Below are 144,179 nucleotides of genomic sequence, written 5' to 3' on the forward strand. Positions count from 1 at the left end.
CTTGATGTTACCCAGGTAGAGATTCCATCAACTGGATGGCTGGTGCCATCTTTAAAAATGGCCATCCAGTGCTCCTACCATGTGACAGGGGCCGGCCAATGGCACGGATACCCTGTCACATGGTAAGGGCAAAGGGCCATCGCCGCCATTTTTATTAGTGGCAGCCGATGGCCCGAAAGCGAGAGATCGCTCCCGGCGCCCCCACTGGACCACCAGGTAATTTTAAAACTTTTTTTGGGGGGGCGGGAGGATGGGGGAGGCTAAGGGGTCAGTTTTAAAGGGTCAGAGTGGGGTTTTTTTTATCGAGCCATCGGCGCCATTTTTATTAGTGGCAGCCGACAGCCCGAGAGAGGGAGATCGTTCCCGGCGCCCCCACTGGACCACCAGGTAATTTTTAAATGTTTTTTTTTTGCGGGGGGGGGGGGGGGGGGGGGGAGGGTTGGGGAGGCTAAGGGGTCAGTTTTAAAGGGTCGGGGTGGGTTTTTTTTATTGGGCCATCGGCGCCATTTTTATTAGTGGCAGCCAACGGCCCGAGAGCGAGCGATCGGTCCCGGGGCTTGGAGGGTGGGGGAAGGTAAGGGATTAGTTTTAAAGGGCCGGGGTGGGTTTAGGGGTTGTTTTGGTGTGCCGGTTTGCCCGCCCCCCCCCCCCCCCCCAAATAACTCCAGTTAGTGGACACAAACCCGATTAACGATTTTTCACGATAAATCGGGGAAATTTCTATTGTATCGCACTCTTTAACGATTTTTGATGATTTAAAAACTATTGGACGATATTTTAAATAGTCAAAAAACGATTCACATCCCTAGTGATTCATGTCTTATGCAGATATGCTTCTGCTTGGTCCAGGGAGGACAAAAACTCTCCCTTCCTCACTGCTTCTATCAGTGTTCTTAGCAATTCCATCTGGAAATGTGGTATTCTCAAGGACTTGTTTTACCCCTTTTAAGTTTAGTGCTGGCCTGAATGTCCCTTCCTTCTTTGGAACTATGAAATAAAATTCAATATCTGCCTGTTCCTAGGTCCTGCAATGGATCTGGTAATATTGCTTCTATTTGTAGAAGTCTATCCACTGTTCTTTGAATGGCCTCCCTTTTAGCTCCATTGCACAAGGAGCTGATATTTCCTTTATTGGTTACTTTAATTTCGTGGTGTATCCTTACTAGATGAGTTTCAAAACCCTGCTCTCTTGTAATATGGGCCCACTCCTCGTAGTAGTTTTGCAGGCATCTGCCTAGTAGCAGAAGTGAGGAATGGCCCTTGGCATTGTCATTGAGACAATGTTTATCCTCTAATACTGCCATCTAAATCTCCCTATTTACTGCCACAAAAGGGCTGGGCCTTTACTGGCAGTCTAGCTTTCTGGCTATCCTCCTGGACTAAACTGCCTACTACCCTTTAGGCATGACCTGGGAAAACCTCCTCTGGCTGTATTCTTGCCTGCATCTTAAGGCAGCTTCTGGGGCTTTGATTCTATCAGATCCTTAACTTAGCTTTAGAGGCTGAGTCTGCTGCCCAGTTTCTTATCCACTTGCTTAGCCACACTAAGGGTAGCCACTCCAATACATTTGTACAGTGTGCACACTATGAAAGCTACTCCTAATTCTAGGAATGCCTTGTCTGAATTTCATAGAACCTTTGGGTCCATGGCCACCTGGCCTTGCTGCACCCAATGTAACACAGTTTTTGCCATCTATGCGCAACAAGTTGCTTCTTGCAGCAACTAGCTTGCCATATCAAATGTCTTTCAGCAAGGTCTCCCCCTTGCAGATCTGCAGATTCTTCAATGCTGAACCCTCTTCTACAGCATTGATTGTTTTCTTAGTTCTTGCTGCAATAGCGGAATCCATTTTGGCATCTTATAAACAATGCTGGTATTTTCTACTGTACAATGTACAGTCCTGTCATAATATATGCAGTTCTTTAAAGCTGCCTCAGGGGCATCCCCCTCTTCTGTAATCATATCTCAAATAGCACAGTGAACTAGGAATGCCTTCTCTGATTTCTTTATGCCAGCTAGGATTGGATCCCCTTTGGAAACTTCCTCCTTGGGCTGAGATCCCTCTAGCCTTAACAACTTGGAGCTTTAGAAATAAAGACTCTTAATTCTTGCTGCCTATAAAATCTGAACTCAACGTCATCTGAATGCAGCTCCCCGTCCTCAAGGGAGTCATCTTCCTCCCCCAGTGGAGAAGGGGATTTGTAATACTGTGGGAAAACTCCCCCTGGCTTTCACAATTCTGGCCCTCTTGCTGATGAGGGCTCCTCCCCTTGGTGTTGCCCTGGGCAGGTCTCCTGCCTTGCCCCTTTTTATCCAGATATGCCTTGTGCATCATATGTATAAACTCTACTGAAAACTCCAGGCTTTCTGCTTCCTTGGGTTCTCGGAACACAGGAGCCTCTCTGGGACCTGAAAACAGTATTCTGATGCTGTGGAGGAGTGCCAGGCCTGCTCTGCCACTGGGGAGCCCTGCTCCTACAGAACAGGGAAAAGATAAGGTGGTGAGGCCACACTGCTCCGCATGGTTTGCCTTGTAATGCAGCTATGCCAATGTCCCTTAAGAACATAAGGAATTGCCATGCTGGGTCAGACCAAGGGTCCATCAAGCCCAGCATCCTGTTTCCAACAGAAGCCAAACCAGACTACAAGAACCTGGCAAGTACCCAAACACTAAGAAGATCCCATGCTACTGATGCCAGTAATAGAGGCCATTCCCTAAGTCAACTTGATTAATAGCAGTTGATGGACTTCTCCTCCAAGAACTTATCCAATCCCTTTTTAAACACAGCTATACTAACTGCACTAACCACATCCTCTGGCAACAAATTCCAGAGTTTAATTGTGCATTGAGTGAAAAAAGAATTTTCTCTGATTAGTCTTAATCGTGCTACTTGCTAACTTCATGGAGAGCCCCCTAGTTCTTCTATGATCCGAAAGTGTAAATAACTGATTCACATCTACTTGTTCAAGACCTCTCATGATTTTAAAGACCTCTATCATATCCCCTCCTCAGCCATCTCTTCTCCAAGCTGAATAGCCCTAACCTCTTCAGCCTTTCCTCACAGGGTTGCTGTTCAATCTCCTTTATCATTTTGCTTGCCCTTTTCTGTACCTTCTCCAGTGCAACTATATCTTTTTTGAGATGTGGTGACCTGTACTGTACACAGTACTCAAGGTGCGTCTCATCATGGAGCAATACAGGTTTTACAAAACAAGTCGGCATTAGTTGCCATGTGCCTAGCTCCACACCGCCTGCACTTCCTTAGACACCATACCAAGTGCCTCCTTGGGTGGAGGGAGAGAACAAGACCAAGTCTTCTGCTGACCTTCCACTGGCTTCTGAATAGTGCAGCTTTTTTTTTTTTAAGGTGTCATGCCGCAGAGGAGTCTCCCACTCGTAATTGCCCTGGGGACAGGAAGAGCAGTCCAAAACTGGCCATCGTCCTGCTAGAGTTCCCCTGACTTGATTCAGGCTTACTTTGGGGAAACTAACCCACAGCCAGGGCTGTTGTCCCTGTGGCCCTTCCATACTTCTTTCTGCTAGTCCTGCCTACCTACCATCTGCTGGAGGCAGAGGACTACTGATGCCTTCCCTGATGCACCAGGTTATATAGAGGGACAGCATCAGGACAAAGAACATGCCATCTACCTCCATCTGTTGGCAGGAGGGTCAAACTCACTTGTCTGGACTGGTCCGCAGGATGAGGAAATCATTTTAAAGATAAGAGCAAGTTTGCTTACCTTAAATGGTGTTTTCCATAGATAGATGAATTAGCCATGCTGTCTGGGACGTCCCTCCCGTCCTGTAGGTGGCGGAGCTCTCAAAGTAAGTTTTGCTGTAGTGTGTGCCTGCTTGGCACCTCCCCTCCCCTGTGAAGGGTCTCCTCAGTCCATGATAAAGCAAGTAGATAGTGCAAGACTGTCCGGGGAGACGGGAGGGGCAGCATGGCTAATTCATCTGCTATCTAGGGGAAAACACCGTTTACAGTAAGCAAACTTGCTCTTTTCACGTAGATAAGCAGGATGAATTAGCCATCCTGTCTGGGAGACCCCAGCTAGCAACTTGAGCTTTATTGTTTGTTAAGTGTTGTATGCTTTGACTGCTCAAGTTGCAAAAGGTATAGTGCGGACAGTCCTTGTTAACAGGAAATATTTAGGAGGTGCCCACTGTTAGAATCTGTTTGCCCATGGATGCATCTGTTGCAGCAAGTTTGTCTAAACAGTAATGAGTAATGAAGGTATGAATTGATAACCAGGTCACAGCTTTGCAAATGTCTATTATGGGTACATCACATAGGTGGTGAATGGAGGCCGCTTCCGCTCTGACTTGGTGAGCTTTTGGTGAAGTTGTAAGCTGTTCTGAACGTTGCTGGTAGAAGAATTGGATGCAATTTGTGATCCAGGATGACAAAGGTCTTTTTGATACCGGTAAGCCTGGTGCGTTCGGATTGAAGGAGAGGAAGAGTTGAGAAGGTCTGGAATCAGAGGCAGTTTGTTGTTTATAGTATTCCAGCACTCGCTTGCAATCTAACGTATGTAGTCTGCGTTGGGCCTCATCAGTATGAGGACGAGGATGAAAGGTTGGTAGAGTTATGCATTGATTGAGGTGGAAAGCCGAAACCACTTTTGGTAGGAAAGTAGGATGTGAATGTAGAACCACTTTATCGTGGTAGAAAACCAGATAGGGGTGGTAGTGGACTAGAGCCTGTAGTTCGCTGATCCTTCTAGCCGAGGTCAGCGCTACCAGAAAAAATACCTTCCACGCCAGGAATCTGGGGTGACAGGTGTCAAGTGGTTCAAAGGGTGGTAGCATGAGTTGTTCAAGAACAAGGTTCAAATCCCATGGTACAGGTGGTTTTTGTACTGGCGGGCGTAGTTGCAATATACTTTTCATAAATCTGGAGATAAGCAGAGTGGAGATCAGTGCATCGTTGTGTAAAGAATGATAAGCTGAGATAGCAGAGGTGAACTCTGAGTGAAGTTGTCACTAGCCCTCTTTGGTAAAGACTGTGGAGATATGTTAGCAAGTAGAGATGTGAATCGTGTCCTCGATCGTCTTAACGATCGATTTCGGCTGGGAGGGGGAGGGAATCGTATTGTTGCCGTTTGTGTGTGTAAAGTATCGTGATAATCGTTAAAATCGTGAGCCGGCACACTAAAACCCCCTAAAACCCACCCCCGACCCTTTAAATTAAATCCCCCCCCCAATGCCTTAAATTACCTGGTGGTCCAGCGGCACACTAAAACCCCCTAAAACCCACCCCGACCCTTTAAATTAAATCCCCCCCACCCTCCCGAACCCCCCCCCCAAATGCATTAAATTACCTGGGAGTCCTCCGTAGCGGCGGTCCGTGGCTAAATCGGGGGAAGGGGGAGAGCACGAAAACCGGCACACTAAATCGTGAGGTCTTCAGCCGGCGCCATTTTTCAATATGGCCGCCGCAAAATGGCGGCGGCCATAGACGAAAACGATTCGAAGCAAGAGGTCGTTCCGGACCCCCGCTGGACTTTTGGCAAGTCTTGTGGGGGTCAGGAGGCCCCCCCAAGCTGGCCAAAAGTTCCTGGGGTCCAGCGGGGGTCAAGGAGCGATTTCTTGCCGCGAATCGTTTTCCGTACGGAAAATGGCGCCGGCAGGAGATCGACTGCAGGAGGTCGTTCAGCGAGGTCCGGACCTCTCGCGAGGGTTCCGGACCTCGCTGAACGACCTCCTGCAGTCGATCTCCTGCCGGCGCCATTTTCCGTACGGACAATGGCGCCGGCCATACGCATATGGCCGGCGCCATTGTCCGTACGGAAAACGATTCGCGGCAAGAAATCGCTCCTTGACCCCCGCTGGACCCCCAGGAACTTTTGGCCAGCTTGGGGGGGCCTCCTGACCCCCACAAGACTTGCCAAAAGTCCAGCGGGGGTCCGGAACGACCTCTTGCTTCGAATCGTTTTCGTCTATGGCCGCCGCCATTTTGCGGCGGCCATTTTGAAAAATGGCGCCGGCTGAAGACCTCACGATTTAGTGTGCCGGTTTTCGTGCTCTCCCCCTTCCCCCGATTTAGCCACGGACCGCCGCTACGGAGGACTCCCAGGTAATTTAATGCATTTGGGGGGGGGGTTCGGGAAGGTGGGGGGATTTAATTTAAAGGGTCGGGGTGGGTTTTAGGGGGTTTTAGTGTGCCGGTTTTCCTGCCCTCCCCCTTCCCCCGATTTACGATTTTTTGACAATAAATCGGGGGAATTGGTATTGTATCGTGGCCCTAACGATTTTTGACGATTTAAAATATATCGGACGATATTTTAAATCGTCAAAAAACGATTCACATCCCTATTAGCAAGTTAGTTGCTGGGCATGTGAATGGATCTATGCTAATGGTTGAGCATCAAGCTGCATAGGTCAGCCATTTTCTTTTGTAGTTCAACCTGGTGGAAGGTTTTCTAGAAGAAATCAGGATGTCTTCCAGATGAGGAGAGGTGTTCAGGTTTTGAAATAGTGTCCTTTCAATCTCCACGCTGTGAGGTTTAGAGAGGAGTGGAGTGGGTGCAGAAGAGTGCTCTTGTCCTGAGTTAGGAGGCGAGGGTTGTTTCCTAGTGGAATTGGAGCCTCCACTGAGAGGTGGAGGAGGTATGCGTACCATGGTTGTCTTGGCCACGCTGGAGCTACGAGGATAAGATCTGCTGAATCTCTTATGCATTTCTGCACTGTGCGTGAGATTAGAGGTATTGGTGGAAAGGCATATAGTAGGTCCTCCAACCAGCTTATGAGAAACACGTCTTGTGTTATTCGATGAGGAGATGGGAACAGAGAGCAGAATGTTTGAAGTTTGCGGTTCTGCTCCGTGCCGAAAAGATCGATACGAGGCCATCCCCAAGTTCGGAAGAGCTGTTTTAGTTCCTATTCGTGGAGATGAAAAATTCTGCTTAGTTTGTCCGCCCTGTTGTTGTCTATGCCTGGGAGGTAAGTGGCTTGAAGTGTAATGGAATTGCTGGTTGCCCATTCTAGGATGGATACTGCTTCCTTGCATGGAATCCAAGAACCGGACCCTCCTTCCTTGTTTATATAAAACATTGCCACATGGTTGTCTGTGTGGATCATGACTATCTTTCCCCTCAAATTGAGTTGAAAAGCTCGGAGAGCGTTCCGAATTGCTCTGAGTTCCAAGAGGTTTATCTGTTGCATACTCTCCCAGGTAGACCAGAGGCCTTGAGTTTGAAGATGAGACAGGTGGGCTCCCCATCCCTTCGTGGAGGCATCCGTGGTATGATTTGATGCAGCAGTGGATTTAGGGAAGCCCCTACTGCAAGGAGTGTTTCCAATAGCAACCAGTCTATATCTCGCTTCATGCTGTTCGTAATGGAGACAGGGGCAGAGAGAAGGTCGGAGAACTGTTTCCATTGAGCTTTCAGTCCCCACTGAAGGCACCTCATGTGTAGTCGTGTGTCGGGGACCACAAAGATCGTTGCAGCTATGTGCCCAAGAAGTTTCAACACTTGACGAGTCGGAGCTGTGGTTAAACGCTTTAGCGTTTGAGCTAGAGTTCTGAGTGATGTAGCTCTTGGCTCAGGAAGGAATGCTCTGTCCTTTAAGGTGTCGATGTGGGCTCCAATGAACTGCAATGCCTGCTTGGGGTGGAAATTCAATTTTTCGTAATTGATTAGTAGACCCAATGTGTCCAAACATTGAATAGTTGTGATGAGATTTGTCTGGAGAATAGAGGGGCTGGGTGCTACTAGATGTCAATCATCTAGATAGGGAAAAATCTGAATATTCTGGCGACGTAGGTGAGCCACCACTACTGCTAGACATTTCGTGAATACTCTGGAAGCCAAGGAGAGGCCAAATGGAAGTATCTTGTATTGAAAGTGGCGATTCATCGCTGTGAAGCAAAGGTACTGCCAGGAAGCCTTGTGCATTGGTATGTGTGAATAGGCATCCTTGAGATCTATGGAGCATATCCCATCTCTGGGTTGTATGAAGGGTAGTACGGTTTTGAGTGATGTCATCTTGAATTTCTCCGTCGTAAGGTGTTTGTTGCGTTCCCGGAGAGCCAAGATAGGATGGAACCCTCCTGATTTCTTTGGAATGAGGAAGTATGAATAATCTGTGTGATGGTGAGACACAGGTAGTTCGAGTATGCACTGTTGATTTAGGAGGTTGTTGATTTCCAAGTGCATTTGTTGGGCATGGATGTGATGTTCCCTGTTGGGCACTAAATGTGGAATAACAGGAAAGGTGGTGAAGTTTAAAGAATAACCCTCCTTTATGATCTTCAAAACCCAGAGGTCGGTGGTGATGTTTTCCCATGCAGGCAAGAAATGTAGGAGCCTGTCGCCGACTGTTGCTGGTAGCGGTGGTGTGTGATGTCCTAAAACCTTGTACAGGTTTAGGTGGATTCTGCTCCTGCAGAGGTCTAGTCTTTTGTGCTCTCTGATGTTGCCTAGAAGCTGAAGCTTGAGCCGTCTGGGGACGAGACGATAAGTCTAGAGGGAGGATAAGGCCGGAAAGGGCGGCGTTGAAATTCTGGTTTCCTGTAACCAGAATAATAGCCTCTGCCGTAGGAAAAAGGTGATGGAGTTGCGAGAGACTGAACGGCCAGTTTCTGCTCTTTTAACTGAGCAACAGTGTCCTTGAAATGATCACCAAACAAGATGTTAGGATGGCAAGGAAGGTTAGCCAATTTCTCATGCACATCCTCTCTTATTGTGCTGGCTCGCAGCGATGCCATTCACCTGGCTGCGATGGCGTTTGCTGTTGACTTGGCTGAGGTCTCGAAACCTTCGCAGATTGTCCAAATCAAATGGTGCGTCCCGGACCGGCTCGACGTTGCAGATCCGCCATGTTGCCTAAAGACCTAGGGCGCGCACGTCCACTGATTGAAGTACCAGCAAGAGGGTGAACCTCAGGGGCGTCTCCCTGAGATGACGTCATCTGCTTCCAATATTTAAAGGTCTCTATTTCATTATCTGAGTTATGGGCCGATACAGTAAAAATCACGGGAGAGCGGGTGCTTTGTGCACGCGATACAGTAAATTAATTTATTTAAATTAGGGTCCACTAGCGCGTCCCTAGCGCCTCTTTTTGGATAGGAGCAGTGGATGTCAGCGGGTTTGACAGCCGACGCTCAATTTTGCCGGCGTTGGTTCTCGAGCCTGTTGACAGCCACGGGTTCGGAAACCGGACACCGGCTAAATTGAGCGTCTGGTTTTCAACCTGCGAGCCGCGGGCCCATTTAAAATTTTAATTTTTACTTTTTTTAACTTTTGGGGCCTCTGATTTAATATCGCCATGATATTAAGTCGGAGGGTGCACAGAAAAGCAGTTTTTACTGCTTTTCTGTGCACTTCCCCGGCGCCGGCAGAAATTAACGCCTACCTTTGTGTAGGCGCTAATTTCTTAAAGTAAAATGTGCGGCTTGGCTGCACATTTTACTTACTGTATCGCCCGGGAATACCTAATAGGGCCATCAACATGCATTTGCATGTTGCAGGTGCTATTAGGTTCGGGGGGGGGGGGGGGGGGGGGGTTGGGTTGGACGCGCTATTATCCCTTACTGAATAAGGGGTAAAGCTAACGCGTCCAATTGCTGGTTAACAGTGCGCTCCAGCGGAGCGCACTGTACTGTGTCGGCCTGTTAGCAAGGAAAGGGATTGCTTCGGCTACACCTCCCAAGCTACTCTGCCTCCTCGGACTTACCAGAGGTACCCGCTCCTCGGGGGCCTCACTCTTTTTCTTTACTTTCAGATTACAGATAGGAACCGGTACTCGCTCGAGGGCCCATGTTACTGGAAACTCTGAAGATTCTCTACTGCTTGGAAGCTATCACTGCTACAAACAATTGTGAGTTACCAGGGAAAGCTCTCTCAGAGCTTTCCCTGGAACCAGGTACTCACTCCTCGAGGGCCTAAACCTTTCCAGCATCTGAGCTTCCTTGAGACCTTATGTGAGTTTTGTCATCTAGTTCTGTTCATGAATTCTGCCTACTCACTTTCTACAGTTTCTCAACAGCTCAGCCATCCTGGATCGCTGTTCCTGTACCTGAGGGACTACAGCCCTGCCGGGCATATCAGCTCACTACTGCCATCTCTGGTGGTTTCAAAAACCTGTTTAATAAAAGAACTAATGTGTGTCTATCTCCATACTCAAGCCTAGCAGGTGGTCCCTCTCGGGATACCCTTCCGGGGGCGTGGTCATCTACCACTGGCCCAGGGATCCACCCACAACTATATCAGATTGCTGACTCCTCCTTCTTTAGGAGCCAATAAGAACAGATTGCTACTCCGCAGTCTAACAGTAGATTTATTACAGATTGCCAACTCCTATCTGATTGCTCCTCCCTATCAGATAGCGGAATACATCAGGGGGTATAGGACCCTGCCGCAGCCCTCCTCAAATCCTCAATTTTAGCGGCTCTTTGATGCTGTGCCCTGGGGGACATCCATCCGCAGGTAGCACAGGTCAATTGGTTATGCTGGGGCCCAGGCATAAGTAATAAGAAAATGCCTGTCTGTGACAGGCATGATCTTTCCGCAACTGCAGAATTTAAATCCTGGACGAGGCATTTCTTTGAGAATTCGATGAAATACTTTAAGTAGTTAGTCCTAACAACTTTAACAGGCTTGTTTTTGACTCTTTTAAAGAAATTAAATTTTCCTGTGAGGAAATCACTCGAGGAGACAGAGACCTCTGCTGTTGTTAGGCTTGCGGAAAAAAAACGGACTGAGGAGACTCTTCACAGGGAAGGGGGAGGTGCCAAGCAGGCACACACTACAGCAAGACTTTAAGACTTTACTTTGAGAGCTCCGCCACCTACAGGACAGGAGGGACGTCCCAGACAGCATGAGTAATTCATCCTGCTTATCTACGGGAAAATACTGAGATACACTGCAGCTTCACCCTTCTGATAAGAACATTTGTTGGATAGAATTCATTAGCTACTAACTTTCATGTGTTTTTGTGTTGAAGGTTCTAGGCCTTTCATAATGTGTCAGGAACTTTCTTTTCTTACATCAATTAAAGTACTGTGGTTGCCATGTTAGTCCACTTGCATGCATGGAAACAAAGAACAATAAATAAATAAATTTAAGAGAATACCTTTTCTATGGAATTAATATATTTCTTCACTAGCTTTTGGGAGATAATAAAAAACCCCAAACTCAAGATTTGATCTTCCTGTTTGTAGAGGATTCTGTGAGTTGGACTCCCTGGCAAAGGATTGTGGGGGGTGGGTGGGAAGGAGGGTTCAGGAGTACTCAAGGCTACGCTTCAAAATTAATCAGCCCTGGACCAGTTTCCAATAACACTTTATTCATGGGCTGATGCAAAAAGCTGAGCATTAAAACTGCACTGAAATTCAGCACAGTTTCTTCGTGCACAAACTCCTGATGCTGGCAAGCCTCGATATTGTTAATGCAACTCCATCATTGCGCTCTGCTTCAACAGCAGTGGGAAAAGGGGAATTGGATTCAGACAACAACCAACAAGGGCCCTGACTTTTATGGTTTGGGGAACAAACATGGGGGTAACATACTGATATGGCACTTACCACCCTTAATCACTAAGCCTGATATTTTTAATGCAACTTTAACATTGCTCTCTGCTTCCACAGGCAATGATTAAGGGAAATTGGATTCAAACAGCATCCAAGGGCCTTGCAGTCTGAGAAACTGATAAGCATGGGGATAACCTGCACAGTGCAGCAGATACTGGCATAAGCTTGCTGGGTAGACTGGGTGGATTATTTAGTCTTTTTCTGCCATCATGTCTATGTTTCTGTGTAATGCAGCAAGAATTAAAAAATGTGCACAAACCAGAAAATGTGCACAAAGAAAAGGCTTAGCACACAGTAAACCTTGATCTATGTGCATAAATAATTTTATGCGCAAAAAACATTTACATAAATCATGTTTTCTGTGCATAAAATATGATTTATACACATGCAAAATGCTTTCTGCATATAAAATCATTTTATGCACGGAAAACATGCTTTTTGTGCACAAAGGATGTTTTCTACTTATAAAATACTGATTACAGGTCTTGGCACTAAACTCCAGCTTCTGTCCATACCTAAGATTAGTTCTGGAAACTTTAAGCCACTTCAGACTTGGAGTTAAGTTTCCAGAGCTTAAAAAATACACAAGGTAAGCCAAGCACACTTCTCTGTATTGGGGGTTAATAGCTAATGCCATCATTAGCATGGAATTTCCAGTGAGGATTCATTTTTTTTAAATAAATGTCTTTGCTGGATCAGCAGTAAAGTTTGTGCACACAAACAGGCTGCTGCAATAAGGTGCATCCAGCCTAGTGCACGAGTTTTACTTGTGGTTGAGTACATTTCGTGTGCACAATAATAGCAAGGAGAATAGCGTTCCTAAATCGTGGGTCCTAACAAATACATACCAGATAGCGCCCATTGCATTTAAATTCCATGTAAATGAAGATATTAGCTATTACTGCCCAATGCAGGAAAGAGTGCCCAGAGGCTAGGCAGCCAAAACACATTTTTTGTATGCCAGAAAATTAACTCTAGCTCTGGAGGTGGAGTAAAGTTTACTTACAATCATGAGAAACACAAAAAATGTGGTCATTTGTGTTGCGATAAATGTGCCCCTTCTAGGGTAGGGTTGTTTAGAGAGATTATTTATTTATTTATTTGTCATGTTTTGTATACTGTCATTCGGTTTCGCCATCAGAACGGTTTACAGAATTTGGTAAGTGTGTTAGTTAAACTAACTTTACAACATATTGTCATCATAACATAAGATTTAGTTATTTGGGGTTGGAAGAAAAAATGTAAACATGTACATAAGGATTAGTAGCACGGAACATGATGATTAGCTGAAGGACACCTTAAAAAATCATAAGCGATTCCTTTCCTTTTGGTAAGCAACAGACACTGCAAATTTCCATAACTTCATGTAAACAATGTACTTTTATTAGGAATGCACAATTTAGATGCACCTGATGCAATAAACTTTTGAGTGCCAAACATGTACATCTCCCTAGTGCGCCCTTTTCGTACAGCAGTTCAATTTCTTTCTCATTAGAAAATTGCAGAGTGCAAAGGGGATGTGGATGTGCATGCGTTAGGAAAACGGGAGCTCAATATGAGCACCCATTTTATTGCATCGGCCTATGTGCACACAACTGTTAGTCTCCTTGTTCTGGACATTGCGGGGGTCCATTTTCAGCTTCTGTCTGGCCAGCAAAAAGTTAGCCAGCTAAACTTACCAGGTTAACTTTGGCAGGATATTCAGAGGTACACAGCTGACCCATTGAATATACCTGACTAATGCTAACTTTAATATAATGTCTACATTTAAAAACAAATAATTCCTAAACTCTGGTTGGAGCAGGTTCATATTAGAAGAAGGTGCAAATAGGTCTGAACTAGAATATAAATTAACTGCAATCATGTGTACACAATCTAAAAACATCTCTACAAAATGTTCTAGTAGCATGTTCATGGTACTCAGAGATTGGTGGCATACAAAGTATCAGTCATTTTTGTGCTTTCTAGGGTGAAACAAGTTATGGGTTTGGTATTAAAAGTCTGGCAGAACAACCAGACTTTCATTAGCTTCCTGCATGGGGAGTAGTCATGTATTTTGCAGTCCTTCTGCGAGAAAGTTCCATAGGACAGGTGATACTCCCGAAAAGGATTGTCAGTTTTGATCTGCTCTGTTGATTTATTTTGTCGCTGAAATTAATATGCGTTATTGCAGAGTGGTTCATAGGTAATGTTTGCTTCTGCAGATACAAAGATCTGTAACAGGGTGGATACCTCTGAGGAATAGATAAAATGAGCTAAGCACAGAGGCTGCTTAGAAGAGTAAAAAAAAAAAAAAAATTAAGCAGATTTTCAGTATACACACCACTACCCATTCCCAACTCAAGCGTTTTCAAACCATCCCCACCGGAACAACTCTCAACCACCCCTCTCCAGAGCAACTCAGGCACATAGTTTCTGCAGTGCAGTTTCTCCCCAACTGGAGCCTCTCTTGAGATACCTAGGTAGAGCCATGGGAATTTTTTGGCCAGTAGCATAGGGAACAACAGACAGCACCATATTCTTCCATGGATTGGAGGCAGCAAGACCCACTTGCTTCTGTTGGGGCCAGCAGCAGAGTTCGTACACACTAGGCCCAACCCCAACCTGCAAACATTTATTTATTTATTAGTTGTTATATACCGACATTCGATCTCAATCGAGATATCACACCGGTTTACATTCATGCTTATTTTGCTATCCCCAGCTCTCTGTCTTCAAACTGTTATAGGGAGCTGCGCTGCCCCCGTTCCTCCTTCTTTAGCTACTGGCAGAGAGTTTAGGTTATCCCAGTGGGAGATGATCTGCCAAACTGGGAGAATTGATAGGTATGGCAAACGACTATACACTTTCTGACTATTTTTAATCAGCCCTAGCTTACTCGACCCACAGCATCCCCCGACTGTCCTATGATAATATTCACTGAATAGTAAATTATGATACCTTTGCATGCTATTTCGTAATTATTTTTTGTATAAATGCAAAATTCTGTTCCATACTATACTTGTGCATCATGCAAGTTATTGTTTTCCTTTAGTTGTTCTATCAGTCCTTTCACCCCTGTACTTTGCTCTCTACCTTTCCCTCTGTTCCCCTCTCCCCTTCCCTGTTTTTTGTATTTTCTCTCAGTTACATGTAAACCGATATGATGCACCCACGAATACCGGTATAAAAAGTTGTTAAATAAATAAATTTTCTTTGATGGAGTATTAGTTCCCAAAAGCAAGTCAGAAATATGTTTAATTAGTGAATAGAAAAGTACCTTATTTTGTCTGGCTGACCTTTATTTCTACATAAAGAAGTAAAGGAAAAAACGGAAAAACGAGGATCTATATTACAAAAACAAAACAAATTAGGTAGACTACATGTCGGACCTCGCCATCCTAATCTGCTCTGAGATAGCAGTACGATAAATGCAATAAAGGTTATGGGAAGATTGAAAGACCTAACAAATAGGTGGCATACTCGCGCCCTTCAACACACACGTTTTGGGCACAAGTCCTCAGGCCCTCTCCTATACCGTAGATCCGATAAGTAGAAGCCCTCACAGGAAGAAAACTGTCCCCCAGCTAGGTGCCCCCACTGCTCCAACTATAGGCTCACGAGAACAGCCAACTGAAAGCATAACTAACACGATTAGCACCTTTATCTCTAACAGTGTCCGTTAAAAGAAGCCCACTGCAGTTAAAATATGAGAATCTATGTAACTAGACGAGATCGTTACCCCTTAAAACGCCATTTTCTTCAATGTTATAAAACAAACAAGTCGGGAGGCAACACACCACGGCAGGCCAAGCCATTCATCCTATTGGCTAAGGTAATGCCACTCATAGTGTCCAACCCGCTTTGTAGGTATTTCCTGCTTTGATTGACTGTTACTTATGCCGCTCCCGTTAGGCTCTTTTATTTGATTGGGCCAAATCCTTGCTGGGGGGCGACATGAACGTGACGTTCGCCTTTTTTGTGTTGTTGTTGTTCCGCCTCTCTAGGTGGTGTGCCGTGTGCAAAAAAAAAAAAAAGGGGGCCAGGAAAAAACAGCCGTTAAAATGGGTGAAGGGTGGAGGGGAGAGGGAGGAGGAGGAGTGAGTCGCTAAAGAAAGAGGAGGTGATTGGTTCTGTTAGGGTTTCAAACCAGTAAGGAGGACTGGGATTGGTGGTGGGAGGCCTTGGTTTCTCGCGCTTGGGGTTTATTGTGTGCCGTCAGTGAGTGTGTAGGGATCGCGCGCGCTAGAAATTTTTTTTGGCCTCTTTTTCTCAGTATTCAGCGGTCACAGCGTTACGTGTGACAAGAAACCTTTAGTGCTCGGAACCATGGTAAGGATGCGAGGACGGGAGTCGCTTGGAGGGAGAAGTGGGGGTGGGGCTGCCCGGACTCCTGCACCCGCGTGGAGGTGGGGGCGAGAGGTTCCTCTATTAATGGTGGTAGTGAGTGTCAAGGTTTGTAGTTCCGCCTGAGTGGTATCGTGTCGGTGGTGAGTGGTGATACGGAATCTGGGGGAAGTCTTAGAAGCGTGGTTGTTTCTGTAGCTGGTATACTAGTGGGGAGGGGGTGTCAGGAGACGGTTCCATGCCGGGGTTGCTTTGGCGGGAAGTGATCTGTGGGGAGAAATTAAGTTTAGTCTCGGACTCGTGAACTAGAGGAATAAAGCAGTATATTTGTCCCAGACTACTGACTGGCAGTGCGCCCTTGCGCTTGTTATGTTTAGTTGACAGGATGTAGGCTTGTGCTGCAGGATCTCCCACCCGGAGTGATTTGGCAACTAGGAAGTTTACTCTTTCTTCACGCAGACCTGATTCTCTGACTTGGGAGTTGGGGGGGGGATGCTAAATGATTTGGGAGAGGTGTGCTGGTAATCTCTGTTCTGTGAGGCTTTTTTTTTCCATCATAAGCTAATGGCATGCTATGTTTGTTTTAATAATGACTTTATCAACTTGTTGTGATTATGATTTAATTTGTTGAACTTTCCCTAGCATGACTGTTATTGTAGGCGAAACTATTTTTAAATAAAATATCCTGTAAACTGGCTGCTTCCCCCCACCCCCCCCTGCTTTTTCCCGCTGTTTCTGCTTAAAGATGGAAGTAAACTAGACCCGAAACGGGTTCAAGCTTCTGCTTGTTGCTGCGAAATAGTTTTCTCTATCCGTGTCTCTGGTGCCAGTAATATATTCTTTCTTAAATATCGGGGGCGGGAGATGACAGTTGGTCGAGTGGCAGATCGAAGAGGTATCCGGGGAGGGGTGGTTGCTAAAGGACATGACAGTTGGTTAAGGGGGGTGGGGGGCGTGTAGAGGGCGGCAAAACTACATCCGGGTACCTCGAAGTTAAGGAGGTGGTGGCGGCGATGAAGTTACAGCAGGGTCTGTACATCCAGGCATCAGTGCTCCAGGAGGAAGTCCGGACCAGCAGTGGTCCTGGGCTGCAGACACCGTTCCAGTTCATCCCTTATTTCAAGTTAGCAAAATGAATGCAGTGGCATTAAAAAGTGCACGCGGGTATCTTCACTCTTAAGTAACATCTACAAGTGCTGTCGATCTGCACGTGGGAATAAGTGTAGTTTGATAGTGGGGAAGTATTTTTAGTACGATTTGACAAAAAAGACTCCTATGCCCAGTGTGGTAGCTTCTTTTGAAATGATAAAAGAATCGTTTTCAGCGTTTTGCATTAGAAACTCCAAAAAGAAAATGGAGGGCATAAAAACGTCCGAACTTGACCTTTTAACTACTGCTAATTATTTTTGTAGTAGTACTAGATGTATGCAGCGCTGTTGGTATTGCTAAAAACAAATAGCCTGTTAGGTTCTCTATTGTCTTTTGTATACTTCACTGGAAACACTTAGTATGACTCTTATCTATAGGAAAAATGGGTTTTAATTTTATCTGAAATAGTAGGGTACGCTAGTAGTTTTCTTCAGGAACACTGATATCTTTAGTAGGCTGTGATATCTTTTTGACTAATGAAAGAATAATCCAAAAACGAATTTGAAAACAGGACATATGACATCAAGAGCTCATTTTAGGTTTAGATATTATGTTTGGAGTCTTGTTTAATATGACATCACAGGTTACAAAAGCTAATGTAGAAGCACTGGAATAGATTTTTTTTTCCAGATTCCTGAATTATGAATTGGAATATATAATTTTATTTCACTATTGCTTTCTACCTTAGGTACTGGATTTTTAAACCATTTGTGTATGGTGTGTCTCTTGTAAGGACAACAATAAAAATAAATTCTTTATTTTGCACATTTCATTTACATAACTGTTAGTATTGGGATGGTTGCATATTAAATTGAATAATATGGTCCCTTTATACATTCAGCATTTTTAAAAAATATTTTTATTGGCAAAAAATAAACATGCACAAGCAATTTGGACACATCCCAGATGAGACAATCAGAATTTTCCCCCCATATATCCATTCCTCCAAATCCCAGCAAATAATACAGAAACAAAAAAGTTCAGTAACATGTTGCCAGAGTTAAGAGAAGAAAAGCAAGTTTGCTTACCGTAAACAGTGTTTCCGTAGATAGCAGGTTGAATTAGCCATGCTGTCATGGGATCTGTCAATCAGGTCCGGGAGGCGGAGCTTGTCAAAGCGGAGATTAGAGTTTTTGCTCTCTGCGGCTGCGCGCGTGTTCCCGCGCAGGAAAGTAACGGAACCTCCTCAGTCTGTGATTAAGCTGAAGTATAGTCGAAGACTAGGTGACTGCCAGGGAGGAGGGTGGGTCAGCATGGCTAATTCATCCTGCTATCTACGGAAACACCGTTTATGGTAAGCAAACTTGCCTTTTCCCGTCAATAGCAGGGCTGAATTAGCCATACTGTCATGGAAGTCCCAAACTCCCGATCATATTGTTTATAATATATATATTTGTATGTGATCCGTGACAATGTGGCGGTCACCTTGGATAGGATGATAGGGCAAGCAATCCTGCAATCTCTATCTTCGCATCAGTGGCTGCCTGTTGATTAAGGCAGTAGTGAGATGTAAAGGTATGAAGTGATGACCATGATTCATACAGAGACGACGCAAGACTCTGCGCCGAAGGAAAAGAAGCTGCCGGGTGAACCAAGAAAACACCATGGGGTGTATGCATCGAAGACGGCGTACGCGGCGATGACGCAACCGGCGCACGCGGCGACGGCACACGACGCAATTAAACAAGGGAGCCGACCAGACACCTACAGGTCCTTACTCCCGTAAGTCTCCGGCGGGTGCATATCGGCCATGAAGCAACACAAGAGCCGACCTCTGCCCCACAGGTGCCACACTCAAGGCCTACTCAACCACAAGGCCACCGAACTGCGGACAAGACGCAGTCCCACCCCCACAAACGAAAACACGCATCAAGGACGCTGGGGCCACTGTTCACGTCGGCTTTTTCAGCTTCTGAAGGAGAAGGGGCTCAGACACTTTCATCCCAGGCTCCATCTTCTTCAGTTAGACTATTCAGATTTATCCCTGGCCTCTCTTCGAAGATCAGAAGCCAGTCCCTTACAAGAGCCATTATCCAAAAAACGACGGTTACCAGAGGAAACCCGTACTCCTCATTCTCAGAGCAAGAGACCAGATGCGGATATCCTCTTAGCAGCAGTTCCTGTAAGGTCTCCACCCACAGGCCAAAAACCTGCTATGCCTCCACAGACGAAGGATGCTTTTGTTAACCTCTCCCTGGTGCTGTCTGGATTTTTTGAGGTTATGCAGACGTCCTTCCAGATGCCGACCTCCAACCCTCCCAGTGGGACAGCGTCACCACAACCATCTGTACACTCATCACCGTCACAACCACGGTCGCCTTCACCTCTGGCTCTGCCACCAGATCCTACTCCGGTGTCACCTCCAAAGGGGGACCCACCTCGGACTGTTCTTCAGGAGTTTCATGACACTTCCCCAGATTCCTCTATGGGATACCCATCTGACCTGGCGGAGAACCCAGCAGAGTCCTATTCTCCGCCAGAGGACCTCACATATCCAAAATTCTTGGAAAAGATCGGGAAAGTCCTCAACCTTCCCATTCAAAAAGTCCCAGACCCCAGATTGGACAATTTGGATCTCCTAAAGATCTTCGACCTCCCGGCCGAGCCTACAAGCTTGCCACCGCATGCAGATTTGGACTCAGTCCTCGAGAAATCTTGGGATACCCCATTTACACTTCCAGCAGTATCCCAGAAGATTGATCTGAAATATAAAATGCAAAAATCCCCATACTATATAAACCCTCAACTGCCACATGCGTCCTTGGTTGTGGAGTCTGCAATGGGGAAGGTGAAGAAGACTAAACTGCATTCCGCTTCGTCCCTGGGGAAAGACCTTCGTACTTTGGACGAGTTCACTAGAAGGGCCTACCAGGCATCCATGCTTGGCGCACGTATTAACCATCAGTAATTCTATTTGGCAAAATATCTCTTTGAATGCGTGCAACGCCTCAGGGAAAATCTGCATTCTCTCCAGGACTCCCACCCACTACAGGATATGGAAGAGGCCATCAGACATTTACTTTGTACCATCTATGAAGGATTTGAAACTTCCTCTAGGGTTTCAGCAAGTGCAATCGCGGCATGCAGAATGGCATGGCTCAGAGCCAGCTCCATACAGGACGGTGTCCATGATAAATTGACCAATCTCCCTTGCCGGGGAGATAATTTGTTTGGCTCCAAATTACAGGAAACGGTGTCTCAGCTCAAGCAGTCGGTGGCGGTGCAATCGCTCACTGCGCCCCATTCTTATGCTTCTTCGCGTAGGTTCTATGCCCCGTATAGACAACCTTTCCAACGGAGGGCATTCTGTCCATATGCGTCCTACCATCCACAACCATACCATCCGCCTCCTCGCCAACAACCCACTCAAAACCAGAACCAGCGTGGCCAACCTTGCCCGCAGTGCCCGAAAAACAAATCGCAACCATCCTCTAACAAACAAGTCAGTCTTTTTAGAGCTACCTATGCCACCATCACCAAAGGTATTTGCAGGGGGCATAACATCCCACCTCCAACAATGGGAATCCATCACATCAGACCAATGGGTCCTGGAAGTGGTATGCTGGGGGTACCGAATTCCGTTCCAAAGCCCCCCACCCCTCCCTCACCTACCAATCAGAGGAACCTGATCCAATCCTACCTGACTGGATGAGGAAGTGACCGACTTATTACATCAAAAAGCGATCTGCCTCCTTCCATCGTCCTTACAGAACAAGGGTTTTTATTCCCCATATTTCCTAATTCCAAAGAAATCTGGGGACCTCCGCCCAATCCTGGACCTCCGGGACCTCAACAAATTTATAATCAAGGAAAAGTTCAAGATGGTATCCCTCAAATCCATCTTGCCCCTAATCCAACACAATGCATGGATGTGCTCCATAGACCTCAAGGATGCATACACTCATATTCCAATGCACCCTTCCTCCTGGCAATACCTCTCCTTTCAAGTCAATGGCCGGCACTTTCAATACAAAGTACTTCCCTTTGGACTGTCAACAGCACCCAGAGTGTTCACCAAGTGCATGGCAGTGGTGGTGGCATCCCTTAGACAGCAGGGTATCACCCTTTTTCCCTACTTGGATGATTGGTTACTGGTAGCGTCCAACCCCACTATCCTTCAACATCTCCATGACACGATCCATTGTCTTAATTGCCTGGGTCTGATCGTCAATTACCAAAAATCTCACCTGCAACCCATACAAGTGCTCCAATTCATAGGAGCCCTACTGGATACTATGAAACAGTCTTCCACAGGACAGAAGACAAACCATGCGCCACATCTTCCGCCGCTTACATGCGACCCGTGCGCCTTCCACCCTACAAGTTCTGATTGCTCTGGGGCATGTGGCAGCCTCCATCCATGCAGTCGCATTCACGCACCTACACATGCGAACCCTGCCGTGGAACCTCAAACGACAGTGGAAGCAACATACGCAACCACTCACTTGGAAAGTCTCGCTAACAAACAGTGACATCTACTGTTTTGCTTTTATGTTTTTTGTTTTTATTTATACTGCTCTATGAGATTCGTTAGCCAATTTATTTACATTACAATGTTTATTTTGATCTAGTTTACCCTTTTCCAAGTTCCACAACCTTGTTCTATGTAATGCCTATTGGCAAAAATTTATGTTCAGTTTCAATTTAAACCGATGTGATTTGTATTTCATACAGGAACACCGGTATATAAAAATCTAAAATAAATAAATAACAAAAGCCATGACCTCAGAACTAGACTGGTGGCTGAGAGGAGCACCTTTCATATTCCTCCCGCACAATGCAGTCCTCGCCATAGACGCCTCCCGCAAGGGATGGGGGGCTCATCTCTCTCACTTTCAGACCCAAGGTCTATGGACTCAGCAGGAGCAATGCTTCCAAATCAATCTCCTAGAGTTACGGGCGATACATTACGCACTACGCACCTTTCTGCTCTACCTTCAAGGTCAGAGTCATGGTCTACACAGACAACCAGGTGGCCATGTTCTACATCAACAAACAAGGAGGCTCGGGATCCTGGACACTATGCCTAGAAGCCCTCATCTGGACCTGGGCATGCAGCCACTCCATTCACTTGCAGGCCACATATATCCCAGGGATTGCCAACACCCAAGCGGACAGATTGAGTCGTGTATTCCACCCACACGAGTGGGCTCTTCAGCCAGAAGTGGCGGAAACCATATTCAGCAAATGGGGACGAATGACAATTGACCTGTTCGCTGCCGAACACAACAGGACTCTCCCTCACAGTTCAAGAAGCAATCCTGGCATCGAAAAAACCATCTACACACCGTTAAATTGAAACGTTACGCGTCCTGGTGTGCATCCGAACGACTTGACCCACTGTCATGTCCTCAGACACGTCTCCTTGACTATCTTCATACCTTATACCAGTGAGGACTGGCCACGGCCTCTGTTCGGGTCCACCTGAGTGCGATTGCTGCCTTCCATAGACTACAGGACGGACAACCTATTTCCGTACACCCGATGGTTTCACGTTTCCTCCGGGGCCTTACACATCTTCGTCCTCCAACTTCTAAACCTCCAGTTCCTTGGAACCTTAACTTGGTTCTGGAGCAACTAATGCAGTCACCGTTTGAGCCACTAGAGTCTGCTCACGTCAAATACCTCACATGGAAGTTGGTCTTCTTGACTGCCATTACGTCAGCTCATCGAGTCAGTGAACTACAGGCGCTAGTACACTACAGCCCGTATCTTCAGTTCTACCACCACAAAGTGCTGTTGCGACCACATCTTTCCTTTCTTCCAAAGATGGTCTCTTCGTTCCACCTGAATCAATCCATCGAACTCCCAACGTTCTACCCAAAACCTCATGCCACAGAAAGGGAAAAACTCCTGCACACGTTGAACTGCAAATGAGCATTAGTGTATTACAAGCAGCGAACCCAGTCGCCTACAAGACAATCTCGACTCTGTTTCCTTTAACCCGAATGCGCCGGGTCTTCCAGTAGTGAAACGAACTATATCTAGTTGGATCACTCAATGCATACAGTTTTGCTACGATAAGCAACAAGAAAAGTTGTTGACACGCCCCACGGCGCATCAAACACGAGCGGTGGCTGCCTCTCTAGCTCACTTCAGGCAGGTTCCACCATTGGACATTTGTAAAGCGGCCACTTGGGCCTCCCTTCATACATTTACAGCTCACTACTGCTTAGATCAGCAAACAACAAACGATGCCAAACTTGGGTGTTCCCTTCTACAGGCATTTGCCACAGGTGCTTCTAAGTTGACGGACACTTAATTACATCAAACTTCACTCACTTCAGAGACTTACATACTAATATAGCGTGATGGGGAGCTTAAGACTCCCATGACAGCAAGGCTAATTCAGCCCTGCTATCGATGGGGGAAAAAGCAAGTTTGCTTACCGTAAACGGTGTTTCCGTAGATATCAGGATGAATTAGCCATGCTGACCCACCCACCTCCCTGTCCAGTCGACTTTCCGTCTTCACGACCACGCTTGCTTTATTACAGACTGAGGAGAGTCGTTTTCCAGCACGGGAAACCATGCGCAGCCTCAGAGCAAAGCTCTGACATCACTAGTGAAGCTCCGCCTCCCGGGCCTGATAGACAGTTCCCATGACAGCATGGCTAATTCATCTTGCTATCTACGGAAACACCGTTTAAGGTAAGCAAACTTGCTTTTACTGCCCCAAATCAAGCCTGATACTTCACTTAGAATACATATACAGCGCAGCTCACTGCTTCAACGGCAGGGGGTATGAAGAAAAGAGGATTTGTATTCAAACAACCAACAAGGTCTGAGTTGCACAGGCTGGGTAAATAAGCGTGGGAGTAGCTTGCTTATTACAGCGGTTACTACCCCAAACCAATTAGCTAGATACTTCACTTAGATGCAGCTCCAGCACTGCTATCTACGATGGCGGGGGTGGAAGGGAAAAAAACCAAAAAAGTTATTTAAAGGGACAAGAGTAACAGAAAAGTATGGAAAAAAAAAGTGTGAAAGCTTGCTGGGCAGATTGGATGGACCATTTGGTCGTCTTCTGCCGTCATTTCTGTTTCTATAATACAAAATTATCAGGTAAGTAATTTCTCCATTCTAAAACTAGAATATAATAAATGTTTCAAAACAACTGATTAATGATTGGATGTAATTCCATTTAACATTTTTCAAAATTATTAAAAATTCTCCAAACACCAATAAAATATTTCTAAAAGCAGACACATCACATAATACCCAATAATTAAAATGGCAGTCAATCAGGAAAGAAACTTAAAAAGCCACCTTTATTTACCCTCTCCAGTAACTCCTCCTACTCCTTTCCTTTTTTGGGGCCCATGACGTCTATTGCGCACGCACATACACACTCTCTAGCGTGCACGCACATACACTCTAGGTCTCCGAGAAGAACTGGACCGGGTGGTTCAGGAGGCCATCGACAAGGCGATGCAACGTCTTCAGGTTCCTCCGGCACTGCCTGTGGAACCGATCGTTAACCTGATTCCGGCAGCGCTGGCACTGCTGCTATCCAGGATGGAAGCGCTTATGGCCGCTTTTTCCCTGATGGATCCTGGGTCTCCGATGGCTCCGATGCCCTCCCCACTGACAGCATCATCGGGAGGAGAAGCACGTTCCGCATCCCTCCATTGGGAGTTCTGCCTCAGCCATCTATGCCATTACGTCCCTCGCCACCGACCCATCCATCGGTGCTGATACATCCGGCGCCACAGTGTCATCCATCGATGCCCTCAATGCCTGCCCTCAATGCCTGCACCAGTGCCTTCGAAGCCATCATCGGTGCCTCCGGTAATTCCTCAGATTCCTTCGGAGCCTAGACCGGGACCTTCAGGTATCCAACCACCCTGTCCCCCTCTAGTTCCTAGAGGGACGGGTGCTGATCCTTATGACACCTGGGCTGATAATACCTCAACAGACACCAATGATTTACCTTCACCACCTTCACCCACTGAGAGTAGGAAGCGTTCTCCTCCAGAGGACCTCTCCTTTATAAACTTTGTGAAGGAAATGTCTGAATTGGTTCCCTTTCAATTACAGACGGAACAGGATGATAGGCACCAGATGATGGAGTTGCTCCAATTCCTGGATGCCCCCAAGGTAATCACCTCTATTCCCATTCATCAGGTCCTTCTCTATCTCCTCAAGAAGAACTTGGAACATCCTGGATCAATTACTCCAGTACACAGGAAAGCTGACACTACCTATTTGGTGCAATCACCCCCAGGTTTTAAAAAATCACAGCTTGATCACCACTCTGTCGTGGTAGAGTCTGCACAAAAGAGGGCAAAGAGGTCAAAGCCTCACTCGTCTGTTCCTCCTGGAAAGGAACAGAAGTTCCTAGATACGAGTATTCCAAGGGGCCATGCTCATCTCCCAAACTGCCGCCTATCAGCTTTATATGACCCAATATAACAGGATCATTTTTAAGCAGATACAGGACTTCTCAGACTCCCTGCCTCAGCAATTTCAAGAACAATTACAAACCCTAGTAAACAAGGGTTTTGAGGCAGGCAAGCATGAGATTAGAACATCTTATGACATTTTTGACACTTCCACCAGAGTGTATGCAGCTGCTATTTCGGCGAGACGGTGGGCCTGGCTCAAGTCTTCTGACCTTCGCCCAGACGTGCAAGACCGGTTATCTGACCTGCCTTGTGTCTGAGATAATCTGTTTGGCGAACAGATTCAATGGATGGTGGCAGAACTAAAGGACCATCATGAGACCCTAAGACAGCTCTCTTTGATGCCTTCTGACGTCTCCTCAAAACAGCCCTTCAGAAAGGACTCTAAAGTCATTCTTCCGCCCGAAGAAGTCTTACCCACCACCAACCAGATCCCATGCCAAGAGACCTTATTAAAAACCGCAGTCTCATCAAGCCAGTAAACAAAAACCACAAGCAGCTCCTCAACCAGAACCTGCTTCAGGTTTTTGACTTCCACTTAGAGCAACAGCCAGATTCCTCTGTCACACATACCAGTGGGAGGTCGATTGTGCCACTTCCAAAACATGTGGCATTCAATCACATCCGACCATTGGGTACTGGCAATCATTGCTCAGGGTTACCATCTGAACTTTCTCGCCCTGCCACCGGACTCCCCACCTCTACAGACGTGGAGAACATCCGAACACTCCATTCTTCTGGATCAAGAGGTTTCCCTCCTTCTCCAGTCAAGAGCAATAGAACCCGTTCCATACTCTCAGCAAGGCCTAGGGTTCTATTCCTGGTACTTCCTAATCCCCCAAAAACCGGGAGGCGTCCGTCCTATTCTGGACCTACGGGCCCTCAACAAGTACCTCCAGTGAGAAGTTCAAGATGGTCACCTTGGCATCACTTCTACCTCTTCTACAAAGAGGAGACTGGCTCTGCTCTCTGGACCTCCAGGACACATACACCCATATTGCGATAAGTCCAGCTCATCGCAAGTACCTGAGGTTCCTAATAGGCCCCAAGCACTATCAATACAGAGTGCTTCCATTCGGCCTAGCGTCTGCACCACGAGTCTTTACAAAATGCCTCATAGTCGTCATAGCCTTCCTCAGGACACAAGGTGTTCACATCTACCCCTATCTGTACGACTGGTTAATCAGGGCTCCCACTCAGCAAACTGCTCTGTCGTCCTTCAATCTAACCTTGCATACTCTAATTTCGTTAGGATTTCTCGTCAATTACAACAAATCCTACTTAGTCCCATCTCAAACCTTGTCGTTCATTGGGGCAGACTTAGACACCTTACAGGCAAAGGCTTTCCTGCCTCGACAACGAGCACTGACTCTTGTATCTCTTGCTCACCAGCTGCAGTCTCAGCACTCTGCAACTGCACACCAATTTCTCGTCCTCCTGGGACACATGGCGTCCTCAGTCCATGTCACACCAATGGCCCGCTTGGCCATGAGACTCATGCACTGGACTCTGAGGTCTCAATGGACTCTATTCAGCCTCTGTCGGCCATTGTCCACGTCACCGACTCACTCCGTCTGTCTCACCTGGTGGAAAAATCAGACCAATCTCCTCCAGGGTTTGCACTTCCAGGTTCCAAATCCTCAAATCATTCTCACCACTGACGCTTTATTTATTTTATTTATTTAAGGCTTTTATATACCGACTTTCTTGATACAAATCAAATCAACTCGGTTTACATCGAACTAAGCAGTAACTATAACTAACCAATTAACAAGACAATTTAAAGGAGCATAAAGTTACATTATAACAAGGATGCCTTAACTGGGAGTAGGAAATAAAGAAAGGGAGAACGAAGATAAAGTACTATATGCATGGGAGGGAGGCAAGGAGCCGACCTCATGATAGCTTGTAAGCGTGATTTAGCATTTGTTATTTACATAAGTGATGGAATAATTCTAAGTCAGGCTGTGGGGCTTGTAGTGGAGAAGGCTCGGCTCGACGCTTCCAACCTCGGGTGGGGAGCCCACGTAGCCGATCTGCAGACATAAGGCTCTTGGTCTCCAGAGGAAGCCAAACACCAAATAAATTTCCTGGAGCTTCGAGCAATCAGATATGCTCTCAGGGCTTTTCAGGATCGCCTATCAAATCAGGTCATCCTGATTCAGATGGACAACCAGGTGGCCATGAGGTACATCGACAAGCAGGGAGGTATGGGCTCCTTCCTTCTGTGTCAGGAAGCTCTCTCCCATTCGATGTACCTCAAGGCCACCTACTTACCGGGAGTGGACAATATGCTGGCAGACAAGCTGAGTTGCGTCTTTCAATCGCATGAGTGGTCTCTCAACCTCTCGGTAGCGAACTCCATTTTTCAACAATGGGGATATCCTCGAATAGACCTCTTTGCGTCCCCACAAAACCGCAAAGTGGGAAAACTACTACTCTCTCGACCCAGAGACGCATTCTCCCTCTCGTGGACAACTGGTCTGCTCTATGCATTCCCTCTTCTCTCGAAGACTCTCGTGAAGTTACGTCAGGACAAAGGAACCATGATCCTGATAGCACCTCACTGGCCACGCCAAATGTGGTTTCCAATACTTCAGGATCTCTACATCCGCAAGCGCATTCCCTTGGAAAAAGACCCACTTCTGATCACTCAGAATGACGGGAGCCTACGCCATCCCAATCTTCACGCCTTATCCCTGATGTCTTGGATGTTGAAAGGTTAATCCTCCCACCACTTAACCTTTCTGAACCAGTTTCCCATGTCTTGATTGCTTCTTGGAAGCCTTCCATGAGAAAATCTTACTCTTACAAATGGAAAAGGTTCACGTCATGGTGCTCTTCTCAGTCCCTTGACCCCCTTTCCTGTCCAATCCCGAAGTTTCTGGTCTATCTCTGGCATCTGAGTCAGATCTAAAGACTTCTTCCATCAGAATGCATGTCAGTGCGGTAGCCGCCTTCCATAAAGGTGTCGGGGATGTCTCTATATCAGTACAATCCCTTGTAACCTGCTTTTTGAAGGGCTTGCTCCATATCAAGCTTCCACTACGTCCTCCGGCCCCTTCTTGGGACCTTAATCTGGTTTTGGGTCAGCTCATGAAACCACCGTTCGAGCCTCTTCACTCCTGTGACCTTTGATATCTCACATGGAAAGTGATTTTCCTTTTGGCTATCACTTCAGCTCGCAGAGTTAGTGAATTGCAGGCTCTAGTTACCTATCCGCCTTACACTAAACTTCTGCAGGACTGGGCGGTACTCCACACTCACCCTAAATTCTTGCCTAAGGTAGTTTCGGATTTTCATCTTAATCAATCCATCATACTACCTACCTTTTTTCCCAGGCCCCATGCCAACCCAGGAGAACAGGCTCTGCATACCCTTGACTAAACGGGCTCTAGCATTTTATCTAGACCGTACAGCTGCCCACAGGGAAAGCACTCAATTGTTTGTCTCTTTCTACCCAAACAAGTTAGGGAAGCCTGTAGGTAAGCAGACTCTCTCCGCCTGGTTGGCGGACTGCATATCCTTCTGCTATCAGCAAGCAGGCATTCCATTCCATGACCGTGTTAAAGCACACTCTGTGAGGGCCATGGCGACTTCAGTAGCACACCTACACTCTGTGCTGCTTCCTGACACTTGCAGGGCTGCTACCTGGAGTTCTCTCCACACCTTTGCAGCCCACTATTGCTTGGACAAAGCTGGAAGACAAGATTCCATCTTCGGCCAGTCTGTCCTTCGTAACCTGTTTACAACGTGACGTACCAACACCCTTCCGCCTGCCCGGTGGGGTTCAGGATGCCCTCTACCAAATTCCACCCCAGTTGTGCCTGTTGCACACCTTTGGGTACATTTGGTGCATGTTAGGACATCCTCAGCTCGGTACTCGCCCATATGTGAGGACTACCATCCTGCTTGTCCTGTGAGAAAACAAATGTTGCTTACCTGTAACATGTGTTCTCACAGGACAGCAGGATGTTAGTCCTCACGAAATCCGCTCCGCAGTGTTGGGTTCGTAACATTTTGTTTTATTTTTCGGCACTGCCTGTAGCTTTCAAATAAGACTGAAGGGGGACCCCTGCTGGCTGCAGGGTTAGTGCCATGCTGGGCATGCCCAGTAGGGGCCAGTCAAAGTTCTGGAAACTTTGACAGAAGTTTTCCGTGATTGGGCGCCATCCTGATGTCACCCATATGTGAGGACTAAAATCCTGCTGTCCTGTGAGAACACCTGTTACAGGTAAGCAACATTTGCTTTCTTGCTGGTGTTGCGCTGGCGAGAAAAGGGGGGTCAGCGGCACTGTACTCCTGCAGCCCCTGGCAAAGTGGCCTGCCAGCACTGATCTTTAGCTTCCAGTCCGAGCAGCTGATGGACAGCTTTCCCCAACAGCCACGCAGCAGGAAATCCCTACAGCCACATTCTCAACTAACTGCTCTGTGCCGCGATGATCACAGCACAGGCAAACTGCTGAGTGTAGTGGGGCCGGGGGGAGCCTTGGGATGTGATTTCTGCAGTAGCAGCATGCATGCATGGCCTTTTCTTCTTCCCACATGCCCAGTAAACATCACTTCCTCTTCCGGGCCACAGGGGCAGTAAGACGAAAAGGTCATGTTCTTGTTGCCAGCTTCCACAAACACTGCTCCCGTTCCCCCTCGGGGCTTGAATGTGCTGATAGCCCGTGCAGGAACGGCAGCGGGTGCGCCACCCACCTGCCAGCGCTTCGCGACACACTAGTGTGCCGCCGCACACTGGTTGAGAACCACTGGTCTAGAGGTTCAAAAAGTAGCCTCATCAATTGAGTGCGTTCAAGACCCTTAGAACAGGAGGCTTTTGCACTGAGGCTTCATATACCACAAGCCTTTCAGAAATCTCAATACCAGTGGATATGTAGAGATGGGCTTATTGTCGTCTGTAAAATGGCAACCCACTGTGGCATAAAGATGCACTTATAGAGGATATAGCAAAGCCAGAGTCAGAAAGGAAGAGCAAATGCCTGAGTTCAAAGAAAACTGATACCAGATATGCTGATGGCACCACTTGGCATATGTTTTCCATTTAAAGGGATAGTTTCTTCTAGGTGAGGGCTTCCTATCTAAAACCACTAAGTCTTCAATGCCTCTGAGCAAAGAGTTACCAGTGACTGAGCATTCAACATCCAAGCCATCAGGTTGAGAGATGGAAACCATCTGTTTGAGGGATGATATATTTCTTCATTTCAAGTTAGCAAGGCGCAGGGTCTGTTCCCAGTTGAATTGGGGGGGGGCGCTTGCTGGAAAGCTGTACGAAATGCACAAACCACATCTGTCTGGGCCACACTGGAGCTATAAGAATCAAGTGAGCACAATCTTCGAGCAGCTTTTGTACTGTTTTGGCAATCGGTGGAAAAGCATACATGAGGCTTGCTCCCCCCGTTTAAGATAAGTATCCTGAGCTAACCCGAGATTACTGGGTAGAACTGAGCAAAACTGGTGGAGTTTTCTGTTCTGCTGACATGGGATTTGCTGTGGGTCGACCTATTCATAAGTCAAATTTGTCAGTTGTCAACTGTTGCAAGGACCACTCATGCAGGGCAAATTGTCAATATGTTGGAGATCCCTGGAGGAGACATAGGTAGCTTGTAAGGCAGATCTTGTTTTTGCCCACTACCAAATTCTTAAAAATTCCTGGCAGTCTGTAGTGCGGTGCCGCCTTATTCATTGTCATAAAATATGGCAGTTGGTTGTTTGAAGCTATTCTTTCTTTGAAGATTTGTGAATATCAGAGCGTATCCAGTTACTCTTAGTTCCAAAAGTTTGATCATAAAGTGGTTTTCCTCAAGAGTCCACGTACCCTGGATCTGAAAGGATCCTGTATAGGCATCCCATCCCTTCATGGAGGCATCTGTCACTAGGGTTACTTGATTGGGGGGGGAGGAGCGTGAAGTGGAGCTATATGTTGAAGCACATAGAAACATAGAAATGACGGCAGAAGAAGACCAAATGACCCATCCAGTCTGCCCAGCAAGCTATGCACTTTAACCATTTTTTTTTTCCCCCTTTTTCTCTCCCCCACCTGTTACTATTGGCTTCCAGTACCCTCCGGCCCTAATTCCCCTCCACTCCACCACCAATGTAGAGAGCAGCACCGTATCTGCATTCAAGTGAACATCCAGCTCAATTAGGGATAGCAACCGCTGTAACAAGCAGGCCACACCCCTGCCCCATACTCTTACCCATCCCTGTTTTTTTTGTTTGTTTGTTTGTTTGTTTGTTTTTTTGGAGATGGCAGCCCTCCATCCTTCCACTCCGTGAAGGTGGAACACCAACCACTGGCATCCCGCTCCGTGAATGTCTCTGTGGCTACTGCCGCTCCGTGCAGTGTTTTGCTGCCTCCTCTTTATTTACGCCCTCTAGACTTGATGGATCCACAGTGTTTATCCCATGCCCCTTTGAAGTCCTTCACAGTTTTAGACTTCACCACTTCCTCCGGAAGGGCATTCCAGGCATCCACCACCCTTTCCGTGAAGAAATACTTCCTGACATTGGTTCTTAGTCTTCCTCCCTGGAGCCTTAGCTCGTGACCTCTGGTTCTGCTGATTTTTACAATGGGTTCAACCACTGTACAGTGGGTTCAACCACTGTACTATAGTTGATAGCAGTGAAGTTAATGCCTGCAATGGGGTCTGCAATGTCACTGGTAACAAATTTAAGTGGATTAGTGAGACCATGTGAATGGCTGCTGCCATATTTATTTATTTTATTTATTTGTAAGTTTTTATATACCGAGGTTTGGCGAAAGCCTTCACTCCGGTTTACAGTTAAAACAACATTTTACATTTGTGTCAGAGAAAAAGCAGTATAAACATTTGAATTCTGTACATTAAGTTCTAAACATAAAGTGGTATTTAATTTGAAAATCAACAGTGTAATGAGGAACCATGTTTATATTGATTGTAGTTGGACTGGGTGAATTCCTATATAATGGTATACTATAGGATTTATGCTATCTGAGGAGGGGTTAGGCATTTCTCTTGGGGTGATAATATAATATTCACTGTATAGGGTGGATGGGGGATTCTCGATGGAAGATAGTATAATATGTTTCACAGAATAGGGTGAATAGAGGGAAGGGGGGGGTATGATTATAATGTTCTGGCTGTCAAACACTGAGAGGTTAATTTGTAAATGAGTAATCTCATGGTATTCACTTGGTTTAATGGTAGAAATACCTTTTCTTATGGCACATTTATCCATGCTCCAATTAATTTTCTTCTGAGTTGGCACAAGATTACACTTCTCAGAGTTCACCAGAAATCCAAAATCTTGTGATTCTTACAACAAATACCTCCACCAACAGTTGGGACACATCTACAGCAGTAAAAAACATAGCGACTCTTGGCCTTCAGAAAGAGAGTGTTTTTATATAAATCTGCTGGAGCTCAGAGCAATGCACTATGCTCTTGCAGCATTCCAACACATGCTTCGAGGGAAGAATAGTTTGATCCATGCGGACAGTCGGGTTGCCATGTTTACATCATCAAACAAGGAGGCACCTGATCATGGACCATCTGCAAAGAGGCTCTGCAAATCTGCTAGTGGGTGGATCAAGCTGCCGCCACTGTACAGGCCACATACCTATCGGGTATCGCAAACACTGAAGTGGACAAACTCAGCAGGATTTTTTCACACGCATGAATGGTCCTTGTTGAAATAGGTAGCTGACCCATTCCACCACTGGACCTGCCTATGGATCAGCCTGTTAGCCACAGAACAGGAAAGTGACCTACTTCTGTTCCATCCGACCCAGCCCTCACCAGGAGGCTTCAGATGCTTTTCTTCTCTCATGGGAAAAGAGCCCTATCCTATGCCTTTCCATAGATACCGTTAATATCCAAAACTGTTCAAGAATACATACGACTACACCAGGATCATCTTGAAAGTTCCTGCATGGCTGAGATAATCATGGTATGCTTATCTCGTATGGTTTTCGATGCATTCTCTGCTTGCCCTGGGAGGCCACCCAGACCTACTGACCCAGGAAGAGGGTTCCCTCTTTTACCTGCTACAGCCATCCCTGAACCTCGCTGCATGGATGTTGAAGTCTGTGTTGTTTATTGGCTTGTGGTCTGCCCCTGCAAGCTGGCTCACTTATCCCTTGCTGCCGGGCTGGGGAACACTGCCACTCTGAGCTGTCAGATGCTAACAGGCCACATGGTAGGATGCTGCCAACGGGTCACTGTACGGTCAGAAGCTGCCACGCCAAATCCTCCTCCTCCAACACACTAGGTGCACGAGCACAGCATTCAGCTCTTCTTAAAGGGCCCACGACAGGAAATCTCTATCGGTACCTTCCAATGTCATCAGGCCTTCACCCTATAAAGGACCTCCCTCTACTCTCACACTTTGCGTTAGCAGCGGGTTGACTGCCTCCAGGTAGTGTGAGTTGCTGCTTCGGTGTCTTGTCTTGCCATGCCTTCCTTGTCTTCAGTCTCGCCTTGCTTTCCCTTGGACTTATCTCTGGTACAGACCATGGCCTGTGATCTGACCATGGAAACTTGTGGCTTCCAATTCAGTTTTTGCCTGCATGTTTCTGTTTATAATTTATGGTTTCTTTTTTCTGTATTTGGTGAGGGTCTGCCTGTGTTCTGCATATGTGACCAAGGAGATGTTTTCTGCTAGCATTTAGGGGTCTATAGCAGCTTTTTTTTTTTGCTTTTTTTTTTTCATTTTCCTAATAGGAAGTGTATTGGTGTCTTATGATCTAGTGTAAAATTTGCAGTGCTGCCTTCTCATGGGTAGGATCCTTACTTTTTAAGTGCTGGCAGTTAGAGCTGTTTTGGAACGGGACGCTTTAGTATATTTTAATTGTAATTTACTCTGAGCTTTCTGAGGGTCAAGCAGACATCTAACACGTGTTACAGTAGTCCTAATGCCAAAGGGGTAGATTTTATAAATTTGCACGAGTGCGTGCAAAAGTACGCTGGATTTTATAAGATATGCGTGTAGCTGCGAGTATCTTATAAAATCCGGGGTCGGCGAGCGCAAGGGGGTGCACATTTGTGCAACTTGCGTGCGCCGAGTGCGGCGCGCGCTGCCTGTTCCCTCCAAGGCCACTCCGAAATTGGAGCGGCCTCGGAGGGAACTTTCTTTACACACACCCCCCCCCCCACCTTTGTTGCCAGATTTACGCCTGTAAATCTGTGAGCGCCAGCAGGCTGCTGGCGCACCATCACCCAACCCGGGGGCTGGTCCGGAGGCCTCGACCACGCCCCCGGGCCGGCAACTGCCAACATGCAAACAGCAGTGCTAATATTATACATACGCGCGTAAATCCGGCCGGATTTACGCGCGCAGGGCTTTTAAAATCCGGCCCATATAGATTCTAAGTGACTTTCTTTTTTTTTTTTTCTTTTTTTTAGGGTTTTCTGGTTGGCACCATAGCAGTGCATGTAAATATAGTATACATGTTGTGATATATTTTTTTTTTATCTCAGAAGACTGTACTTTGAGAATTTTTTCATGTAAAACCTGTTATGAATGTGTATTTTTAACTGTGTGTGTGGAGAGGGTTGGTGTGGGATGCAAGGGTATAAGGTTTGCCAGGGCACCTAATACTCTTGGACGGTCATGGGTTCTGGGGGAAGGAAGGTGTGAAGACCCGGGGGGGGGGGGGGTGACAGTTTTTAAAGTTTAGGCTGCTGGAAGGAGCTGGGTTGTCTTTGGTGGAGCCTAAGACACAGACTAAATGAAAATGCAGGAGTGGGGGAGGGGAGGCAGCACAACAGTTGTTCGCACAGGATGGCAAAAAGGCTAGCACTGGCCCTGCAATCAACCTATTTGCGTTTTGAACAAAATAGAAAACTGGAAAGGGTTTTTCTGCATTCTTCCTAGCAAACTCAAATTTGCATAGGATGTTTTTCTCCTTGACTGGAATCCAAATCTAATGTATGCTCTTCCATTAATTCTACTGTTAGCTAGAACAGTACAAAAAGTGCTCAAAGACCAGGCTAGATTTGATTCTCAAAGCTCCACACCTGTTTTGGTTTGTGTACCTGGTACCATAGTCCTCTGATCCCTCTCGGGTCACATCCATCTTTATTAACTCAAGAAGAGGGACAGCTGTTTCATTTGAACCTTCTCTCTCTCAACGGCTTGGTATCGAGTGCTCAAAGATCACTGAATTGTCCTTACCCAAGGAGGTTGAGAACATAAGTGTCTGCCAGGAAATCGACTAAGAGCCTACAGTTTTAAATGGAAATGATTTTTCATATGGTTTCACAAGGTCTTTGTACCAGTTCATATGTAGACCCTAACAGTTGCTGAGGAGTTTGCATTCTCTTTCTGCTTCAGGACTTAGCATCTCATCAGTAAGTACATCTTAGTTCCATAGCAGCTTACCATGTTCAAAAAGGATAAGCTAATATCCACTCATCCATTAGTTTCCAAGTTCTTGAAAGGCTGATGGCATACTAAACCTTCAGCTGTGACATTGCCTGTTCATGGGACCTAAATGTGGTTTTGGCACAACTGATGAAGCTGCCATTTGAACCACTGGAGTCAACTTTGCTCAAGTTTCTAACAGCTTCTAAGAAAGCTGTTAGAAACTTGCATATAAGGAAGCTTCTAAGTAGCTTCCTTATATGCAGTTCCACTGCATTAGGGTGATGCTCTGCACCTACCTGAAGTTTCTACTGAAAATATCTGCTTTCCATATAATCAAGACATTGTGTTAACTATGTTCTTCCTGAGGCTACATGCGCATGAAGGTGAGAGAGCTCCTTACACCCTAGACTAGTGGTTATGAACCTTTTTCCCATTGTAACACACTTGATGGATGGTGCTCACGTGTGACACACACTACTCACTATAATTTACAGCTGGACTGGAAAAAAAACCAAAAACCTCTATTACTTTTATTGTTAAGAATGACACAGGAAAAATGAGTGCTCTCGAACAGAAATGATATAACTTTGTTCAAGATGGGGACACTAAGATTTTTTTTCTTCTGTTGTCACTTTTGGGCCCGGCAGGGGAAGATAGAATCAGTTATCACTGTCCAGGAAGAGAGAGAATCGCTATTTCTTGCTGGATTCTGGCAGGGATGGAGGACAAAAGCTGTGACATATTGAGCTCAGTGGGGGAAGAAATTTGCCTCGCAGAGCTGATGCAAGGGTATAAGGTGACCTTGTGCACACCCGCACACAATTAAAGATTATGCATTAATGCCATTTTTCGTGTAAAATCTAACACAGCGAGGTTAAAAAATAAATCACCTACAACATGTATACTATATTTACATGTCTACTGTGGTGCCAACCAGAAAACCCTGCAATAAAGAAAAAAAGAAACAAAAACTTGACTCATATGGTATTAGGTCTTTTGTAATGTGCTCAGTGTGGGCTTAGCCCTCAGAAAGCCATGAGTAAAAGAATTATATTAACAATATAGTAAACCTCCATACCAAAACAATAGTAACTGCCAGCATGCAAACAGCAGTAACCTTACCTATGAAAAGGCAGCAGTGCTAATATACATTCTGTTATGAAAATAGAACAAGCCAGGCTGCTATAGATCCTTACATAGAAACTACTCGCTGGCAGAATACCATACCTCAGTCATACATGCAGAATACAGATGGACTCTCATTAAATATAGAAGAAAAAGAGCATAAGTATAAACAGAAATATGCAGACAAAACTGAACTGGAAACACAAGCCGGACTCTGTATGCAGTGCGATAATGGAAAATTAGAATCATTCCTCAGAAAAATCAAACAAAATAAAAAGATAAAATATAGATTAGTAATAAAATCATACAAATGTAATAAATACATATGTCATAAAATCTGAATAATACAACATACGATTTAAAAAAATCACAGCAATGTCCAAACACCAATAAAATATTTGTAAACAGACACAAACATCCAATAATTAAAACTAATAAGGATTAATAAAGAAAAACTCTCCATTCCTGGGAACTTTTGATTTCCAGGTGCCCAGAGATTGAATTGCATTGGATTAGCAGGCAGAGAGAAAGGGAGGTTGAGCGCAAATGTTCTCCTTTCTCTCTCGCTGTTTTTCTTTCTCATATATATATCCCCATATAGTCTCCAATGCTCAGTCTTACACAGATGCACACATAGGCTGTCTTTTTTTCTCGTTTGCAGAAACAACCTCAGCCTATCGTTCTCTAGCCCCCATGGCCAACAGGACTCTTACTTTTTCTTGGGGTTGACGCTGATCCTCTTTGAAATTCTGGCCTGCACTGCTCCTCTTCAATCAGTCCCCATGCAGGCTCGGAGCCCATGCTGCTCCCTTTTTTTTTTTTTTTTTTTTTTCTGACTTAGGAATATGGCCTCTTTCCTAAGCAGGCCCACCTCAATTCCTCTTCCGGACTGCACAGATAAGCCATTCTCCCCCCACCCCCATGGTATTCTATAGGTGAGATAATTGCTACTATTGACTCTACTGCCAGCATTCTTCCTGAGCTTAAAATGCTTTCAGCCCAGGCGGAGAAGGAGATCACTGTGTTCCATAGGAGTAGAGGAGGGGGAGGAAAGATGGGACCAGGGAGCGCTATATGCTACCCGTGGAGGTTGTGACACACCAACTTGTGCTTTTGCATCACAGTGGTTGAGAATCGCTGCCTTAGATTGTAAAAGTGCCTTGGCATATTAGAAAAGAAAAACTCTGCCACATCAGTCTTGTCCAACTGGCTAGCAAACTATATTATATGCACTGCTATGTGCTAGCAGGCCTATAAGATAGACACCATCAAAGCTCATCAAGTTAGAGCCATGGTGCCATCATTGGCTCATCTGCAAAGCTACAACATGGTTGACACCTTTGCATGGACAGTCTGAGTAACAGTTTCGGCAAGCAGTTCTGCTTAGCCTGTTCACCCATTAGTCTACTCTCCATGATAGGGTCCGGGTTACTTATTCAATAAACGCTCTGCTGCAGCCTATGGCTTGTGACTCCCCACATGTCATGACTAATTCAGTCCTGCTTGTTGATGGAGAAAGCAAATTTGCTTATAGTAAACAGTGTTCTGCGTAAGCAGCAGGATGAGTTAAGTATGCTAAATACCTGCCCACCTCCCTGGAGAATGGACCTCCTAGCTAGAATTAGCTCTAAAATTGACTAAGGGAGCTCATGAAGCAGGTCCCATCCAGTAATTACCACTGATTGCTCAGTAGAACAAATATTCTACGAGCTTAGAAAGACAGGTCCGTTCAGTGCTGTCAGTTGATGTTGCCCACATCATATGGCTAATGCATCATATTTATGGAGAACACAGTTTATGGTAAGCACGCTTGCTTTATGTATGTTGTACTGTTACATGCCGAGAATGGGCAATCGAACAGGATATACATTTTTAGATTGTGGGTGGGAGGAAGGAGCCTTGAGGATACTTCATAGGAAAGCACATGGAAATGTGATTACATGCCCTCCCTACCCAGGTTCAAGTGTGGTACAATCAGCATCTGTCCAACATTTGTATTTTCCATGATTGTGAGGCGTGGAATTCATAAAATGTGAATATTTGCTTTTTCAGGCTGGTGGCAAAGCTGGGAAGGACAGTGGAAAGGCCAAAGCAAAGGCAGTTTCACGTTCACAAAGAGCTGGTCTGCAGGTAAAACTTTGCTGTTCATTTTATATTTGTCTAGAATTTTAGGAGTTAATGCACATTAGCTATAGTTCTTTGGATATGTGTCTTGACTAGTTTGGAAAATACAGGTTAGTTAATAAAAACACTTCTAGCTTCTAAATTAAATGTTTCTTAGCAATCAGTCAGATGAATCCATAACAAGTGGTTAATGCATTCCTACCAGGAGATGGAGCAAACTGACGTCACACACATATATATCCTGCAGTTACATCAGCCTGCCAGTATTCTCCATCTCCAGCAGATGGTGGACGTGGCAATCCCCAGTGGGGAGATCTTTAATTTAAAGAAGAGAATAAAGGGAAGAAAAATTTTGCCCCGCTCTCCTGCGGTAATACCAAATGGTCACTCCCCCAGTTGAGAATTCATGAAGTGATTTTCGTGGTCCCTCAGATGTGTGCCTTGGTCTAGTAGCTGGTTTCAGCTGGCATGGACTTAGCTGCTTGAGCAGCTGAAAGGCAGTGGGTGCAGGATGCTGAGCATGGCAGTGAGTGCACATACCCTTCCCATGCAGCTGGAGACCGTCTCTGTGCTCAGTCGGGTAAGGCTGAGCTCTGGTAAGTGTTTGTGTTTTTGTTTTTTTTTTTTAAAAGCAGAGACTTAGCAGGAGGTTTTTAGTTGTAGGGCTTCCTCCTCCGGTCTCTGTGCTTGACGCGCCGGTCCGATGTTCATTTCGCTCTGTGGGAGGCAAGAGACATGGCAGCCTGGCGGGTTGCGCAGCCTCCTTAAGCTAGGCCCCGCTCCAAGAATTTTCGCTGCACGCTGTGTGGTAGGCCGCAATGGCGCTTTGCATGCTTTCTGAGGTTGCTTTCTACGGGATTGTCAGTCCGGCATGTGCATCCAGGTTGTGCGCCAAGGTTTTGGATGCACAGTAGGGCCTTGTGGTCTGAGCACCCACGTTAGGTGATGTGGCCGCACGCTTGCCTCTGCACGCAAGTTTTCTGTGTACTTAGTTTTGTGCGCATAATTTTTGGGTGACTGTATTTGGAAAAAAAAAAAAAGGGGGCAGCTAGACATACTCCTTTGGCCGCTGCTCCGCCCATTGTCTGCTGTTTATATCGCCTGTGCCTAAGAAGCCCAAGTGTCTTTCTCTGTGCACTGCTTGTCATATTTGGGTGTCTTAACCAGGAGTACCCGCTGATTTGTGCCAGCACTGTTTGGAAGCTCAGGGTGAATTGTCTTCCTCTGATTTCACTCAGCCTAGTTCTTCCCAGCTGAATGTGAGTCTGGGTAAAGACGTCTCAGGTGGGGTGGCTGATTTTAGAGCTCCCCTAACTGGTTCCTCCTCAGGGGAAGGTAGCTCAATGAGTACTCCTCAGGTACCTCCCAATCTGGATGCTTGTACTTTTTCATGGATAGAATTTTTCCAGGAATTGCAATCCTTTCTTCAGGCACAGTCCTCGGCCCTGCCCTATGCTCCTAGAGGAGAGGCGCAGGTGAGAACCTTGCCTAGATCTTCTGTTGTGCTCCAGAGTACTCCTAGAATGGCAGTGGATCCTCTGGATGATCTTGCCTCTCATGAGAATGGGGAAAATTCCTTCCCTTCCTTCCCCCCCCTCCCCAAGATTGGAACCATATAGAACTATGTTGTGGTTCTTTCATAGAGATGAAGTGCCAGCTCTATTTCCTGGGCCTTGATGATGCTTAGAGTTCCTGGGACAGCTCAGTGTCTGAGTCAAAGAGAAATCCCATTTTAGGTTCCTCTTTTTTTTTTTTTTTCCCATGCTGGAAGCCATTCAAGAATTGATTGATCTTGAGTGGGGTACCCCAGAGAATTTCAATAGGGGTCTGATTTTGGAAGGCCTGTACCCTTTGGATCCTGTGGTAAGAGAGCGCTTATGTTTTCCGAAGGTAGATGTACTTGTGTGTGCAGTTTCCAAGCCGTCCACTATTTCCGTGGAAGGAGGAGCGGCCTCGAAGAATGCTCATGATAGAAAGGTTGAGACTATTGTTAAGCAGGCATTTGAAGCTGTGATGATGATTTTGCAGATTGCTTCTTGTTGTTCCTTGGTGGCTCACTTTTGTTTGCTTCTTTCTCAGGAGGTTGACTGGAGTAAATCTCAGAGCAGTTATGGAACCAGCTGCTGCCTTCTTGGCAGATGAGGGCTGTGATTTGGGCCACACTTCAGCCAGAGGGGTGGCTTCGATAGTAGCAGCCAGGCATCTGTTATGGTTGAGAAACTGGTCGGCCGATGTGACCTTCAAGGCTAATCTCACCAAATTGCTCTTTAATGGCTTGCTTTTGTTTGGCAGCGAGTTGGAGAAACTGGTCAGTAAGTGGGGCGACTCTCTGGTTCCTCATTTGCTGGAGGATAAGAAACAGGCACAGTGCTCCCTCTTTGAGAGGTCCTGCCAGAGGATCCAAGCGTTTGACCCTATAGAGCAGTGGTTCTCAACCTTTTTCCCATCGTGGCACACCTGACAGTCCACGCTCACATGTGCGATACACTGCTCATTACAATTCACGGCAGAAATAAAAAATAAAGGCCCAGTATTATTTTTATTGTTAAGAATGACACAAGGGAAAGATACATATACTGTCTGCACAAAAATTGCATAAATAGTAAACATCCCACACAAAACAGCACCAATTTCCAGTACTCAAACAGTAAACACCTTACTTAAGAAAAGGCAACACTGAAAATTACACCAGGCCTTAAGAACATAAGAAAATGCCATACTGGGTCAGACCAAGGGTCCATCAAGCCCAGCATCCTGTTTCCAACAGTGGCCAATCCAGGCCATAAGAATCTGGCAAGTACCCAAAAACTAAGTCTATTCCATGTTACCATTGCTAATGGCAGTGGCTATTCTCTAAGTGAACTTAATAGCAGGTAATGGACTTCTCCTCCAAGAACTTATCCAATTCTTTTTTAAACACAGCTATACTAACTGCACTAACCACATCCTCTGGCAACAAATTCTAGAGTTTAATTGTGCGTTGAGTAAAAAAGAACTTTCTCCGATTAGTTTTAAATGTGCTCCATGCTAACTTCATGGAGTGCCCCCTAGTCTTTCTACTATCTGAAAGAGTAAATAACAGATTCACATCTACCTGTTCTAGACCTCTCATGATTTTAAACATCTCTATCATATCCCCCCTCAGCCGTCTCTTCTCAAAGCTGAAAAGTCCTAACCTCTTTAGTCTTTCCTCATAGGGGAGCTGTTCCATTCCCCTTATCATTTTGGTAGCCCTTCTCTGTACCTTCTCCATCACAATTATATCTTTTTTGAGATGCGGCAACCAGAATTGTACACAGTATTCAAGGTGCAGTCTCACCATGGAGCGATACAGAGGCATTATGACATTTTCCGTTTTATTCACCATTCCCTTTCTAATAATTCCCAACGTTCTGTTTGCTTTTTTGACTGCCACAGCACACTGAACCGACGATTTCAATGTGTTATCCACTATGACGCCTAGATCTTTCTTGGGTTGTAGCACCTATTCCCTGTACGTACCAGGATCAGTCCAGACGGTGGGTTATGTCCCCCGTCCAGCAGATGGAGTCAGAACAGACCTCGGAGGGTGTAAACATATAAGTCAGTGCACCCTCTGCAGGAGCCCAGTATCTTTCTGACTCCAGCAGATGCGAGTTGGGGGACACGTTTCTCCCCCCCTGGGGTTAAGGGTTTTCCCGTCGATAGCAGGGCTGAATTAGCCATGCTGTCACGGGATCTGTCCATCAGGTCCGGGAGGCGGAGCTTGATAAAGCAGAGGTTGATTTTTTATCCTCTGCGCCTGCGTGTGTGTGTTCCCGCGCAGGCAGATCTACTCTCCTCAGTCTGTTTTTTTCCGCGCGCGGGATCGCACGCGGAGGCAAGACTTTCCTCATGTCCAAGAGCGGGTTTAAACGCTGCCGCTGCAACCGGGTGATGTCGGTCACCGATGGCCATGACCGGTGCTACCGGTGCCTCGGCAGCGCACACGATGTTTCTAACTGAGTTTTGTGCAAAAATGTCCCCCAGGGCGAAAAGACAAAGGGCCTACAGACTTCAAGAACTCCTAAGCACTCCTGAGGCTTCGGAGCCCCATTCTTCACCGGGACCGGTGAAGAAGGTAAAATATTCGGCACCTAAGGCTCTTTCGGATAGCCAGGTAACAGGGGAGCAGGGCCCTGCAATCCTTCATAGCCGAAAATCCGATAGTCAAGGCCGGGAGCGAGGCAGATCGCCTCATAGACGTAATGGCGGTTCACGCCACACGACGCCGAGCCTAGGGCCCAGATCACCGCGCCCTACGGGAGACACGGGGCGAGAAGAGCAGGAACGGCGCCGCACAGCACTAAAGGGGTCGGCGCCGGCCCTACACGCCTCCATGGCGCCGGAAAAACAGGGGCACATGTTGGCGCCGAAGGTTAAGGGCCCGAAAGACGCGTCTTCCAAGACGCTCGATCGTAAGACGCCGAAGATCACGTCGGCGCCGAAAACCATTACGGCGCCGAAAGTCGGCAGGGCGCCGAAACCACATACGGCACCGGACAAACATATGGCGCAGGAAGGCCGCACGGCGCCAGACGACCTAACGGCGCCGAAAAGCCACAAGACGCCGGGGAGCCATACGGCGCCGAAGAGCCAAAAGGAGCCGAGAGGTCACACGGCGCCGAAAAGCCATAAGGCGCCCAAGGGTACCACGGCGCCGAAAAGCCACACGGCGTCTAAGGACCAACCGGCTCCGAAAAGCCAGAACGAAAAGAAACACCATACGGCGCCTGAGACTCCTCTGCGATCGGAAGGCCAAGCGGCGCCGATACAAGGGCCGGAGCCGCAAATGGTAATGAAGACACTAGCTTCTTCTAAAGAGGCATTCCTCCTTCCACCACGGCAGCAGACGAAGGAGCAGACAGGATTGTTTGTGTCATTACCTACTAACAGAGATCCAAAGTTGTATTCTTTATCTGTAACGAAGAAGGGGAGTCACAAACGTAAAAGATCGGACACTCACAGCTCCACTTCACGCAGTTCTCAACATAGGAGGTCAAGTTCCTCTTCACACGACTCCCGGAGAACTCATACCTCTTCACATGATTCAGCTTCTCATCATGGCAAGGGAAGAAAACGAGATCCAGACCGGGGCCATAGACATAAGCATCGAAGTCATAGGGAAATCAGTCCTTCCACGTCTAGATCCTCAAGGTTGTCTCAACGCAAGGACCACGACTCCCCGATATATCTTTCATCCTCGCACGCTTCTCCAGGTTCGGGGGGTGGACGGGAACGCCCACATCCTCCATCTAGTCCTCTGAAAGATCAACAAGTGCAAAAAGCACCAAAAGTGATGCCACAGGCCACAAAGGATGCCTTTTGGCAACTGTCACAATCCTTGTCAGGATTTTACGAAGCCATTCAAATGTCATTTATCATAGACAAGGATAACGCACGCCCCACGCAAGATCAGGGATCTTCGGACCCTTTTGAGGACATTAGTGACAAACAATCTCCCCTCGCAGAACGCGCTATCTCGATTTCTCCAGCAGTTTCGGTATCACATGAGCCTGACTACTCTTTTTCTGATTCCCCTACGTCATCAACAGGTTTTCCCTCCGACCCTCCAGAAGGTCAACAGGAGCCATATTTACCTCCGGAAGATCTCTCCTATCCGAAGTTTTTGGAAAAGATTGGAAAGATCCTTCACCTGCAAATTCAAAAAGATCCTGACCCCAGAGCTGAGACGTTGGGGCTTCTGAAAATTTTCGATGTGCCGGGAGAACCAACCACACTCCCGCCTCATGACCTACTCCATCGACTACTATTGAAGTCGTGGGAAACTCCTCAAACTATATAACCGGTATCCAGGAAATCAGATATTAAGTTTAGGATCAAAAAAGAAGCTCCATATACTATGCAACAACTACCACATGAATCAGTAGTGGTCAAGTCCGCTATGCAGCGGTTTAAGAAGCCAAAAATCCATACTACCTATCCGCCAAGTAAGGACAATAGGTATCTGGATGAAGTAGGAAGGAAAATATACCAAAACTCGATGCTTACCACGCGCATTATGCACCACCAGTTTTATATGGTGCAATATTTGTATGACTGCATCCAGGCAACTAAAGGATTCCTTTCGACTGTAGGCGCTCAGACACCTCAAACCCTACATGATATGGAGGAATGTTCCAGACACCTGCTCCGATCAGTCTACGAAGGTATGGAGACCTCCTCAAGAGCTTCCGCGACAGCCATAGCAGCTCGTAGGACGGCATGGCTTCGATCCAGCTGCATCAGAGAGGATGTGCACGGGAAGCTAGCCAACCTTCCCTGTGCCGGTGATCACCTATTTGGAGCGAAGTTACAGGAAACAGTCGGTAAACTTAAAGATGAGGCGTTGGCGGTTCAATCCCTTCACTCTCAGACACATTATCAGCCGTTGAAAAGGGCTTATCCTTACCAACGTAGATCCGCCTACGGCAGAAGACCTTTCCATCAATATTCAGGATACCGATCTCAAACCTACCAGGCGTATCAGCCTTATCAGAGGCAGCAGCATCAACAGCAACAATCTAATCTGCCCCGCAGAGGCAGGCCACGCGCGCAGCGCCAACAACCGCAACAGCAGTCAGCTGCTCCTAAAGCCACTCAGTCTTTTTGAGCCTGCAGCCACCATCACTCACCCCTTCGCCGCCGGGAAGAATCCAAGCCCGTGTTGCGCTTTGGGATCAAATAACATCGGATCAATGGGTATTGGACATTGTAAATCAAGGTTATCGTCTTCAATTTCAGTTCAAACCACATCTTCCACACGTCCTAGCCCTCAGGCCGTCCCGGGACCATCCACAACTCCAAACGGAGATATTACACCTTTGCCAACAGAAGGCAATAGTGCGATTACCCTCGAGCAACTACAATCGAGGATTCTATTCCCCATATTTCCTAATTCCCAAGAAACCGGAGGGCCTCCGACCCATTCTGGATCTCAGGGACCTCAACAAATGTCTGATAAAAGAGAAATTCAAGATGGTATCCCTGAAATCAATCCTACCCTTACTGCAACCCAACGATTGGATGTGTTCCATCGACCTGAAGGATGCATATACTCACAGTCCAATCCATCCTTCTTCTTGGCAGTACCTTTGCTTCACTTACAAGCAGCAACACTACCAATACAGGGTACTTCCCTTCGGGTTATCAGCGGCACCCAGAGTGTTCACCAAGTGCATGGTAGTGGTGGTGGCTCATCTCCGACAACGAGCTATGACAATTTTCCCTTATCTAGACGACTGGCTAGTAGTAGCGCCATCACAGGACCGCCTTCTCTGCCATCTCAATCAAATACTTCATTGTTTGCATCAACTGGGGTTAGTGGTAAATTTCAAGAAGTCTCACCTAACGCCGACACAACAACTACAATTCATAGGAGCGTATCTGGATACCACCCAATCCAGGGCATATCTGCCACAGGACCGCCAAGTGCAAATGCAGAAGCTTCTGCGCAACCTCTTACTGAGACCAGCCTCGTCGGCCAGACAAATCCTAGTTCTTCTTGGCCACATGGCAGCCGCCAATTTCTTAGTGCCGAACACCAAGTTACGCATGAGACGGCTACAGTGGGGACTCAAACGACAATGGCGTCAACACTCCCAACCACTCACACAGGCAATTGCCCTCACCGCAGAAATGAAGAGGGATGTAACCTGGTGGCTCCTCCCGTCCACATTAGTGAAGGGAGCTCTATTCCGACAACCAATGCACGATTTTGTTCTAACAACAGACGCCTCTCGGAAAGGTTGGGGGGCACATCTAGAGGTCCACGAGACACAAGGTCTTTGGTCACCAACGGAACAAACGATGCAGATAAATTTACTGGAGCTTCGAGCGATTCGCAACGCTCTTCAGGCTTTTCAGCAATTTCTGAAAGGCCGAAGAGTCATGGTCTACACAGACAATCAGGTTGCGATGTTCTATATAAACAAACAAGGAGGCTCGGGCTCCTGGATCCTCTGCAAGGAAGCATTACTCATCTTCCAATTTGCGCACCAGCACTGCATACATCTCCAGGCCACATACCTGCCAGGTATAGCAAACACGAGAGCGGACAGATTGAGCAGAATCTTCCACCCACACGAATGGTCCCTCAACAGGGAAGTACTGCTCGGCATTTTTGCCAAATGGGGCACGCTACAGATAGACTTATTTGCGACGGAACTCAATGCCCAGCTTCCAAAGTTCTGTTCCATTCGTCCAAGCCAGTTCCGGCTGGTACAGGATGCCTTCCTCATTCCATGGACGTCGGGACTGCTATATGCATTTCCGTCCATTCCCTTGATCACCAGAACAATTCAAAAATGCATACTGGACAAGGCTCAGATGATCCTCATTGCTCCAGCCTGGCCGAGACAGCCCTGGTACAGTTACCTACTGCACCTCTCCAGCGACACACCGATACGACTACCACAACGCCCAGATCTGCTATTGCAGGACCAGGGAACGCTGTTACACCCACTGCATTCGTCCCTACACTTGACGGCATGGAGATTGACAGGTGGGTGCTAACGGAACAGAATGTCTCCTTTCAGGCTCAGCGTATCCTAATGGAATCTAGGAAACCCTCTACCCGACGCAATTACCAATATAAATGGAAAAGGTATACTACATGGTGTATAGTCCAACAGGTGTCACCTATGGACTGTTCGCCTCAACGGTTGCTAGACTACCTTCATTCCTTATTTGAAACAGGCCTAGCCACGACTTCGATTAGAGTCCATCTCAGTGCCATCGCGGCCTATCACAAGCCATATAAGCAAGGCTCTATAGCAACTCACCCTTTGCTTGCCCGTTTCCTCAAAGGTCTACTACATATCAGACCCCCCCACGACCAAACCACTGGTTCCGTGGAATATTAATATAGTATTGGAACAACTCATGCTTCCTCCGTTTGAACCTATGGAATCAGCACACTTAAAATTCCTTACCTGGAAGGTGGTAGTCCTCGTAGCAGTCACATCAGCTAGAAGAGTTAGTGAGTTGCAAGCACTAGTACACTATGAACCTTACTTACAATTCTTTCACCAAAAGGTGGTTCTTCGAACTCACCCTTCATTTTTACCGAAGGTTGTTTCTGCCTTTCACCTTAATCAGAGTATAGAACTTCCTACGTTTTTTCCAAAACCACATACAACGCCAAGGGAAGCTTTGCTTCACACCCTGGACTGTAAGAGGGCACTTGCTTATTACAGAAATAGGACGTCTTCTTCGACACGCCCATCACAACTCTTTCTATCTTTCGATCCTAAAGCACCTGGACAATCAGTCTCCAAACGAACTATTTCCAGCTGGATAGTCCAATGTATTCAGTTCTGCTATGACAAAAGGAATGAGGTTCTCTCATGTAAGCCAAAAACTCACCAAGTTCGTGCCCTAGCGACGTCTTGGGCTCATCTCAGAAACATTCAACCAGTAGACATTTGTAAGGCAGCTACTTGGACTTCCTTACATACCTTCACTACACATTATTGTCTAGATCAGCAGACGTCAGCAGATGCTAGTTTAGGTCGCACAGTCCTACAATCTGCAGCACAGCATAATAAGTGATTGCCACTCCGATCATAGAATGGGGAGCTTGTGACTCCCATGACAGCATGGCTAATTCAGCCCTGCTATCGACGGGAAAAAACAAGTTTGCTTACCGTAAACGTTGTTTCCGTAGATAGCAGGATGAATTAGCCATGCTGACCCGCCCGCCACCCTGGCAATCACAGTACTTCAAACACTTCAACTGCTTAATCACAGACTGAGGAGAGTAGATCTGCCTGCGCGGGAACACACACGCAGGCGCAGAGGATACAAAAATCAACCTCTGCTTTATCAAGCTCCGCCTCCCGGACCTGATGGACAGATCCCATGACAGCATGGCTAATTCATCCTGCTATCTATGGAAACAACGTTTACGGTAAGCAAACTTGTTTTCACTGTTTTCCTTCCCCTTTTCTCTTCTTCTTTGCCTCTTGGCTTCTCTAGTTAAGTTTGGATCAAGTTTAAAAAAAAAAAAAAAAAAGTGTTTGTTTAATTGGAAGGTGTGGCTTGCAGGCCGAGCTGCTTTCCTTCCTCCTTCCTCTCTCTTGTTGGGCCGCTGGGGGTAAGTTTTGTTTTTTATTCTGTGTTGATTTTCTTCATTCTAGCTTCAATCTCCCAGCGCCTGGTTTTTCCTCAGGGATGGGTGGAAGCTGGTGGTGCCAGCCTCTCCCCTCGGTGTCGGCGTCTGCCCCGCGACAATTCTTTCCCCGGTGCTGCTGCAGCAGGGAGGGAGGATTCCCCTGCTGCCATCCGGGGCTTGAGCGGGTAGTGCAGGCCTGGTTCTCGGGCCCCCCCCCCCCCCCCCCGGTGTTCTGCTTCTCCTCCCCTGGCTGCCTTTTTGCCACGGCCGTCCCGATGTGCGGCCTGTGGCGAGCCGGGGTTGAGGGTATCGCGCTCGGTGGGAAAGGCACCTCGGAGCCCCTGCGCACATTTTTCTTCTGCCCCTCAGCGCGGCGTGGGCCGGCCACTTCGCCGCCTCCGGCGGGAACGGCAGCCATTTGGAATCAGCACCATGCTGATTCTCAGGACTCTGAAGAGGAGGAAAGGGACTCCCGGGGCGGTGCACCCCCGATTTTGTTCCCGGCGGCGCCCCTCCCGGACCGAGTCCCCTCAGCAGCATCCGAGTTCGGCTCCCTCTCGGGCATGCCGACCTTTTCACCGGATTTTATTCTGCTTATGCATAATGCATATTTGCAGCGCCTAGACCTAGACACCCATGGGGCGTCATAGCTCACTCTCTCCGTTCCCAAGCAGCCTCCTGGGCGGCAGTGAGATCTGTCGAGCGGCAACTTGGAAGTCGCTGCACACGTTCTCGAGACATTATCGTCTACACCTGGCATCGTCTGCCTCCCGACACTTTGGCGACCAGGTTCTCCGAGCAGGGCTTTCAGGGGCCCACCCGGAGTAGGGAAGCTTGGGTACATCCCACCGTCTGGACTGATCCTGGTACGTACAGGGAAAAGAAAATTATTCCTTACCTGCTAATTTTCGTTCCTGTAGTACCAAGGATCAGTCCAGACGCCCACCTCTGATTTCTCTGGGTTCTAGGCTTTCCCTGCTCGGTCTGTTCTTTTAGTTCTGAGAACTGTTGGTCTTTTCAGATCTCAGCTTAGTGGTCTTAGCTCTTTTTTACAAGTTGTTCTGATTGCCATCCGTGGCCTTACAGTTTGAATTTTGTGGCTTAATGCCTGTTTAGAGTTACGTACACTTGATCCATTCTTATGCTTATTGTTTAAGGACTCTAGTTGGGGCTTTGATATTCTCTATACTGAGCTCCTGCAGAGGGTGCACTGCCTTATATGTTTACGCCCTCCGAAGTCTGTTCTGACTCCATCTGCTGGACAGGGGACATAACCCACCGTCTGGACTGATCCTTGGTACTACAGGAACAAAAATTAGCAGGTAAGGAATAATTTTCTTATATGGAACCCAACATTGTGTAATTATAGCATGGGTTATTTTTCCCTATATGCATCACCTTGCACTTATCCACATTAAATTTCATCTGCCATTTCGATGCCCAATTTTCCAGTCTCACAAGGTCTTCCTGCAATTTATCACAATCTGCTTGTGATTTAACTACTCTGAACAATTTTGTATCATCTGCAAATTTGATTATCTCACTCGTCGTATTTCTTTCCAGATCATTTATAAATATATTGAAAAGTAAGGGTCCCAGTACAGATCCCTGAGGCACTCCACTGTCCACTCCCTTCCACTGAGAAAATTGTCCATTTAATCCTACTCTCTGTTTCCTGTCTTTTAGCCAGTTTGCAATCACGAAAGGACATCACCCCCCCCCCCCCCCCCATTTATTTTGTTTATTTATTTGTTTTTATATACCGACATTCGATCGAGATATCACATCGGTTTACATCAAACATAACAAGACATGAACTGCTTATTCTTTACATTGTAACGCGTTAACTAGGAATAAAATAAAAGACTAATAGAGCTACATTTAAAACTTGGAGTACATTTCTAATGTTGGAGATACATTTGTAACTTGGAGTTAATAATAAAAGAGATGCATCTTTATTTAGTATTATAACATTCTGCAGTTGAGCATAGAGATGAGAGGTTGAGGTCACGAGAAAGAAGTAGCAATATAACCATTAGGGGAAATAGGGGGTGCATTGGCAATTAAGATCTATGTGTGGTAAGAAGAATTAATAAATTGAATTGCCAGTGAAATGTCTGAGGGGGAGTGTAAATGGATGGTGGAGAGGAATTGAAGGGGCGTAGATGTTGCCAGGCGGCTGAAGAGGGGAGGAGGGGGGAGAGGGAGGGAGGGGGTGGGGACAAGCAAGGGAGAGGGGTACGGCTCAGGAGGGGGGAAAGGGAGGGAGAGGGGTATGGGTCAGGAGGGGGGAAAGAGAGGGTGAGAGACTAATATAGGAAAGCGTGGGAAGACTAAGGCAAGAGTGGGTTCAGGCAGGGGGGGGGGGGGGTGTGGCTAAGTATTCCATGACTTTTTACTTTTCCTAGAAGCCTCTCATGAGGAACTTTGTCAAACGCCTTCTGAAAATCCAAGTACACTACATCTACCCGTTCACCTTTAGCCACATGTTTATTAACTCCTTCAAAAAAGTGAAGCAGATTTGTGAGGCAAGACGTGCCTTGGGTAAAGCCATGATGACTTTGTTCCATTAAACCATGTCTTTCTATATGTTCTGTGATTTTGATGTTTAGAACACTTTCCACTATTTTTCCTGGCACTGAAGTCAGACACCATGCTAGTGCAGGCAGCGTCGGCCCGAAGACTAGAAGACCAATACACCTCCTGTTAGGAAAACGGAACAAGCCAGGCTACTATAGAGCCCTACACAGAAACTACCTGCCAGCAGAATACCTCACCTCAGTCACATTTTATTTATTTATTTAGAGTTTTTTATATACCGATAATCGTGTGCAGACTCTGACCTAACAAAGAATAAAGAGACCAAAACGCATAACTAGAAGCATGCAGACAAAAACTGAATTGGAAACTGCAACAAGCCAGAGTCTCTGTATGCAGTGTAACAAAGGAAAAAAAGAAACATCACCAGTCCTTATAAAACAAAGAAATATAAAATTAATAGCAGCAAAACCATACTAACAAAAGGAACAGATTTCAAAACTGATGAATGTAATATCCAAAAATCATATAAAAATTTCTAGATACCAATAAAATATTTCAAAATAGCAGACACAAAGACCTAATAATGAAAAATAAGGATACAAAAAATGTTTTGCTCTGCATACCTGGGAACATTTGATACCAGGTGCCTTGAGATTGTTTTGAATTAGCAGGAGGAGGGTTGGTTTGCTTGCAACTTTCTCCTCTCTGTCTCTCACACTGGCTCTCAGTCACTCACATATACACATGCTTTTTCTCTCTCACTTATATAGGCTATTACACATTTACACACATGCTGTTTGCCTTTTCACACTTACACACACACAGGCTTTCAATCACACACATACATGCTGCCTTTTTCTCTCACACACGCTCTCATTCACATGCTTACACGCATGCGCTGTCTTTCTCTCATTTACACACAGGCTCTCAATCACATACTCACATGCTCCCTCACCTAAACCAGCTCTCAATCGCACACACGTGGTCTCTTTTTTTTACCAATACACACAGGCTCTCAATCATACATACACATGATCTCAATGACACACGCATACTCTTTCACACAAACAGGTTTTCAATCACAAATTTACACATACAGGTTCTCAGTCATACACTTCCATTCATGCTATCTCTCACACATAATCACACATAATCTCACATATACAGGCCTCAATCATTCACATACATGCTGTCTCACTCTCACACACACACACACACACCACCGCAAACACATCTGCTTGCTCATTCACTCACTCCCCCGAACTAGCGACAGCAGCCTCCTCCACTTCCAGCCCTAAAGGCAGCAGCAACCTCCTTCACTGTCAGCCCTTGCAGAGAAAGTAGTTCCATCAGCCCTGGGGGTTGACATTGTTCTTCATTTTTCTCCGAGCCGTGCTGCTCATTCCTCAGGTCACGCCTCTTCTCGTCTTCGGGCTGACGCTGCCTGCACTAGCATGGTGTCTTCTTCCCACGCACGCACCCACTGCTCACCACTTCCTCCTCCGGGGTGGGGGGCATAAAGAAGAGAGCATGCCGGTGCCGCTGTCTTCAGCTGTCCTGCTGCGTTCCGGGTGGAGGACCTATTTTGCTCGAGTAGGGGAAGCAGCTGGTTCAGCGGGGGACTGGGAAGTGTGGTGACACACCTGCGCAGGTATGCTTGGCGACACACTGTTCTGTGCGGAGAGTTTCCGAGCTGCAGGCCTAGTCTTGCTGGGAGCCCTTCCTCCAGGGGCGATACAGCTGCGTACTGTTCTTTCTCTTTTTTTTTTTTTTTTTTTTTTTAAGGTGGTCACGGAATTTCAGTTGACTCAGTCCCATCTCTTTGGACAGAGAGAGAGATGTCAGGGAGTATTGTCTCTTGCGATCCTTGGATGTCAAGAGACATATCAACCAGTATCTGGAGGTTACTGAGCTTTTACGGAAAACAGATCACCTGTTTGTTCTTCATGGCGGTACTAAACAAGGAGAGCTGGCCTCACAGGCTACAATAGCCCACTGGATTAAGGAGGTAGTTACAGCAACATACGTTGATGCTGGCAAGCTGTTACCTAGTCAGGTTAGGGCTCATTCCACTAGGGCTCAGGTGGTGTCATGGGTGGAAGTTAGGTTGCTGTCTCCCCTTGACATTTGTTGAGCAGCGACGTGGTCCTCCTTACACATCTTTTCCAGGTTTTTATCATCTGGATGTGCAGACCTGGGAGGATGCAGCCTTTGCACGTGCGGTTTTGACAGGATCATGGGCAGCCTCCCACCCTATTTGGGAGTAGCTTGGGTACATCCCACTTATTCTGGATTCATCTGACTGGACGCTAAGAAATGAGAAATTACTACTGACCTGATTAATTTCCTTTTCTTTAGGACAGTCAGATGAATCCAGCTTCCCTCCCTTGGCTGCCAAATGATTGCATATAGCTTCTCCTGTGTGCCCAAGTGTTGCTGGGATTACTGGTAAGTGTTACTCCAGTCCCTAGACTAGTGTTTAACTGTTTATTACCATCTTATCTGAGCTTAGTGTTGCCTGTTGGCTGAGTGTTGACATGGTTGTCTATTTTTAATCAAAATTTTTTTTTTTTTTTTTTTTTGCTAGTCTGTCCATAGTTGCTTCTGAAGAGAATACTGGCAGGCTGATGTAACTGCAGGGGTATATATGCTGTGATGTCAGTTTGCTCTGTCTCAATCTGCTGGTAGGAATGTATAACCCACTTGTTCTGGATTCATCTGACAGTCCTAAAGAAAAGGAAATTATCAGGTAAGTAATAATTTCTCATTTTACACACTTTAGGGCATAAAATTCACTACTAAAGTTTTCTGGTAAACTTGCGAAACTTGGCCCTATTCTGACAGAAGGGTAGGTACAGGAAACCTGTGTTTGTTTTTAGGGGGGAGGTGAAGAAAGTAAAAAATACTGATTTAAGAAAGCAGTGGATCTGTTTATGAAGGGAAAGCCTGAGATCAGGCTGTCATGTATCAGGAAATCGGGCAGATCAGATGAACCTTATAGATACTGTCTACTGTATTTCTATGGTTTTATTAAATGTGTAGCAGTTTTATCCAGAAATGGGTAAAGCTTAACTAGTTATCCATTCATCAAAAAGATATTTATCTGCCTGACAGGGGGATTTTTGGCGGTTCAGGTTGTATAACTTGTTTTAAAATTGGGTCATCACATCAGGTGTGCCACCACCTACTTTTGCAGTATGTTTTGTAGGTGAGACTTCTGTAATGTCTCATCTGAAAAGTCTTTCATGACCCATTTGTTGATCTACTACAGTTTTGGTGATTGCATTCACTGTGTGAAGTGATGTAATTCAGACAGGTATACAAAATTAGTAGAATGCTATTAGTTTAACCTACTAGACAGTCTAGATCATTAACTTTTTTTCCCATCTTAACATCTGCCTTCTTAACATGTTTCCAACATGCTTTCTTTGATTAGCTTCACCAACTGTGGTATTCTTGGCCATGAGGTTGCCCAGCTGTTAGTATTGACTGCCATCATTTCGAAGAGGCATAATCTCATTTTATTGCCCTCTGGCAAGGAAACATACTTGAGCATATTTTTGGCATGTACTTCTGGAGCTATAGTGGCTAAAAAGTCAAGATACAAATTTATTAGCCCCATCAGTAGTTTTCATTGTATAGTCAGTTTTTGAATATCCTTTCCTTCAGAGGTTTTGAGCATTGCTTATTCAGGACCCCCAGACTGCCTGAGGTTGCAGATCTTAAATGCATACCTGAGTTTCCTGTGTAACAATGTTGGACTATCACGTAATCTTTTTACTTGTTTACCTATTGTATTTTTTTAATTCTCCATAGTTGAGCAGGCATAAACTACCGTATATTTTGCTCCATAAGACACACCTGACCATAAAATTATCAAAACATTACTTGGGCTTTTCTGCCCATTGTGCCTTTCAGACACATATGGGCACACTTCTGCAGAGTCATCTTGTCCTGTGGATGTCAGTGGACCGCATTTTCTTTCTGGGGAGTTCTCGGGGCCCCAGTTGGATATTCTGTTTTCTAACACTGAAGAAAACTGTGTGGTTTTCGTCCAAGAGTCCTTCTCTTGTTTACATCTTTAGACTTTTTCCCGTCAGTAGCAGGGCTGAATTAGCCATGCTGTCATGGGATCTGTCAATCTGGTCCGGGAGGCGGAGCTTGTCAAAGCAGAGATTAGAGCTTTGCTCTCTGCTGCTGCATGTATGTTCCCGCGCAGGAAAGTAAAGGAATCTCCTCAGTATGTTCTTTCCGCGCGCGGGATTGAACGCGGAGCTGTTCTCCTCAGCATTATTAAATAAAATGTCAAAATCAGGGTTTAAACTCTGTAATTGTGGCAAGGTAATGTCAGTCACGGATGGACATGACCAATGTTACCGATGCCTAGGGCCAGATCACAATCGTGAAGATTGTGAATTTTGTTCGAGGATGTCTGAGAGCCCTGAAACAATGGGCCTACAGGCTTCAGGAACTTTTTGCCTCACCGGAGCCATCTGAGGCTCATTCGTCACCTGGCCCTGCAATCTTACCGGCCCCCTCAAAGAGGGCATCTTCGTAGGATCCTCAATCCTCCAATCTTAGAGGTAAGGTTGTGGCAAGCCTGCAAAGGCCATCGGATTTTAAACAATCCACAGAGCCAGAGACACTGGCGCCAAAAATCGCGGCGCCTAAGATGCCTTATGCGCATAAAACTGACGGCGCATAATACGTCTGCGCCTGAAGAACTATCTGCGCACAACACTTCTGCGCGTGCGGTGCCGATAACTTTTGCGTGCACAGACACAGAAAGATATACGCACAAGTCTAGATCCGCGTACAAATCCAAATCGGCACACAAGACACAGGAACACACGTCTCATAATACACCATGAGTTGAAGAGACGATGTGGACCCTCACAAATGTCTCATTCCACCTCTCCATCGATAACCCCACCTCGTTCTGGTACTTTCCTCTTTTCGAGAGCTACTTCGACAGAGTTTACAATAAAACGCAGAAAGCGATCACAGTCTTCTCGTAGAAGTCATACAGACTCGTCGTCACACTATTATCATAAGCACTCACATCACTACCACCCCAAAAGGTCGGCAAAGAGGAGTGCAACATGGGAAGTAAGCCCTTCGACTTCTAAATCATCTCACATACCAGCTTCAAATACCTTCTCCCATACAGAGGTAATACAAGTTGCTTCTACAGCTTGAGGATTCGATGCACATGATATGCGACAAAAAACAGAGACCATAAAGTATCCAGTACTTTACCTCACAACACTCCAATGCAACCTAAAGCATGTGAGTCACAAGAACCAGTTGATCGTACAATGATGCCCCCTCATACAAAAGAGGCATTTTATCAATTGTCCCAGTCCTTAGCAGGATTTTATGAATCTCTGCAGTCATCATTCAAAATGACTAATCTTGCTTCTGGCAGTTCTCCGGAACATAAGACACAGACTAATAGAGAGCAGTCTGTGGAGCCTCCAACATCTCCCATAGCAAACCGACCAGCTTCACCAAATTATAAACAGGATATATCTTTTGATTCTCCTTCACCGCAAACATCCCCATCATCATCTACGGGTTTCCCATCGGATCCGCAGGAACAACCTCAGGAACAGTTTTCCCCTCCGGAAGACCTTACATATCCAAAATTTCTGGAAAAATTAGGTTCAATACTGCATCTAGAGGTTCAAAAAGAAGCAGACCCTAGATCAGAAACTCTTGGCCTCCTCAAGATTTTCGATACGCCAGGAGAACCAACATCTCTTCCACCACAAGAAATCCTGCATTCAGTCTTTAAAAAATCCTGAGAAACACCTTACGCAATCTTGGCGGTTTCCAGGAAGACGGACATAAAATATCGTATGAGGAAAACATCACCGTACTCTATACCACAATTACCTCACGCTTCAATTGTAGTAGAGTCGGCGATGCAAAGATTTAAGAAAACAGTCGCATTCCTCATACCCACCAGGGAAAGACAACAAATATTTAGATGAGTTTGGCAGGAAAATATATCATAACTCAATGTTGAATGCCCGAATTATGCACCATCAGTTCTACATGGTACAATACCTATATGAGTGCATACAAGCTATAAAAGGTATGCTTTCCCATCTCAGATCAGTTACCTCCGCCTCTTCATGACATGGAAGAGTGTTCTCGACACCTTTTGAGGTCAATCTATGAAGCATATGAAACATTGTCTAGGGCATCTGCAACAGCCATTGCAGCCCGCAGACTAGCATGGTTACGCCCAAGTTTGATACGTGAAGATTTGCAAGAGGAAGCTAACAAACTTCCCATGTATAGGGATAACCTGTTCGGAGAACGATTTCAGGACACAGTAGGTAAACTGAAGGAAGAAGCTCTAGCAGTACAATCATTAACATCACATCCTCACTATTCGACCACTCGTTGTTATATGGGATCCACTCGTCGGCAATCATATGCCAGGAGACCCTACAGATCTTACCAGTCCTTTCGTACATAACCTTACCCTGCTTACCAGCGTCCTGCTTCACAACAGAATACCTCAAACCAACGTAGAGGTAAACCACGTAACCAAGGACAGCAGGCACAACAGCCGGCTACTGCAGTAAAAGCGACTTCGTCTTTTTAGTTACCCAGCCACCACCACAATATCAAGCACCACCCGGCAGGATTCACTCCTGCCTGGCAGCCTGGGAGAGAATAACATCTGATCAATGGGTTTTGGAGATAGTACGTCACGGCTACCAACTCCAATTTGTCACAAAGCCCATATTATCTCATCTTTCCACTCTCAAGATTCACAACTTCCAACCACAATTGGGGGAGGAAATTGCTTTGCTTCGCAAACAACAAGCAATTCGACAAATTTACCCAGGGACCCAATCATTAGGATTTTATTCCCCATACTTCCTCATACCCAAGAAGTCGGGTGGCCGTTGCCCCATCCTGGACCTAAGGGGATTGAACAATTTCTCACCAAAGAGAAATTCAAAATGCTATCATTGAAATCAGTCCTTCCTCTGATTCAAACCAACGATTGGATGTGTTCCATCGACCTGAAGGATGCTTAAACACACATTCCAATCCATCCATCCTCGTGGCATTACCTATGCTTTTGCTACAGACATCAACACTACCAGTACAAAGTTCTTCTCTTTGGACTATCGGCTGCACCCAGGGTTTTCACCAAATGCATGGTAGTGGTGGTGGTTCATCTCAGACAACAAGGTATAACCATCTTTCCATATCTGGACGATTGGCTCATAATCGCCCCAACTCCAAACATCTTACTCGATCACCTCCAACTTGCAAGAATTAGGATTGGTGATCAATTTTCAGAAATCACACCTACAACCAACACAACAGTTACAGTTCATAGGAGCATGCCTGGACACCACGTGCAACAGGGTATACCTACCAAGCAACAGAATATCACAATTCCGTCCTCTTTTACATACCTTGCACCATACTCGGACACCTTCAGCAAGACAGGTTTTAGTAGTCCTGGGCCACATGGCAGCGGCGATTTTCATGGTTCCCAACACCAGGCTACACATGAGACGCCTGAAATGGGGCTTGAAACGTCAATGGAAACAGCACTCGCAACCATTGACACAGACGATATCGTTGACCGCTGAAATGAGAAGATAGAAAATGGCTCCTAGACTCCACCCTATCCAAGGGAGCATTGTTCAGTTCCCCTCCTCACAACGCAGTATTAACCACAGATGCGTCTCGCAAAGGCTGGGGTGCACACCTAGAGATTTACGAAACACAAGGGTTATGGACAATCTCGGAACAAAACTTGCAAATAAATTTATTGGAACTCAGAGCGATTCGGAATGCATTACAAGTGTTCCAAGACCACCTGAAAGGACGCAGGGTCATGATCTACACGGGCAATCAAGTGGCGCTGTTTTACATCAACAAACAAGGAGGGTCCGGTTCATGGTCCCTTTGCAAGGAGACCCTGACAATCTTCGAACATGCTCACCGAAACTGCATACATCTCCAAGCAACTTACCTACCAGGAGTTGCAAACACAAGAGCGGACAGGCTAAGCCGCATCTTTCATCCTCACGAATGGGCACTCAATACAGAAATAGCCCAAGACGTATTTATGCAGTGGGGGACGCCTTCAGTAGATCTCTTTGCAATGGAGATCAATGCTCAAGTTCCCAAATTCTGCTCGATAAGACCAAGCCAATTCAGGATCGCTCAAGATGCCTTCCTCATCCCGTGGACGACAAGCCTCCTGTATGCCTTTCCTCCCATACCACTCATAACGAGGACAATTCAAAAGTGCATAGCAGACAAAGCTCAACTGATACTCATCGGCCTGGCCGAGGCAACCATGGTACAGTTTCCTTCTCCAACTATCCATCATGGATCCAATTCGGTTACCGAATCGCCAAGATCTTCTCTGCCAAGATCAAGGGACGCTTCTACACCCACTACACTCATCTCTCCACTTGTCAGCGTGGAGATTGAAAGGCTCCTTCTATCAGAACAGGGAGTTTCCACTTCGGCACAATTCATCTTGTTAGAATCCTGGAAACGTTACTCTACCTGGTGCATTTCCAAAGGTGTACCACTGTTGGACTGCTCACCTGAGTTACTTATAGACTATCTTCATACACTATACGCAGCTGGCCTAGCAACATCATCCATCAAAGTTCATCTCAGTGCCATAGGGGCATATCACAGACCAGTTAACAATATTCCTATATCCAATCACCCCTTACTATGTCGTTTCATAAAGGGGCTAACTCACCTTCGTCCTCCAATCTCTAAGCCTCCAGTTCCATGGAACCTCAACATAGTTCTGGAACAACTCATGCTTTTCCCTTTTGAACCCATGGACTCGGCACATATTAAATACCTCACATGGAAGTGGTATTCCTGGTTGCAGTAACATCGGCATGAAGAGTTAGTGAATTACAGGCCTTGGTCCATTATTCTCCATATTTGCAATTTCATCACCAAAAGGTAGTTCTCCGAACTCACCCATCCTTCCTACCAAAAGTGGTTTCTCAATTCCATCTCAATCAGGCCATGGAATTACCCACCTCTTTCCCTAAACCTCATGCAAATGATAGGGAAAAACTACTGCACACACGAGATTGTAAAAGAGCTTTAGCATACTGCAAAGAAAGGACAAACTAGACTCCCGTGTTTCTCAACTCTTTGTCTCCTTTGACCCAAAGGCACCTGGATTGCCAGTGGCTAAAAGCACAATCTCTAGCTGGATAGCACAGTGCATCAAATTCTGTTACGATAAACAGAAACTACAACTACATTCAAAGCCTAAAGCTCACCAAGTCAGAGCAGTAGCAGCCTCATTGGCACACCTAAAAAATGTGCAACCCATAGACATTTGCAAGGCAGCTACATGGTCATCGCTGCATACCTTCACATCTCATTACTGCCTTGATCAACAAGCAGCCACTGTTGCGAAGATAGGGCAAGCAATACTTCAATCTCTATCCTCCTGTCCACGGTGACTGCCACACTGTTAATGATCACGTACAAACATATATATCAGAAACAACCTGATCGGGAGCTTGGGACTCCCATGAAAGCATGGCTAATTCAGCCCTGCTATCGACGGGAAAAAGCAAGTTTGCTTACCGTAACCGGTGTTTCCGTAGATAGCAGGATGAATTAGCCATACTGACCCACCCTCCTCCCTGGCAGTCACCAAGTCTTCGACTACAATACAGCTTAATCAAAGACTGAGGAGATTGTTACTTTCCTGCACGGGAACACACACGCAGCCGCAGAGAGCAAAGCTCTAATCTCTGCTTTGACAAGCTCCGCCTCCCGGACCAGATTGATAGATCCCATGACAGCATGGCTAATTCATCCTGCTATCTATGGAAACACCGTTTACGGTAAGCAAACTTGCTTTTTTCTGTACCCAGGAGGTTATAGACCTACTTCATTGTCAGGGTTACTGATCCTAAACCCTGCTTGTAATATTTTCCATGATGCAGAGTATGCTTCTGCTTGCACTCTCATCACTTCTCTGCCTTGGGCACCCTTGCTACACATGAGGGTTTTGTGTCTATCATTTGTTTTTTCTTTGTAAAACCCAACTCTCCTCAAGCTTGGACCCCCTTGTATGTCTGCTGCCTCACAGGCAAAAGTGAGAGAGGTAGTTCTTTCTGCACTGTGCGGTTTCCTGCTTTGTCCTGCTCAGACAACCTATAGCTAGGGATTCACTCATGTGTGAGGACTACCATTCTGCTTGTCCTCTGAGAAAGCAGAGTTGCTTACCTGTAACAGGTGTTCTCCAAGGACAACAGAATTAGTGCTCACGAAATCCACTTGCCTCTCCTGGGAGTTGATTTCTCCATGTATTAGCTATAACATGGACTGATGGACTCTGTCTAGGGGGCAGGGTGATGACTACAGCAGCACATGCTCAGGTAGGGCATGTTTGAAAGTTCTAGATTTTTTTAGATCAAAGTTCCGTGCCAGGCTCCATCCGATGATGTTAGTCCTCACATAGGTGACATCCTGCCTTTTCTCTAATGGTATACATGTTTAGATATGTTTGTCCCCATATTCTGTTGCATGAAGACCACTGACCATTTTATAGCCACCCTCTGACTCCAACTGGTTTATATCCTTTTGAAGGTACAGTCTCCAGAATTATACACAGTATTCCAAATGGAGTCTCACCAGTGACTTATACAGGGGCAATATTGCCTCCTTTTTAGGTACGTAAGATTGGATGAATTTTTTGGATTAGAGGACAGAGGGTCAATTTTAAATGTTGTTTAGACCATCAGCGTGGATGCCCACAGAAACACACCCCCCCCCCCCCCCATCCTCTAATTGTAGCCTTTGAATCTCTGGTGTTACAGGTCTTGGAAATGTTGGAGACCGAAAAAGGGTCAAGTTTAATCTGACCAGAAATGAATTTTTAGCTATCAATTACGGGGTTTACAATTCCATTGTTATGCGATCAGTGGATAAGGGTGGATCAGTAGTGGTATTAGATGAGCATAAATATAAACAGGAAACTATGCAGCAGTTGAGCAATTCAGAGGTCTATAAAGTGTTAGATCATGATCCAAATTTGGATCTGCAAACTGAAATTAAATTTTAGACTAGGCTCTGAAAACTAAAGTCGTCAGAGATAGAGTATCGTTTTTTTGTATGAAGCTCATCCAACTATTCCTTACTTCTACATAGCTCCAAAAATACATACATTTTTAGAGAACCCTCCGGGAGGACCTATAGTATCAGGTATAGGATCCATATTTTAACCTGTGGCTAAGTTTATTGATGTGTTACAACCTTTGGTTATCAAATATCCTTCATATGTAAGAGATACAGATTTCATTTTCCCATAGATAAGCAGCATGAATTAGCCATGCTGTCTGGGACGTCCACCATGCCACTAGGTGGCAGAGCTCTCAAAGCTAAACTGAACTTTATCAGTGAGGTGCGCCCGCTTGTATGTTCTGCGCTACCTCAAATCTCCTCAGTCCGTTTTTTTTCCGCGCGACTAAGTGCACGCGGAGCCCTCTCTCTCAACTTTCTTTAAAAAAAAAACCCCCAAAAAAAACCAAGTGAAGAAATAAGAAAAAGAAATAAAGAGCAGTATTAACTATTTTTTCGACGGACCGCGTCCATCAGATGTTGACTTGCCAAGCTGGCAAATGTGGTCAGCAAAAAAAAAAAAGGGGGGGGGGGGCGGGATTACAGACAATTGGTGTCTCCCTGCTTAAGACCTGATTTGCTTATCCATCTAACTACAGCTGTTTGTTCCCCTCATGGGCCCAGCGACGCAGACTGCCCACATCGCGGGGATAGAATCCACTACCTGTGGAGGAATCCTTCTATGTTCTGGGGACCCCATCGGGCCAAATGAGGCCCCTTTTTCACTGCAAAGGTCGCATCTACACATCTGCCGGTGCACCGAGCCACTAATGTGCCCACTGGTGCATCAATGCGTTTGCCGGCACATGGAAACGCGCTGATGAGTCCAACTGTGCACCAACACGTTTCCCGACGCACAGAAGTGGCAACGCGTCCGCTGGCGCAAGGAGCTACTTCAGGGCTTGTGGGGTGGCTCACTCTAGGAGTTTAATCACACAAAATAAGCCCAAACGTATTCCAGAACCCTCACACTGTAAACACACATCAAAAACAAAGGGTATCACTGGTCAAATTTCATATACCTTATAGTGAACCACTTTGAACAAGAACTCTTTTTGAGTCCCATAAAATAAAAAACTAAAAAAAAGGTTTTTGACTAATAAAGTAAATGGACCGTGTACCCAAGTATGAGTTTGAATGATAGACAAACTCATCGAGTTATAGGTCCTACAAATAGAGTTCTTTTTGGCCTGATATATGTGGTTCACTACTTTAAGGTATATGAAATTTGACCAGTGATACCCTTTGTTTTTGATGTGTGTCACTCTAGGAGTTCACATCCAGCCTCTGATTTGTTTAACCACAATTGGATGTCAGTTTAATTTCAGTCGCATTCGACTGACCCAACCGCCGGCATGTCTACCACCGCACCAATGCGTCCGCCGGCTCACCTGGTCGCCGATGCATCCACTGGACATGGACGTGTTTGCCGGCACACCGAACCACCAACGCGTCCACCGGTGTGGCGACGGGCCCACCAGCGTGCCGGAGCACCGGCGTATCCGCCAGCGCACCTGCACACCCATGGGCAGACCTCAACACGTAGGCCCCCAGCGTTGAGGAGCCGATCTCTGGGTACGATGCCAGCGCTGGCCCAACAGGGCATTGAGACTACATGGTGCCAAAAAAGCTCACGCAAAAAAAAAAAAAGGACTACTCGGGTCATTTGTCTGGGCACAGACCCCCACAAATCATTTGCACCCCTGGTGGTAGACTACAAGGAGGAATCATCTTCCCTTTAAAAAAACAAAAACACACATGGATTTCCCTGGAGCATTCTATTTCCAGAAGTCCAAGCAGAGTCAGGTTCTACCTCCAGACGGCATGGCCCTCAAAATAAATAAGAATCTTCCAGAAAATGTTATTTCTAACGTTTTTCTAGAGCGACAGCCTCAAGACTGCCCATCATAGCTTGAACTGACAGGTCAGGAGACTCCTCCTGACGCTCCTATCCACCGAGATGCTGTCTGGACTGGGCTTCCCAGGAAAAAGCTGTCTCATTAAATTCCTTATGAATATGGACCACAGCCTTGGAATAGGGACTCTGGGAGTCCGTATTCCGAACGACATATGTTGGGCCCTCTTCCCATTTATTCGGAACCCCTGCAGAACCAACAGCTTGGCTTCCTCCACTGTCCTGCACGTCGTGCAGACTGAAACTTGGGTGTCCCCCTGCTCGGGACCGCCAACTTCCCATCAGATGAATAGATGAATCTCATGTTCCGTCTGCAGAAACCTTCACCCCCCCATGATCTGGCTCCCTCAAGCCTTGGTAGTATTAGAAGAACAGAGTTCTGGACTTCCCGACACCTTCGAGTGAAGGGTGTTCCAATCTGAGGAGCTGTATGCACGATGCAACAACACATTTATGTGACCTCGTCTTTCTACGGTTCTCTCCAGTCTATGGGGCCTCTCCCCCGAAAGGCTTGGCCCTGCAGGCCTTCCAAGACAGGCAAAAAAAAAAGGTTTGCCACACCTCCATTCATCTGTGACGCCTTGGACACTTCACAGATGTCCACTGCCGCCGTCTTGGCAACTAATCCCTGGACTTGCTTACAGGGGACCGCCGTTCGTGAGGGCGTTCACAGATTAGTGGACCATCCTTGTCCCTCGACAAGCTTCCTGCGGATAATCTGGCGGAAGCAGTCATTCAGCTACGAAAATGGGAGGGGGGGTGAGAGGTCATGTCTCTAACCACCTCCTTTGCGAATGGTTCTTCGATATCCTACTTCACTTGGTATTCCTACGGCATCATCTATGCCGGCTGTCTGTCTTGTCGGCCTCCTGCCATTCCAAGAGTTGTCTGCAGCCTTCACAGCCATAGGGGTGTTGGAGTCCTTGTCCCCGCCGCCCTTATCGAGGCGGGCACCCCTCAGCTTTCCCTTCTCTCCCCTTTTTGTTTCAGGCACCCAGCCCGCCTGCACCAGTGCGGTCCGCACTGCTGGCCTCTACTGCAGGAGATTTAAACATGTTCTCCCACAGGGGTACATTTGAGTGCTGTCCTCTTCGCACCTTCACCGGGGGCTTAATCCCAGTACTTTTTAATTCACAAGAACTAAAATAGCCAACCTGATAGCTGGCGTGTAACACTTTTCCTAACCCGAAGGTGTAATCACCAGGAGCCTGCGGTAGACTGGGCTCCTCCTCCAGTTATAGATATTTCTGCCTGGCCAATACTGCGGGTTATCTCAAACCAGTCCACCCTCCGAGCTATTCTCCCTTTTGCCCAATCGATCTGGGCCTACTCATCGCCTACGAGGAGTCCCGTCTGCGAGCACTCAAGCCTCGCGGTTTCATCAATGCTCTTTGACACCATTCAGAACATGGCCTTCTAAAACCCAAGTCTTATATTGGAACACTCTTTTGAATTAGAAATTTCTCATAGAAAGCCATTGCTTATTTCCTTTGCCTTCTTATCAGAGAGAAATAATATATTGCGTTTATTTTTTAGAAACAGACAGGTTAAATTCTATGGCTTTCCAATTTGGGTATACCCTGATGTAATAAAACAGACACAGCAACGTCGAAAGGAATTTTTGCAGATGAGGGAACAAGTAATCAAGTTAGGAGCTCGCTTTACGTTAAAATATCCTTGTAAAGCTTGTATATTTTATAATAGAAATAATTATATTTCTTGAACCTGTACAATTGAAAGACTTCTTGATTGCTCACCCTCCTCAGGTATCTACAGCAGTTTTGGAATGAATAAAAATGGGTTCATAGTATTGTTCAGTTAATCAGTCATGTTACTATTATTTGTAAATTTTTATTTCTTGATTAACGCTATATTCTGTTTTTCTCCTTATTATCTTATAATTATGATGCCATAAAGTAGTGAGAAATATATGTCAAAGTTTAATTTTCCTTTACTTGATTGTTACTTTGGACATCAGTTTTTCTGTATAAGAATATTTTCTTGGTTATATTTCAAAAATTGAAAATAAAGAATTATAAAAAAAAAAACAAACCCCAAGTCTTGCCCTAACAAAACATGCTGATCAAACCCAGGCAGCCACCAATGCCCTGGGCCTGACGAATCCTTCACAATTCTGGTTCCGAGAGCATAGTCATTGTGTGCCGCAGGTGCGTCATCTGCACTGGAGCCTGAGACCTGGCACTCTCCCTTGCATGGAGACTTTGAGTGCAGACCCCATCTTTTTTCCTTTAAGTGGCTCGACCAAGAGGTGGTGTGTTTCCTTTTTCTCACCCACCTAGGTTTTTGTGGTCTGTCTGTCCACTTCAGAACACACGCAGCACTTGACTCACTTGGAGCTTCGGGCCCCCGACCCACTCTTCGGACATTCGGGCACACTCTCTGCATATAGAACCTCATGGTTCCCATATATTTCGGTCGGGTCCCTGGTCTCCAACCGGCCCAGTCCATCCTTCTCACCCTGCTTACCTGCTCGAAACAAACTTCACAATATAAATAAATAAATATAAATTATAATACAATACCCTAGACTGCAAATTCTCGTCAAGCGCTAGCAATGAAAGATTTTTTCGTGTTTGGGGACTTCCCTCAATTCCACCTCTTCGTGGCCGAGCACAACAGTATACAAAGTTTTCTTTCGCAGGCCATACTTCACTGCCTGCCAATTGATCACATTTCTCATACACTGAAAGGAGCTCTATTGCCTCCCGTAGCCTTCCTTCCCCACGGAGTCTACCACTGCATAGCATACAGCACGGACCTACTTTTTACCGCTCTACCGTCAGCCCGACACCCATGTTACGCCTCTTCCTTATTCAGTTGTCGGGACTCAACCGATCTCTCTGGGAACAACCCACACCTCCTCACCCAGGTGAGGATCCCCTACTCCACCCTCTCTACTCATCTCTTGTGTTTCGCCCAGTGCGTAGCCACGGGTGGGCCTGGGTGGGCAGGTGCCCACCCAACTTAGACCCAGGCCCACCCAACTGGCACCGGAACTGCAAGGCTGTCGCGGGATCCCATCCCCGCGACAGCGAACAAGAGAACCCACGCCTCGCGCGCCATCACGGCACACAAGGGGAAGCGCTGCTGCGGCGTATGGCCAACCGGTCTTCCTGTTGAGGGGGGGGGGGGGGAGCGGAAGCGCCGCGCGCAGCTTCCGCTTCCTCCCACCCAATGCAGAAAGATCAGCTGCCTCTCCTGCTGCCACCCGTTCTCCGGCTATCTTCGGGCCCGCCGAACTTCCTGTTTGGGGGTGGGGAGCGGAAGCGCCGCGCACAGCTTCCGCTTCCTCCCCCCAATGCAGGAAGATCAGCTGCCTCTCCTGCTGCCACCCGTTCTGCTATCTTCGGACCAAATGGCCCGCCGAACTTCCTGTTTGGGGGTGGGGAGCGGAAGCGCCGCGCACAGCTTCCGCTTTCTCCCCCCAAAGCAGGAAGATCAGCTGCCTCTCCTGCTGCCACCGGCCTCCTGCTATCTTCGGGCGTCGGGGCCGATCTTCCTGCTTGGGGGGGAGGAGGAGGAAGCGGACGTTGTGAGCTGCACTTCCGCTCCCCCCCCCCCCCCCCGACAGGAAGTTCGGCGGGCAGTACGGCCCGACGCCCGAAGATAGCAGGAGGCCGGTGGCAGCAGGAGAGGCAGCTGATCTTCCTGCTCTGGGGGAGAAAGCGGAAGCTGTGCACGTGCTTGAATGTGTATGTGTGGATGAGAATGGGAGTGTGTGTGGGTGAAAACTGGAGCCTGGGTGTGTATGTGGGTGAGAATGGAAGCTTGAATATGTGGGTGAATGGGAGCTCGAATGTGTGTATGTGTGGTTGAGAATGGGAGCCTGGGTTTGTGGGTGGGTTGAGAATGGGAGCTTGAATGTGTGTATATATGGGTGAGAATGAGAGCCTGGGTTTGTGTGGGTGGGTGAGAATGGGTGCTTGAATGTGTGTATGTGTGGGTGAGAATAGGACCTTAAATGTGTATATGTATGGATGAGAATGGGAGCTTGAATATGTGTGGGTGAGACTGGGAGCATGGGTTTGTGGGTGAGAATGGGAGTCTGGGTTTATGTGTGTGGGTGAGAATGGGTGCCTGGATGTGCGTCTGTGTGTGCATAAGAATATAAGCCTGGGAGGGGTGAGAAAGTGAGAACTTGTATGTGTGTCTGCAGAGAATGTGAGCTTGTGGTGGGGGGGGGGGGGGGGAGAGCATATGAGAGTGAGAGCTTGAGTGTGTGAGAGGGAGTCTGTGAGAGAAAGTGTGTGTGTGTGTGTGTGTGGAAGGGAAGAAGACAGTAATAGAAGAAAGACACTGAAAAGGAATTAGGAAATGAGCTATAAGGGAAAAAATGGGAAAAAGAGACCAGGACCAACTGATTAGAAAAATACAAAGATCAGACAACAAAGGTAAAAATATATATCTATATTTGAGATGTTAGCAATTTAAATATAAGCAACACAACCGCTCTCTCAAAATTTATGGACAGGTAGGAGCCGTGTATAAAATCGTAATAATAAGAAGGCTAAAGTACCACAAATTCACCGTGAATTATGTTGTATCATTAAGTAAACCTCAATACTTAGGCGTAGATGTGAATGCTATGCTGCATAATTTGGCATTATTTATCAGTAAAAAAACAACTAGTAGACCTGCATGCCTACAGTCCACCCATGTTAACCTTGTGCCCACCCAAAAAATCAATTCTGGCTACGCCACTGGTTTCGCCGCATGTTGTTGTATGGCTCAGATCCCAACTCATAGTTTTTCTCCTAGGCTTGAAGTTCTTCTAGTCTCATACCAGGGCAAACTCCACTCAAAAAAATTTCCCAACAAAGTGGGATGTACCATGCATCCGAATGCTCAGCTGGTGGTGTGAGCCCGCTCACCTTCCCGACGCAGTGTCTCCTGGTTTTTTCCAACATCTCTTTGTGGGACCCATCAGGACAACACCGGTCCGTATGCCTCAGTTCATAGGCCTAACCACATTCCTCTTGGTCTGGGGGCCAATCCCTTGCCCCCCTGCTCACCTCCAAGCTCAGGTTAGGGTCCTATATCTTTGGTCCCGTCCTGAGGGCCTTTACCTCTGTGGTATGTAAACAAAGAGCTGGAGCAAATTCATGCTGCCACCCATCAAACCATTAGATGATTGTCGTCTCCTGTTCCTTGCCTGAAAGTCATTTGTTTTTTTCGGTCGCCCTGGCCTCCGCTGGGCGTATCAGCAGGCCACAGTCCCTAGTGGGCCAGCCGCCCTTCTGAAGCCCATAGCATGGCAGGATTACGCAGTGTACGCATCCAGCCTTCCTCTCACAGGAGCTTTCGGCTTCCACTTTGATCATTACATCGCCCTCTGGGTTTTTTTTCCCAAAGCTTCAGATGCTGGATTGCAACCCAGTACTCCTCCTCAGCAGTGAAGTTCTCTTTTTTTTTTTTTTGCTACAGAGCTTCACAGCTCTTCGTCTCCCTTAACCTAGAATACCACAGCACTACTTATCTTCAAGTGCACGCTCTAGTCCGGAATCTCGAACTACATTCTTTTTTCCAACTATTAGAAGCGTACACAAATCCTATCCGCCACCCCCAAGGCACACTTGGTCTTTGCTGTGGGCTATTTCGTTAGATCATCTCCATAAAACTCTTGCCCTGGCTGTTGCCACGCAGCCTTTTAATCCTTGCTACATCCATTCGCCTCCCGCTACTACGGGGATGGGCAGATTGCGGATGTCGCACACAGGTGAACCACAACTCTCGGGAGCACACGTCTCACCCACAATAACAGCAATTCATAAAACTGTCTGCTCTTTTCTCTGTCGAGTGCTTTCCTCGTTTTCATAATGGTCACATAATATGGGCTATGTGCGCTCAATACTTCGGCTGGGGACTCCCAGACAGCATGGCTAATTCATGCTGCTTATCTATGGGAAAAGAGCAGGTTTGCTCACTGTAAACTGTGTTTTCCAAAGATAGCAGATGAATTAGCCATGCTGACCCTCCTGCCTCCCCGGACAGTTTTTTCCATTTGGCCGGTACATCGTCTTGCTTTGTAACAGACCTGAGGAGATTTGAGGTAGCGCAGGATCATACAAGCAGGTGCACCTCACTGCCAAAGATCAGTTTAGCTTTGAGAGCTCTGCCACCTAGTGGCATGGAAGACATCCCAGGCAGCATGGCTAATTCATCTGCTATCTACCGAAAACACTGTTTACGGTGAGCAAACCTGCTTTTCAGGCTTTAGATTCTGTGGTTGAAGTCTATGCTAATTGCGTTTTAGTTACTGTGGACATTGTGTTGTACACAAGTATTCCACAAGATGGAGCTTTATGCATTATCCATCAAATGTTGGATGAATTGGAAATACTACCTGGCTGTTGCCAGATGATTATGCAATTAGTTACTATAGTAATTTAGTCATGTAGTTATTTCACATTTAAGTCTGGTTTTTATCATCAAATTGAGGGAATTCCCCATGGGATCTCCTTTGGCTCCATCAGTAGATTGTTGCTTCTTTTGAAACAAAAGATGTATTTACCCCTCATTTTTTCTGCCAAATTAATTTTTGGAAACGATATATTGACGACTTATCCTTTTTGTGGTTAAATGGGACGGAAACATTACATGGATTTGAAATGTGGATTAACTCTTTAGGCTCCAATTTGGAATTTTCGTTTTAACATCATGAAACTAGCTTACCTTTTTTGGATGTTATGATACATAAAAGGGGTTCTTGCATCAGCACTTCAGTATATCGAAAACAAACGGATAGGACCATATTATTGCATTTTCAAAGATTTCATCCCCATCACATCAAGGAAAATATCCCTAGTGGACAATTTCTGAGAGAGTCATTTGTGCACTTCCATTTCCATGTGCGCAGTGTTCCCAGGATTTGATGCAGAGGTTTGTGAACAGAGTATATACACATCATTGTGTTAGTCAAGTATATAAAAGGGGATTGTATGCCAACAGAATTTATTGATTAAAAACAACAAAGAGCCTATATCCCATGTTATTTGCACTTTACCATATTCAGCACGTATGACAGCTGTGAAGCGTATTCTAAAACACTGGCCGGTTTTGGGGTCTCTGTCTCCGTTTATAGAAAAATATGGTGATTGGGTTTTTCAATGACATTGGTGATTGTCATTATAAAATAATTATATATTTGAATAGTGAGATATTATGGATTAAATTGTATTTTTTTAAACTAATTTTGAATTTTTTTTTTATATACACATCTCAGTAGTTACCTATGAATGTTACTGGTATAACAATTTGATTTTTCACATGCAAACATCAAGAAATACCTCTTATTGAGTATTATATGTCTCCTTTTTTGTTGATCATGCCTCTCACTGTTCAGCCAAGCATCTTTCTTGTCTTTGCCATTTCTTTATCCACCTTAAGCTCATCAGATTCGATCACTATTCTTTCATGCGTAGAATTATTTCACCTCCAATACTGTACTTCTCCTTTGAGTTTTGTAAACTAAATGTGGTTTGTTTTTTTTTTAGAATTAAATCTTAGCTGTCAGACCCTAGATTCCTCCTCATGTTTTCCACACCTTCCTGGCTGACTATCCTGTTGCAGATTTTTATATCTGGGGAGGAAAACGGCAAATCTTTCCTGACAGTTCTATTTATTTCACAAAAATGTTGAAAAGAACCAGTACTACTAGTAACATCCCCTTTCTCATTGTAAATTCCATTTACCACTACACTTGTTGCAGTCTTCCAGGGCACTCAATTTATTTATGTCACCTAAGCAGAACTCTGTCCAAGTCTTAACTGAAATCCAAATACACTACAACTAGTGCTCTCCCATGATCCAACTTGATGAATTGGTATCGTCCTTTAGTGGAGACACAGGATGACTCGCTACACAAACAGACTGATGCAATATGTGCATGGGAAAAATGGGCGCTCGTGATTGAGTGCCCGCTTTCCTAAAGCACGCCCATTCACCTCTCCTGGGCATGCGATGCAGTAGGCAAATGAACCTCTGTTAAAAAGGAGGTGCTAGAGGGAATTGGCGTCTCCTTGGCATTGGGCTCCCAGAAGTACTCTGCCTGGGTTAGGAAAAGGGACGTTTGTAAATTGAGTGTCCGTTTTCCTAAGCTGACCGCCGTCAAGGCTTTTTTTTTTTCACGTTGCTGCTTTCTGTAATTCCTCCGATTTAATATCACCATGATATTAAGTCGAAGGAACCACAAAAAAGCAGTGTTTTCTGCTTTTCTAATCAACTTATGGGGCTTCTCAAAACCTAACGCCAGCTCTGGGGCTGGTGTCATTTTTGAGGGTTAAAATGTGTGTGACGGGCGCATGGTTATTTTTTATATCAGGGTAATAGCCAATCGCCTCATCAACATGGCATTTACATGTGATGAGTGTTATTAGTATACCCTGGTTTGGACGCGCTGATCCTCTTATTGATTGGGGGTTAAGGATGCATGTCCAAAATGTGCGACCAATCGCAGATTAGCCTGACGCACGGTATTGCATCAGCCTGTTACATTATAAGCCCTCTGGGGCAGGGTCCTACAAACTATACCTTAATTTGTAATGTACCTTAGCTCTCATTTAGAAAGGCGAACAATTTAAATCCAAATCCTTGTTTTCCTGACATCATGAAAATTTCCTATGGATAGGATACACAAGTTATTAGGGCGAGCACACACACTTAACATCTTACTAGTCATCCTACTCTTCAAAAAATAGACCAAGGAATACACTTACATTATCTCCTGCCCGTTTTCTATTTGAGCACTGTATAAAGGGCAACTTCAACCTTGTAAAAGTGGCAACTAGTTGATTAGAAATGTGACATGGTATGAGTGTGGATAAATGAGTCAACCCCATTATTCTTAAAATGTAAAGTGGTAAGGCTGTTAATTCTATATTGTTACCTCATTGAGTGCCCTTGTGCTTGCCTGCTTTGTTGGTATTCTGCTAGAGACCAAGGCAGTAGGTACTGAAAATCTTGGAGCATGACTATAAGCCTGACTTCTCTGCTTCAGTTTCCAGTGGGCCGTATCCACCGACACTTGAAGACTCGCACCACAAGCCATGGTCGAGTTGGTGCTACTGCAGCAGTGTACAGTGCAGGCGATTCTTGAGTAATCTCACTGCTGAGGTAAGTACTTCAGGACACAACTAAAGGGAAGGATCTCTACTGCAGGCAGCAGAAAAGTGTGCTTTTATTTTTTACACTCTGGTGCACACACACAGGCCAGTGAAGTAAAGTGCATTCAGTTGAATGCATGGTTTTACGCACACTTAAACACACATTTGTACAGGTAAACATTCCCGATGCAGGAAGGAGTTTTGCTTGCACAAAATGTGTTTAAAAACTTGCACTCGGCTCAGTGCCCTCACATGGAAATCTCATGCAAATGAGGGCATTAAGCATTCCCTCCCAATGCAGAGAGGTACGCTGGCTGAGCACACATTTTCTTAACATAAGTTTTACTCCTGGTCAGAAGTGCAGTAACAGTTTCTAATGCTGGATGTGCCACCAGGGCTTTCCCCTGCCAGCAAGGACACATTTATTTTATTTTATTTTATTTTATTTATTTAGATTTTTTATATACCGGCATTCATGACCAGGTCACATCATGCTGGTTTACATAGAAACAAGGGGTGCATCGAACAGTAGAAACTAAACTGGTGCGAGGGGGAGCAGTTACAAAAAACAGGGGTAAAGAACTGGGAGAGGAAGAAAAGAAGAACGGGGAGGAGTAAAAGAACTGTATGGGGATAAGATAAATAACTTAGTGATTATTTACAGAACCAAATGGAAGCATTGTTAAAGGAATTGGAGGCGGTTATGAGTTGTCCGGGAAGGCTTGTTTGAAAAGCCAGGTCTTCAGTCTTTTGCGGAAAGTTGGTAGGCAGGGTTCTGAGCGCAGATTTGTGGGGATGGAGTTCCAAAGTGAAGGTCCGGCTGTCGAGAATGCCCGATCTCTAGCCGTTGTGTGATGGGTGGATTTTGTGTTCGGTACCTGGAGGGCTCCTCGGACTTCTCTGATTGGTCTTTGCGAGGTATGGAGGCTGATTGGATATTGAAGGTCCAGGGATATAAGGTGATGGATTGCCTTGTAAGTGATGGTGATGGATTTGTAGATGATTCTGGCTTGGATGGGGAGCCAGTGAAGATTTTTTAAGATGGGTGAGATGTGGTCTCTTCTTTTGGAATTTGTGAGGATTCTAGCCGCGGTGTTTTGTACCATCTGAAGAGGTTTGGTGTATGAGGATGGAAGGCCCAGAAGTATGCCGTTACAATAATCTAATTTTGCGAAGATTATTGTTTGAAGTATGGTTCTGAAGTCTTGAAAGTGGAAAAGAGGCTTAATTCTTTTCAATACTTGTAGTTTATAAAAGCAGTCCTTGGTGGTGCGGCTTATAAAAGCTTTCATGTTCAACTTGTTGTCGATAATGGCTCCTAGGTCTCTTACTTGAGAAGGGAGGGGGATGTTTGATGTGAGAGTGTGGTGATTGATGGTTTCCGGGGTAATGAGAATTAGTTCGGTTTTTGAGGTGTTTAGGATGAGATTTAGGCTGGAGAGGAGGTCATTAATTTTTGATTGGCAGGATTCCCAGTATTCAAGTGTTTTGACTAGTGATTCTTTAAGTGGAATCACTATCTGCACATCGTCTGCATATATAAGGTGTTTGAGATTAAGATCCGCTAGAAGGTGGCATAGAGGGCGTAAGTATATGTTGAACAAGGTAGGTGATAAGGAGGATCCCTGTGGTACTCCTATGGGGGCATTGAAACGGGAGGATTCCTTATTGTGTATTTTCACTTTGTAACCTCTGTTAAGGAAAGTTGTGAGCCAGGTTAGGGCTGTGCCAGCAATTCCAATGGATGAAAGTTATTTTATGAGGCTGGTGTGGTTGACCGTGTCGAAGGCTGCAGAGAGGTCCAACAGGATCAGCAGGAATGAATGGCCTTTGTCAAGGCCCAGGATCAGGTGGTCCGATAGGGATACCAGGAGAGATTCTGTGCTGGATGCTTTGCGAAACCCGTATTGTGAGGGGTAGAGGAGTTTGTTGTCTTCGAGGTAGTCTGAAATTTGCGAGTTGACTAATTTTTCCATTATCTTGGCTAAGAATGGAAGATTGGCGATTGGTCTGAAGTTGTTAAAGTCATTGGGATCCGCGTTTGGCTTCTTTAGTAGCGGTGTAATGGCAGCCATCTTGAGGTCATCTGGGTAGAGGCCCTGTGATAAAGAGCAATTAATGATGTCTGCTAGCTTTTGTGATATTATTTCTGGGATTGATAAGAGAGATTTGGTGGGAATATGGTCAGCCGGGTGAGAGGAGGGTCTCATTTTGTTCAGGATAGATTGGATCTCTTTGGCTGATGTGAGTTCGAATTGATCGAGATGCGTGGCTTTATTGTTTGCAATTGGTGAGGAGGTCAAAGCAGGCGATGAGGTATAGGGTAGTTGTGATACGAGCTTGCGGACTTTGTCATGGAAATACTGGGTCAGTTCTTCTGCTTTAGATTGCACTTGGGTGAATGGGATGGCTAGTGTAGTGGGTTTAGTGAGGTTAGAAACAAAGAAGAATAGGGCTTTAGCGTCGTAGACTAGATCATGGATCTTATTTGCATGACATTGGCTCGACAGTGAGTTTATTTATTTACTTTAAGTCCAACTGTGGCCAGATAGTCAGCTAAGAGCACAACAAAAGTTATACTCCTAATTAGGAGCACAAGAAGATTATGCACCTAAGTTAGGCAAACAACAAAAGAGATGCTCCTATAGGCTCATAACATGCATTTCCCTGTTCAGCCCCTCTCCTCCTGAGTTAAAATGTGTGTTCTGCCTATGCTGATCACACATTTTAACTTCCAGTGTATTAGCATAGCATTAGCTTACTGCATTGGGAGTTAGGAAAAAAAAAAAAAGAATCTGTGCATTAAAACTGTGTGCAGAAATTCAGCATACAGGCTCTTAATGTGCAGGTTATTGCCTGTGAAAGAGATGTGCACTTATGGACAAGATGTATTCTCAAAATTCCCTAGAGTCTACTTTTCAGTTATTTGTGTTGTGTTCATACCTAAAACACATTGCTATGATGGTTTTCAAACATCTGCTTTATTAATATCCTAATTTATATTCATAATGATGGAAAATCTAAATAGGAGTAGCTTACAAAAATCTTAAATCAGAAATTTAAACAATGAGAAAAATAATTTTAATTGCCAAATTATGAATCATTCCAGAGCAGAGGAAACTAAAGATTAAAAGTACTGAATCACAGAATGGGACAGTTTTGAACACTGTAGACAGTACTACTTAAAGAAGCCATACTAGCTAGGCTATCCAAAATATCAGCTTAGATAGATTTTTGCTGTTTCATCTTATGGTGTTTAAGATAATTTAATTTTTGTCTTAAAATATTTAGCTATATTTGCACTTTATTTATTTTTTTTTAACCGTGCTCATGTTCCTGTTTTAAAATGTATAACCACATCAGCTCCATAGCTTTTCATGTTAACAGGAGACATTTTCAGAAGCTTTAGGCACTGATTTGAATAGTAAATAAAAACCATGAAAAAGATCTGAATGGTTTTGTTAATTGGTTTATACTACAGCTTTACCAAAAGGATAAAAAGTAAATTAGATTCCCTGTACGTACCAGGATCAGTCCAGAAAAGTGGGTTGTGTATCCCTACCAGCAGATGGAGTCAGAGAGCAAAACTTTGGGCACTGCCATATATACTATAGTGCCACCTGCAGTCCCTCCGTATTTCTCTGATTCCAGCAGACAGTTAGACATACATCTGCAGTCTTAGTGTTTTTAGTTGAGTTTCTTCATGTTAGATTGAATTTGTTTTCCTTTTTCCTGCGATTGCTTCCTGAGGTGTTAGGCACCTTTGTGGGCCATCCCTCAGTCGAAGCTGGGCGTCCGGGGGATTAGATACCCCTGTCTGGGTTTCGACCGTGCCAGCTCGGGGGGTGAAGACCAGGGTCTCCTGGCTACTTGCCTCCGTAGCTGTTTCACCTGCTCCCTTGGCCCCTGCACGATGGAAGATCTCCACATAAAGTTAATTAAAAAAAAATGTTTGCCAGCTTTCTTCAGGTGAGGTGTTGGTGCAGGAGGGGTGGCCTGCGTTCGGCAGCCCGTTCAGGGAGCCTAGCTGTGCCTTTCCTCGGGCTCCAGGGGTTTCCCGGGGTGGCAGCTGGAGAGAGGAGGGGAGTATGTTTGACTGTGCCTTCCGTTGTCAGCACCTCGCCGCGATTTCGCAGTTCAGAGAGATCGGCGGAGTTCGGTGCGCCATTTTTTATTTCTTTTCCCACATTGGGGCGGCCAGCACGCGATTCTTTCCTCCGGCTCGGCCCTCTCTTCAGCGCGGGCTGCGTAGCAATGCAAGTTTTATCCCAGAACAAGCAGGATGCTAGTCCTCACATATGGGGTGACATCACCGATGGAGCCCGTGCGGGAAATCTTGTCAAGTTTCCTAGAAACTTTTGACTGGCCCTGAGAGGCCACTGAGCATGCCCAGCATGCCATGATATTCTCTGCCACAGGCGTCTCTCTTCAGTCTTTCGCTTTTTCCGTGCTGCCCTCACGCATCACGGGACTGGAGCCGTTGCGTTCTTCGCGAATTCTTTTGTGACTAAAAGTCATAATTCTCGATATTCTCTCTCATAAAAGTCTCTCACGGGTTTTTCTCACCGGCTGGTGAGTACCATTCACTTGATTTCTCATTTTTCAAGAAATTTCCTCTCACGAATTCACATCCATCGACGGCCGTTGATCCCAAAATGGCGATGGGATTCAAAAAGTGCCCCGTTTGTAATAGAAATATGTCGATAACCAATCCACATTTGGAGTGTGTTCTCTGCCTTGGAGAAAACACGACATGAGTACATGTCCCAAATGTGCGGAAATGACAGTAAAAGGAACGGAAAGCCAGACAGGAGAAGATGAAACATTTGTTCCAAACTCCAGTTAATTCCCTCTCCTTCCAAGTCATCGAGGTCGTCTCCGGCTGGAGCAACCAAACGAGCACTAGTTAAAAAGCCGCATCCGGACGGATCCGGCGATCGCCCGTCCTCGCCATCGTCGGTGCTATCGACAAAGCATCGACATCGACGTCCGTCATCCTCCACGTCTATGTCCCAAGAAGAATCGATGCCGAAGCGTCCCCGAGAACAAGAAACACCGCACCTTCCGCACCTGGGCCCTCGTCTACGCCGATTCCAAGCACACCTCACACTACGTCGCAGGATGTCTCCTTAACCGCCACCGCTTACAACTTCGATGACTACAATCAGTTGTACAGCCGGAATTGTCAATTTTAATAAGACAAGCGGTCATCCAGGCTCTTCAAGAGCAAGCTGTCCCGGCGATGATGCCGATGCCTGCAGCATCGATGCAGATGCCTCCAGCATCGATGCCGGTGGGTACACCGATGACTGACTGTGCCTTCATTGATCACCACCATGCCGAGGCTGTGGACATCATCGACATCGATTTTTGCCCATATTCCATCGGGCCCTTCGATGACGTTCCCTATTCCATCGACGTCAATGACTTCGGTTACGCTTCCACCGATGACATCGAGGACAACTTCGATACCATCGGGGCAACCTTTATTTGAACCACCAGAAGTTCAAGATGAGGCTTTCTATCGACATCTTTTGCAAAGGTATCAAGATGTAATTGATACTCTACCATCTACGAAGCCACAAGACACTTCTGCAGCATTTTCCATCGATGATCCACAGCCAGGCCCTTCAGGCCTTCACTTCCCACCTAAATCAACATCAAAATCTCCTTACAGAGAAGATTCTGAGGATTCTTGGGATGAGCAACACTCAATTTTCTTCAGAGGAGTTGGTCTGACCCTTCTTCTCCAGATCAGAGAAAGTAGTCACCTTCAGAGGATCTGTCATTCTCCTCATTCATCCAAGGCATGGCTGATTCTATTCCATTCAAGCTGACAGCAGAGGAAGACACCAGGGCACAAACCCTTGAGGTTTTACAGTTGGTTTGACCCACCCAAGCAAGTACTGGCAGTGCCAGTCCTTGAGGTCCTATTGGATCTTCAAAGACTAATTTGGGAACATCCATCTTCTGTTCCTGCAGTGAACAAGCGTGTGGACACTACTTACATAGTCCAGCTAGCTCTAGGCTACCAGAAACAGCAATACTACACCAGTCTGTGGTAGTGGAGTCGGCACAGAAAAAATCCAAACGTGTGCGCCCGCAACTCATCCACCCCACCTGGTAGGGACCATAGATTCCTAGACAGAGTTCCATGTTAAACACCAAAATTTCTGCCTACCAGCTGTACATCACTCAATACCAGAGGAACTCTGGAAACAAATGGAAGAATTTGTTACCCTCCCTACCCACACAATCCAAGAACCAGCACAAGCTGTGATCAACAAAGGACTAGAGGCGGGCAAACACGAGGTTGAGAGCAGTCTAAGACGACAATTTTGAGACTGCCTCCATAACAGCAGCAGCTGGGATCACTGCCCGTAGATGGGCCTGGCTCAAGGCATCTGACCTCAGGACTCAGGTCCAAAGAAAAACTTGTGGATCTGCCCTGTCTTGGTGACAATCTCTTCGGGGACAAGATTCAGGAAGCTGTACAACAGCTTAAAGACCACACTGAGACCCTACGTCAGCTGTCTCAAACCCCACAAGAGCCTGCTACTCAGTCTTCTCGTCGTCCTCTGCGAAGAGAAACCAGACGTCTTTATTACAGGCCACGCAGATACTACCCCCACACTTCTAGGGGTAGGTCTACCAGACCACAACAACGATCCCAGGCCAGGCAATCTAGGCCCTGCTCATCCACAACCTCCTGCCGCAGACAGGCTCTGCGACAGGCTTTTGAAACACAGATCAGAGAACAAAACCAGCCTTACAATCCAACCCGCATTACCAGTGGGCGGAAGAGTATCTCACTTTCACACAAATTGGCAAAACATAAACATCAGACCATGGGTGCTCTCCATATTCTCTCGAGGGCTACAAACTAAATTTCATCTCAGTTCCTCCAGACTTTCCACCAACTTCCTGCCCAAAACAAAATTCTCAACTTCATCAGTTACAAATAGAATTATCCACCCTTCTGAGAGCCAGGGCCATACATAGAAACATAGAAATGACGGCAGAAGAAGACCAAATGGGCCCATCCAGTCTGCCCATCAAGCTTCACAACATTGTTTCTCTCATCTTATCTGTTTCTCTTACTCTTGGTTCTATTTCCCTTCCACCCCAGTTTAATGTAGAGAGCAGTGATGGAGCTGCATCCAAGTGAATATCTAGCTTGATTATTAGGGGTATTAGCTGCCGCAATAAGCAAGCTACACCCATGCTTATTTGTTTATTACCCAGCCTATATTATACAGCCCTTATTGGTTGTTTTCTTCTCCCCTGCCGTTGAAGCAGGGAGCTATGCTGGATACGCGTGAAGTATCAGTCTTCCTCCCATGCCGTTGAAGCAGAGAGCCATGCTGGATGTGCATCGAAAGTGAAGTATCAGGCACATTTGGTTTGGGGTAGTAACCGCCGTACAAGCCAGCTACTCCCCGTTTGTGAGTGCGAACCCTCATTTTCTCCCCTGCCGTTGAAGCAGAGAGCTCTGCTGGATGTGTGAAGTATCGGTTTTCTTCTCCCCTGCCGTTGAATCAGAGAACTATGCTGTAATTGCATTGAAAGTGAAGTAATCCAGACTTATTTGATTTGGGGGTAGTAACCGCCGTAACAAGCGCACGACTAACTACCTCCCTCTTTGTGAGTGTGAATCCTTTTTTCCCACATTTCCTCTTGCTGTTAGAAGCTTAGAGCGATGTTGGAGTCCAGTAGAGCATGTGTATGTTTATTTAATAAGGGTAATTGACTCCAGGCGCAGTAGCCTCATCTGGGCGAGTCACCACCCACTCTTCATTGCGGCCTCTTGACTTTATGGATCCACAGTGTTTATATCCCACGCCCCTTTGAAGTCCTTCACAGTTCTGGTCTTCACCAGTACCACCAACCCCTGGTCCAAAGCAGGGCAGAGGATTCTACTCCCGATATTTCCCATCATTCCAAAGAAAACCGGAGTCCTACATCCCATCCTAGAACATCAGAAACCTCAACAAATTTCTGAAGAAAGAAAAGTTCAGGATGGTTTCTTTAGGCACCATGCTTCCATCTCTTCAAGCAGGAGATTGGCTTTGTTCTCTGGATCTTCAAGATGCTTACGCTCACATACCAATATTCCCTCCTCATCACAAGTACCTGTGCTTCATGGTGGGCCATCAGCATTTCCAGTACAGAGTTCTACCTTTTGGACTGGCATCTGCTCCCAGAGTCTTCACCAAATGACTGGCAGTAATAGCAGGACAATTGCACAAAGAAGGTGTCCATGTCTTCCCATATCTAGACGACTGGCTCATAAAAAGTCAGTCTCAACAAGGAGCTCTTACCTCTCTAACACGAACAATCACTCTACTTCACTCCATGGGATTTCTCATCAATTATCAAAAAGCCCATCTCACTCCAACTCACCTGCTTCAATTCATAGGAGCAGAATTGAACACCAATCTAGCACAGGCCATTCTACCTGTAGATCGAGCAGACACACTCATTCTACTAGCAAAATCCATCTCCTTACAGACACAAGTGACAGCTCATCAGTTTCTGATCTTACTGGGTCATATGGCCTACACGGTTCATGTTACACCCATGGCAAGGCTTGCCATGAGGATTACCCAATGGACTTTACGATCACAATGGATCCAAGCCATTCAACCGCTACACTATCCAATTCAATTGACCCAACAACTAAGATCATCTCTACGTTGGTGGACAAACAAGGACAACTTGTGCAAAGGCCTCCCTTTTCAACAACCAGTCCCACAGATAACTTTAACTACAGATGCATCCACCTTGGGTTGGGGAGCTCACATAGACACTCTCCAAACTCAAGGGACTTGGACAAAACTCGAAGCAATGTTTCAAATCAATTTCCTGGAGCTTTGAGCTATACGTTATGCGCTGCATGCGTTCAAAGACTGCCTTTCACACGACTGTTCTGATCCAAACAGAGAACACAGTAGCCATGTGGTACGTCAACAAACAGGGAGGTACAGGTTCGTATCTCCTTTTGTCAAGAAGCTGCACAGATTTGGGACTGGGCCCTAACACATTCAATGTTCCTCCGGGCCACTTATCTAGCGGGCATACACAATGTAGTGGCAGATCGCCTCAGTCATCAGTTCCAACCACACGAGTGGTCCCTGGATCCCGCAGTAGCGACCAGGATATTTCAACGTTGGGGACAACCAACACTGGATCTCTTTGCATCACATCTGAATCACAAAGTGGACAAATTCTGTTCTCTACACAAACAGAACAACAAGCCAGCCAAGGACGCCTTTGCTCACCCTTGCAACTCAGGCCTACTATATGCGTATCTTCCGATACCACTTATAACCAAAACTCTAGTGAAACTACAACAGGACAAGGGGTCCATGATACTCATAGCCCCATATTGGCCTCGACAAGTATGGTTCCCCACACTGCTAGACCTTTCAGTCAGGGATCCCATTCGCCTGGGAGTAGCTCCCACTCTCATAACTCAGGGTCGGTTGTGCCACCCCAACCTTCAATCCCTATCCCTGACAGCATGGATGTTGAAAGCTTGATATTACAACCACTCAGTCTTTCATCCAATATATCTCAAGTGCTTATAGCTTCACGTAAACCTTCCACATGAAAGAACTATTCTTCTAAATGGAAGAGATTTACTTTGTGGTGCTCCGAAAAGATGCGCACAATAAAGCTCTGGAATTTGTTGCCAGAGGATGTGGCTAGTGCAGTTAGTGTAGCTGGGTTCAAAAAAGGTTTGGATAAGTTCTTGGAGGAGAAGTCCATTAATGGCTATTAATCAATTTTACTTAGGGAATAGCCACTGCTATTAATTGCATCAGTAGCATGGGATTTTCTTAGTGTTTGGGTAATTGCCAGGTTCTTGTGGCCTGCTTTTGGCCTCTGTTGGAAACAGGATGCTGGGCTTGATGGACCCTTGGTCTGACCCAGCATGGCAATTTCTTATGTTCACCTGCCCCACAACTTCTCTACTAGAATACTTATACCATCTTTCAGAATCTGGTCTCCAGACCGTCTCCAGACTTCATTTGTAAGAGTACATTTAAGTGCAATCTCTGCTTACCATAACAAGATGGGAGATGCACCTATTTCCACACAACCTCTCGTAAGCAGATTTATGAGAGGTTTAACTTACCTTAAACCACCAATTCGTCCACCTGTCACAGAATGGGATCTGAATCTGGTTTTAACAAGACTAATGCGTTCTCCGTTCGAACCCATAGATTCTTGTGATCTTAAATTTCTCACATGGAAAACTATCTTCCTCATAGCCATTACATCAGCTAGAAGGGTTAGTGAGTTACAAGCACTTGTCACATATCCACCCTATACTAAGTTCCTACATGACAAAGTGGTTCTCCGTACACATCCAAAATTCCTTCCAAAAGTAGTTACGGAATTCCACTTGAATCAATCCATAAATTTACCCACATTCTTTCCAAGGCCTCACTCCCATTCAGGAGAAACAGCCTTGCATACCTTGGACTGTAAGCGTGCCCTAGCCTTTTATATAGACCGCACTACAGTTCACAGACAATCCACACAGCCCTTTGTATCCTACGATCCAAACAAACCGGGTAAAGCAGTGGGTAAACATACTCTATCCAATTGGCTAGCAGATTGCATACAGTTTTGCTATGAGAAAGCAGGCCTTCCCCTCCAAGGGCGAGTAAAGGCACATATTCAGTAAGAGCAATGTCAACCTCAGTAGCACACTATCGTTCAGTGCCAATCCTTGACATATGTAAAGCAGCAACATGGACTTCTCTTCACACAGCTCATTACTGCTTGGACAAGCAGGGACGACCAGATTCTGCCTATGGACAATCTGTCTTAAAGAACTTGTTTCTAGAAGCATTGACCAGCAGGCTGAGCATGCCCAGCCTGCTACTGTCCACGTGAGGTCCCCCTTCAAGCTCTTCTTTTTTGCAGTGCATTTTTTTTTGTCTTTCTCGACAAGTTTCGGGTTTCTGCTTATCTCCTCGTTGGGTTCCCCTTTGTGGTCAGTGCCTTCTTGGTGCGGTAGGTTTTTCTTTTGCTTTTTTCCCCCCCCCAAATTTGCGGTCAATTCCCAACTCTTGCCTCGCGGTGACTGCCGGTCATTGGCTGCATGCCGAGTATTTTTCATGACTGTGACCGGTTTTCGTCGGTGCCCGCAGACCATGTCTATCATGGATCCGCATGAGATTACATCCTCTGCCTGGAGGCCTCGCACAATGTCCGTGGGTGCTGTCTGTGTGATCAGATGACCCCCCCCAAAGGGCGTGGGTGCACCTCGATCAGATTGAGAAACTTTTTGGGGCTCCAAAGTCTGCTCCTTCTACTCCTGCGTCTGTCCCATTGACGCCGAAAGGTCGTGGGGAGTGTTCTGACACGCTTCACCTGGCTGTTCCTCTCACCAGTACCTTCAGGGATCGAGGGGATGGTGATAGATCCTCGAAGGTCTCACCAATCTCCCAGACATCAGGATCTTCCGCTTCCTTGGCACCGAGAAAACATTGGGCCAAGCACCGAAAGAGAACCCGCAAGCATAGCCACCAGTCACAGTCGACGCACGGCTCCGGTTCTGGGGCAGCATCGGCCGCTGCTGAAGCGCCACCCCAGACTTTCAGGAGGAGTTGGATCGTGGCAGTAAAGAAGATGTTGGGTTTGCAATAGAGAGAAGAACATCTGCATAAGCTGACAATTTATGTACATCCATTCCATGCACTATACTTTGCACATCTTCCGCCTGTCGAATTGAAAGTAATAGGGGTTCCAAAGCCAAGTTAAAAAGTAGGGGGGGATAACAGGCATCCCTGTCTGGTGCCTCGGTGAAATGTAAAACGGGGAGAGATTCTATTGTTTAAGTAAATGAAAAGGTTGGATCATGATATTGCAATTGAACCCATGAAATAAAGTTAGGTCCAAAACCAAACCATTGTAGGGTTGTAAACAAATATTCCCATTCTACTCTATCAAATGCTTTTTCAGCATCTAAAGAAATAGCAATGACCGGGTATGTTTGAAACTTCGCTAGGTTCTGTATGTGCAAAAATAAACATGCATTATTAGATATCAGACAGTGCTTAATAAAACCAGATTGGTCTGGGTGAATGAGGGAAGGGAGCCCATTATGTCTTCCAGACAAGTAGCCAAAATTTTGGTGACGATCTTATAATCAGTGTTAAGTAGCGATATGGGCCGATAATTAGTAAGTTGGGAGTCTCTACCTGGCTTTGGAAGAACCACTACACAAGCTTCATTAAAAAGTAGGTAAGAATCAGTAAAGAAACCAAAAAAGTAAAATCTTAATGCAATCGAGGAGTAAAATCGGACTTGAAGGCCTGGTAGAAATCTACTGAGAAGCCATCTGGTCTTGGAGTCTTCCCCGTCCTCAGTGTAGAGATGGCACTGGAGATTTCCGCGATGGATATCTGCCGTTCTAAACTTGATAGTTAAGCTGAGGTTAATGTGGGATGTGGCAGCTGTGAAGGAAACTGATGAGCATTGGATATAGAAGCAGATATTTTGGAACAATATAGCTCATGATAAGTTACGGAATTCTTGTATAATATCACTATTAGATACTAAAAGAGCTCCTGAGGAGAACTTAAGAGCATAAATACGCTTCTTTTTTTTTTAAATAGTTGGCTAAAAGGTGCCCACACTTGTTATTCTCCCAGAACAAGCAGGATGGTAGTCCTCACATATGGGTGATCAAATGGAGCCCTGTCACTGAACATTTTTTGTCAAAGTTTCTAGAACTTTGACTGGTACACTGAGCATGCCACTAACCCTGTGGCTACCAGGGGTCCCCCTTCAGTCTCTTTTTTTTTTTTTCCCCACATAGCAAGTTGCCTCGCGGTTAGGAGCTCTGTGAGAAATTTCTCACAACTTTCCTCACGGAAATATTTGAAGTTTATCTTCTTAAAATCACTCTCACCGGGGTCCCCCATCGCGCTCCATTCCCTCCGACACTCGGTAAGTGTTTTTTCCCGTGATTTGCGGTTGGTTTCCAGCAGCATACCCCTCTGTGCCCGACTGTCACCAACCGCGTGCCCGCCCTCTTTTTTCAAAGGCAACTGGGTTTAGAAAATGCCCCGAGTGACCATGTCCATCATGGACCCGCACAGTGTTTGTGTTTTGTGCTTAGGTCCTTCGCACCGAGGGAAACATAGTCACCGGCACCGACGTGCATCCCCGCTCAGTGCTGGCACCGATACTGCAGCGGCATTGACTTCCACCAAGCCACCTGCGAAGAGGGCATGGGAAGAGGAGCCCCCATCCTCCTCATAAGAACATAAGAAGAACATAAGAAATTGCCATGCTGGGACAGACCAAGGGTCCATCAAGCCCAGCATCCTGTTTCCAACAGAACTGAACCCAGGACACAGAGGCGTTACCCACTGATATTGGTGCCGGGCACCGAGCCTCCACGAACCCCCATGGAAGCTCCGGTGTCGCCTAGCCTGCCTCCTACCCCAGCTGCCGTGCCATCCATGCTGGCTTTTCGGGAGGAATTGGACCGCATGGTCCAAGAGGCAGTGCTGAATGCCCTTCGGGGTTTCCATTCGCCACCAATGTCGGCCCCCATACTGTAACCGGCGTCCTCTGTTCACACCGCTCCTCAAGCGCCTGGATACCCTCATTGGTGCTCTGCTGACTCAGCCCGTGCCATCAGACACGCCGGCACAGTTGACCATTGAGACCTCCGCAGGTCCCGATTCTCATACCGGGTTCCCCGGAGGAAGAAGTGATGTCCGGCCCGATCCCAGCATGGAATCCACCGATGCCGGAGCCTGTCCATCGGGACTGTCTGTGCCTAAGCGCACCTCATCCGCCTCGATACCGGCACCACCTCCTTCGAAGCTGATGCCGCATCCATCAATGCCTTCTCGTCCTCTAGGTTCTGGCATCCTTCCTCCCTCGGGAATCCCGGTGGGAGAGGTAGACACTCCCTATGATCCATGGGAGGAGGCATCCTCTGACCATTCCTCACAAGATTCCGAGGAATTGCTTTCAGAGCCTTCTCCCCCAAAAGACCTCTCTTTTGCCAGCTTTGTCAAGGAGATGTCTGAGCCCATACCATTTCCACTGATAATGGAGGACGCTCACCACAAAATGTTGGAAGTCTTACAATTCGTAGATGCTCCAAAAGAGGTAATGGCGATACCAGTGCACGAAGTTCTGCTTGACCTCTTGCTACTTACCTGGTCCAACAAGCCCTAGGTTTTCAGAAGAGCCAATTGCCCCAAAATTCTGTGGTTGTGGAATCAGCCCAAAAGAAGGTTAAAAGATCCTGTCCACACTCCTCTTCTCCTTCTGGAAACGAACAGAAGGCATTGGATGTATTGGGATATAAAGTCTTTCAAGGGTCCATGTTGATAACGCGAATAGCAGCATATCAATTATACATGGTGGATAGCCCTGCTGTTGATAGGGTGCAGTGTGGGTGAGCTTCAGGCCTAATTTCTCTCCCTGCTTGGGGGTTTGGGCTAGAGATCCCATTCAGGGATTGCCTTTCATCCCCCTGAAACTCTTGATGCTGATCTGCGTGGTGTTGCTGATTATTCTTCGAAGCGTTGTTTGGGGTTTTCTGCCCATTGTGCCTATTGGCCAAACATGGGCACTCTTCTGTAGATGCATTCTGTCCTTCAGTTGCCCGTGGACTGCAGTTTCTTTCTGGAGAACTTTCAGGCCCTAATTGGTTTTTCGGTTGTCTTGTAATGCTGAAGGAAACTATGCAGTCTTCATACAAGAGTCCTTCTCTTGTTTACATCTCTAGACTTTTTCCTGTATCCAGAGGGTTCTAGACCTACTTTCGTCAGGTTTTACTGATCTGAAACCCTGTGTTTTCCATAATGTAAAGTATGTTTCTTGCTGGCACTTGCATCCCTCCTCCGTCTTCGGTGCCCTAGCTGTGCATGGGGGTTTTGTCTGTTTCTATGGTTTTCTTTGTAGAACCCATTCTCTTTTCCCACCTAGACCCCATTGTGGGTTGGCTGCCTCATTAGCAAAAGGGAGAGGTGGTGCTTTTCAGCACTGGGCAGTTTCCCGCTTTGTCCTGCTTGGACAGCCTATCGCTTGGGAATCACCCATGTGTGAGGACTAACATCCTGCTTGTCGTATGAGAAAGCAGAGTTGCTTACTTGTAACAGATGTTCTCTGAGTAAGCAGGATGTTAGTCCTCATGAAAACCACCCACCTCCCTTAGGCATTGGTTTCTCCATGTATTAGCTATATCATGGACTGAGGGACTCTACATAGGGGGCAGGGTGTTTGACTATAGCTGCATATGCTCAGTAGGGCATGTTTGAAAGTTCTAGAATCTTTGAGATCAAAGTTACAGACTGGGGCTCAATCCGAGGATAATACCCATGTCTGAGGGCTAACATCCTGCTGTCCTCGGAGAATACCTGTTACAGGTAAGCAACTCTGCTTTCTGCTGAGTGAGTAGAAAGTGGTGCTTTTTGTGGATCTCATATCTTTACTGTTTGGTTCCCAGCACTTGGAATAATCATTAGCGGTACACTTTAGGGGAAGATTAAGGCCTGATCTACAATTCTAATCAGTGTCCTTCTCCTTTCTCATCTTGTTCTTAGGTACTGGAGCTGGCAGGCAATGCTTCCAAGGATCTGAAAGTAAAGCGTATCACTCCTCGACACTTGCAGCTGGCTATCCGTGGTGATGAGGAATTGGACTCTCTCATTAAAGCTACCATTGCTGGTGGTGGTATGTATGCTCTTCTCTTATTCAACTGGTGTAAATGGGTTCAAAATGTATTGCCTCTTCAGTCAGCCAGACCAGTCTAGTTTGGGTTATGTTCCCCGACCAGCAGATCGAGACAGATTAATAGACATTTCTTAGTGTACAGATCAGTGATTCCAAAAACAGTGGGTTATGCACTTCTACCAGCAGATGAAGACAGAGCAAAGCTGACATCACAGTACATATATACCCCTGCAGTGACATAAGCCCACCAGTATTCTCCGTAGCCAGCAGATGGACGTGCATCTCCCTACTGGGTATTGCTTTAAAGTTTAGAAGGAGATAATGAAATGTAATTCGCCCTGCTCTCCTGTGGTGATATCTTATGGTCCCTCCTTCATTTGAGAATTCCTGAGGTGATTTTCGTGGTCCCTCATGTGTGTGTTTTTCAACTGGCATGGACTTAGCTGTTATAAAAATAAACAGCTAAAAGGCAAGTAGGTGCAGAAAGCAGTGCGTGGCGGTGAAGGTTTTCTCTTAGGACAAGCAGGATGGTAGTCCTCACATGTGGGTGACAGATGGAAACAGGCACGGAAAACTTTTGTCAAAGTTCCTAGAACTTTGACTCGGCATCCTAAGCATGCCCAGCATGCCCCTGTCCACATGGGGTCCTCTTTCAGTCTCTTCCGTGGAGCTATCATCTCGCGGATGTGGAACTTGTGCTGGTTTTGTAGGAAAACTACCACGTTAGTTTCTTCTCGTTTTTTTTCTGCGCTGGGTCCCTAGTCTCCTCTCATGGCTTTAGTTAGGGGGCGTCGTGGTGAGTTATACTTTCTTTGTGGTCAGTCCCCGACTGTGCCATCTCCCGGTGGCTGCTGACAGTCTACTCGTCAGTTTTTTTGACATGGCGTCATCGGGTTTTCACCAATGCCCTCTGTGCCCCTGGACTGTGTCCATCACAGACTACCATAAGGCATGTATCTTGTGCCTGGTGGCATCGCACGACATCAGGGGGTGTCAATTTTGTGCCCAAATGATCCCCAAGGGTTGCTGTGCACACCTGGATAAAATGGACAAGCTGTTTGGCCCCAGGAAGTCTGATCCCTCGACCTCTGCGTCAGGGGCATCAATGCCTCTGGGGAAAGAGGAACTGGTGGCTACTGGTCCCATGCTGTCTTCTCCACCGCCGGGTCCCCAGGTCGAATTGGGTGCTGAGGACAGGCCTGCATCCATTTCTTCTCGTTCCAGGTCCGGATCATCACAGTCTCCCTCAGCGCCAGGGAAAGACCAGGCCGAGCATCATGGGAAGTCTAGGAAATAGTCATTGGTCTCCGTCTTTGCACGAGACTAAGCTCTGGAAGACACCGGCGCTGCCCGTAATGCCCCCAAAGTGGCCCTGGGCCACAGAGGAGTTGTCCTCCATTGAGGCAGAGGGCCCGAGTCGGAACCCCGCGATTCTGCTGCCGGACATCGGCCTCCCTTGGGGCACCAAGGGAGTCAAAGTTACGCCGCCGCCTCCTCAGACTGTCCTGTCTTTGGCAGCATTTGAGGAGGAGATAGAATGCATAGTGCGGTTGGCCGAACCCTACAAAGCATCGAGCTGCCACCGATGCTGGAGCCTACACAGTCTGTGCTGGCACAGTTGCTGGAGCGCTTGGACTTGCTCTTCCATGTGCTGCCGGTGCCCCGGTACCTTTGATGCCCCGGGGGGACCGATGCCGCCTCTTGACAGAGTTCATTCCCATCGCCGATTCCTCTGACAAAGGTGGGCTGTTGGGGCTGTTGCCTCCTCTTCTATGGCAGACTCTGTGGCCAGCATTGCCCAAGCCCTCGTGCTCTCAGTGACCAAGGGCATAGTTTGGTCTCCCCCCACTGGGTCCCTGGGTGACCTGAGTGTGGAAGCTGTGGAGGGATGATGCATCTGAGTCCTCTTCGGAGGACTCCCAGGACATGCCCTCTGAGCTGTCTCCTCCAGAAGAGGAATCTATCCCCTCCCAAGGATTTGACATTTGCGGACTTTGTGCGGACCATGGTGGAGTCAGTCGCCTTTCAGCTCCAGACGGAGGAGGAGGACTCTAGGCACAAGATGCTGGGGATCTTCCAGTTTGTGGATGTGGTGGCTGTTCCAGTCCACAACATAATTAAGGACTTGTTTGTCCGGCTCTGGGAGCACCCCATTTATGGTACTCCCTGTGAAAAGGAAGACTGATGCAGTGTATCTGGTTCAGCCTACCATGGGGTTTGAGAGGCGTCAGCTTCTGCACCAATCCGTGGTGGAGGAATCACTCAAAAAAAGCAAAGCATTCTCATACCCATGCTTTGGCTCCCACGAGCCAAGAGTACAAGGCCCTGGATGCCTTGGGAAGGAAAGTCTTCCAGGACTTCAATCTGGTGGCCTGTTTTGCCTGCTACCAGCTGTATATGAGCCAGTATTCCAGGAGCCTTTGGAAGCTGGTCCATGATCTGGTTGAGTGCCTACCTCAGCGACTGCAAGAGTACTTCCTGAAGATGGTCCAGCAGAGTTTGGTGTGCGAAAGCATGAGGTCATGACTGCCTATGATGTCTTTGAGACTGCGGCAAGGGTGGCTGTAGCTGGCATCGGTGCCTGCCGCATGGCTTGGCTCCAGGCCTCTGACCTTCATCCAGAAGTTCAGGAGCACTTTGTGTACTTGTCCTGTACCGGAGAGAATCTCTTCAGGGATAAGATTGAGGAGGAGGCACGGCTTAAGGATCATCATGAGACCAGCATCTTTTGGCCAGCACCTTGGACCAACAGGCTTCAGGCAAAAAATCCTTATGGCAGGGTCCCAGATACCCTGTTTACCGTCCAAGGAAGTATTACACTGGGCAACAAATTTTCACAAAAGTCATGTTACGGAAATTAAATTAGTCAATTCTTATACATTTCCATGTGCTAAACACGAATGTGACTGTGAAAATGCAAAATTGGCTCTAGTTTTTTTGTAATATGCAATAATATAATTACATCTTGAATTGTATGCCAATAGTAGGAGACCTACGGTTAATACCGTTTGAAAAATGAAGTCATAGACTACGTCTTAGATTTCTTTGCTTGTCTCTTGCACACCTGTTCGGGAGCATCTCTGCAGAGTGTCCAGCAGTAGTCAGCCAGCATGAATATTTCAAATGCTCACCCTTTCTGACTGGGCTTCATATAGTACACTGCTGACGTCAGCTTACTCAGCAGCAGCATGGCAGTAGAACTGCATTGCATCAGAAAATGATGTAATAAACTCTGGATGATGTGTGCATGATGGTATTATGCAATATGATGCAATATTACATCATTCTAGGCTTATTTACAGTCCTGGATAAATTTACATGACTAAACATAGAAAGTGAACTATATTAAATATCTTCAAAACGAGAGCCAATAAAAACTTTTCATGGTCATATTCGTGTTCAGCACATCAAGATACTACAGAGTAGGACCTTTTTAGGTCAGTGACACTTTCATTGTTGCCCAGTGTTACCCTTTGGCGGTCAGGGTGAGGGCTCAGTGGGCTGGCCCTAGGACTTGCCCCAGGCAAACATGTGTCCCTAGGACTCAGATGGCACCCCAGCAAAGCCCTACCATGCGATTTTTGACTGGCCGCGAGGGAGTGTAAGCCAGCCACCTGTATCTATGTAGGATGGCAGACCCTCTGGTCGGAGGCCTGCTACCATTTTTTGTGGACCGTTGGCTGACCGTCACCTTGGACTGGTGGGTCCTGTCAATCGTTCAGGATACAGGTTGACTTTCCGGGTGTCCCTCGAAACTCTTCCCCCGTGCCCCTCTTGGGGCTCCTCAGTGGGTCAGGAAATATGGAGCTATCTGCCCATTTAATGGCAAGGCAGTCAAACCCGTTCCTCCAGGGCAACGAGAGAGCAGCTTCTACTCCAGATATTTTCTGATTCCAAAGAGAACAGGGGACCTTCGTTCTATTCTGGACTTGCGGGCCTTGAACAAATTCCTGAAACGGGAAAAGTTCAAGATGGTCTCTCTCGGCAGCCTGATACCTCTCATGCGGAGGGGGTGACTGGCTTTGCTCCCTCAATGTAAAAGATACCTATGCCCTCATCGAAATTTCCTGTGTTCACAGGAAATTCCTGCAGTTTGTGGTGGGCGAGAACCACTATCAGTACAGAAGAGCTGCCGTTTGGTCTGGCATCTGCGTCCCGTGTCTTCACCAGGTGCCTGGTGGTGGTGGTGGGGGCCTACTTAAGGAGACTGCGCATGCAGATTTTTCCCTACCTGGACGACTAGCTTATTAAGAGTGCCACCCAGGCGCTGCAGTCCTGCACTCCATTCAGGAATTGGAGACCTTGGGCTTTCTGGTCAACCACCCAAAGTCTCAGCTGGTTCAGTCTCCACAGCTGGACTTTATTGGGGCCGGGTTCAACATGACTCAAGCTTGGGCATTTTTGCATGAGATCAGGCGCTCACCTTGGTAGCCCTGGCGAGGGCAATATCTCGGCGTCGCCAAGTCTCAGCACACTGTATGCTACGGCTATTGGGACACATGGCGGCACCTGTCCATGTCACTCCCTTCGCTCGTCTATACATGCACAGGGCAAAGTGGACCCTACAGTCCCAGTGGCATGAGGACACCCAAAATCTTCGGGTGCGCATCCAGGTTACTCAACCGCTCCGGGTCTCCTTGTCGTGGTGGGAGACCCTATTCAACTTAGAGACTGGGGTTACGCTTCCAGGCTTCCTCTGCTCAAGTTATGCTCACCACGGATACCTCCCACCTGGGTTGGGGGTGCCCCTGTAGAGGGTCTCCAAACTCAGGGTTGATGGTCTACTCAAGAGGCGCAACATCAGATAAACTTCCTGGAGCTCCAGGCGATCCAATAAGCTCTTTCAAAATATCAAGATCATCTGGCTAACAAGGTGGTCCTCATCCGGACCAACAACCAGGTGGTGATGTAGTACCTCAACAAACATGGAGGCACGAGATTGTTCTTCTTCTGCCAAGAGGCAGTCCAGATCTGGTCCTGGGCTCTCTCCCAGGGCATCCTACGCTGTGCCATGTACCTTCCAGGACTGAGAATGTGGTGGTGGACAGTCTGTCGTTTATTCCGTCCCCATGAATGGGCCCTAAAGTAGGAGGTTGCGATTGGATCTTCCTGTCCAGGATTCCCCAGTCACAGGATCTTCTTGCTTCCCCCTGCATCAGGAAGTTAGCTCAGTTCTGCTCCCTGGTCAGGGAGAACAGCAAGCCGGCATCCGATACCTTTGCCCGCTATTGGGGCACGGGCCACTTGTATGCGTATCCTTCGCTTCCATTGGTGTCTGACTCTCCTGAAACTCCAGCAGGACCAGGAGACCATGATCTCATTGCTTCTTATTGGCTGTGACAGATCTGGTTCCTACTCCTGCAAGATCTCTTCATGAGGGAGCTGATCAGCCTGGGGACCTCCTCAGACCACATCTCACAGGATCAGGGCAGACTGCATCATCCCAACATCCCTCATGGGATGTTGTGTGATTTTACAGCCCCTGGAACTCGCAGATGATGTGTCCCGGTTCTTGGAGTCCAGGAGGCCATCCACTAGGAAGTCTAAACGGCCTAAAGTGGAAGAGATTCTTCATTTGGTGTGAGTATCACGCTTTGATTCCGTTCTCTTGCTGCACCCCGAAGTTTCTGGACTACCTACTACACTCAGTCAGGATACATCTTAGTGCTGTTGGAGTCTACCACCAAGGAATGGATGGATCACCCATCTCGGTACAACGGGGTCTACTTCAGGTGAAGCCTCCCCTAAGGTCATGTCAAGCTCATTCTGTTAGAAGTATGGCAGCTTCGGTGGCCCACTTGCGAGCAGTCACCGCGGATGAGATCTGCAAAGCTGCGACTTGAAGTTCCCTCCACACTTTTGCCTCTCACTACCGTCTGGACAGGGATGGCCAATATGACAGAAATTTTGGCCAGTCAGTCCTCCAGAATCTTTGTTGTGAAATCCAATTCTTTCCATCTCAGGCCCTTTGTTCAGGTACAGGCTGACTCCCTCTGTTACCAACAGTACCATTTTTGTTGTGCCACTTGGCACCTGATTTGGATGCATGTTGGTCATGCTTGTTCAGGAGCAGCCTGTAGCTAGGGATTCACTCACATTTGAGGACTATCATCCTGCTTGTTCTAGGAGAAAGCAGTTGCTTACCTGTAACAGGTGTTCTCCAGGACAGCAGGATGTTAGTCCTCACAAAACCCATACACCACCCTGCGGAGTTGAATTTCTCCTGTTTTATTTTTTCGTAATTCTATGTTATGAGACTGAAGAGGGACCCCATGTGGATAGTGGCATGCTGGGCATGCTTAAGTGTGCCTAGTCAAAGGTCTAGAAACTTTACAAAAGTTTTCCATGCCTGGCTCCATCTGATGGTCACCCACATGTGAGGACTAACATCCTGCTGTCCTAGATCACCTGTTACAGGTAAGCAACTCTGCTTTATGCCCTCTCCCACCGCAGCCAGAGACAGTCTTTGTACTCAGCTGGGATGGACAGAGCCCAGGTAAAGGGTTAAAAAAAAAAATAGCGGGGGTGTTAAGTAGGGATTCCCCCCCCCCCCCCCCCCCAGGTCCCTGTAATTAGTGCGTGATCTGTTGGCTGTTCTCACCTCCGGTGGAGTTCAAGGGATGGGGGCAGTCTGGCTGCTTGAGCAGCCCTTGCAGCTAGGCCCCTCTCCAAGGCTTGGCTGGTTCACCATATGTTTATTGTGCGCTGTAGACTGCCCTCTTCAGTTCCGTCGTGTTGTGCTTGTGCACCCGACTGTGCAGTCCATTGTACATTTGCTTGTGTGCCTAGTTAGGTGCATAAGAGCGCATGCCAGGGCCTCATTTGTGCACGCACACGCCTTTTTTTTATGCGCATGCACACTATGTACCTATTTTGCGTGCATGCTGTGAGTGTCCCGAGAGAGCTCAGGTTGGATACTTATAGGCACAGTGTTGTGCCCCTTATCTGGGTCTGATGGTGCCTATAGCGAAGAAACTTAAGCGCCTTGCCCTGAGTGTTGCTTGTCATATTTGGGCATCTGTCTGGTGTTCCTTCTAATTTGTGTCAGCTGTGTTTGGAGGCTCAGGGAATGTTGCCGCCGTCTGATTTTAATAAGGCTGGTTCTTCCCAGCCTGGTGTGGGAATGGAAAAATAGCTGCCAGAAGAATTGCCTGATTTTGGAGCTCCCCTAACTGGTTTGTCAGCAGGGGAAAGTAGTTCAGTGGGCACAGGACACCTGCCCCTGGTTTTGGCATGGATCCTTTAGCCTTTTCTTGGCTGGGACTGCATTCCTTTCTTCAGGTGCAGTCCTCGTCCCCAGCCAATCTTATTCAGTCACAGGCAGTGAAATCCCACATGCCTGGTGGTGCTGGTAAGCATCAGGGTATGCCTAGAGTAGTTGGTTTTGCTGATAGGGATCCAAATGGCACTGATGATGAAGACCGTTCCTTACTTCCCTGGAGGATGGGGGCATTTCTCCGGGATTGGAGCCATTTAGAACTATGTTGCAGTTCTTTCATAAAGATGTTACTGGATCTCATTTTCCAGACATTGAAGATGCTGGGAGTATCTGGGGCTGAATCCATGTCTGAGCCAAAGAAAAATCCCATTCTGGTTTCCTTGCATAAAGCCTCATGTTTCTTCCCTATTATCGAGGCCATCCAAGAATTAATTGATCTTGAATGGGGTACCCCAGAAGCTAATTTTAAAGGATGAGGAGTCTTGGATGGATCCCGTTACAAGAGAACAATTGCGTTTTCCGATGGTGGATGTCCATTACCAAGCAAATGACTATTTCCATAGAAGGGGGAGTGTCCTTAAAGGATTCCCAGGATAGGAGAATTGAGGCTATCCTTAAGCAGGCTTTTGAAGCGATGGCAATGACTTTGCAGATAGCTTCTTGTTGTTCCCTGGTGGCTTGCTCTTGTTTTCTGCTTTCTCATAAGAACATAAGAAAATGCCATACTGGGTCAGACCAAGGGTCCATCAAGCCCAGCATCCTGTTTCCAACAGTGGCCAATCCAGGCCATAAGAACCTGGCAAGTACCCCAAAAACTAAGTCTATTCCAGGGGTCAGGAACCTTTTTGGCTGAGAGAGCCATGAATGCCACATATTTTAAAATGTAATTCCATGAGAGCCATACAATATGTTTAAAACTAAATACAAGTAAATGTGTGCATTTTATGTAAGAACACACTTTTAAAGTACAATGTCTCTGAAAATATTACACCAGGCCTTAAGACACCAATACATCTCCTATTAGGAAAATGGACCAAGTCAGGCTGCTATAGAGTCCTACACAGAAACTACACGCCAGCAGAAAACCTCACCTGAATCACGTGCTGACCCTCACCTAACATAGAATAAAGAGACCAAAACGCATAACTAGAAGCATGCAGAAAAAACTGAATTGGAAACTGCAACAAGCCAGAGTCTCTGTATGCAGTGTAACAAAGGAAAAACGAAACCACCCATCCTTATAAAACAAATCAAGAAATATAAAATCATCAGCAGTAAAACTGTACTAACAAAAAGAACATATTTCGAAACAGCTGATGAGTGGAATATCCAATAATTAAAAACTCATATAAAACATTTCCAGATACCAACAAAATATTTCAAAATAGCAGACACAAAGACCCAGTAATGAAAAATAATAAGGATACAAAAAGTTTTTTGCTCTGCATACCTGGGAATGTTTGATATCCAGGTGTCCTGAGATTGTTCTGAATTAGCAGGAGGAAGGGTGGTTTGCTTGGAACTTTCTCCTCTCTGTCACATACCAGCGCTCTCTCTCACACTGGCTCTCAATTACACACCTATACACCCATGCTCTCAGTCACTCACATATACACATGCTTTTTCTCTCTCACTTATATAGGCTCTTATTTACACATTTACACACATGCTGTCTATCTTTTCACGCTTACCCACACACAGGCTTTCAATCACATAAATACATGCTGTCTTTTTCTCTCACACACAGACTCTCATTCACATGCTTACAAACATGTCCTCTCTTTCTCTCATTTACACACAAGCTCTCAATCACATACTCTCAGCCCCCGCACAGCTTTCATACCCTCTCCTTGACCTCCCTCTTACCATCCCAGTACCCCCTCCCCTCTACACCGCCCTTCATTCCACCACCAACCTTTGCTTGAAAGTACCTTGCCATCTTGTTTCCTTGTTCCCTCCTCCCCCTCCTCCTTTCCCCCCCTCTCTCCCTCCCTTTTCACCCTGCATATAATTGTACATAAGTGCACATGCCTCCTTTACACTGTAAATAAGTTCATATACTAAGTTTTTTAAGTGCACACATACGCCTCCGTAACATTGCTTATGCATATTTAATCTTTGCTTATGCACATTTATTTTCAACATGGATAAGTAACTTCCATGTCGTTCAACAATGTTGTATCCCTGCTCGTTGACTCTCTCTCCTGTACTTTATATGTTATCCAGTTTGTATATTATCCAATTATTTCCCAGTTAGCCCTCCATCCTCGTTCATTGTAATTTCCTTTCTCAGTTACTTGTGAACCGACATGATGTGGCCCACGAATGCCGGTATATAAAAAGCGTTAAATAAATAAATAACACTCACATGCTCCATCACCTAAACCAGCTCTCAATCACAGACACACATGCTCTCTCTTACTTATACACACAGCCTCTTAATCATACATACACATGATTTCTCTCACACACAAAGGATCTCAATCATACACACATACTTTTTCACACAAACAGGTTTTCAATCACAAACTTACACATACAGGTTCCCAATCGTAAACTTACATTCATGCTGTCTCTCTCACAGGCAGGCTCTCAATCATAGACATACTCTCTTTCACATATACAGGCTCTCAATCATTCACATACATGCAATCTCTCACTCACACAGACAGGATCTCAAACACACATGCTTGCTCACTCATTCACTCTCTCTCTCCCCCACCCCGGGAACTCGCGGCAGCAGCAGCCTCCTCCCAACGCTAACCTCCTTCATTTTCAGCTCTTGCGGAGGAGGAGTCCCATTGGCCGCGGTTGAAGCTCTTCTTTATTTTCCTCCGAGCCGCGCTGCACAGTCTTCTTTTCGTCGGACCGACGCTGACCACACTAGCGTGGTCTCTTCTTCCCGCGCACGCACCCGAGGCTCACAACTTCCTCTTCCGGGCCGCGGGGGGCGGGAAGAAGAGAGCATGCCGGTGCCGCCGACTCCAGCTATTCTGCTGCATTCCGCCCGGGCTGACAGTATTTTAAGCCTGGGCGGAGGAGGATCGGGGAGCAGCTGGGTCAGCGGGGGACTGGAAAGTGTGGCGACACACTGATTTAGTAGATTTGTCTGCGAGCCAGATGCAGCCATCAAAAGAGCCATATCTGGCTCGCGAGCCATGGGTTCCCGACCCCTGGTCTATTCCATGTTACCATTGCTAATGGCAGTGGCTATTCTGTAGGTGAACTTAATAGCAGGTAATGGACTTCTCCTCCAAGAACTTATCCAATCCTTTTTTAAACACAGCTATACTAACTGCACGAACCACATTCTCTGGCAACAAATTCCAGAGTTTAATTGTGCGTTGAGTAAAAAAGAACTTTCTCCGATTCGTTTTAAATGTGCCCCATACTAACTTCATGGAGTGCCCCCTAGTCTTTCTACTATCCGAAAGAGTAAATAACCGATTCACATCTACCCGTTCTAGACCTCTCATGATTTTAAACACCTCTATCATATCCCCCCTCAGTCGTCTCTTCTCCAAGCTGAAAAGTCCTAACCTCTTTAGTCTTTCATCATAGGGGAGTTGTTCCATTCCCCTTATCATTTTGGTAGCCCTTCTCTGTACCTTCTACATCGCAATTATATCTTTTTTGAGATGCGGCGACCAGAATTGTACACAGTATTCAAGGTGCGGTCTCACCATGGAGCGATACAAAGGCATTATGACATTTTCCGTTTTATTCATCATTCCTTTTCTAATAATTCCCAACATTCTGTTTGCTTTTTTGTCTGCCGCAGCACACTGCACCGACGATTTCAATGTGTTATCCACTATGACACCTAGATCTCTTTCTTGGGTTGTAGCACCTAATATGGAACCCAACATTGTGTAATTATAGCATGGGTTATTTTTCCCTATATGCATCACCTTGCACTTATCCACATTAAATTTCATCTGCCATTTGGATGCCCAATTTTCCAGTCTCACAAGGTCTTCCTGCAATTTATCACAATCTGCTTGTGATTTAACTACTCTGAACAATTTTGTGTCATCTGCAAATTTGATTATCTCACTCGTCGTATTTCTTTCCAGATCATTTATAAATATACAAGCCGTAAAGCCCGTTAAAACGGGCTACATCCCTCTGTCTCTCACCTCCCCCTCATTCTCTCTCCCCTCACTCTTCACCACCCCCCTCCCCCACCCACTCCTCTCCACCCTCCCTCTCCTCTCACTCAGTCCCCCCTCTCCCTCACTCCCTCCCACTCAGTCCCCCCTCTCCCTCCCTCCCACTCACTCAGTCCCCCTCTCCCTCCCTCCCACTCAGTCCCCCCTCTCCCTCCCTCCCACTCACTCAGTCCCCCTCTCCCTCCCTCCCACTCACTCAGTCCCCCTCTCCCTCCCACTCACTCACTCCCCCTCTCCCTCCCTCCCTCCCTTCACCCACCTCCATTTCCTCCCGGCGCCGTAAGCGCGACTTCCCGCAACCCTCACCCGGCTCCATTAACTCCTCCCGCTCCTGCCGGCAGATCTCGGGGGGGGGTCACTCCCGCGCGCGCGGCAGTGACCCCCCCCGAGATCTGCCGGCAGATCTGGGGAGGAGAAGTAGCGGCACCGCGCGCGCGCGGTGCCGCTACTTCTCCTCCCGCTCCTGCCGCAGATCTCGGGGGGGTGGGCGCGGGAGTGACACCCCCCCCGAGATCTGCTGGCAGATCTCGGTGGGGGGGGGCGCGGGAGTGACACACCCCCCCCCCCCCCGAGATCTGCCGGCAGATCTGGGGAGGAGAAGCAGCGGCACCGCGCGCGCGGCGCCGCTGCTTCTCCTCCCGCTCCTGCGGCCCCACCGCCATTTTTTTTTTCTGATCGACATCCTTGCCCGCACATGCGCAGTAGAGCTGCGCTCTACTGCGCATTTGCGGGCCGTAGGTCACAGGCCATTTATAAGGTAGATTGAACAGTAAGGGTCCCAATACAGATCCCTGAGGCACTCCACTGTCCACTCCCTTCCACTGAGAAAATTGCCCATTCAATCCTACTCTCTGTTTCCTGTCTTTTAGCCAGTTTGCAATCCACGAAGACATCGCCACCTATCCCATGACTTTTTACTTTTCCTAGAAGCCTCTCAAGAGGAACTTTGTCAAACGCCTTCTGAAAATCCAAGTATACTATATCTACTGGTTCACCTTTATCCACATGTTTATTAACTCCTTCAAAAAAGTGAAGCAGATTTGTGAGGCAAGACTTGCCCTGGGTAAAGCCATGCTGACTTTGTTCCATTAAACCATGTCTTTCTATATGTTCTGTGATTTTGATGTTTAGAACACTTTCCACTATTTTTCCTGGCACTGAAGTCAGGCTAACCGGTCTGTAGTTTCCCGGATCGCCCCTGGAGCCCTTTTTAAATATTGGGGTTACATTTGCTATCCTCCAGTCTTCAGGTACAATGGATGATTTTAATGATAAGTTACAAATTTTTACTAATAGGTCTGAAATTTCATTTTTTAGTTCCTTCAGAACTCTGGGGTGTATACCATCCGGTCCAGGTGATTTACTACTCTTCAGTTTGTCAATCAGGCCTACTACATCTTCTAGATTCACCGTGATTTGATTCAGTCCATCTGAATCATTACCCATGAAAACCTTCTCCATTACGGGTACCTCCCCAACATCCTCTTCAGTAAACACCGAAGCAAAGAAATCATTTAATCTTTCCGCGATGGCCTTATCTTCTCTAAGTGCCCCTTTAACCCCTCGATCATCTAACGGTCCAACTGACTCCCTCACAGGCTTTCTGCTTCGGATATATTTAAAAAAGTTTTTACTGTGAGTTTTTGCCTCTACAGCCAACTTCTTTTCAAATTCTCTCTTAGCCTGTCTTATCAATGTCTTACATTTAACTTGCCATTGTTTATGCTTTATCCTATTTTCTTCTGTTGGATCCTTCTTCCAATTTTTGAATGAAGATCTTTTGGCTAAAATAGCTTCTTTCACCTCTCCTTTTAACCATGCCGGTAATCGTTTTGCCTTCTTTCCACCTTTCTTAATGTGTGGAATACATCTGGACTGTGCTTCTAGAATGGTATTTTTTAACAATGACCACGCCTCTTGGACATTTTTTACTTTTGTAGCTGCTCCTTTCAGTTTTTTTCTAACAATTTTTCTCATTTTATCAAAGTTTCCCTTTTGAAAGTTTAGCACGAGAGCCTTGGATTTGCACACTGTTCCTCTTCCAGTCATTAAATCAAATTTGATCATATTATGATCACTATTGCCAAGCGGCCCCACCACCGTTACCTCTCTCACCAAGTCCTGTGCTCCACTGAGAATTAGATCTAAAATTGCTCCCTCTCTCGTCTGTTCCTGAACCAATTGCTCCATAAAGCTATCATTTATTCCATCCATTTTTTTTCCCTTTTTCTCTCTCCCACCTGTTACTATTGGCTTCCAGTACCCTCCAGCCCTAATTCCCCTCCACCCAATTTAGAGAGGAGCTCTGTATCTGCATCCAAGTGACATCCAGCTCAATTAGGGGTAGCGACTGCTGTAACAAGCAGACCACCCCCTTGCCCCATACTCTTACCCACCCCTGTTTTTATTTTTTTGTTTTGTTTTATTTAGTTATTTATTTATTTTTTTAAAATAGCAGCCCTCCATCCTTCCGCTCCGTGAAGGTGGAACAACAACTACTGGCCACTGGCATCCTGCTCCGTGAATGCCTCTGTGGCTACTGCCGCTCCGTGCAGTGTTTGAATGCCTCTGTGGCTATTGCTGCTCCGTGCAGTGTTTGAATGCCGCTGTGGCTACTGCCGCTCCGTGCAGTGTTTGAATGCCTCCACTTTATTCACGCCCTCTAGACTTGATGGATCCACAGTGTTTATCCCACGCCCCTTTGAAGTCGTTCAGTTTTAGACTTCACCACTTCCTCCGGAAGGGCATTCCAGGCATCCACCACCCTTTCCGTGAAGAAATACTTCCTGACATTGGTTCTTAGTCTTCCTCCCTGGAGCCTCAGCTCATGACCTCTGGTTCTGCTGATTGTCTTTCTATATGTTCTGTGATTTTAATGTTTAGAACACTTTCCATTATTTTTCCTGGCACTGAAGTCAGGCTAACTGGTCTGTAGTTTCCCGGATCGCCCCTGGAGCCCTTTTTAAATATTGGGGTTACATTTGCTATCCTCCAGTCTTCAGGTACAATGGAGGAGGCTGATGAATCTGGTGTAAATTCCAGGGCAGTGATGGAAATAGCAGCCACCTTTTTGGCAGATGTGGGCTGCGATTTGGTCTGTACTTCAGCCAGAGGGGTAGCTTCAGTAGTAGTGGCTAGGCGTTAGCTATGCTGAAAAATTGGTCGGCCAATACAACTTTGAAGTCTAACCTTACAAAGTTGCCCTTTAAAGGCTCGCTCTTGTTTGGGAGTGAGTTTGAGAAAATGGCCAATAAGTGGGGTGAGTCCCTGATTTCTCGATTACCAGAGAATAAGAAACAGCACTGCGATCCTTCAGCTCGAGAGGTCATACTAGTGGGTTCAGATGTTTTTGGCCCCACAGAGAAGTGGCTTTTCAGAGGTCTCGACCTTTGGGTAGATCTCAGTCCTTTCGCCCCAGGCAGCCCTGATGGGGCTCAGGTAGTAGAGCTGCCCGGGCCTCCCAATGAAGGTGTGCCGACCCACTTCTGGGAACAGGAGATAGGTTGGCTCTCTGTTTATTATTGGAGGTGAGTCGAGGTCATGACAGTCCTATCCAGGATTTCAAAGGAGTCATTTGTGTGTCTCATTTTCGCATGGGAGCCTTGTGCAGTACAGTCGGGGGGGTTTTCCTGACGACTCTGGATTTGTCAGAGGCATATCTGCATATTCTTATCAGACTAGAGTAGCAACGATGTCTTCATTTCGAGGTTTTGGGGCATTGTTATCAGTTTTGAGTGCTATTTTTTGGTTTGGCCACCGTGTCCAGAACTTTTTCCAAGGTTATGGTAGTGGTGGCGGCGGAGTTGAGAAAAGATGGATTCCTGGTACATCTGTACTTGGATGATGACTGGCTGATTCGGGCCAAGAGTCTGGAAGAGAGCTTCTAGGTCTAGTGCAAGTTGATCTCCTTGTTGCAGGAGTTAGATTGGGTCATGAACCTGGCCAAGAGCAGTCTCCAGCCATCACATTCGCTTGAGTATCTCTGTGCTCTGTTTGACACAGAACAGGGAAGGGTGTTCCTGCCAGAAGGCCGTGTTCAGAAGCTGATGGCGCATGTGCGACTATTGACGAATACGATACACCAGACAGTGTGGTCCTATCTACAGGTGCTTGGATTGATAGTGGTGCCATGGATGAGGTCGCATATGCATCCTCCTTCAGTGCAATCTGCTCTCTCGTTGGAGCCCACATTCTCAAGACTATTCGATCTGGCTCAGACTGCCGATGGAGGTTTGTATTCAACTGCAGTGGTAGTTAAAAGTGGATCATCTAAGGAAGGTGTTTTCCCAAGTTCACCGGACTGGCTAGAACTCATGATAGATGTGGGCCTCCAAGACTGGGGAGCTCACTGTCAGGAGCTGACAGCGCAGGGTGCTGGAGTACAGAAGAGTCTCTCTCTGGAACATCAATCGATTGGAAGCTCATGTGCTCTGGTTAGCAGGCTTGTGTTTCAGTGACAGATTGCAGAGGCAGGTGGAACCAAGAGTCAGCAAGTGTCGCAGGAAATAGCCCAAGTTATGGAATGGGCGGAACCGCATCTTTTGGAGATTTTAGCTTTGCATATTGTCTGCTGAGGAAGGTCTGCTCTTACGTTGTCTTTTTTCCTGCAGAGACTGGATCCAGGAAAATGGGAATTGTCAAACGAGCCATTTCAGCTAATAGTGGATTGCTGGGGCCTTCCATTTCTGGATCTGCTGGCGACTTCTCGCAGTGTGCGGGTTCCTCGCTTCTTCAGTTGCAGGAGAGATCCAAAGTCTTTTTGGACATTGATGCTCTCCTGCAGGAGTGGCCAAGGGCAAACTGCTGTATGCTTTTTTTCCCCGTGGCCCATATTGGGCAGGATGATTCGGGAGACTGTGGTATGCAGATTTGCGAAGGCTCCTGGTGGCCTCCCCCCAGGTTGCCAGCGCACAGGGATCTAGTACGGCAAGGGCCTGTTATTCACGAAGATCAGACTCTATTTTATGTTACAGTATGGCCCTTGAGAGAGCTTGGTTACTGAAGCATGGATATTCTACTGCGGTGATTGCCACTGTACTATGAGCAAGAAAATTCTATGTATGGGTTTGGCGAGTGTTTTGAGGCTTGGTGTGAAGATCGAGAGGTTCTCTCTTGTTCGGTTAAGATCCTGCTCATTTTGGAATATTTGCTTGATAGATTAAGAGGTTGGCCCTTAATTCATTAAAGGTACAGGTGGCAGCTCTTGCCTGTTTCTGAGGTCAGGTGAACAGTGGACCCTTGTCGGCTCAACTAGATATAGGCCGTTTCTTGAAAGGAGTGAAGCATCTTCGTCCTCCCTTGCAGTTACTGGTAACCTTATGAAGTTTTAATCTAGTTTTGGATTTCTTAGCCTAGCCTTTCCTTGAGGTTTCTGATCTTAAAAATGGTGTTTCATGTGGCAATTTGTTCTGCGCGTCGAGTATTCAAACTTACAGGCCTTGTCTTGCTGGGAGCCATTTCTATGAGTGACTCCAGGGGTGATACGACTGTATACTGTTCCTTCATTTTTACAAAACGTGATCTCAAATTTTTGCTTGAATATGTTCATTTCCCTGCAGTCTCTGGACAAGGCAAGATATGAGGAAGAATATCACCTGTTATGGCCTTTGGATGTTAAAAGGCATGTGTTGCAGTATTTGGATATTTCAGAACCTCTCAGAAAAATGGACCAGCTGTTAATTCTCCATAGTGGGAGTAAAGAGGGTGAGCCGGCATTGCGGGCTACAATAGCCTGCTAAATTAGAGAGGTAATCATGGATGAAATGTGGATGCTGAGCAGCTGTTGCCTAGTCAGTTTAGGGATTATTCCACTAGGGCTCAGGTGGTGACATAGGCAGAAGTTAGATTGTTGTCTCCTGTTGTCATTTGCCAAGCTGCGACGTAGTCCCCTTATACACTTTTTCCAGGCATTATTGTCTGGATGTGCAAGCCTGAGAGTATGCAGCCTTCACACATGCAGTTTTGATTGGACTGTGGGCAGCCTCCTGCCCTGTTCAAGAGTAGTTTTGGTTCGTCCCTCTCATTTCGGATTCACCTGTCTGTATGCTAAGAAAGGTGAAATTATTATTTACCTGATAATTTCCTATTCCTTAGTACAGATAGGTGAATCCAACTTCCCATCCTTGGCCACCAGATGGTTGTGCTATAGTCCTCCTGCGTGGCTGTGTGTTTCAGGGAGAACTGTAAGTGTCAATCCAGTCCCTAGATTAATGTTATTACACTGAGTCAGACAAAGTTTTTTTTCCTGTTGGCTGAATGCTGGAATGGTTCTGTTTAACAAAACTTATTTGTTTGCTCACAGTTGGCTTTTGCAGAGAATACTGGCAGGCGGATGTCAATTTTAGGGGTGTATATATACTGTGATGTCAGCTTTGCGCCATCTCCATCTACTGATAGAGGTGCATAATCCACTGGTTTTGGATTCACCTGTCTGTACTAAGGTAAAGGAAATTATCAGGTAAGTATTAATATCACCTAACATCACTGTATATAGAATTCCATGCTGAGCTTAGCCTGCCAGTATTCTCCGTGGCCAGCAAATGGTAGAAGTGCATATCCCATGCTCTCTGCTAAAGCCTGGTTAAGCTGAAGGTTCAGGACTGTCAGGATTATTCAGGACTGCTCTTGCAATAAAGGCTTTATGCTCGCTCCCTCAGTTGAGTATAGCCATAGACCAGGGGGCTTCCAAGGACTGGGTTTGGGCTCCAGTATCTTTGGATTACTTCCCCCCACCTCTCCTTCAGGTAACTTTCTTCTTTCTGCAGAATTTATTCATTTAAAAAAAAAAAAAGTCAAGTTTCCTCTCTGATTTTTTTACCTACTCTAGTCTGTCAGGTAAAGATTTGAAAAAAAAGGAAGAGAAGTTCTTAAGCTTCTCCTCATTCAGTGAGACAAGTTAACAGTTCCTGTTTTGGGGCCTCAGGGAGTAAGCACTGGGATTTTCATAGTCAACAGCTGTTTAGCAGGCAGAACAGTGAGGAACAAACAGTTTGATTCCTCAGGAACACGGGGAAAAATACAGTCCTCTGCTCTTGCTGCGTTTCTGATAGGCAGATTGGGGAAGAGGAGGTTCCCTGTGCTGCAGGTGTATGGAGAGGGGGAATTCTAGGAGGCAGAAGGGACTGCATTGGCAGGGTCAGAGCTGCATTTAGTTCCCGTCAGCATGTCTTCCTCAGAGGAAACTGCAGCCAATTTAGGCCCAAATCACAAGTTTCTTAGTGTTCAGACAGGTGGATCCAGAATCAGTGGGTTATGCACCTCTACCAGCAGATGGAGAAAGAGCAAAGCTGACATCACAGTATCTATGCCCCTGCACTGACAGCCTGGCAGTATTCTCCATCTCCAGCAGATGATGGACATACATCTTCCTACGAGGGATTATGTTGAAGTTATATAGAAGGAGAAAAAAGATTAGAAGTTTATTGCCCTACTCTCCTGTGGTGCTACCTTATGGTCCCCTCAATCAGATGAGATTTCATGAGGTAATTTCAGTGGATTCTCACTCAGATGAGTGCCTTGGTCTGGTAGCTGGTTTTTCTGGTGTGGATTTAGCTATAACCCCCCCCCCCACCCAAAAAAAACAAAACAAAAACAGGTGAAAGGCAAGTGGGTGCAGGAAGCAGAGCACAATGATGAAGGTACATGCACTCTCCCCCCCCCTGCAGCCGAAGACAGACTCCATTCTCTGCAGGGATGGGCTGAGCACAGGTAAAAAGGGGGGTTCCTTTATTAAAAAAAAAAAAAAAAAAAGTGCATTTCAAGGTAGGTAAAATACTGTAGTTGGTTTTTTGTTTTTTTTTTTTTTTACATTTTGTGTAACATCTTGTTTAAATTTGTTTTATTTTATTTCCTCTTGTCTAAATGACTTAAGTTTTAAATATGTCTTCAGATATCTATTTTAATTTATACTCCGCTATTAACTATTAAATTAGCTATTAAATAAATATCCCTTAGCAGCAGCATTACCTTCCCTCTCCCACCAACTCTTCCCTCTCCCTCATTCCCTGGCATCATCACCTCTCTCACCCTCTTCACTCCTGGCATCATCACCACCTTCCCTTGTACTCCTCTCCCCCGACTCCCTGATGTTATGGTTTTGAGGTGTTTGAGTGGATTCTTGGGTACTGTGGAAGATAACCATGCCCACGGCGAGGAGACCCGTGAGGAACCACAGTACTGGGCTAGACTCAGGATGCACAAACACAGAGTTTTGTCTTTTATTGTACAGCTGATGTATACCACCAGAGGTGGCAATAGTGAGGTGATCCAGAGGTAGCAGTCCAGGGACCCTCGGCAGAGGGAACTAGTCTCACCAAGATGGTATAGGGAGATCCAGGTGTAGGTTTCCCAGCACGGCAGAGCTGTAGATGAGACAGACTGAGAATTAGATTACTCACTAGATAGTAGCTGTAAGGTTGGTGATTCCACCAGCCAGAAGTAGATGGTTACAGGCAGGGAGAGCAGGCCCTCGAGGAGCGAGTACCTGATCCCAGTAAGGCACCTGAAAGAAAGCAAAGGGCCCCCGAGGAGCAGGTACCCACGGAGAATACCCCGAAGGGCAGAGAGGGCTTCCAGCGGCAGCACGGAAGCGGCAGAGTAGCTTAGACCGGATGAATCCAATCCTTGCTAACTCAATGAGCTAGCAAACAAGCGTAGGCTAAATACCTGGATGGCATGACATCACTCGAGGGGGACGCCCCCGAGGTTCCCGCCATGACGTGAATAAAGACGTAGGTGGCGTGCATGCGCGCACCCTAGGAGACCCTTAGGAGAAACATGGCGTGAGGCTTTGCCATAGTTGTTCCGGGGACGCCGGAGAATGCGGCTTGCAGACACGGCAGTAGCCATCTTCCCAAGGCTAGCGGGGAGAGCAGAGAAAAAGATCAGCACAAGGGTCGAAGCCGTCTGAGACCGGACACAACACCTGGCATCACCTTCTCCCTGACGACATCCATCATCACTACCTTCTCTTTCCTTCTATCCCTCTCCCCACCCCCTGGCATCTTCTCTCTCCTTCCTCCTCACCTCTGATGTTACCTTCCCTCACCCTCCATCTGTCCCCCACACCATGGCATCATAATCATTTTCCCCACCCCCCTCCCATCATAATCACCTTACCTCTTCTCACCCCTGGCATCATCACCTTCTTTCTACCTTGGCATCCTCATCACTTTCAACCAGTTCTTCCCCACCCCCTTGCATCATCACCTTCCCTCTCCCTCTTCTTCTCATCCCCTGGCATCATCACTTTTCCTCTGCCTTTATCACCTTCAGTCTGGTTCAACCCTCTCCCTCCACCCCTCTCCATTCCCTGGTATCGTTGCTTTCTCTTCCCTCTCCACTCCCCATGCCAATCACCTTCTGTTCCTTTTCCCTTCAACCCTGGCATCACTTGTCCTCTCCCTCACCCCCAGCATAATCACCTTCCCTCTCTCCACTCTTCTCCCCCACTGACATCAATCTTGAGTTTCTCCCACACCCTGGCATAATTATCACTGGCCTTCCACTTTTCCTCCCCACCCCCTTCAGCTATCATCTTCCCTCCACCCTTCTCCATACCCTGGCATTATCAACTTCTCTGACCTATCTGGTACCATCACCTTCCCTTCCCTCTCCCCCACCCACTATGGCACATTCATCTGTCCCTTTTCCCACTCCACCACCAATTCCTGAACAGCGAAAGTCTGTGAGCAGGCTTACCAATTTGTCATCCTGCTTCTTCCTCCTTTGGCAGCCTCCCTCTGCAGTGCAAGGGCCCAGCAGGTCTTTCAAGCCTACAGAGCCCCGTGCACTTTCTGTTGCACGAGAGAGCCAACAAAGGGGGAAAGCAGGAACAGCTGCTGGTAAATGCTGCGCTCATGTTCCCTGCTGGTGGACATTCTGCAACCCAGGAGGGAAACAGGAAATGAGACTGCAGCTGCGGCACACCTGCACTCCAGCCATGGCACACCGGTTGGGAAACATTGGGATAGAGTATGTTGCCAGACATTACGCTTTCTCCCATTTTGTGCCTTTTGGGGAGCTTGCTTTTGTACACTTAGCTCACTGTATATCTGAGGGAATGTGAAGGCAAATGTGAACTTATGAAGGAGAATATTTGAAACAGGTTTCAGATAGGATACATTTTTTCTCTCAAACCTATTTCCAACTTTTTTTTTTTTTACTTTGATACTGTACATAGTTTGGCTCCTCTGGTTATTGTCCCACTTGAAAAAAAATTTGTCATGAATCCTATATTTTTACAAACACATCCTCAGAAGAGGGCATATTACAGTTCTGTAAAACTGGACCTGAATTAATTGTTGGCTTTAACAGACACAGGATCTTTTTTGGTTGTGTTCTACTGTTCATTGAAGAGTGCTTGATTTTATTCTTATTTCACAAGCACAGGCAAAACTACAAGTTCGAGTGCTTTGTAACAGGAACAGTATAAAAGATGTGCCTTGGTGTCATCTGGCCCATGTAGCTTCAATAGGGTCTTTGTGATGAAAACCAAATTGAATGCTGTTGGTAGTATCAGAATGGATTTGGTGTAACATTCCTGTTTGCTGTTTTTCCAGGTGTGATTCCTCACATTCACAAGTCTCTGATTGGAAAGAAGGGGCAACAGAAAACTGCGTAAAAGAGTTGTGTGATGAACAGCCTGCTTCCTCCCTGTCATTGTACTGTAACTAGGGCAGAAGAAAATGGGGATATGTGGAATTTTTTTAAAGACATAGTTAAATGGAAGAGCATAGACAATTGACCATAGACATGAGAAAATAAAAACAAACATTTGTATGTTCTTTAGATTAAAAAAGTTTGACAAAAATGTACCTTGAGTCACGTGGCAGCAATTTGTGTGTTGATTGGCTAGGTTTCTCCCATGTGTTTTATACAAAAATGGAACTGATAAACCATTTTTTTTACAAAACTGGCTGTGTTCTGAAGTCTGTTTCTGCAGTTTGTACAGTTCATCTATCTGTTTACTCTTCAGTTGAGTTTTCAGTTGAACCTTCATTAAATTCAAACATTTTGGCAAACACTTGTTTTCAGTGATTCAGATAGAAGGCAAAAAAAAGAAAACCCTTTGGAATTTCAGCCAAGTAAATTTGATGAATAAAAAAATAGCTTCCAAATTCTCTACTAGCCCAGTGGGTTACCTCTCCCCTCCAGAAGATGGAGACAGAGGAAAAACTTTCAAAACAACCATACTTATAAGGATTAGAACAGCAGACTATTTTTCTCCAGCAGATGGGGCAGCATTGGAGCAACAGGAAAGGCAATGAAAAGACAGCCTGTTAAAGTGAGGACAAGGTTGCCAAAGTGAGGACAAGTCTAACAATCTAGCCGAAAGTTGGGGGAAAGTAAAGAAAAATCTAAAAGGCCTTATTTTAAAACCCCAGCGCGTGTAAATCCTGGGGTTTACGCATGCCGAGCAAATCTTTAAACCAGCCCAGCCACGCGCATAAACCCCGGGACATGTGTAAGTGCCAGGGCCTCAAAAAGGACCAGGGCAGCCCGGGATAGTGCCATTGCTCACTGTCCTGGAGTCTCACATGCCAGCCAGCTGCGGTTGCACGCAAGTTACTTCAGGTCGGGTTCTGGGTAACATCAAGCTAGGTTGAGAGAACATTGCACAAATCTCATCTTTCCCTGTATGTACCCAGATCAGTCCAGACTGTGGGTTGAGCCTCCTTTCCAGCAGGTGGAGACAGACTAAAACTGAAAGGATATCCTATATGAGGACAGAGCCTATCCTGTAATCCTTCAGTATTTGTCTGTCTCCAGCAGGTGTAGCAGCTCACCCTTCGGTCTCCTGCTCTAGGCTAGTCAGTCTTTTTTCTTCATGGATCAAGCAAGTACTTATTCCTTAGGGATCTAGTGTGATCTTCCTGTAAAAAAAAAAAAAAAAAACCCAACTGACAGGGAGTTGTAGTTTTTCTTTGGTACAGGAGACGGTCCTGTCTCCTGCTGGACTCAGGGGGGCTTTGCCCCTTGTGCACTGCATAGCCTGAGTCCGTAGCTGCTTCCAGGTGGGAACAGAGTCTGGTGGTCCAGGTCTCGTCTCCCCCTCCTCTGGCTGCCGAAGGGGCTTAGTTCCCCACTGCTGTGCTCAGTCTGTATAAAAAAAAACACAAACAAAAACCAGTTAAAAGTATTCAAAGTGCTTTTTAACTTACCTTACAGCAGTAGACCCATTTTGTTTTTCATTTTGGTCTTCAGAGGGCTTCAACCGGCAGCCAGAAAGGCAGGATTCCCCCCCTGCTTCACTCTGGGCCTGCAAGCTGCCAATCAAACTTTTTTTTTTTTCTGTAGTTTTTTTCTTCAGAGCAGCTCTTTATGCCGAGGCAGGCTGCCTGCCTTTACTGTGGTCAACCCTTGTCGTGATTTTCGCGAGAGGGCCTCTGTTCTGCTTGCCTTCTGGGTGGGGAAGGTCCCTCCTCGGCAGGGCAGGCAAATTTAGTCCGGGGATCGAGTCCCCACAGCATGGCCAGGCCAGGCCGAATTTTCAGCTGCTCCGTTTTCGGAGTTGCCTGGGGGTGGGGTGGGGGGGGGGCCGATTTTTTTTTCCCCCTCAGTCTCTCCCCGATTTGAGCCCCCGCGAACCCTCAGGATGAATTCCCTGACCCCCCCTCGCCCCCCTTTCCCCACCCGGGAAATCTAGGGCCCGTTTTTCAACGGAATTTGTCCTCCTGCTGCATAAATCCTATTTAGCCAGCCTGCAGGAGGAAGGTGTCGTCGCCCCCCCCCCCCCCCACGGCAAAAAAATTCCCCACTTCGCACTGTTGGCCCGGCTGCGGAGCCCCCGGGGCCTATTCAGATGCGGGTGGTCCCGGGGGTGCCCCGGTGGACCTGGTACTCCCGGATCCTGACGCCTCCCTTGATGCAGAGGGTACCCCTTCCTTCCCCGGAGGTGGACGACCCCAGGGTCCTACGGATGTTCCGCAGGGAGAAGCTGGAACCCCTCATCCCTTTTGTCCTCCAGGAATTGGGGTTGGAGGGGGCCCCCCCACGGACACCCTTACGGCCTCTTTGCCTAAAGATATGGGCCCGGTCCTGGCGGGACTCAGGGCTCTGGCTACCGCCTTCCCTTTTCATCCCATGCACAAGCTGTTGCTCCTATGGGAATGGGAGGCTCCCAAAGCGGGCCTCAGGGTGGCGCGGGCCATGGATAAGCTCTACCCCCTCCTGGAGGAGTGTTTCGAAATTTTAAAAAATCCCTCCATGGACTCCTCAGTCTCTGCGGTCACCAAACATGCCACCATCCCTGTGGAGGGATCGACGGCCCTGAAAGACGCCCAGGACCGCAAGCTCGAGGCACATATGAAGCGCATTTTTGATGTCTTGGCGCTGGGGGTTCGTGCGGCTTTTTGTAGCAGTCTCATGCGGGTTCAACAGTTACTCTACAAACAGGACCTCCCGTCAGCAGAGACGGAACAGGCTGAGCGTCTCGAAGCCATAGTCGCTTATGGGGCTGATTCACTCTTCGACCTCATTCGCGTTCAGTCTAAGGCGATGGCCTTGGCGGTCTCCGCCAGACGACTCCTCTGGCTGTGCAATTGGTCAGCCGATCCGTCCTCCAAGGCCCGGCTGGGCACGTTGCCTTTCAAAGGTAAGCTCCTTTTTGGTGAGGACCTCGAGAAGCTTATGGATTCCTTGGGGGACAATAAGGTCCATAAGCTCCCTGAGGACCGTCCGAGGCCATCCCGCTCCTTTACACCCTCTCATCCTCACTTCCGGAGTCAGAGACGGTATACCCCACATGGCCGGGGTGGCTCCTCGAGGGGTTATTCTTCTCCCTCTCAGTCTTGGGAGGAGGGGAGAGAGGACTTGTGCTGCTCCGGAGACTGGCACCCATGGATGCAGCCAGGGCAGGTGAGCAGGGGCTGGGGGAAAGTTTGCCCAATCCTGTTGAGTGCAGGTTTTATCAAGCACAACAATGCTCCACCACCCTGGGTTTGAAAGTTATTTTTCAGAATACTGTTCGCATTGCAGTGGAAAGGAGAATGCATTGACATAGTGGAGAGAGGAACTGGGACGCTTAAAATCTTTCGTCCTTCCAGTGATGGGATTAGTCGCGATCTGAAGAGTGGCTTTCCCGGTGCGTTGGATTTTAGGTTAGGCAGGCAAGAGTTTAGGTTATGCTTGGAAACAGGTCCTTCCTAATACGTTTTTCTTTTGGTCTGATTTGATTGTATTTTTTTTTTTCCACTAGGGGAATTGTCTTGCTAAATCATGACCCTTGCTGTTAATGGCCAGCTGATACTTCTCTGATCCTTTTCTTTTGCTTAAAGTTGGGATCCACTTCCTGGTACCTGTCATTTCAAATGTCATTTGAAATGACAGGTACCAGCGCACCCAGGATACTGTATAGGCGCTGTATAGCGCTCTATACAGTAAAATGGATTGAGCTTCATTGATGCTTCTTGGATGTGGCTTGCATTTGCATGCCATTTAAATACTGTATCGAGCGGTATGTGATCCGAACTGTGCGCGCGGCAAACAAGCGGGCGCCCGGCACTGCCGCACTCTTTCTACCGTGTCCTTACTGTATCGGCCTGTAAAAAGGTAATAAGTCAGGAAAAGTCCTTTTAGAAAAATCCCTGGAAAAGCCTAAAACTAATTAAAAAGAAGTCTAAAATGCTACCAAAATTCAGGAAAAGTATAATAGTTGGGGAAATATCTACCAGAGAGAGGAATAGTGTAAAAAAAAACCCGCTGGAAAGTCTTTAAAAAAAACAAAACAGGAAATTCTAAAACTCTAGCCAAAAGTCAGGGAAAGTTGAAAAAAGTCACAAAGTGTAAAACTGTAGCCAAAAGTTAGCAAAAGTCTCTCAAACTCTAGCCGAAAGCCAGAAAACCTAAAACAGCCTAAAGGGAGACATTCTAAAAGTCTAGTGAAATGTCAGGAAAAGTCTATATAAGTAAGGTAGAGTCTAAAACTAGCCGAATGTCAGGAAAAGTCTAAAACAGTAGCTGAAAATCAGGAAAGTAAGAAACTATCAGGAAAAGTCAAACTCTAGTTGAAAATTAGGAAGGTCTAAAAAGTAGGGAAAAGTCAAACTCTAGCCAAAATTTATGAAAGTCTAAAAAGTATGGAAACTTCTAAAACTCAAGGCAAAATTCATGAAAATCTAAGGAAAAGTCTAAAACTAGTCAAAAGCCACAAGGTCTAAAACTCTAGTCCAAAGTCAGGAAAAGTCTACAACCAGGAAACTGTAGCCATAATTCAAGAAAAGTCTTTAAAAAAAAAAAAAAGTCAGGAAATATCTAAAACTCCAGTGCGTAGTAAGGAAAAGTCTAAACCCCTACCAAAAAGTGATAAAGTGTAAAACTCTTGATGCTCCCACAATCCAGTGGGAGCACAGAGGAGAGGATCACCTTGCTGGTGACTGGAAAGAATCAGTAAGTACTGCTTGGAGAAATTTTTAAAACTTAAAAGTATTGGAGAGAAGTACATTTTTCGGGTATATTATTTAGTTTGTTCTTGTGTTTTACTTTAAATAGGTAGTCAAAGTCAAGCAACAAAGAGAAGTCTTGTGTGCTTGAATTTCCCAACCCTCCTGCCCCTCTCCCACCCACCCCTATCTCAGCCTTTAATTTATTGACAGGTGTTACTTTCACACTTTAAAAGGTTGATTTATTTTTAACTTATTTTTTTAACTTAGAAATTCACTGCACCTTATCAAGAGTTTGATCATTCCCTTATAGGTCACTACCAGATACATAGTGAATACATTAATAAATTTTAAGGACCCTAATTACGCAATCCTACGCACATCATAACCTAAAACTTAACTAGGAACTGAGCATTTGAAGATGAAGCAGCAGTCCAGCAGCATGAGGGGGGCCTCCCACTCTTGCATCAAGTGTCACATGTATGATTTGTTTACCCACTGGTAAGAAGTGTGTGTGCATCTAATGCAAAGAACTCCTGTCTCAGAGAACAAGTCTGATAGCTGGAGGCTAGAGTGGCAGATAGGAGTTGAGGCAGACAGATATAGACTACTGCAGCATGCTCCTCACAGGATTACCCAACTCATCCATCAGGCCACTCCAGATGATACAGAATGCTGCAGCTAGAATCCTGACAAGCACCAACGGGAGTGATCATATTACACCCATCCTCCGAAATCTACACTGGTTACCAGTCAACTACAGAGTCCTTCACAAATCTTTAACATTAATACACAAATTCATCTATAATCTCCTTTATCTCGACCTTGAAATTCCGTTAAAACTCCATACTTCTAACAGGCCAATGAGAGAAATATCCAAAGGAACGCTACAAGCCCCTCCAACCAAAGCCACGCGACTCATCGCATCTAGGGACCGAGCATTTTCGACAGCAGGCCCAGCCATCTGGAACAACCTCCCTGCAGAACTTAGGCTGGAACCTTGCCTGCTAACGTGGCTGTTCCGCCAAGCCTTCCCAGAACCTTGGGATACACATTAGGCGTTATCTACTCATGATTAATGGATCCTCCCCTCCTCTGAATACCTGGATAGCATGGTTCTCACAGGACAAGCAGGATGGTTGTCCTCACAAATGGGTGACATCGAGGATGGAGCCCACCACGGAAAACTTCTGTCAAAGTTTAACAGAACTTTGACTGGCCCCTACTGGGCATGCCCAGCACGGCACTGACCCTGCAGCCAGCAGGGGTCTCCCTTCAGTCTTCTTTTTTCCGCGCAGCAGTTGCCACGCGGCGAAAGGAGCTCTACTTACCACGTTCCTGACAGGAATTCGGTTTTTTCTTTCCGAAGAAAATTTGCCCCTCAGGGGTCTCCCTTCGACAAATTTTTTTCAACTTCGCGGAATCCGGTAAGTTTTTGCCGATTTTCATCGACTTCCGTCGATTTTGGCCCTCGAGGCCTGTTGGCAATTACCGATCCCGCGGCTAAATTTTGGCCCAAGGCCATGGCGACGGGGTTCCGTCAATGTCCGGATTGCACCCGGACTATGTCAATCACAGACCCCCATAGGGTTTGTGTTTAGGTAGTGAGCATGATGTCCTGACTTGCACCAAATGTGCCTTAATGACACCCAAAGGTCGCAAAGCCAGGATGGAGAAGATGGGGCTCCTCTTCCATGCTCGCACCCCAACGCCATCGATAGCATCGACGTCATCGGAACCGGCACCGTCGAAGTTGCACCATCACCGTCAACCCTCCGGTGACCGTCCACCATCGATGACTTCTCGGCCGTCGACTCCTGTCCCCTCCCCGGATGGGTGAGGAGATCGGAAAGACAAACATCGCCATCGACGGCACAAGTCTCGGCCCGTCGAGGATCCAGAGCCATCGACCTCCGTACAGGCCGAGCCACCGATTTAAAAAGCCTCGGTCAGACCTGGCACCGTCCACGTCTCGTTCGCAGGCACCGAGGAAACCCTCACCCTCTCGGGGTGTGGGAGCCGTGATCCCACCGGTTACGGTGGTCCCTCCGGCTCAGCCTCAGCCTCCCTCTCCCGTCGAGCCGGGTATCGTTACCCCTGGTCTCCGGGCAGAACTGGACCGGCTGGTCCAGGAGGCCATCGAGAAAGCGATGCAGAAGTTCCAACCTCCACCGGCACAGTCTCCGGCACCGATTCCGGCACCGCCTCTGGCACCGACTTCGGCACCGACTCCGCCACCGAGGAGGGAACCGACCACCGAGCCTCTGGTGGAAGCTCTAGCACTGCTACTGCGCCGCATGGAGGCGCTTATGACGGCCCTTCCATCGGTGATTCCAGTAGCACCGACACCACCACCGTCTCCGACAGGATTCTCATCGGCAGGAGAAACACCGTTCCTGATTCCCCCTTCCGGGGTGGTCCCATCGGTGCCTTCTCGTGTCTCTCCACTGATTTATCCTTCGGCTCCATCGATTCCAAGACCGGCACCGATTCCATCGGCAGCGCCGAAGCCCTCTATGCCATTCCCAGTTCCGCCTGCAGCACCGATGCCATCAAGATTTCACGCGATGCCCTCGGATCCTCAACCAGGACCTTCAGGGCTTCAAGCCCCACATGATCCCTACGATACCTGGGGTGATGATACATCTTCTGACACAGATTTACCTTCACCACCATCTCCTACAGAGAGTAGAAAACGTTCTCCTCCTGAGGATCTCTCTTTTATTAATTTTGTGAAGGAGATGTCGGAAATTGTACCCTTTCAGCTGCAATCTGAAACCGATGACAGACACCAGATGATGGAACTGCTCCAATTTCTGGATGCTCCTAAAATCATCGCTTCCATCCCTATTCACCAGGTGTTTCTGGATCTTTTAAAGAAAAACTGGGAATCTCCTTCATCTGTTTCACCAGTTAACAAGAAAGCTGACTCCACATATCTTGTCCAGTCAGCACCAGGATTTCAGAAGCCTCAACTGGATCATCGCTCTGTTGTGGTTGAGTCCGCGCAAAAGAAGGCCAAGCGTCTAAAGCCACACTCTTCCACTCCACCTACCAAGGACAACAAATTCCTGGATAGCGTGGGACGGAAAGTGTATCATGGAGCTATGTTGATTTCACGCATAGCTTCTTATCAACTTTACATGACTCAATATAACAGAGCCATCCTTAAACAGATGCAAGACTACGCTGACACCTTGCCGGAACAATACCAACCACAGCTTCAAGCCCTTCTTCACAAAGGATTTGAGGCAGGGAAGCACGAAATTAGAACGGCCTATGACATCTTCGATGCTTCCACAAAAGTTTCAGCCACAGCCATCTCAGCCAGACGTTGGGCTTGGTTAAAGTCATCCAACCTTCGCCCAGAGGTCCAGGATCGTCTATCTGATTTGCCCTGCTTAGGGGACAATTTGTTTGGAGAACAAATTCAGCAAATTGTAGCTGAATTAAAAGATCACCACGAGACGTTGAAACAACTCTCATCCATTCCATCTGAGGTGTCCTCCAAACAACCACCTAAGAAGGACTCTAAAAAGTCTTTCTTTCGGCCACGTCGTTATTATCCTCCATCGGCTAGGCCTCGACCTGCACGGTCCTCTAACAGAGCTCAGCCACGCCAGCCTCGGAAGCAAAGACCTACTGTAGCCCCACCTCCTGGGCCTGCGGCGGGCCTTTGACTTCCCTGTAGGGAGCACATGCCAAACCCCTCTTCCAGACATCCCTGTGGGGGGGTCGACTGTACCACTTTTTACAACACTGGATACAGATCACCTCAGATCAGTGGGTACTAGCAATTATCGCACAGGGTTACCACCTCAACTTCATTACTCTTCCGGCAGACTCCCCGCCTCTTCAAGCATGGAGTCTAACCAGCCATTTGACTCAGTTACAACAAGAAGTATCCCTTCTTCTGCAATCAAATGCTATAGAACCCGTCCCTCCCTCTCAACGAGGGAAGGGATTTACTCCAGGTACTTCCTAATACCAAAGAAATCAGGGGGGCTACGTCCTATTTTGGACCTTTGAGCCCTCAACAAGTACCTTCAAAAAGAAAAGTTCAAGATGGTAACCCTGGGCTCGCTTCTCCCTCTGCTGCAGGAGGGGGATTGGCTGTGCTCTCTCGACCTCAAAGACGCTTATACCCACATTGCGATAACACAATCCCATCGCAAGTATCTGTGTTTTCTGGTGGGCCGAAACCATTATCAATACCGGGTACTACCTTTCGCTCTGGCGTCTGCTCCACGAGGCTTTACCAAATGTCTCGTCGTGGTAGCAGCATTCCTCAGGAAGGAAGGTGTCCACGTCTACCCCTACCTGGACGATTGGCTAATCAGGGCCTCCACCCCACAGATTACTCAATCCTCCCTAAAATTGACAATTTACACACTCCTTTCCTTAGGGTTTCTTGTCAATTACGAGAAATCTTGCTTAGTCCCATCTCAAACCTTATCCTTCATTGGGGCAGACTTGGACACCTTACACGCAAAGGCCTACCTTCCGCTTCAAAGGGTCCAAACTCTCATGTCCCTAGCTCGCCAGCTCCAGTCTCAAAACACTGCCACGGCTCGCCAATTCCTCATTCTCCTAGGACACATGGCATCCTCGGTTCAAGTCACTCCCATGACCCGACTAGCCATGAGAGTTACCCAATGGACTCTGCGACATCAATGGATTCAAGCTCTTCAGCCCCTGTCCTCCATTGTCACAATTACACAAGCGCTATGCCTATCTTTAACCTGGTGGACGACTCGAGTCAACCTCCTTCAGGGCTTACCTTTTCTTCCACCAGATCCCCAAATAATCCTAACTACCAATGCTTCCCACATCGGTTGGGGAGCCCATGTGGATGATCTCCAAACTCAAGGACTCTGGTCTCGAGAGGAAGCCGAACACCAGATAAATTTCTTGGAACTGCGAGCAATCTGCTACGCGCTCAGAACTTTCCAAGCTCACCTATCGAATCAGATAATCTTGATCCAAACGAACAACCAGGTGGCCATGTGGTACATAAACAAGCAGGGAGGCACAGGCTCCTTCCTTCTGTGTCAGGAAGCTGCGCAGATTTGGGCAGAAGCCCTCTCCCGCTACATGTACCTCAGGGCCACCTACCTGCCGGGAGTAGACAATGTATTGGCAGACCAACTGAGCCGTGTCTTCCAACCACACGAGTGGTCACTCAATCCCTTGGTAGCGACCTCTCTATTTCACAAGTGGGGTTATCCTTACATAGACCTCTTTGCGTCCCCTCAGAACCACAAAGTGGACAATTACTGCTCTCTCATTCGGAGCCAACACTCTCGGCCCAGGGATGCCTTCTCCCTCAAGTGGGCAACCGGTCTGCTTTATGCATTCCCTCCACTTCCTCTTCTGTCGAGGACTCTCGTGAAGCTACGCCAGGACGGAGGAACCATGATCCTGATAGCACCTTACTGGCCACGCCAAGTATGGTTTCCCATACTCCAGGATCTCTCCATCCGCAGGCACAAAGGACCCGCATCTCCTCACTCAAAACGACGGATGCCTCCTCCATCCCAACCTCCAAGCCTTGTCCCTGACGGCATGGATGTTGAAAGGTTAGTCCTTCAGCCTTTTAACCTTTCGGATTCAGTTTCTCGTGTCCTGATAGCTTCACGAAAGCCCTCCACCAGGAGGTCCTATTCATACAAATGGAAAAGGTACACATCATGGTGCACTTCTCAGTCCCTTGATCCCCTTTCCTGTCCAATCTCGAAATTCTTGGACTATTTATGGCATCTATCGGAATCAGGTCTTAAAACCTCTTCTATAAGGATGCATGTCAGTGCGGTAGCCGCTTTCCATAAAGGTATCGAGGGTGTCCCTATTTCAGTACAACCCCTGGTAACACGCTTTCTTAAGGGCTTGCTCCATCTGAAGCCACCCTTACGTCCTCCGGCCCCATCTTGGGACCTTAATCTGGTTCTTGGTCGTCTAATGAAACCACCTTTCGAACCTCTGCACTCCTGTGACTTGAAATATCTCACTTGGAAAGTGTTATTCCTCTTGGCTGTTACTTCAGCCTGCAGGGTTAGTGAATTGCAGGCCCTAGTTACCTATCCGCCTTACACTAAACTCCTGCAGGACCGGGCAGTACTCCGCACTCACCCTAAATTTTTACCTAAGGTAGTTTCGGAGTTTCATATCAATCAATCCATCATACTACCTATCTTTTTTCCCAGGCCCCACTCCAACTCCGGGGAACAGACTCTGCATACCCTAGACTGTAAACGAGCTCTGGCTTTTATCTCGACCGTACAGTTGCTCACAGGAAGAGCACTCAATTATTTGTCTCTTTCCATCCTAACAAGTTAGGACAACCTGTGGGTAAGCAGGCTCTTTCCTCCTGGTTGGCGGACTGCATTTCTTTTTGCTATGAGCAAGCTGGCATTCCTTTCCAAGACCGTGTCAAAGCACACTCTGTGAGGGCCATGGCGACTTCAGTAGCACACCTTCGATCGGTGCCGCTTCCTGACATCTGCAAGGCTGCAACCTGGAGTTCCCTACATACATTTGCAGCCCACTATTGTTTGGACAAAGCTGGAAGACAGGACTCCATCTTCGGCCAATCTGTCTTGCGTAACCTTTTTCCAACGTGATGTACCAACACCCTTCCACCTGCCCGGTAGGGTGCGGATGCCCTTTCCCAAATTACACCCCAGTTGTTGTGCCTTTTGCACGCCGTTGGGTGCCTTTGGTGCAAGTCAGGACATCCTCAGCTCGGTACTCACCCATTTGTGAGGACAACCATCCTGCTTGTCCTGTGAGAAAGCAAATGTTGCTTACCTGATGTAACAGGTGTTCTCACAGGACAGCAGGATGTTAGTCCTCACGAAACCCGCCCGCCACCCCGCGGTGTTGGGTTCGTTTTATTTTTACTTTTTAGGCACTGCCTGTAGCTTTGAAAATCAGACTGAAGGGAGACCCCTGCTGGCTGCAGGGTCAGTGCCGTGCTGGGCATGCCCAGTAGGGGCCAGTCAAAGTTCTGTTAAACTTTGACAGAAGTTTTCCGTGGTGGGCTCCATCCTCGATGTCACCCATTTGTGAGGACTAACATCCTGCTGTCCTGTGAGAACATCAGGTAAGCAACATTTGCTATACCGACTCTAACATGTGGACTATCTCTAGTCTGGACTACATCTAGTCCGGAATTTGTTTCTCTCCCTTTAACTTAACTTTATATTTTTCTTCTAGCTTCCTAAGCTTCCAAGTTCACAGTCCTCGTTTTAATGTAACTTTGTTTTTTCCTTTATCTAGTTATTTTACCCCTGTTTGATGTAAACCGTCCTGATATGGTATTTTAACCATGAAGGTCGGTATAGAAAAATGTTAAATAAATAAATAAATATAGATTAGCCAAGTCCCAACTTCAGTCTGGCATCACTGATGCCTTGGAGGAGGAATGTCTCATGATCAGAGAGCATCAACCTGGTGCAGTAGGAAATGATCCTGTACCAAGGTCCTGCTCTGCAGGTGGTGCATTATCTTCTTGCACAGAGGATGTCTGCCAGAGCTTCTGCCAAGGAGGGAAGGGTTAAGTCGGCCATCATAGTTGGTCATTCAATATTTAGGAATGTAGACAGCTGGGTGGCTGGTGGGTGTGAGGATCACCTGGCAACATGCCTACTTGGTGCGAAGGTGGTGGACCTCACGTGTCACCTAGATAGCATTTTGGATACTACTGGGTAGGAGCTAGCTGTCGTGGTACAAGTAAGTACAGACGATAAAGAAAAACTGAGGAGGGTTCCGGAAGCCAAATTTAGGCTGTTAGGTAGAAAGCTGAAATCCAGAACCTCCAGCGTAGCATTCTCTGAAATGCTTCCTGTTCCAGGCAAAGGTCCGGAGTTTCAATGCGTGGATGAGATGATGGTGCAGGGAAGAGGGATTCAGTTTTGTAAGGAACTTGGGAAGCTTATGAGGAAAGGGGGGGGGGGGGTCTTTTCTGAAGGGATGGGTTTCACTTTAATCAGGGTGGAACCAGGCTGCTGGCGCTAACCTTTAAAAAAGGAGGTAGAGCAGCTTTTAAACTAGAGCAAAGGGGAAAGCTGATGTTCCAGGACAAGCAGGATGGTTTCATCATCCGCTGGAGCCAGGCATGGAAAACTTTTGTCAAAGTTTCTAGAAAGTTTAACCAGCTTAACTGAGCATGCTCAGCCTACTACTATCCACGCATCCATGTGAGGTCCCCTGCAGTATCTTCTGTGGTGCAGGTGCCTCGCAGTCGTGGAGCTCCACATTTTTTCCTCAATAGAATTCTGGTTTCTGTGCTCTCGCCAGGTCCCCTTTTATGGTTGGTTCCCCCTCTGTATGATAGGTTTTCTTTACAATTTTTTCCAAACTTTGTGGTCGATTCTAGACTCTTGCCTCAAGGTGACTGCCACGTTCTTTGTCATGGCATCGACCGGTTTTTGTCTATGCCCACAGTCCATGAATATCAAGGATCCGCTTGAGGTTTGCATCCTCTGTCTGGGGGCCTCGCACGATGTCTGTAGGTGCCGTCTGTGATCAGATGACCCCCAAAGGGCATCATGCGTGCCTCGATAAAATGGAGAAACGTTTTGGGGGCCCAAAGTCTGCTTTGTCTGTTTTGTCAACACTGAGGTCGCGGGGAACCCTCTTGACACGCTTCCCCTAGCTGTGCCTCTCGCCGGTACAATCAAGGAGACTGATAGATCCTCGGTCTCCTGGACATTGGGATTGCTTCCTTGGCATCAGGGAAAGACCAGGCTGAGCACCGCAACAGATCCCGCAACCATTGCCACTGGTCGCAGTCAACTCACAGCTCCGGTTCCAGAGCAGCACTGGTGGTTGCTGGGCCACCATCAAAGCAACACTGGCCATCGGAAGCCCCATCCTCTGATTTCCCCTGGTATTCCTCAGCATTCCCCACAGACACTGGTGCTAGGCACTGCACCTTGCAGACCCAAGGAAGAACCGGTGATGCCTCATGCCCCTCAATCAGTCCTCCCCACCCAGGACTTTCAGGAGGAGCTAGATCACAGGGTGCAATCTGCAATGCTCAAGGCTCTCTAGATCCTTGAGCTGCCGGTGCCAGAGTCTCCGCCCTTGATGCTAGCACCCCTGCTGGACTGTCTAGATGTCCTCTTGGTCACCCTTCTGATGCAACCGTTGCCCGATGGACCCTCTGTTCCCCAGCGGCCAAAGATGCCTCCCACTGGAGCAATCTTGATTCTCTTGTCCGAGGAGGAGAAAGATATGGCTGGTACTGTTTTCCCAGACCACGGTTCCCTGAGCCCTTGCCGGTTCCTTCTGGCCTACCAAGGCCTCTGGGCCCCTTGATTCCAGGGGAACAGTCACCTTCGGTACCCTCAAGGCCTCCAAAACCATTGGAGCCCAGGGCTGATACTCCTCACGGCTCTCGTCCATGGCATCCTGGTCCCAATGAGGAAGAAGGGCCTTATGACCCTTGGAGTGGTGACTCCATGGACTCATCCTCAGATTTCTCAAACTGTGCCAGTCTCCTCCTGAGGTCTTGTCATTCTCTGGAAATGGGTCCAGTACTTCGCAGAGGGCCTGCTTTAAAAGCAGTAAAAGACCCTCTTGGCCAAAGCGGGCTCCTGGACACCCTTTTATCAGTAGAGGAAGATTTATCCTCCAGTCTCCCGGGCTCATACACCATGCAAGGCTTCCAGGGGCTACCCTCACCTACAGCGAGCGCCTAGACCCCAGCTGCCCCCCCCCCCCCCCCCCCCCCGTAAGCTCCAGCCATGTGCTTTTGACTGGCAGCGAGGGAGCAAAGATCAGTTGACCATACCCCAGATGTCTGATCTCCTGGTGGGAGGCAGGCTCTTGAGCTTCGCCCATTGCTGGGAAGAGATCACGTCAAACCACTGGGTCCTTACTATCATTTGTCAGGGGTACCATCTAAACTTTAGTCTGCTCCCAGAGACCTCTCCCCCATGTCCATCCTGGGGTTCATCAGCCCACCAGGTTATACATCAGATGGAACTCGCTGCCCTCTTCATGGAAGGCACAGAGGAACCGGATCCTCACCATCAGCAAGGCCGAGGGTTCTATTCAAGATAATTTTTAATTCCAAAACGGAATGGCGGCTTATGCCCCATTTTTTACCTCAGGGCGCTGAACAAATTTCTCGTAAGAGAAGAGTTCAAGATAGTTTTTTTGGGCATTCTGATCCAACTCCTCAGAGGAAGAGACTGGCTTTGCTCCCTTGATCTCAAGGAGGTGTACTCACACATTACAATTGTCCCCAGCCACTGGAAGTACCTCTGCTTCGTGGTGGGGAAAGCACATTTCAGTAGAAATTGCCCTTCGGGCTGGCGTCGGCCCACCGCGGTTTTCCAAATGCCTATTTGTGGTGGCCGCCTACCTCAGGCGTCACTCGGTGCACGTGTCCCTTACCTGGGTGATTGGCTGGTCAGGAGCAATTCCCGCTTGAGAGCCCTGCAGGCCCTGGCCCAGACTGTGGGGTTTGTCATAAACTTCCCCAAATTAAATATCTACCCATCTCCTCAGCTGGACTTCATAGGCACCAGGTTGTGAATGGTGCAGGTGAAAGCTTTTTTGCCTCGAGACCAGGTGATAGCCCTTGCCTCGCTGGCTACTCCTATCCAGAACAGCTGGAGGGTGCCAGCTCGCCGTCTGCTTTACCTGCTGGGTCACATGGCGGCTTCCCAGGATCTAGAGGCTTCGTCCTAGTCACGGACCCTCTGAGTCTCTATCCTGGTGGGAGGATCTCTCCCACCTGGAGAAAGGACTTCCCTTCCAGCCCTCCGCCTCAAATGATTCTCACCACCGATGCTTCCCTTCAGGGGTGGGGAGCCCATCTGAACGGTATCCACACATAACATCTCTGGTCTGCCTCTGAAACCCGTTCTCAGATAAACTTCCTGGAGCTTCGAGCAATTCTTTATGCTCTGTGGGCATTCAGAGACCTGTTGTATTCCAAGGTTGTCCTGATTCAGATGGACAACCAGGTTATGATGTGGTATATCAACAAACAGGGCAGCATGGATTCATTCCACCTCTGCCATGTGGCGGTAGAGATCTGGTCCTAGGCCTTTTCCCAGGGAATGTCGTTATGGGTGACCTACCTGCCGGGCCACCTCAACATGCTGGCAGACTGCTTGAGCCGCTCCTTCCCATCACGATTGGTCCCTCAACCCGGAGGCAGCACTCGAGCTGTTTTGCCAATGGGGCATGCTGGATGTGGATCTCTTTGCCTCCCCAAGCAACCACAAGGTGAGCAGATATTCCTCCCTAGTGTCGGGGGACAGTGATCCATCCTGAGATGCCTCGTCCATCCACTGGGTGTCAGGCCTGCTGTATGCATAACCCCCTGCTACTGCTCCTGAGGACCCTGCTGAAACTTCAGGACTGAGGGACCATGATACTTGTGCCTGCCTGGCCCTGACAGGTATGGTATCCACTGCTGTAGGCCCTGTCTGTGCAGGCACCCATTCGGCTGGGGCTGGCGACTGACCTAATCTCGCAGAATCAGGGCTCTCGGCACCATCCGAACCTCCGGCGCTGGCCCTCATGGCTTGGATGTTGAGTGTGTAGTCCTCCAGCCTTTGCAGCTCTCGGACTCTCCCAGGGCCTGGTAGCATCTCGAAAGCCTTCCATCAGGAAGTCCTACAGCTTGAAGTGAAAAAGATTTTCTTTCTGGTGTGTGGGGGTCATGATTTGGATCCTTTTCTCATGCCCCCCTTATGCAGCTGTTGGACTACCTGTGGAATCTGCGAATCTGGGCTTCAGACCAGCTCAGGGTGCATATTAGCGCTGTCAGCACATACCACCAAGGTGTCGCTGGCATGCCTGTTTCGGTTTAACCCTTAGTGGGCCGTTTCATGCGGGGCCTCATCCAGCTGAAACCCCCCTCTGGGGCTTCCGGTTGCATCCTGGCACCTCAAGTATTACTCATGTGACCTCCTTTTGAGCCGCTGCAGTCTTGCAAGCTGAAGTTCCTCACCTGGAAAGTTATCTTTCTGGTGGCGATAACTTCGGCTCATAGGGTCAGCGAGCTTCAGGCTCTGGTTATGTATGCACCATATACGAAGTTCTTCCCTGATAGTGTGGTCCTGCATACGCATCCTAAATTTCTGCCCAAGGTCGTGACTGATTTCCACCAAAATCAGTCACCCGGGGGAATGGGCTCGTCAAAGCTTGGACTGTAAAAGAGCCTTGGTTTTCTACGTGGATTGCACTGCGAGCCACAGTTCACCCAGCTCTTCATATCTTTTGATGGCAAAAGCCTGGCAGTGGCAGAGTGTAAGCAGACCCTGTTGAATTGGCTGGTGGATTGCATCACCTTCTGCTATGTGCAGGCAGGCCTCCCGCTAGCCAGAAAAGTGAAGGTTCACTCTGTGGGCTATGGCGACAGTGACAGATTTGCGTGCAGTCCCTACCTAAATCTGCCAGGCCGCAACCTGGAGCTCTCTTCATATGTTTGCGGCCCACTTCTGCATGGTCAAAGATGGCCGTCAAGATAGTGCCTTTGGTCAATCCATCCTGCCCAACCTGTTCCAGACCTGAACCCAACTCTTCATGCTTCCATGAGAACCAGACAGTCCCCTGCTGACCTACAGCGCCACAGTTGTGTTGTACCTGTAGGCACCTTGTTTGGTCGCTGTTGGTCTTTCTTATTCACAGGGACAATCTGGAACTTGGTATTCACCAACATGTGAGGACTACCATCCTGCTTGTCCTAGGAGAAAGTGCAGTTGCTTACTTGTAACAGGTATTCTCCTAGGATAGCAGGATATTAGTCCTCAGGAATCCTGCCCACCTTCCCATGGAGTTGGGTTTTCCTTACGGTGTGTTTTTTGGTTTTTTTTGCTCGTATTTTTGCTGTTACAAGACTGAAAGCGGACCTTGAGCGAATAGTATCAGGCTGGGCATGCACAGTCTGCTGGTCAAAGCTTCTAGAAACTGACAAATGTTTTCTGGGCCGGGCTCCATCGGATGATGTCACCTACACATGAGGACTAACATTCTGCTGTCCTAGGAGAACACCTGTTACAGGTAAGCAACTGCGATGTCGCTCAGCAACACATGGTTCAGATGGAAACAGGATGCTGGGCTTGATGGACCCTTTGTCTGACCCAGTATGGCATGTTCTTATTAGAGTTAGGGCATCCAAACAGAGATTGGGATGCCCTAACTCTAAGAAAAGTAGTCCAAATGTCTATAATTAAAAACTCACCTGAGATGAAAGATTCCAGTTTATCCGTCAACTGAAAATCAGAATGTAAATACAAACAAAAAAATTCACTTTCCTGTACGTACCCGGATCAGTCCAGACAGTGGGTTGAGCCTCCTTTCCAGCAGGTGGAGACAGACTAAAACTTGAAGGATGCCCTATATCAGGACAGAGCCTATCCTCTAACCCTTCCGTATTCATCTGTCTCCAGCAGGTGTAGCATCTCCCCGTCGGTTCTCTGCTGTAGGCTAGTCAGCCTTTTCTTCTGTCTTTTGCTAGGCTCAAGCAAAAAAAAAAAAAAAAAGAGAAAGGGAAGTTGATTTTTTTTTTTTTTTTTTTTAGTGATTTTTCCTTTTTCTGTGTGGGAGACTGTTCAGTCTCCCAGCTCTTGCCCGGCTCAGGGGAGCTTTGCCCCTTTTGCAGGAGGAGATTCCCTGCATAGCCTGAGTCCGTGGACGCTTCCCGGTGTGGGGACCGAGTCTCTCTGGGTCTCGTTCCCCCCCCCCCCCCCCCCCCAAAATCTGGCTGCCGAGAGGGTTTTGAACCTGCTGCTGCGCTCAGTAAAAAAAAAAAAAAAAAAAAGTTTTAAACTTTAAATAAGTTGCAGGTACTCACCTACCTCTAACTTATTTGCAGCAGTTGACCAGCATTTTTTCTTTTTTTCTGGTCAGAGCAGGCCTTGAACCGGCAGCCAGACAAGCAGGAGGCAGCAGGTTTCCCTCCTGCTCTCTCCTGCTGTGCAGGCTGTCAATCAAACCTTTTTTTCCTGCCTTTTTTTCTTCAGCCGCAGCTCGGCTATGTCCCGGCAGGCAGCCTGCCTGCCTTTCTTGTGGGCTGCCCTCTTCGCGTTTTTCGCGGCAGGGTCTCTGCACTGCTTGCCTGCCGGGTGGGGAAGGTCCCTGCTCAGCAGGACAAGCAAATTTAGCCCGGGGCTCCACTTCTCCTGGCCAGGCCTTTCCCGGGTCGGCAGAGCCCGGGAACGGCAGCCATATTGGATTTTTCATCGGGGCCGATTTCAGTGCTCCCTGGGGCTGGGGGGCCAGATTTTGATTTGGCCCCCCCCCCCCCCCACCGGCAAATCCAGGGTCCCTTTTTCGGCGGATTTCGTCCTCCTCATGCACAAATCTTATTTAGCTAGCTTGCATGAGCAGGACAAAAGCCCCCCCCCCCCGCCAAAAATCCCTCGCTCGGCACCATTGACCGCTGGACCGGCTGCGGAGCCCCAGGGGCCAGTTCGGGTGCAGGTGGTCCCGGGGGTGCCCCCCTTCCTCCCCCCCGGGTCCTCTGACCCCGCCGCTTCCTTGGATTCGGCAGATGCTCCCCCCCCTAGAGGGGGATGACCCCAGAGCCCTTTGTCTATTTCGTAAGGAAGAATTGGAGCCCCTCCTTCCCTTTGTTCTGCAGGAGCTGGGTCTGGAAAGTCCTTCCGTGGATAATATTATGGCCTCGCTCCCTAAGGATATGAACCCGGTCCTGGGGGGGCTCTGGGCTCCGGCCTCTGCCTTTCCCTTCCACCCCATGCTCAAGCTCCTTATCCTGCAGGAATGGGAGGCCCCCGAGGGTGCGCTCCGGGTGGGGCGTGCGATGGATAAGCTCTATCCCCTCCCGGAGGAAAGTTTGGAGCTGCTGCGATATCCCTTGGTGGATTCTTATGTCTCTGCGGTGGCCAAACACACCACGATTCCGGTGGAAGGTTCCACGGCTCTGAAGGATCCACAGGATCGTAAGTTAGAGGCTCACTTGAAGCGCATCTTCGATGTTTTGGCCCTCGGGGTCCGAGCATCTTGCTCTAGCAGCCTCATGCTGCGGGCAGGCCTTCAGTGGGTTCAACAGTTACTCTGCGCCCGGGATCTTCCGCCAGCAGAGGCAGAGCAAGCCGAACGTCTGAAGGCTGTAACCGCCTACGTATCAGATGCCCTCTACGATCTGGTCCGTGTGCAGGCGAAGGTGATGGTTTCGGCGGTGGTTGCCCGGAGGCTTCTTTGGCTATGCCATTGGTCGGCTGATCATTCGTCGAAGACTCGGCTGGGCACGCTGCCCTTCAAAGGTAAGATGCTCTTTGGAGAGGATCTCGAGAAGCTTATGGACTCCTTGGCTGACAACAAGGTCCATAAGCTTCCAGAGGACTGCCATAAGTCTTCCCGGTCCTTCGCGCCTTCCAGCTCTCTCTTCAGGGGCCAGCTTCGCTTCCCGGGGGCGGGGCGGTTCTGCGAGGGGTTCTTCTTGTGCTCAGTCCTGGTTGCAGTCCTTTCGTAGTAGGCGGCCCTTTCGTGAGAGCCAGCCCGTGCGTGCTACCTCTAAACCTGCCATGCAATGAAGTTCAGCTGACCCATTCCTCGGTTCCTTACCTCGACGGACGCCTCTCCCTGTTCTTCGAGGAATGGGTCAAGATCACATCGGATCAGTGGGTCCTCGACATTATCAAAGACGGGTACGCTTTCGAGCTCATCAGGGAACTGCCGGATCTCTTTCTTTTCTCGCCTTGCGGATGGGCCAAGAGGGACGCGGTGGTCCAGACTCCAAACTTCTGGATCTGGGGGTGGTGGTCCCAGTTCCAGAAAGGGCGATTGGCGCCAGCCAGTATTCTATTTACTTCACCGTGCCCAAAAAGGATGGGTCCTTCCGCCCCATCCTGGACCTCAAGAGGGTCAATCGGGCCCTCAAGATCCCCCACTTCCACGTGGAAACCCTGCGTGTGGTCATTGCGGCGGTCCTCCCCGGAGAGTTCTTTGCTTCTCTCGATCTCGCAGAAGCGTACTTCCACATTCCCATCCACCGCGACTACCAGAAGTATCTCCGATTCCACATCCTCAAACAGGACTTCCAATTTCGAGCTCTCCCCTTCAGCCTCGCGACCGCTCCTCGCACCTTCACAAAGGTCATGGTAGTGGTAGCGGCGGCTCTGCGCCGGGGGGGATTCTCGTCCACCCCTATCTGGACGACTGGCTCATCAGGGCCAAGTCGGAGACCTCGTCTTGGAGCTCCATGCCTCCCTCGGGTGGATAGTGAACTTTTCCAAGAGCAAGCTTCAGCCCTCCCAGGAGTTGGAATTCCTGGGAGCTCACTTCGACACCCGAGTAGGCAAGGTTTTCTTACCACGGGTGCGTGCCCTCAAGCTAATCGATCAGGTCCGGAATCTGATTGCGCTACCCTCCCCGACAGCCTGGGATTATCTTCAAGTCCTGGGATCCATGGCTTCCACCATCGACCTTGTCCCCTGGGCTTTTGCTCATATGTGTCCGTTGCAGAAAGCTTTGCTATCCCGTTGGCAGCCAGTGTTGGAGCAGTTTCACGTAGTCCTTCCGTTCTTGGATTCTACTGCCGACGAATTACAGTGGTGGCTGTGTCTTCCTCATCTTCTGCAAGGGATGCCTCTTCAAGCTCCACAGTGGATGATAGTGACCACGGACGCCAGCCTGTTGGGCTGGGGTGTGGTCTGCCTTTCTCAATCCACCCAGGGAACATGGTCGCAGACTCTGTCGTGCTGGCACATCAATCGACTGGAAACCTTGGCGGTCCGCCTGGCTCTTCAGGAGTTCCTTCCCCTGATCCGCGGCAAGGCAGTACGAGTCCTGTCAGCAACTCCACCACAGTGGCCTACACATCAATCACCAAGGGGGCACTCGCAGCCCCCTGGTAGCCTTAGAAGCCAGCCGTCTCCTCTCTTGGGCGGAGCGTCACCTACAGTGCCTTGCGGCCTCTCACATCGCTGGCAAGGAAAATGTTCAAGCTGACTTCCTCAGCCGGCAGTCGATCGATCCGAGAGAGTGGGAGCTCTCGGACGTGGCCATGGCTCTGATAGTGGACAGGTGGGGTCCTCCTCACCTCGACCTCATGGCGACTCTGCGCAATGCCAAGGCCAATCGGTTCTTCAGCCGCTGGAGAAAGCACGGCGCAGAGGGCGTGGATGCTCTGGCTCTACTTTGGCCAGCGGACGTCCTTCTGTACGTGTTTCCCCCGTGGCCACTGGTGGGGAGAGTTCTCAGGAGAATCTAGCTCCACCGGGGACCGGTGATTCTCGTCGCTCCCGAGTGGCCGCGAAGACCGTGGTTCGCGGATCTCATCAATCTAGCAGTGGACGGGCCCCTGCGCCTCGGTCATCTTCCTCGTCTCCTCCGGCAGGGGCCTGTATTTTTCGACCAGGCCGATCACTTCTGTCTAGCGGCCTGGCTTTTGAGCGGCGTCGCCTGAGGCGCAAGGGTTATAAGGAGGAGGTCATCTCCACCTTGCTGCGAGCCCGGAAGCAGTCGACTTCTCTGGCCTATGTGTGCATCTAGAAAGTTTTTGAGTCCGCGTGTGCGGAGTCTGGTGTTCCGGCACGCTCCACCTCGATTCCTCTGGTCCTTTCTTTTCTTCAGAAGGGTCTCTAAGGGCCTCTCTCCTTCAGTTCTCTACACGTTCAAGTCTCTGCGCTCGGCTCTCTCCTGAGTCGGGTGGACGGTCATTCCTTAGCTGCTCACCCGGATGTGATTCGTTTCCTGAGGGGTGTTAGGCACCTTTGTCCCCCCTCTCTTGCCACGTGTCCGTCGTGGAGTCTCAAACTAGTCCTTCGTGCTCTCTGTACGGCTCCCTTTGAGCCTCTTCGCCACGCTACGCTCAAGGATCTAACACTCAAAACTGTCTTTCTGGTCTCTATCTCCTCTGCTCGCCGGATTTCCGAGCTCCAGGCGCTGTCCTGTCGGGAGCCCTTCTTGCGTTTTTCTGATTCCGGAGTCTCTCTCAGGACGGTTCCTTCCTTCTTGCCTAAGGTTGTCTCCGCCTTTCATGTTAACCAGTTGGTAGAACTATCCGCGTTCTCTCCGGAGGAGATTGCAGGTACGGCGGGTGGCGACCTTCGTCGGCTAGATGTAAAACGAGTCTTGCTTCGCTATCTCCAGGTCACCAATGACTTCCGCGTATCAGACCATCTCTTCGTCCTTTGGAGTGGTCCCAACCAGGGTAAACAGGCTTCTAAGACCACGATTGCGCGGTGGTTGAAAGAAGCCATTTCCTCGGCATATCTTTGTCAAGATCATCTGCTTCCTGAGGGTCTGAAGGCCCATTCTCTGCGTTCTCAGGCTACTTCGTGGGCGGAGAGTCAATCTGTCTCTCCGCAGGAGATTGCAGGGCCGCCACTTGGACGTCTCTGCACACTTTTGCTCGGCACTACCGTCTGGATGTGCACGCTCCGGTTTTCGGTTCCTTTGGGCGGCAAGTGCTTCGAGCGGGACTGTCTCTGTCCCACCCAGTTTAGGGAAGCGTTGGTACATCCCACTGTCTAGACTGATCCGGGTACGTACAGGAAAGGAAAATTAGTTCTTAGCTGTTAATTTTCGTTCCTGTAGTACCACGGATCAGTCCAGACGCCCTTCCCTGTCTGTCTTCTGTCCTCTCGAAGCTTGTTTTCTTGCAGATTTTCATATTTCACTTTGTGCAAGATTACTGAGCAATTACACCGGAAGCCTTGGTCGGTTTTTATACCAAGTTTATGCAAAAGCGTATAGTTACACCATATTTCTACATTATTCTATAGTTGCTCCTTTGAGCTTTATGGTTACTTGCTTGATCCTATTCTTGGGTTTGTTGTTTTCTGCTTTGATGTACGTTATACTGAAGGATTAGAGGATAGGCTCTGTCCTGATATAGGGCATCCTTCAAGTTTTAGTCTGTCTCCATCTGCTGGAAAGGAGGCTCAACCCACTGTCTGGACTGATCCGTGGGACTACAGGAACGAAAATTAACAGGTAAGAACTAATTTTCCTTTGCAATGTTGGTATGCTAATGCTAGAAGTGGAGGAAGTAAGATGGGAGAATTAGTGTATAGCAGTGAATGATGACAGACTTAGGGGTGGATTTTATTAAATGCGCGTGTCCCGGCATCCCCACATGGATGCGCCAATTTTCTAACATTCGCCGGATTTTGTAATCCATGCGTGTGCAAAGGGGGGGGGGGGGGATTATGCAAGTTTCACATGGCGACGTATCAAGCCTTCCCCAGTTCCCTACCCCTTATCCTAACCTCCCCCACCCCCTAAACCCTTTCCCTTACCTTTTTTTTTTTTCTTTTTCTTATTCTCCCAGGAGAAGCAGGATGGTAGTCTTCACAGATGGGTGACATCAGATGGAGCCCTGTCACAGAATACTTTTGTCAAAGTTTCTAGAACTTTGGCACATTGAGCATGCCACTAACCCTCTGGCCACATGGGGTTTCCTGTCAGTCTTTTTTTCCATGCAGCAGTTGCCTTGTGGTTTAGGAGCTCTGAGAAATTTCCTCATGGAAAAATTTGAAGTCCATCATTATTTCACCCTCACCGGGGTCCCCCATCGCTCTTCTTCTCCGATGACGCTCAGTCAGTGTTTTTCCACGTTTTGTGGTCTGTTCCCGGTGGCATACCCCTTGGTTTCCGAAGGCCACCAACCGCGCGCCACTTTTTACATGGCGACTGGGTTTAGAAAGTGTCCCGAATGTCAGAGGACTATGTCCATAACGGACCTGCACAATGTATGTGTTTTGTGCCTCTGGCCTTCCCACGACATCTGTTGCTGCCCCAGTTGCGCATAGATGATCCCCAAAAGCTGGCACACCCGACTGGAAAAGATGGAGCATTTGTTTGCCTCAAAATGCCCTGCTCCATCGACCCCAGTACAGGATGCACCAAGCCGAGGAGGCCCATCTACCTCCGAGTTGCCCTGCCAAGAAGACCGTGGAGCGGGTGACCATCTGTCATCGATGACCCATTCTAAGACATCTGCGTCATCGTCCACGGTGCTGGAGAAAGACCGGAAGGAAAAGTCTAAAAAAAAAAAATCAGGAAAAGTCTAAAACTCTACCAAAAGTGAGGAAAAGTCTAAAACTACCAAAATTAAGGACATGTCTAAAATGCGACTAAGTATTTTAAAAATTCAGGGAATTTCTAAAACTCTAGCCAAAAGTAAGTAAAAGTCTAAAGAATCAGGAAAAGTCTATCACTGTAGCCAAACATCAAGAAAAGACTAGAAAAGTCAATCTATAGCCAAAAGTCAGGAAAATCTAAAATTCTACCAGTCAGGAAAATCTAAAAAAAAGGCAGGAAAGTATAAAAAACCATCAGCAAGAGACTAAAATGGTACCAAAAGTCAGTAAAGGTAAAAAAGAAAATCATGAAAAGTATAAAACTATTGTAAAGCCAGGAAAAGTCTAAAAATCTAGCCAAAAGTTAGGAATGCCTAAAAATTCTGGAAAAGTCTCAAACTCTTGCCAAAATAAAAAAAAAAAAGTCTAAAATGTCAGGAAATTCTAAAACAAAAACCAGAAAAAAAGATTAAAACCCTACTAAAACTTAGTCTAAAAAAAAACAAACAAATCAGGAAAAGTGTAAATGTCAGGGAAGGTCTAAAAAAAAAAAATAAACAACAAAGTCTAAAATTCTACCCAAAACTTGGGAATGTCTAAAAAGTTTGGAATAGTCTAGAACTCTAGCCAAAAGTGGGAAGTGTCAAGAAAAGTAACAAAAAGTCTAAAATTCTAGCCAAAAGAAAAAAGTCTAAAAAGAAAAAGTCTCGAACACTAGCCAAAATTCAAGAAAAGCCTAGAAAGGTTAGAAAAGTCTAAAACTCTATCAAAATTCCAGAAAAGACTAAAATGCTACTAAAACTCAGGAAAAGTTTAGTCAGGAAAAGTCTAAAACTCTATTAAAAAGTCAGGAAAAATGTAAAACTCTAGCCAAAAGCCAGGAATGGCTAAAAAGTCTGGAGAAGTTTAAAACTCTAGCCAAAATTGAGCAAAAATTAAAAAAAGTCAGGAAAAGTCTAAAAGTCAAACAAAAGCCAGTAAAAGGCTAAAATGCTATTAAAAGTCAGGAGTAGTCTAAAAGGCAGGGAAAGTCTAAAATTCTAGTCAAAACTTAGGAGTGTGTAAAAAGCCTGTAAGTTAAAATCTAGCCAAAAGTGGGAGAAGTTGAAAAAGTAATAAATTCTAAAACTCCAGGCGAAATTCAGGAAAAGTTAGGAAATCTGTTGAACTATTGTGAAAATTCAGGAAAAGTCTAAAAAAGTCAGGAAAATCTAAAGAAAAGTCAGAAAAAGTGTAAAACTACCAAAAGTCAGGAAATGACTAAACATTACTAAAAGTCAGGATAAGTCTAAAAAAAAAACAAACCACTCTCAAAAAACCTAAAATTATTTCAAAGTCAGAAAAGGTCTAAAATGCTACCAAAAGACAGGAACATTTTTTAAAATGTTTGGGACGTGCACTACACGTGCACGTCCCAAACAGAAACCTAAGATCAGCTAATAAAGCTTTACTGACCATCCCCTCAATCAAAACAGCCAAACTAACCAAGGTAAGAGAGAGAGCACTTTCCTTAGCAGGCCCTATGTTATGGAACTCCATGCCTGTCTAGATCCACTTGCAAAGAGACATCAAAACCTTCAGAAAACATTTAAAAACATGGTTATTCAAACAAGCGTTCAACAAAGAGAAAGGTGAGTAGAACACAGGGGTAAAATGGCGACTGGCAAAAACACCCAAACTCAATACCCAACTATACCCGGGTATCTTGCTCCATTTTTAATTTTTTATTATTATCTTTACTCTAAATCCGATTCTATATATACGGCAAGTTACAACACACTCTTTGAAGTATATATAAAGATCTTTGTTACCGTAAAGTCTTGGCACATGTTTAATGATTTTTCGAGCTATTCCTAGTAGTAATATTTGTGCCTTATTGTAAACCGTTATGATGGTACCCAACTGAATGACGGTATAGAAAAGTTTTAAAATAAATAAATAAATAAAATTCCAAAACTCTAGCCAAAAGTTACAAAAAGTTTAAAATTGTAGCCAAATTTCAGAAAAAGTCTACAATAGTCAGGAAAAATCTAAAACGTAAGAGGAAACATTTAAAAAAACTCAACAGTCTATAAAAAAGTCTGGAAAAAACTAAAGCTCTATTTAAAAGACAGGAAAAGTCAGAATGATTAAAGCTCTGCCAAAAGTTAAAACAAGTCTGAAGCGCTACCAAAAGTTAGGAAAAGTCTATAACTCTAGCCAAAAGATAGGAAAGTCTAAGAAAAAGTCAGGAAAACTTTAAAACTCTATTCAAAAATTAAGAAGGTCTAAAACATCTGGAAAAGTTTAATACTATAGCCAGAAGTGGGAGAAGTTGAAAAAAGTAATGAAATGTCTCAAAATTGAGGAAAATTCTTAAATTCTAGCCATAATTCAGCAAAAGTCTAAAAAATTCAGCAAAAGTCTAAAGAAATGTCAGAAAATGTGTAAAATTACGAAAAGTCAGGAAATGACAAATACTACTAAAAGTCAGGAAATGTCTAAAAAAAAAGCTAGAAAAATCTAAAAGAATTTAAAAGTGAGGGAAAATCTAAAAGTCAGAAAAGTTTTAAACTCTACATAACACTAACCTTAACCCTAAGGAATCCTGAACATTAACCCTAACCCTAAATATAGCCTTAACCCAAAACATAACCCTAACCATAAAATAATCCTAACCAAAACGTAACCCTAACACTAACCCTAGTATAACACTATCCCTAACACTAATCCAACCCTAAAGTAACCCTAACCTCAATGCAAACATAACCATAATGTAACTTCAACCATAACCCTAAGCATAATGTTACCCTAAAGATAAACCAAATCCTAAAATAACTCTAACCATACCCCTTATCCTACCTCTAATGCAGGGGTCAGGAACCTTTTTGGCTGAGAGAGCCATAAGCGCCACATATTTTAAAATGTAATTCCATGAGAGCCATACAATATGTTTAAAACTAAATACAAGTAAATGTGTGCATTTTATGTAAGATCACACTTTTAAAGTACAATAAGTCTCTGAAAATATTACACCAGGCCTTAAGACACCAATACATCTCCTATTAGGAAAACGGACCAAGTCAGGCTGCTATAGAGTCCTACACAGAAACTACACGCCAGCAGAAAACCTCACCTGAATCACGTGCTGTCCCTCACCTAACATAGAATAAAGAGACCAAAACGCATAACAAGAAGCATGCAGACAAAAACTGAATTGGAAACTGCAACAAGCCAGAGTCTCTGTATGCAGTGTAACAAAGGAAAAAAGAAACATCACACATCCTTATAAAACAAATCAAGAAATATAAAATCATCAGCAGTAAAACTGTACTAACAAAAAGAACATATTTCGAAACAGCTGATGAGTGGAATATCCAATAATTAAAAACTCATATAAAACATTTCCAGATACCAACAAAATATTTCAAAATAGCAGACACAAAGATCCAGTAATGAAAAATAATAAGGATACAAAAATTTTTTTGCTCTGCATACCTGGGAACGTTTGATATCCAGGTGTCCTGAGATTGTTCTGAATTAGCAGGAGGTGGGGTGGTTTGCTTGGAACTTTCTCCTCTCTCAGTCACATACCAGCGCTCTCTCTCACACTGGCTCTCAATGACACACCTATACACACATGCTCTCAGTCACTCACATATACAAATGTTTTTTCTCTCTCACTTATATAGGCTCTTAATTACACATTTACACACATGCTGTCTATCTTTTCACGCTTACACACACACAGGCTTTCAATCACATAAATACATGCTGTCTTTTTCTCTCACACACAGACTCTCATTCACATGCTTACAAACATGTCCTCTCTTTCTCTCATTTACACACAGGCTTCTCAATCACATACTCACATGCTCCCTCACCTAAATCAGCTCTCAATCACACACATACACACATGGTCTCTCTCTCTCATTTAAACACAGGCTCTCAATCACATACTCACATGCTCCCTCACCTAAATCAGCTCTCAATCACACAGACACACATGGTCTCTCTCTCTCTCATTTACACACAGGCTCTCAATCACATACTCCCTCACCTAAATCAGCTCTCAATCACACACATACACACATGGTCTCTCTCTCTCATTTAAACACAGGCTCTCAATCACATACTCACATGCTCCCTCACCTAAATCAGCTCTCAATCACACAGACACACATGGTCTCTCTCTCTCTCATTTAAACACAGGCTCTCAATCACATACTCACATGCTCCATCACCTAAACCAGCTGTCAGACACACATGATCTCTCTCTTACTTATACACACAGGCTCTTAATCATACATACACATGATCTCTCTCACACACAAAGGATCTCAATCATACACACATACTCTTTCAAACAAACAGGTTTTCAATTACAAACTTACACATACAGGTTCCCAATGGTAAACTTACATTCATGCTCTCTCTCTCACAGGCAGGATCTCAATCACAGACATACTCTCTTTCACATATACAGGCTCTCAATCATTCACATACATGCAATCTCTCACTCACACACACAGGATCTCAAACACACATGCTTGCTCGCTCATTCATTCACTCTCTCTCTCCCCCTTCCCCCCCCCCCCGGGAACTCGCGGCAGCAGCAGCCACCTCCCAACACTAACCTCCTTCATTTTCAGCCCTCGCGGAGGCGAAGGCGGAGTCCCATCGGCCGCGGTTGAAGATTTTCATTTTCCTCCGAGCCGCGCTGCAGTCTTCTTCCCGGACACTAGCGTGCCTGCGCGGGTCTCTTGCGTGCTCTCTTCTTCCCGCGGCCCGGAAGAGGAAGTGGAGAGCATCGGGTGCCTGCGCGGGAAGACCCGCGCAGGCACCCGATGACTCCAGCGCTGGCACCCGGCTGACACCCGATGACTCCCGCGCAGGCACCCGGATGACTCCAGTCGGCGTGCTCTCTTCTCCTCCCCCTCGCGGCCCGGAAGAGGAAGTGGTGAGCATCGGGTGCCTGCGCGGAAGAAGAGACCACGCTAGTGTGGTCTCTTCTTCCCGCGCAGGCACCCGATGCTCTCCACTTCCTCTTCCGGGCCGCGGGGGAGGGGGAGGGGAGGAGAAGAGAGCACGCCGGTGCCGCTGACTCCAGCTGTCCTGCCGCGTTCCGCCCGGGCTGACAGCATTTTAAGCCCGGGCGGCGGAGGACCGGGGAGCAGCTGGGTCAGCGGGGAACCGCGAAGTATGGCGACACTTGTCTGCGAGCCAGATGCAGCCCTCAAAAGAGCCATATCTGGCTCGCGAGCCATGGGTTCCCGACCCCTGCTCTAATGTAACCATAACCCTAAAGCGAACCCTAACCCTATCCTTAACACTTATGTAACCCTAACTGTCATGTAACCCTAATCATAATGTAACTCTAAACCTAGGACTAACCCTAGCCCTAATGTAACACTAACCCTAATCATAATTTTAACCCTAATGTAACCCTAACCAAACCCTAATGGAGCCATAACCCTAATCCTAACCCAATCCATAACCCTAACTGTAACCCCAACCCTTACCCTAAGGTAACCATAGCCCTAACCCAAACCCTAATGTAACCCAAACTCTAACCCTAACCATAAACCTAAAATAAGCCTAACCCTAACCCTAGAATAACCCTAACAATAAGCCTAACTGTAATGTAAACATACCCTAACCATAAACCTAATGTATATCTAACCCTAACCTTAAAAATTACCCTCACCCTAACTCTAATGTAATGCTTACCATAACCCTAACCCTATACCTAACCCTAATGTAACCATAACCCTAATCATCTCTGTAACCCTAATGCTAACCCTAACCGTAATCAAGTTACCCTAAGCATAACCCTAATATAATCCTAACCCTAACATTCACCCTAAATCTAAACCTAAAGAAACCCAAACCCTAACCCTCATTCCACTATCCGACCTCTACAAGTATTACAGAACGCAGCTGCTAGAATTTTGACAGGAAGCAAAAAATGCGATCACATTACACCAATTTTAACATCATTGCATTGTCTGCCAATCGAATACCATTCACAATATAAAACAGCCTGCATTGTACACAAAATAATGTATGGTGAACAAACTGAATGGTTAAAGACAGCCATTCGATTACATGCTCCACAAAGGAATCTCAGATCGGCAAATAAGGGCCTACTAACAATCCCCTTGGTGAAATCAGCACATCTCAGTTAAGTTCGAGAGCGAGCAGTATCGATAGCAGGTCCCAAACTCTGGAATACGTTACCAGCTGAGATCAGATTACAAGCAGATATAAAAAAATTTAAGTCCGATCTTAAAACATGGCTTTTTGGCTGTGCCTATGCAGAATCCAACTAAATGTCCTTTTACTTGTTGTTTTTATCTAAGAAGCTGTTCATACTTTTGCTGTTTTTATTCAACTTATTGCATTTAATTTTATCTTGTATTAGCTTTATGCTTTAAATGTTGTACTTGTTCTTAATTATTTATAATTTTAGAACTATATATCATTTATTAATTTGTTCTTATTGATGATTTATTGTATTATATTTCTTTTTATTGTAAACCATTGTGATGGACCTTATGATATGACGGTATATAAAACCTAATAAACTAGAAACCCTAACGATACCATAAACCTAATCTCACCCTAACCCTAATGTAACCCAAAACTTAATGTAACCCTAAGCCTAGCATATTGTAAACCTAACCCTAATGGTAACCCTAACCCTAAATCTAACTGTAACACTAAGCCATATGTAATCATATCACTAGTGTAACCCTAACTTTACACTATCGATAACTCTAACACTAATGTTGACATAACCCTAACCCTAATGTAAACATAACCCTATCCCTTACTGTAAACCTAAAGCAAACCTAACCATAACCCTAACCATAATAAAACCCTATCCTTAACACTAACCTAGCACTAACTCAAACCCAAACACTAATGTACTGCTAACCTTACCCTACCCCTAATGTAACCCTAACATAACCTAACCCTAATCTAACTATAACCTTAACCGTAACCGTAACATTAACCCTACTCCTAACTGTAACCCTAACCCTTATTGAAAACTGAATGCAAACCAAACCGTAACATAACGCTAACTCTAACCGTAATAAAACCCTGTCCCTAACCTTAACCGTAACACTAGTGTAACACTATATCCAATCCAACCCTAATGTAACCCTAACCCTAATCCTAACTCTAATATGAACATAACCCTAACCCTATCCCTTACTGTAAACCGAAAGCAAACCTAACCCTAATAATAATGAAACTCTATCCTTAACCCTAACCCTTAGTGTAACAATAACTCCAACCCAAACTCTAAACCTAACCTTAATGTATATCTAACCATAACACTAACCTTAAACATAACTCTCATCCTAACCCTAACCCTGAAGTAACTCTAACCCAAAACCTAATCCTAATGTAATGTTAACAATAACACTAACCCTATTGTAACCCTAACATAACCTAACTATGTTACCATAACACTAATGAAACCCTAACTCTAATAACCATAACCCTAACCTTAACACTTATGTATCCCTAACCATAATATAACCCCAACCGTAACCATAATGTAACCCTACACCTATCAATAACCCTAAACCTAATGTAATGCTAACCCTATCCCTAATTTTAACCCTAATGTAACCCTAACCTAACATATCCTTTTTGTAACAATAAGCATAACACTAATCCTAACCTCATCCATAACCCTAACCCTAATGTATATCTTACCCTAACTCTACCCCTAACCCTAATGTAACCCTAACCCAAACCCTAAATTAACCCTAACACTAACCCTA

The 144,179-nt window shown here is 46.8% G+C and overlaps 1 protein-coding gene across 1 annotated transcript; it reads left to right on the forward strand.

The window, feature by feature from the left end:
• Positions 1 to 15,671: 15,671 nt before the first annotated feature.
• On the forward strand, positions 15,672 to 111,918 carry LOC115092908 (histone H2A.V). Its single transcript, XM_029604323.1, has 4 exons — positions 15,672 to 15,849; positions 38,951 to 39,028; positions 89,486 to 89,615; positions 111,566 to 111,918. The coding sequence occupies exons 1-4, from the start codon at positions 15,847 to 15,849 to the stop codon at positions 111,625 to 111,627; spliced, it is 273 nt and encodes a 90-aa protein (XP_029460183.1). The 5' UTR covers positions 15,672 to 15,846; the 3' UTR covers positions 111,628 to 111,918.
• Positions 111,919 to 144,179: the final 32,261 nt, after the last annotated feature.

Source organism: Rhinatrema bivittatum, chromosome 5 (assembly GCF_901001135.1).
Source record: "Rhinatrema bivittatum chromosome 5, aRhiBiv1.1, whole genome shotgun sequence".
Lineage (NCBI taxonomy): Eukaryota > Metazoa > Chordata > Amphibia > Gymnophiona > Rhinatrematidae > Rhinatrema > Rhinatrema bivittatum.

What these genes read in the sequence shown, in the direction of transcription:
- LOC115092908 (XM_029604323.1), top strand. An exon ending in CACAAAGAGCTGGTCTGCAG is followed by an intron (nt 39,029 to 89,485) that starts GTAAAACTTTGC and finishes TCTTGTTCTTAG; the next exon opens with GTACTGGAGCTGGCAGGCAA. An exon ending in AGCTACCATTGCTGGTGGTG is followed by an intron (nt 89,616 to 111,565) that starts GTATGTATGCTC and finishes CTGTTTTTCCAG; the next exon opens with GTGTGATTCCTCACATTCAC.